The sequence below is a fragment of the Theropithecus gelada genome, chromosome 1, assembly GCF_003255815.1.
Source record: "Theropithecus gelada isolate Dixy chromosome 1, Tgel_1.0, whole genome shotgun sequence".
NCBI lineage: Eukaryota > Metazoa > Chordata > Mammalia > Primates > Cercopithecidae > Theropithecus > Theropithecus gelada.
Window position 1 is genome coordinate 116808927 of NC_037668.1, and position 119521 is coordinate 116928447.

Sequence of the window (119521 nt, forward strand, 5' to 3'; positions counted from 1 at the left end):
TAACACTGGTGGAAGGTGTTCAGGTTCTTGACGTTTTGAACAAAGAACTGAACAAAACGCACAAAACAAGGAACGAATGAAGCAACAAAGGCAGATTTATTGAAAACGAAAGTACACGCCACAGAGCAGCAGCGACCAGGGCAGAGGAGCTCAAGACTACCTTTACAGAATTTTCTGGGGTTTAAATACCCTCTAGAGGTTTCCCATCGGTTACTTGGTGTACACCCTATGTAAATGAAGTAGTGACTCCACAATCAGTCTGATTGGTTGTGAAAAGCAACCAATCAGAGGCTAAAGAGAAGTTACAAAGTTACACTCCTATGCAAATGTATGATTGGTTGCTTTCTGCAACCAATCAGAGATACTTTCAATTTCCCATCTGCCACACAGAAAAAGTGTGTGTGTGTTGCGGGGAGGGGTGTTGAGAGGGGGGTATTGGGGGGGCATTGTATGTGGGGGGGGGGGGGGGGGGGGTGGGGGGGGGGAGGGGATTGCAAAGGGAGTAGTGTCTGGTTCTTTTGTTACTTAGGTGTGGAAAGTTGGGGTTTTCTTTTTGATTCAGTTCTAGGAAATCAGTGTGAATCGGCCTTAGGTTTCCTGCCTCCAGACCCTTTTCTCCTGCGACAACACTGCAGGAGAAAACTAGTCTTGGAAATATGGGAATTGGTAGAGAAAGTGCTTGGTGGTTTTCATGGGGCTGAGAACTTCGAAGACTGCTTCCTTTCTTTGGGGATGGGATTTAAATCTAATCGAGCACTCATTGTTTTCTTGAGAAGGTGGGAGATACTAGCTTCCTTAGAAAGAAAAAGGGGTGTGCAAGAGTCAGGATTTTAGGAACTCAAATCTAGGTGGGAACCGGGGAGCATTTCTTTTTTCTTTCCCAACCCCAATCTTCTGTTTTGTAATTCTGTCACTTTAATAACTTGACTGTACTCTTGTGGGGGTTTTTTCCTCCCTCAATATTTGGGAAAGTTTGAAAAATGCCAACCCTTTTCAGCTGTGTCAAGTGCAACCAGAAAAGGGCTTGGGGCTGCTGCATCTCAGTCCAGTAGAGGTTTCATGGTAAAGCGTCTTAGCTTGGAGGAAGAGGAGGAATAAGACAACAGTGCATCTCTTGAGATCCAGAACATGGACCTGCACCTGGTGGATTCATGATAAGCATTCAGTAATGTTTGTTGAAGGAAGAAATTGAAACCCTAGAAAAGGGAGGCAGCATTACTGGTTAAATCAATTCCTGCCACACCTGGAGAGTCTCTTGTCTGTCATAAACTTGTAAGAATTTCTTTTGTATTAAAGTAGAAGGCAGCTTAGGTAAGCCATTCGTTTTCTTTTGTTAGTACAGCACTGGCAATTTACAAAGCATTTTAATCAGCATAATCCCATTTAATATTTATTATTGATCTTGAAGTTAAAATACACACACACACACACACACACACACAGCTGGGATTTTATCATTTGGGAGTCAATAACATAACTAGCATTCACCAAAACTTCTGGTTTGTATAATAACTTGTTTAAATTAATTATGTAAATTAAAATAATTTAATTAAAGCAATGGTTTAAATTAACTCATCTTTTTAACTTAGAAAGTTATTTGAAAAGTTTATATCACTACTGTGAAATCTCAAGTTGATGCACTATAGTTCATTTTAAATATAAAATGTTTTACATGACTAATAAATAATTTTAAAATGCTTGTGACCTGCCTGGCATTGTGGATCACGCCGGTAATCCCAGCACTTTGGGAGGCTGAGGCAGGTGGATTACCTGAGGTCAGGAGTTCGAGACTAGCCTGGCCAACATGGTGAAACCCTGTCTCTCCCAAACATACAAAAATTAGCCAGGTGTGGTGGCACACACCTGTAGTCTCAGCTACTTGTGAGGCTGAGGCAGGAGAATCACTTGAACGTGAGAGGTGGAGGTTGCAGTGAACCGAGATTGTACCACTGCACTCCAGCCTGGGCAACAGAATGAAACTCCATCTCAAAAAACCAAAAATGCTTGTGACCTACCTATGTTTCTTTTTTTAAAGTCAACTTTATTGAGATATAATTACATGCAGTAAAATTCGCCTGTTTAAAATTTAATGGTTTTTGGCAACTGAGTTGTATAACCATCGCCCGCAATCCTGTTCTAGCACATTTCCATCATCCCAATACGATATTTTATGCCCATTTACAGTATGTGCCTATCCCACTCCCAGCCCCATGACCTGCTAATCTACTGTCTCCATAGATTTGCCTTTCTTGGGCTTTTCATATAAATGGAATCATATAATATGTTGTCTTTTGTGTCAGGATTATTTTACCTGTCATAATGCTTTAGAGGTTCATTAGATTTACCTCATGGTTTCACTTTTGAAAACATATATAAGTGTCTGGATGGTAATGTTGGAGAAAATGGCAATTCCCCAACTTATTCAAGGCTTCAGAAATATGTGCTTGGAAATTAAAAGACATACTCTGTTGGACTAGGAAGAACAGAGGATTTGATGGAATACATGACCAGAGCAGATCCTACTAGACTCTTTTGGAGATGGAGAAAGATGCCTAGGATATTAGACAAGCCTCATGTGCCTGTTGATTACAAGACCATATGTATTGTTCCTAAAAATGTGAAGGTTTTTAAAAATTTTCAGATTTTAAAATTACGTATGAGAATGTTCAAACCCAAAAATGGGACCGAATAATGAGAATAATATTATAAATCTCAATCATACCCATCATCCTGATTAAACAATTATCAAGATGTTGCCACATTTGTTTCATGTATCCTTCTCTTTACTTCTCCCTTTGCTGAATTATTTTAAAATAAAGCTTATCTATTACCTGACCCCATATATACATTTATGTACATCTCTTAAAAATATGGACTTTTAAACCTTTTTTACATAGCAATATAATACTTATCAAGTCACCAGTGATATCTTTTTTTTTTTTTTTTTTTTTTGAGATGGAGTCTTGCTCTGTTGCCCAGGCTGGACTGCAGTGGCCGGATCTCAGCTCACTGCAAGCTCCGCTTCCCGGGTTTACGCCATTCTCCTGCCTCAGCCTCCCGAGTAGCTGGGACTACAGGCGCCCGCCACCTCGCCCAGCTAGATTTTTGTATTTTTTAGTAGAGACGGGGTTTCACCGTGTTAGCCAGGATGGTCTCGATCTCCTGACCTCGTGATCTGCCCGTCTGGGCCTCCCAAAGTGCTGGGATTACAGGCTTGAGCCACCGCGCCTGGCCTTTTTTTTTTTTTTTTTTTTTTTTACCAGTGATATCTTAACACGCGAAGTTTTCAGTTGGAGATGGTCCTGGGCCTGCTTCTTGGTTTGGTTTCACCAAGCAAAAGAGTAAGGCCCTGCTGAAGCCGAGGCAGTGCAATAGACTCTGGAAGCCAAATTTCACACTTCCAATATGTAGAAATACCCCTCACCCCTACTTGCCCCTCCACAGTATTATGAGGATACCGGTATTGCAGTGCACAGAGGCAAAGGGACTGGGAGGCTGATGGAGCATCGCAGAAATTGGAAAGCAATGTAGATTGCTCATCATTTGGAAGTTGGCTTTATTATTTCTGCATCTAAGTTTTTCTTTTTGTTTTTTTCTGAGTGGAATAGATCTCTAACATGGAGGTTTTGCAGTACAGGTGTCCAAGGTTGTATTCTTAAAAATAGGACAGCTACACTTTTCTATTTTTAAGAGTAATACACTCCTCACACGCCTCATGCCGTGTGGTAGAAGCTTGGTGGGAGGGAGCCAGAGAGTGAAAAAAAGAGGGTCCCTGGAGAAGCTATAAGAAATAGTTGAGTTATTTGAAGTAGACTCCATCCAGGTCGTTATGCATCAGGCCTCTGCCAGGCACCTCACATTTTATCTTATCTGCTTCTTGGTTATCTTGTCAGTCAAGATTATGATTTTGCTTCTAAGGGTTTAGAGAGGTCAAGTAGGTAAATATCCCAGGGTCACACAATAAGTTAGTGATGTAGGTAGAATTCACAGCCAGAAACAACTAATTCTAAAGTTTTCCTGCTTATGGCCGCCCATGATGGCTCACTCCTGTAGTCCCAGCACTTTGGGAGACCAAGGTGGGAGGATCATTTCAGCCCAGGAGTTTAAGACCAGCCTGACCAACATGGAGAAACCCCATCTCTACAAAAATATAAAAATTAGCCCAGTGTGGTGGCATGTCCCTGTAGTCCTAGCTACTTGGGAGGCTGAGGTGGGAGGATCACCCGAGCTCAAGGAAGTTGAGGCTGCAGTGAGCTGAGATCATGCCACTGCACTCCAGCCTGGGCACAAAGTGAAACTGTCTAAATAAAATAAAATAATAAAGTAAAATAGGCCAGGCACAGTGGCTTATGGCTGTAATCCCAGCATTTTGGGAGGCCAGGGTGGGCAGATCACAAGGTCAGGAGTTTGAGACCAGCCTGGCCCATATGGCGAAACCCCGTCTCTACTAAAGTACAAAAATTAGCCAGGCGTGGTGGCGGGCGTCTGTAGTCCCAGCTACTCCGGAGGCTGAGGGAGGAGAATCACTTCAACCCAGGAGGCAGAGGTTGCAGTGAGCTGAGATCGCACGACTGCACTCTAGCCTGGGTGACAGAGCAAGACGCCATCTCAAAATAAATAAAATAAATTTTTCCTGCTTCTGTGCATGCATACCGTATAACCGTTATTGCAAGACTATATTTTAAGGCCCAAATTACTGTGCTGTGGAAAATACACGTTATATTTGTAGAAGTATCTACTATCTTTTTGATTTTTAAATAAGGGCTATAAAATTGTATTTAAATTTAGGTAGAAGTAGTAATCAAAATTAATAATCGTGATATTAAGAATAGTAGCAATCATTCATATAGTATTTATTTATGTGCCAGGTACTATTTTAAGGCTTTGCATATATTAACTCATTCAATCTTTCCAACAACTTTATAAGTTGGGTACCATTAGTGTCCCCACTTCACAGATGGAGAAAATGAGGTACAGAATGGTTAAGAAACTAGCCCAAATTACATAGCTAGTAAATGGCAGAGCTGGGATTGGAGCCCTGACAAATTGGCACCAGAATCCATGTAGTATATCTCCTAATAGCAACGCAATATGTGGAACTATAGAGATTTTAAGATCAAGAAATAGATTCCACAAGCAGTGTAACTGCAGCCATCATGTGGACTTGATTTTATGGGGCATCTGTGATCCAAAATATTCTAGGCAGTTGTCTGCACAAGGACACTTGAGTTTGTTGGATCATTTGCTCCCTAAACTGAAATGTGCTTGGATCATATCCTGTTGTTAAATGTACTTGCATGTGTGGTGTGATCCTGAATTTAACTGTTGTATTTGTTTCTTTATTTGAAACTCTGGTGTGATGGTTAATACTGAGTGTCAACTTGATTGGATTGGAGCATGCCAAACTATTGATCCTGGGTGTGTCTGTGAGGGTGTCACCAAAGGAGATTAACATTTGAGTCAGGGGGCTGGGGAAGACAGACCCACCCTTAATCTGGTGGGTACAATCTAGTCAGCTGCCAGTGAACATAAAGCAGGCAGAAAAACCTGAAAAGGCAAGACTGGCCTAGCCTCCCAGACTACATCTTTCTCCTGTCCTGAATGCTTCCTACCATCAAACATCAGACTCCAAGTTCTTCAGTTTTGAGGTTCGATTGGCTCTCCTTGCTCTTCAAGCTTGCAGACAGCCTATTGTGGGAACTTCGATCATGTAAGTTAATACTTAATAAACTCCTATATATATGTATATGTATACATATATGTATATATAATCAGTTCTGTCCCTCTAGGGAACCCTGACTAATACAAATTTTAGTATTAGGAGTGGTTCTAGAGGAACAGAATATGAAGGATGGAGTTCTTTCAATGGTTTGGGGGTTTCTGGAGTTGACTGCTTAATCTGATTACACCCAAAGATGCTAAGGACTCTACTTCTAATAGTGTGGAGAACACTGATAGTCCTTGGTGTGAACTGTTTAGAGAGTTACGCAAAATGAATGCATTTGACACTCCGGATTCACTGCTTATGAGAGGCAAGGAATTTAGTGGCTCTATGCATAATACCTTTGACCATATGTGGAGAACCAAGGAACATTATGAAGCTGGTTGGTTGCTCCTAAGTTCAGAGGACAAGGTGATGAAAGAAAATAATGAACTTAGGAATTCTGTCTCTTGGCTTCAGAAGCAGATTCTGCTAAGATTGCCCTGAGTGAGAGTGTTTTTTTTGAGATGGAGTCTTGCACTGTCGCCCAGGCTGGAGTGAGGTGGTGCAATCTCACTCACTGTAGCCTCTGCCTCCCGGGTTCTAGCGATTCTCCTGCCTCAGCCTCCTGAGTAGCTGGAATTATAGGCACACGCCACCATGCTCAACTAATTTTTGTATTTTCAGTAGAGACGGATTTCACCATGTTGGTCAAGCTGGTTTTGAACTCCTGACCTTGTGATCCACCCGCTTAAGCCTCCCAAAGTGATGGGATTACAGGCATGAGCCATCATGCCCAGCCCTAGTGAGAATTTTATGTCCTATAGAGAAATAGCTGAAATTATGGAAAAACAGACACAAGCTCTTATGTGAGTGACTGACATGCAATGAAAGGTGCATGCACAGCCTTGCCAAGTGTCTACTGTTAAAGTGAGGAGGTTGAAAGAATGGGACCCTGCAACTCGGAATGGGGATGTGTGGGAGGACACTGATGAAACTGGGGACACTGAATTTGTAAACTCTGATGAACCTTGTTTGCCAGAAGAATCAGCTTTTCCATCCCTAGTAGTGGCAACATCCCCTCCCTGACTCATGCTACCATCAGCCTTTCCACCTTTGTCTGAGGAGATGAACCCTGTACTGCCTGAAGCTACGGTGATGGCCTCCCTTGAGGCAGTTGCCAGGCAAAAAAAAAAAAAAAAAAAAGTTGATTCTCCTCAAGAGCCACCCCCAACACCCCTGTTTGCTTCTAGACCTATAACTAGACTAAAGTCCTGGAGGGCCCTTAGAGATGAGGTTGAGAGTGTGACCCATGAGGAGGTGTGCTATGCTTGAAAATAACTGCTTGAGTTTTCTAATTTATATAAACAGAAATCTGGAGAACAGGCATGGGAATGAATATTAAGGGTATGGAATAACGGTGGAAGAAACATAGAGTTGGATCAGGCTGAATTTATTGATTTGGGCCCACTAAGTAGGGATTCTACATTTAATGTTGCAGCTCAGGGAGTTATAAAAGGTTCTAATAGTTTATATGCTTGGTTAGCTGAAAGATGGACTAGAATATGGCCCACTGTGAGCGAGTTGGAAACGTCTGATCTCCCTTGGTTTAACGTAGAGGAAGGGATCCAAAGGCTTAGGGAGATTGGGATGGTGGAGTGGATTAGTCACTTTAGACCCACTCATCCCAGCTGGGAAGGTCCAGAAGATACACCCTTAGACCAACGCTTTGTGAAATAGATTTGTGAGGGCAGCACCTGCATCTTTGAAGAGCTCTGTAATTGCTCTTCTCTGTATATCAGATCTAACAGTGGGAACTGCAAGACCCCAGCTACAAAATTTAAATTCGATGGGAATAATTGGATCCCGAGGTGGTAGGGACCAAGTGGTGGCACTCAACCATCAAAGGCAAGGTGGGCATAGCTACCGTAATGGACAGCAGAGACAAAGCAGCAATCAGAATAGTCTGACTTGTGAAGAGCTCTGGCATTGGCTAATTAATCACGGTGTTCCTAGAAGTGAAATTGTTAGGAAGCCTACTGCATTCCTACTTAATTTATATAAGCAGAAAACTTTCAGGTCGAATGGACTAAAGACTAATTTGAATTATAAAAATAGAGAATCACAGCACATCAATCAATTTCCAGACTTGAGCCAGTTTACAGACCCAGAACCCCTTGAATGAAGGGGAGGCCAGGTCCTCTTGAGGAAGGATCCCACTACATTACCAACAATTTATGCAGTGAATCTTTCTCCCACCCTTCCCCAAGGAGACCTCCAGCCTTTTACCAGGGTAATTGTGCACTGGAGAAAGGGAAATGATCAGACATTTCGGGGACTACTGGACACTGGCTCTGAGCTGACATTGATTCCAGAGGACCCAAAACGTCACATGTGGTTCTCAAGTTAAAGTAGGGGCTTATAGAGATCAGTTAATTAATGGAGTTTTAGCTCATATCTGACTTACAATGGGTCCCTGGATTCATCCTCTGGTCATTTCCCCAGGCCAGAATGGATAATTGGCAAAGACATACTTAGCAGCTAGCAGAACCTCCGCATTGGCTCCCTGACTGGTAGGTGAGGGCTATTATGGTGGGAAAGGCCAAATGGAAGCCTTTAGAGCTAGAAAAATAGTAAATCAAAAACAATACTGCATTCCTGGAGGGACTGTAGAGATTAGTGCCACCATCAAAGACTTGAAAGACACAGGGGTGGTGATTCCCACCACATCCCCATTCAACTCTCCCATTTGGCCTGTGCAGAAGACAGATGAATCTTGGAGAATGACAGTGGATTATCACAAGCTTAACCAAACAGTGACTTCAATTGCAGTTGCTGTACCAGATGTGGTTTCATTTCTTGAGCAAATTAACATATCTCCTGGTACCTGGTATGCAGCCAACTTGGCAAATGCCTTTTTCTCCATTCCTGTCCAAAAGATTCACCAGAAGCAATTTGCCTTCAGCTAGCAAGGCCAGCAATATACCTTTACTGTCCTGCCTCAGGGGTATATCAACTCTCCGGCTTTGTGTCAGAGTCTTATTTGAAGAGACCTTGATCGCTTTTTGCTTCTGCAATATATCACACTAGTCCATTATGTGGATTACATTATGCTGCTTGGATCCAATGAGCAAGAAGTAGCAAACACACTGGACTTATTGGTGAGACATTTGCATGCCAGAAGATGGGAAATAAATCCAACTAAAATTCAGGGATCTTCTACCTTAGCAAAATTTCTGGGGGTCCAGTGGTATGGTGCCTGACCAAATATTCCTTCTAAGTTGAAGGGTAAGTTGCTGCATTTGGCCCCTCCTACAACCAAGAAAGGGGCACAACACCTAGTTGGCCTATTCAAATTTTGGAGGCAACACATTCCTCATTTGGGTGTGTTATTCTGACCCATTTATTGAGTGACCTGAAAGGCTGCCAGTTTTGAGTGGGATTCGGAACAGGAGAAGGCTCTGCAACAGGTCCTGGGTGCTGTGCAAGCTGCTCTGCCACTTGGGCCATATGACCCAGCAGATCCAATGGTGCTTGAGGTGTCAGTGGCAGATAGGGATGCTGTTTGGAGCCTTTGGCAGGCCCCCATAGGTGAATCACAGCAGAGACCTCTAGGATTTTGGAACAGGGCCCTGCCATCTTCTGCAGATAACTACTCTCCTTTTGAGAGACAGCTCTTGTCTTGTTACTGGGCTTTGGTGGAAACTGATCGTTTGACTATGGGTCATGAAGTCACCATGTGACCTGAACTGCCTATCATGAACTGGGTGCTTTCTGTTATAAAGTGAATTTCTAGTTATAAAGTGAGTCGTGTACAGCAGCATTCCATCATCAAACGGAAGTGGTATATATGTGGTCAGGCTTGAGCAGGTCCTGAAGGCACACATAAGTTACATGAGGAAGTGGCTCAAATGCCCATAGCCTCTACTCCTGCCACCCTGCCTTCTTTCCCCTAGCCTGCATAAATGGCCTCATGGGGAGTTCCCTATGGTCAACTGACAGAGGAAGAGAAGACTAGGGCCTGGTTCACAGATGATTCTGCACGATATGCAGGCACCACCTGAAAGTCGACAGCTGCGGCACTACAGCCCCTTTCTGAAGGACATCACTGAAGGACAGTGGTGAAACCAAATCTTGCCAGGGGGTAGCACTTTAAGCAGTACATCTGGTTGCGCACTTTGCATGGAAGGAGAAATGGCCAGATGTGCAATTATGTACTGATTCATGGGCTGTAGCCAATGGTTTGGCTGGATGGTCAGGGACTTGAAAGAAGCATGACTGGAAAATTGGTGACAAAGAAATGTGGGGAGGAGGTATGTTGATGGGCCTCTCTGAGCGGTCAAAAACTGTGAAGATATTTGTATCCCATGTGAGTGCTCACCAACAGGTGACCTCAGCAGAGGAGGATTTTAATAATCAAGTGGATAGGATGACCCATTCTGTGGATGCCACTCAGCCTCCTTCCCCAGCCACCCCTGTCATCGCCCAATGGGCCCATGAACAAAGTGGCCATGGGGGCAGGGATGGAGGTTACGGATGGGCTCAACAACATGGACTTCCACTCACCAAGGTTGACCTGGCTACAGCCACTGCTGAATGCCTAATTTGCCATCAGCAGAGACCGACGCTGAGCCCTTGATATGGCACCATTCCTTGGGGTGATCAACCAGCCACCTGGTGGCAGGTTGATTATATTGGACCTGTTCCATCATGGAAAGGGCAGAGGTTTGTCCTCACTGCAATAGACACTTACTCTGGATATGGATTTGCCTATCCTGCATGCAATGCTTCTGCCAAGACTAACACCCATGGACTCACAGAATGCCTTATCCACTGTCATGATATTCCACACAGCACTGCCTCTGACCAAGGCACTCACTTTATGGCTAAAGAAGTGTAGCAGTGGGCTTATGCTCATGGAATTCCCTGGCCTTACCTTGTTCCCTATCATGCTGAAGCAGCTGGATTGACAGAATGGTGGAATGGCCTTTCGAAGTCACAATTACAATGCCAACTAGGTGACAAAACTTTGCCAGGGTGGGGCAAAGTTCTCCAGAAGGCGGTGTATGCTCTGAATCAGTGTCCAATATATGGTACTGTTTTTCCCATAGCCAGGATTCATGCGTCCAGGAATCAAGGGGAGGAAGTGGAAGTGGTATCACTCATCATCACCCCTAGTGATCCATTAGCAAAAATTTTGCTTCCTATTCCTGCGACATTACGTTCTGCTGGCCTAGAGGTCTTAGTTCCAGAAGGAGGAACGCTGCCACCAGGAGACACGACAATGACACCATTAAACTGGAAGTTAAGATTGCCACCTGGACACTTTGGGCTGCTCCTACCTTTAAGTCAACAGGCTAAGAAGGGAGTTACAGTGTTGGCTGTGGTGATTGACCCGGACTATCAAGATTAAATCAATCTACTACTCCATAACAGAGGTAAGGAAGAGTATGCATGGAATGCAGGAGATCCATTAGGGCATCTCTTAGTATTACCATGCCCTGTGATAAAGGTCAATGGAAAACTCCAACAGCTCAATCCAGGGAGGACTACAAATGGTCCAGACCCCTCAGGAATGAAGGTTTGGGTCACTCCACTAGGAAAGAAACCACGACCTGTTGAGGTGCTTGCTGAAGGCAAAGGAAATATCGAGTGGGTAGTAGAAGAATGTAGTCAACAAGACCAGCTATGACCACATGACCAACTGCAGCAACAAAGACTAGAACTCTCATGAATATTTCCTCCTCCTTTTGTTAAAAAACATGTTTGTGCGTGTATACACTTGTACTAAGAAAATATCCTCATTTTATTTCCTTTTCCTTTATCATGTGACATAAGATTTATTGACTTCATAGCAGCATTTAAGTATAGTAAACTTTATGTAATAGTTTTTGAGTTGGGGATTGGTGCATTTCCGGTTGTACAAAGGATAGTCGTATTATGTTAGGGGTAATCATGACCTTATTATTGTCTTTATTTGAAGATTATGTGTGATTTCAGGAGATATGTATGTGTTCAAGTTGACAAGGGGTGGACTTGTGATGGTTAATACTGAGTGTCAACTTGGTTGGATTGAAGGATGCAAAGTTTTGTTCCTGGGTGTGTCTGTGAGGGTGCCACCAAAGGAGATTAACATTTAAGTCAGGGGGCTGGGGAAGACAGACCCACCCTTAGTCTGGTGGGCAAAATCTAGTCAGCTGCCAGTGAACATAAAGCAGGCAGAAAAACCTGAAAAGGCGAGACTGGCCTAGCCTACCAGCCTCCATCTTTCTCCCATGCTGGATGTTTCCTGCCCTCAAACATCGGACTCCAAGTTCTTCACTTTTGAGACTCAGACTGACTCTCCTTGCTCCTCAAGCTTACAGACAGCCTATTGTGGGATCTTCTGATCATGTAAGTTAATACTTAATAAACTCCCATATATGTAGTTATATATAGTTTTTTATATAGTTATAAATATAAATAATGTATATTATAACATTATATATAAATATAGATAATGTATTATATATAAATATAAATACATAAAAAACTATATGTATTTATATATATTTATATATATGAAATATAAATAGAACTATCTTCTATAAGTTCTGTCCCTCTAGGGAACCCTGACTAATATATCTGGTTTCCCAATGTTGGTGGATTGTCTTCCAGGTGAGAATAAATCCAGCTTTTCATTGGGAAAAGCCAGCAGTTTCTCCAAGTGCTGGGAGGTAGAATATAGTCTTAAAACATTAATAATCTAGAAATAGAAAATATTAACTGTTGTCTCCTTACAGATTTGGGGAGGAACATTGCTAGAAATTAATTCACTTCTTAATTCAATTTTCAGCAAACAGTGGTTTCCTTTTAGACCTAAACTACTCTTATAAAAACAGCAAAACTTGTAAGTGGAGTGGGAGGCCAGGGGATGGGGATGACAAAAGAAAATAAGAAAAATTTAAAAACGCTAAAGGTTTCACATTAATAGCTTGTGACTTTTAAAATTAATATCTTTTTCCAAGAAGATGTGATTTTGCATTAAGTATGTGACTTCAAAAGTTTTGCAACACTGTTTAGTGTTGTTTTATCATACATCCTGTAGTTAATATTTTCCACAAAATAACAACTTTCTCATTTCAATTCTCCAGCCTCAGCCTCCCCAGTAGCTGGGATTTCAGGCACCTGCCACCATGCCAGCAAAGTTTTGTATTTTTAGTAGAGACAGGTTTTCACAATATTGGCCAGGGTAGTCTGGAACTCCTGACCTCAAGTGATCCAACTGCCTTGGCCTCCCAAAGTGCTGGGATTACAGGTGTGAGCCACCGTGCTCAGGCTCAAGTACACTTATTTTAATCTACATGGGGTTTGCCTTTAAAGTCCTGTTAATCAAGTACCCTGTTGAGCTACTGGGGGAAAATGAGAAGGTGGAGCATGTTCATATTCACGTGACTTGTTACTTTCTTAAAGAATGAATTTTCGTATTACATTTTTATTGCTTCCATGAATATCACATGCTAAAAGCCTTATTGTGTAAAATGGGTACTTCTTTGCAGATTATATAATATCATTTGAATCGTAAATTCAAACTCTGAAAGTACTAATTATAAAGTGTGGTCATGTGATGAGAAAATAAAACTGCTTCTCTTATTACTGTGCTGCATTGGTCACAACATTATAAATTGATACAACCTTTTTAGAAAAGCAAGTTTGCAATACTCCAAAAATGATTCAGCTGTCAAAGCTTCATGAACCAGTAATTCCACTTCTGAGAACTGAAATGAGGAAATAATCTAAAATATGGAATGCTATGTTCATGAAAATGTCCATTGCCATGTTATATGCCATGTTTTATAATAATATAAAATTGGAAGCAAGAAGAAAAAAAATTGGAAGCAAGGTAAATGCTAAAAATGGAAAAGATGTAACTTTAGTTATAATATAAAACAGGAAGCAACCTTTATGTTTGAAATAGGGGGGCCAGGTGCAGTGGTTCACGCCTGTAATCCAAACACTTTGGGATACCGAGGCGGGCAGATTGCCTGAGCTCAGGAGTTCGAGACCAGCCTGGGCAAGGCAGTGAAACCCCGTTTCTACTAAAATACCAAAAAAAAAAAAAAAAAAATTAGCTGGGTGTGGTGGTGTGTGCCTGTAAACCCAGCTACTCAGGAGGCAGAGACAGGAGAATCACTTGAACTTGGGAGGCAGAGGTTGCAGTGAGCCAAGATTGCACCACTGCAATCCAGCCTGGGTGACAGAGCCAGACACCATTTCCAAAAAAAAAAAAAAAAAAAAAAAGAATAGGGGAATGATATACAGAAGGTCCCTAACATCTCAGTTCAATTTCGATGTTAAAACCAATCCATGTGCCAAGGACATTTTTTTTTTTTTTTTTTTTTGAGACGGAGTCTCGCTCTGTCGCCCAGGCTGGAGGGCAGTGCCCGGATCTCAGCTCACTGCAAGCTCAGCCTCCCGGGTTCATGCCATTCTCCTGCCTCAGCCTCCCGAGTAGCTGGGACTACAGGTGCCCGCCACCAAGCCCGTCCAGTTTTTTCGTATTTTTTTAGTAGAGACAGGGTTTCACCGTGTTAGCCAGGATGGTCTTGATCTCCGGACCTCGTGATCCGCCCGTCTTGGCCTCCCAAAGTGCTGATTACAGGCTTGAGCCACCGCGCCCGGCCTTTTTTTTCTTTTTTTTTTTTTTGAGATGGAGTCTCACTCTGTAGCCCAGGCTGGAGTGCAGTGGCGCCATCTCTGTTCACTGCAACTTCCACCTCCCAGGTTCAAGTGATTCTCCAGCCTCAGCCTCCCAAATAGCTGGGACTACAGGCATGCACCACCATGCCTGGCTAATTTTTGTATTTTTAGTAGAGATGGGGTTTCACCATATTAGGCTGGTCTTGAACTCCTGACCTTCCACCTGCCTCGGCCTCCCAAAGTGCTGGGATTACAGACGTGAGCCACCGCCACACACACACACAGTTTTAGAGATAGTATTTGGTTCACCATAAAATACAAAGGGTACTTTTATTGGCGTGGGTTTTTTTCAAGTTAAAAAACAGTTGACTTGAATGTACATTTGCTATTAAAACACACAATGGGATAGCCATCTTCCACTGAATTAAATGACTTTATGGAATTAGCATCAAATGTAGTATAAAAGCTGCATAAAAGTTCATGCTGCTTTTTGCATTCATCTGTTTTGTTTTGCTTTTTTCTGACATGGAGTCTGACTCACTCTCTGGCCCAGGCTGGAATGCAGTGGTGTGATCTTGGCTCACTGCAACCTCCGTCTCCTGGGTTCAAGCAATGCTCCTGCCTTGGCCTCCTGAGTGCCTGGGACTACACGTGTGTGCCACTATCCCCGGTTATTTATTTTATTTTTAGTACAATCGGGGTTTCACCATGTTGGCCAGGCTGGTCTTGAACCCCTGATCTCAAGTGATCCACCCACCTCAGCCTCCCAAAGTGCTGGGATTAAGGCGTGAGCCACCGCGTCTGGCTGCATTCATCTGTTTTAATTCAATATTTTGACTAACCAAGCTACTTTGATGGCACTCTTATCAAATGTTCACTCTAAATATATCTATGAGTTATCATGTTTACACTTTCAGATATGTTAAACTGTGGTTGTAGCCTACATTATTGTCTATTTTGCAAATGAGGGGTTAGTTACATCTTTCTACTCTCTTTTCTGTTTTGTAGAAACTAATGCTAAAAAAATTGTTTTCCCCAGACCCAAGGTCAATAGCAGTTTGCTTTTACAGTAGAGATCCTGAACATTCCCCACAAAGGTAAATGGTTCCAAATCTAAATATCTAAAATAACTAGATATATTTGGTTATTTCAAATTTTCCTCAGATTTGTTTCGGAGTAATGCAATATGAGCCACACTTCAAGTTAATGAGAATTTAGTTTTGTCTTGCTTTCAAACAACTAAATTAGGCTGTGATAGCTCATACCTTTGCGTACATTTATTTGCAACTCAAAAGTACTTGGACTTAGTAACATGGAAATATGTAAGTTTACTTAATTTATCATGAAATAAGGAAAGAGAAAGATTATGCATCTTCTTAAGATCTTTCATCGAGCATTGTAGACAGCTACTCCATTTCCTGAACAAAAGATTATGCCAGAAAACAGGACTGGGGCATCAGTGCTGTATCCATACAGCTAGTCATTCAACTTCCCATGCTCCTTCCCACATGAACAGCTTGGTCAGAAGAAAGTGATATTTACAGCTTAGGTGACACTACCATGTTGCAGTTGTATAAGCAAGCAAAGGGACTGTTAGTATTTTTTTTTTTTTTTTTTTTTTTGAGACGGAGTCTCACTCTTTATCCAGGCTGGAGTGAAGTGGTATGATCTCGGCTCACGGCAACCACTACCTCCCCAGTTCCAGCGATTCCCCTGCCTCAACCTCCTAAGTAGCTGAGATTACAGGCGCATGCCACCATGCCCAGCTAATTTTTGTATTTTTAGTAGAAACAGGTTTCACCATGTTGGCCAGCGTGGTCTCGAACTCCTGACCTTAGGTGATCTGCCCGCCTTGGCCTCCAAAAGTGCTGCGATTACAGGTGTGAGCCTCCACGCCCGGTCCAGTGTTTTGGTGTTATAAACAATGCTGTTGTGAACATTTTTGTGAACATTTATATATTTGAAGGGTAAATACCATGGAATCAGGGAATCAAAGGGCATATGCAGATAACATTTTGTTCAATATTGTGAAATTGCCTGCCAGAGATGCACTAATTTATACTCTAAAAAATAATGCCCATTTCCTTAAAAAGTGCCCAGTTTTCCTTATTTGGGCAGCAGGGGCTGACTGAGGCATCCACTCAATATCATTTTAGACCCAGAACCAGAAACCCTGATTAGAAATATCTTCTTACCAAGCAAAAGAAAGAGGGATGTTCCATTCCTGCCTTTTTGACTTTTTATTTATTCAGTTAAAAATTTTTGAACACTTCATTTATTTATATAAAACGCTGTGAGAACATTGCTAAAACGCATCTCAGTACCTCTCCTGTCATTTCATATGTTCCTTCTCTATTTTATTTTTCTCCTTTGCACTTAGTAGCTACTGTATCTTTCACTTATTTGTTAATAGATATATAGAATACAGGAATATAGAATAATATACATTTATTTTTATATTATTAAGGTCATATGCTTAAGATGTTATTTTGTAAGGTTTTCTTCCTCCTAATATTTCTTTGAGATAATTTCTTGGCTGTACAGAAAGTTCCTCCTCATTCATTTTAACTTCTACTTAGCCTGACATATTTTAGATGTACCTTCATATATTTATCCCTTCTCATATTAATATACATTTAAGATTGTCTTTGACCATTCCTGACTTTTAAAATAGCAAATTCCAAGCTTTTGTGCGTGTGTGTATGTATGTGCATATGGATATGTATGTAGGCACAACATGGCTTAAATATGCCACTATTCTATTGAATCTAGTTGTTTTGGAGCACCAGGAGCTAAGTGCAGTTCTGAGTCCTGTATCCTGGCATTGGGCTTCAAGAGGTCAGACAGAGTCCCATTTTGTTGATGAGCTGAAGCCCCAGGCAAAGATGCTTTAGCAACCTGGCTTATGTGACTCTGAGACATGCTCATTGTATTTGCAGTTTTAGGAGCAATGTTTGGCATTTCAGGAAAGTATTAATAAGTGAACGACATTGACCAAAAAGAGACCCAAGGTTAAGAACAAAACTAAACAACAATAACAATAATGGTGTTCTAAGGGCCAACCTCAATTGGCAGAAATTCATTCATTGAAGAAACATTTATTGAGTGGTCTACCATATGCCTGACTCTGTGACAGCAGTCAAAAGAACAATAGAAATCCCTATCCTCATGGAACATATTGGGAAGGGAGAAAGACAGTAAATTAAATGAGAAAAACATAGTGTGGGTTAGATAGTGATAAGTGCTAAGAAGAAAAATAAGGCAGGAAAAGGAAATGGAGAGAGCCAGGATTTACAGATGAGTTCTCCTCAAGTGATAATTGAGTACAGATCTGAGGTAGTTAGGTGCATGCTGGCAGAAAAGCATTCCAGGCAGAGGGAACTGCAAGGGCAAAGGACTGAAGCTGGAGCATGCCTGGGGTTCAGGGATTGGCAGAGGCCAGTGGCCAGAGTGTGTTGAGGGAAGAGGAGGGTAGCAGGAGATGAGGCTGGAGAAGAACAGGGGCCAGATCATGCAGGGGCTAGAAGTTGGTGGTGACAAATTTAGCTTTAACTCTGACTGAGATAGTCACTGAAGGGTTTTGAGCAGCCAAGCGTCAGGAGCCTTTGAAATGATCACTTCTCAGTATGGAGCATGACACTACTGTTTTACCGGGAGAAAGATATTCCAGAGAGAAGAAATTGAGAAAACTGAACAGTTTTTGTGAGTTTTATATTCTTTCATGTATGTATGGGTGAGCAGAATACTTCAAGAATAATTATAGAAGTGGTTTGATGATAAGTCATTACTGGAATTTATACAGAAAATGGACTTATGATGTTTAGAAGGTGTAGTACTGAGGTTTCAGCTAAAGTAGGATGTTTTTACTTTATTTTTATTTATTTATTTATTTGAAGATGGAGTCTCACTCTGTCGCCTAGGCTGGAGTATAGGGGCATGATCTCAGCTCACTGCAACCTCCGCCAGGTTCAAGCAATTCTCCTGCCTCAGCCTCCCAAGTGGCAGGGACTATAGGCGCCTGCGGCCACGTCTAGCTAATTTTTTGTATTTTAGTAGAGATAGGGTTTCACCGTGTTGTCCAGGCTGGTCTCGAACTCCTGAGCTCTGAGGCAATCCGCCCGCCTCACCTCCCCTCCCAAAGTGCTAGGATTACAGGCGTGAGCCAGAAGTTTATACTTTTTAACCTTTTTCCTGTTTGCCCTAAAAATACTCACTGGTGGCGCTTGTGGCTGGCGTGTTTACTGGAGATAACTTTGCCACAAAATATCATGCATTTATTATTTTCACATTGCTCTAGTATATTGACTTTGGAAACAAAAGGCATCATTCTATTCATAGCATTCTGTTTTTAGTAGTGGTATTTCCATTAATTCTTGATCTCCGAAAACATCAAATCCTAGAAAGTGTAGCATTCCTATCATGAGGTTAACATTGTTCTCCAACAGCTATTGGACAAAGATTCCTTTGATTAATCCAATTTTTCTGAAATAGACGATTCTGATGATTCAGGCAATTCTAATGTTAGCTCTGTTTAGAAATCACTAACAATTTTTATATTTTATTTTAACACTGAAAATTGGTCAGATTTGCTTCAGCCTCAAAGAGCGTGCTTATGTAAAGTTAAATGAGTGCTGGTAGGGAGCTGCACTGTTTTTCTTTCTAAATGGGAAAGGGGTTGACTTTTTAAAATACATTTGGAGGATACAAGTGCAGATTTTTTTACTTGCGTATATTGCATGTCTGAGCTTTGAGAATGTACTCATCACCCATAGTGTAAACATTGTTCCCAATAGGTAGGTAACTTTTTTTTGTTTTATTTTGTTTTTTTTGAGACAAAGTTTCCCTCTTGTTGCCCAGGCTAGAGTGCATTGGTGTGATCGCCCCTTGCTGCAAACTCCGCCTCCCCGGTTCAAGCAATTCTCCTGCCTCAGCCTCTTCAGTAGCTGGGATTACAGGCATGCGCCACCACGCCCAGCTAATTTTGTATTTTTAGTAGAGCCAGAGTTTCTCCATGTTGATCAGGCTGGTCTCGAACTCACAATCTCAGGTGATCCACCCGCCTCGGCCTCCCAAAGTGCTGGGATTACAAGCGTAAGCCACCGTGCCTGGCCGATAGGTAACTTTTCAACCCTCACCCCACTTCCACCGTCCCACCTTTTGTAGTCTCCAATATCTATTATTCCACTCTGTGTGTCCATGTGTACTCATTGTTTAGTTCCTACTTATGTGTGGCATTTGACTTTCTGTTTCTGAATTATTTCACTTAGGATAATGGTCTCCAATTCTATCCATGTTGCTGAAAAATACATGATTTCATTTTTTTCTGTGGCTGAGTAGTATTCCATGGTGTGTGTGTGTGTGTGTGTATATATATATATACATATATCCGTATATATGTGTATATATACACACACATATATGTCGCATTTTCTTTATGCAGTCCTCCCATGATGAATACTTACATTGATTCCATCTCTTTGTTATTGTGAATAGTGCTGTGATAAACATAGGAGAGCAGGTATCTTTTTGATACAATAATTTCTGTCCCTTTAAGTATATACCCAGTAGTGGGGTTGCTGAATTGAAAGGTAGTTCTATTTTTAGCTCTTTGAGAAATCTCCATATTGTTTTCCATAGAGATTGCATTACAGTGTGTAAGCATTCCCCTTTCCCTGCATCCTCACCAACATCTGTTATTTTTAGACATTTTCAATAATAACTACTCTGACTGGTGTAAGACGGTATCTCAATATGGTTTTAATTTACATTTATCTGATGATTAGTGACGTTGAACATTTTTTTAATGTGGCTGTTAGCCATTTGCATGTATTCTTTTGAAAAATGTCTGTTCATGTTCATTGCCCACTTGTTTTTTTCTTTGAGGTGGGGTTTTGCTCTTGTCGCCCAGGCTGGAGTGCAATGGCATGATCTCGGCTCACTGCAACCTCTGCCTCCTGGGTTCAAGCGATTCTCCTGCCTCAGCCTCCCAAGTAGCTGGGATTACAGACATGTGCCATCACACCCAGCTAATTTTGTATTTTTGGTAGAGATGGGTTTTCACTATGTTGGCCAGGCTGGTCTCGAACTCCTGACCTCAGGTGATCTGCCCACCTCGGCCTCCCAAAGTGCCTGGATTATAGACGTGAGACACCATGCCTGGTCACAGAAGCACTTTAGTTTAATTAAGTTTCATTTCTCTATTTTTGTTTTTGTTGTGTTTGCTTTTGAGGATGTGGTCATACATTCTTTGCATAACTCAATGTTCAGAAAAGTATCTCCTTTTTATAGGATTTTTAGTTTCAGGTCTTATGTTTAGGTCTTTAATCCATCTTGAGTTAATTTTTGTATGTGCTGAGAGATAGGGGTACAGTTTCATTCTTATGTGTATGGCTATCCAGTTTTCCCCAGCACTATTTACTGAATAGAGTGTCATTTCCCGTGTATATGTGTTTTGACTTTGTAAAGATCAGTTTGTTGTAGGTTTGTAGCTTTATTTCTGGGTTCTCTGATCTGTTCCATTCATCTATGTGTCTAGTTTTATGCCAGTAACATGCTGTTTTGGTTAATATAGCCTGGTAGTATAATTTGAAGTCAGATAATGTGATGCCTGCAGCTTTGTTCTCTTCACTTAGGATTGTTTTGGCTATTTCGGCAAATATTTTTTGGTTCCATATGAATTTTATAATTTTTTTCTAAGTTTTGAAAAATGATGTTAGTAATGTGGTAGGGATTTTATTGAATCGGTAGATTGCTTTGGGCAGTATGGTCATTTTAGTGATATCAGTCCTTTCATTCTATGAGCATGGGATGCTTTTCTATTTGTTTGTACTGTCTAGTGTGTGTGTGTGTGTGTGTGCGCGCGCGTGTGTGTCTGTGACGGAGTCTCTCTCTGTCACCCAGGCTGGAGTGCAGTGGCACGATCTCGGCTCACTGCAACCTCCGCCTCCTGAGTAGCTGGGACTACAGGCATTCATCACCATGCCTGGCTAATTTTTGTATTTTTAGTAGAGACAGGGTTTCACCATGTTGGCCATGCTGATCTTGAACTCCTGACTTCAAGCGATCCACCTGCCTCAGCCTCCTAAAGTGCTGGGATTACAGGCATTAGCCACCATGCCCAGCCATCCTATCTACATTTCTTTCATCCATGTTTTCTAGTTCTCCCTATAGAGATCTTTCCCCTCCTTGGTAAACTGTATCTCTAGATATTTTATTTTTGTAGCTATTGTAAATAGGATTACCTTCCTGATTTAGTCCTTGGCTACATTGTTATTGGTGTATAGAAATGCTACTGATATCTGTATGTAAATTTTGTAGCCTGAAACTTTACTGAATTCATTTATCAAATGTAAGAGTTTTTGGTGGACTCTTTAGGGTTTTCTAGATGTAAGGTCATATTATCGGCAAACAGGGAACATTTGACTTCCTCATTCCCATTTTGGATGCCTTTTACCTTTTTTTCCTTTTGTCTGATTGCTCTAGCAAGGACTTCCAGTACTGTGTTGAATAAAATTGCTGAAAGTGGGCATCCTTGTCTTGTTGCAGTTCTGAGAGGGAATGCTTTCAACTTTTCCATATTAAGTATGATGTTGGCTGTGGGTTTGTTGTATATGGCCTTTATTATGTTAAACTATGTACCTTCTATGCCTAGTTTATTTTTTGTTATGAAGGAGTGTTGAATATCATTGAATGGTTTTTCTACATCTGTTCAGATAATTATATGGTTTTTGTCCTTAATTCTGTTTATGTTATATGTCATCTTTATTGATTTGCCTATGTTTAGCCATCCTTGAATCCCTGGGAAAAATCACACCTGATCATGGTGTACTATCTTTTTGATGTGCTGTTGCATTTGATTTGCTAGTATTTTGCTGAGGATTTGCTGAGGCTTTTTGTGTCATCAGGAATATTGATCTGTCATTTTCTTTTTTTATGTCCTTGTCTGGTTTTGGTATCAGGGTAATACTGGCCTTGTAGAATGAGCTAGGGAGAATTCCCTTATCCTTAATTTTTTTAGGAATAGTTTCAGGAGGATTGACGTTAGTTCTTTGTATGTTTGGAAGAATTTGGCTGAAAATTCATCTGGACCTGGGCTTTTTTTTTTTTTTTTTTTTTTTTAATGGGGAGATTTTAAATTATTTACTCAGTCTCACTACTCATTATTGACCTGTTCAAGAGTTCTATTTCTTCTTGGTTCAGTCTTAAGAGGTTGTGTGTTTTCAGGAATTTATTCATTTCCTCTCGGTTTTCTAGTTTATAAGCATATGGTTATCCAAAATAGTCTCTTTCGTATTTCTTTGGTTTCAGTTTTAATGTCTCCTTTCTCATTTCTGATTGTGTTTATTTGGATCTTCTCTCTTCTTTTCTTGCATAGTCTACTAATGATTCTACTAATGATTTATCAATTTGTTTATCTTTTCAAAGAACCAACTTTTCATTTTGTTGATTTTCTTTTGTCTCTCATTTAGTTCTGCTCTGATATTTGTTATTTCTTCTCTTCTACTAACTTTGGGTTTGGTTTGTGCTTGTTTTTCTGGTCCTTGAGGTGTGACGTTAGGCTGTTAATTTATGATCTTTCTACTTTTTTGATGTAGGCATTTAATACTATAAACTTCCCTCTTAGCACTACTTTTGCTGTATTACACAGGTTTTGGTACATTGTATTTCTATTTCCACTTATTAAAAAAATTAATTTCTACCTTCAATTCTTTGTTGACCTAGTGATCCTTCCGGAATATGCTATTTAATTTCCATGTATTTGTATGGTTTCTGAAGTTCCTCTTGGCATTGATTTCTAGCTTTATTCCCTGTGGTCTGAGAAGATACTTGATATGCTTCTGACTTTTTAAAATTTGTTGAGATTTGTTTTGTGGTCTATCTTAGAGAATGTTCCATGTGCTGATAAAATACTGTGTATTCTATAGTTGTTGGGTACAATGTTCTGTAAATATCTGTTAAGTCTGTTTGGTCTAAAGTCCAATTTAACCCCAGTGTTTCTCTGTTAATTTTCTGTCTCAATGATCTGTCTAGTGCTATGAGTGGGGTGTTAGAGTATTTCACTATTATTGTATTACAGTCTATCTTTTTCTTTAGGTCTAGTAATATTTGCTTTGTGAATTTGGGTGCTCTGATATTGGGTGCAAATATACAAAGGATTGTTATATCCTCTTGCTGAATTAACCCCTTTATCATTATATAATGACCTTCTTTGCACTTTTTACTGGTTTTTATTTAATACCTGTTTTATCTGATGTAAGTATAGCTACTCCTGTTTGCTTTTCATTTCTATTTGTGTAGAGTATGTTTTTCCACTACTTTACTTTTAATCTATGGGTATCTTTATGGGTAACTGAGTTTCTTCTAGGGAGCATATTGTTGGATCATGTTTTAAAAATCCTTTCTGCCAACCTGTATCTTTTAAGTGTAACATTTAATTCATTTACATCCATGATTAATAATGATATGTGAGGCTTTGTTCCTGTCATATTGTTAACTGTTTTCAAGTTCTTTTATAAATGCTTTGTTGGTTTTTCTTTTTCTCCTTTTGTCTTTGCGGTTTGATGAAATTCTTTTGTGTTGCCATTTCATTCCTTTTTCTTCCTCCTTTATGTGATTGTTTTATGAGTATGGTGAGTTTGATCTTTCAATGCATTTTCATGATAGTAAATATCAACCTTTTGTTTCCATGCTTAAGACCCCTTTAAGTATTTTCGGTAGGGTTGGTGTAGTGATAACAGAATCCCTCAGAATTTGCTTATCTGAGAAATACTTTATTTCTTTATTTCTTCTTTTTTTTTTTTTTTTTTGCCTGCTTCTTCTTCTGAGACTTTATTTCTCCTTCATTTATGAAGCATATTCTTGCAGAATAAAAAATTATTGGCTAATAGTGTTTTTCTTTCAGCATTTTGAAAATGCTACCCCATCCTCTTCAGGCATATAAGATTTCTGCCGAAAAGTCCACTGTTAGGCTGATGGGAGATCCTTTATAGATGACTAGGCACTTTTCTCATGCTAATTTTAAAATTATTTCTTTCACTTTCACTTTATACATTCTGAATATAATATGCCACATGAAATTCTTTTTACAATGTATTTGCTGGGCATTCACTAGGCCTCCTATATCTGGATATGTAACTCTCTTAATAGACTTGGGAAGTTTTCATCAATTATTTCCTTAAATAGGTTCTCTAAACTTTTAGATCTCTCTTCCTCCTTGAGCATACTGATAATTCATAAGTTCAGTCTCCTTATGTAGTCCCAGATGTCTTAAAGGCTTTATTCATTCTTTCTTATACTTTTTCCTCTTACTTTTGTCTTTTTTTTCCTTTTTTGAGACAGGGTCTTGCCTTGTTGCCCAGGCTGGAGTGCAGTGGTGTGATCCAAGCTCACTGCAGCCAAGTTCTGAGATCCTTTCTTTTGCTTGGTCTAGTCTATCATTGAAGTTTTTGAATGTATTTTCTATTTCCTTCAATGAATTTTTTACTTCCAGTATTTATGCTTTATTTTTTCTTTTAATTTGAGACAAGGTCTCACTCCAATGCCCAGGCTGGAGTGCAGTGGTGTGATCTTGACTCCCGAGGCTCAGGTGATTCTCTTACCTCAGTGTCCTGAGTAGCTGGGACTACAGGCACACACCACCATGCACAGCTAATTTTTGTATTTTTTATAGGGACAGGGTTTTGTCATGTTGCCCAGGCTGGTCTGGAACTCCTGGGCTCAAGTGATCCATCCATCTCTGTCTCCTGAAGTACTAGGATTACAGGCATGAGTCACTGTGCCTGGCACTCTGCTTTTTTTCTTTAAAGGATGTCTATCTCCTTGGTAAATTTCTTATTCATATTCTGAAATGATTTTCAGATTTCTTTGTATAGGTTTTTCAGGTTTCTCTTGCATCTCATTGAAGTTCTTTAAAATAAGTATTTTGAATTCCTTATCTGGCATTTCAAGGAATTATTTTTGATTGGGATCTGTTGCTGGACAATTGTTGTGGTCCTTTGGTGATGACATAGTTCCCTGCTTTTTTATGTTTCCTGTATCCTTCCATAGATATCTGTGCATGTAGTGTAGCAGTTGCTTGTTTCAAGTTTTTTGAAATTGCAGGAGATAATTATTTCCTGAAAAAATATATATGTTGTTGATTGAGTAAAATGCTTTGACTTTGATTTTGGGTGCCTGCACTAATGTGATTTCTGTGCGACTTTTTAGGTAGCACACAGGGTCAGTGGTATCTGTGATTTCCTCAGTGACATAGGATACAGCTATTAGTTTAGGTTGTAGTGAAGATCAACTGGGGACTTGGACACCAACTAAACCAGTCTTCAGGACTTAATGGTGGCAGCTATGGGGTGAGTGTGCCTGTTTTTAGGTCCCAGAGCAGCTTACACTGGCTTTTGCTGTTAGTGGGTCCTGATTCTTAGACCTCCAGGCCAGGTGGCTTGTTTAGCAGCGAGTAGTGGGAACAGTAGACTAGGTGTGTAGACGGGTTCTTAGGTGCCTGGTCAGCTGGTTTGATGTGGGTGATGGTGGTTGCAGTGGTGCAACAATCCACTGGGAGCCAAGCAGTCCATACTAGTGTTGCAGAAAGTTGCAATGGGTTGAGCAGGCAAGTTCCCAGTCCCTCAGCTGCCTGTAGCAGGGTGGTGGGTATTCTCCTAAATGTGCTTAGGAGATCTTGATCTCCCCTGTCTCTCCCATGGCTCAGTGGCAGCTGCAGCTGTATCACCTTGAACTTACCCCAAGGATAGAGTACAACCCAGTGTTAAACTCTCAAAATGGTGCCAGCTCTGGGCTTTTGATCAGAGAAGGTGGGGCCCCCTCTCAGGTGAGCAGCATTGCAAGAAGCTGTGGGGAGTGTGGTCTGCTTGAGTCTATGTCTCACAGAATTAAATAGCAGGGAGGTTTTAGATATTGTCTCAGGTGTGCATTGAAGAGCCTGGTTTCTCTGGCTGTCCCTGGCCAGGTGACAACTGCTACCATGTCAACTCAAACTCAGGCCAAGAGCAAGGTGTGACTCTGCATTAAACTCTCCAAATGGTGCCTTGGGCCTGTGACCGGGAAGGATGAGGTCACTTCCAGGCAGGCAATGTAGGCAAAAAGCTATGGGGATTGAGGTCTGCTTGTCTCACAGCAGCCCACTGCAGGGTAGTGGGTATTGTCCTAGATATGTGTAGGTGAGCTTGGTTTCCCTGATTCTACTTGGCTGGGTGGTGGCTACAATCCCATTGGCCTGAACTTAACCCAAGTGGAGGGCACAGACTGGTGTTAAACTCTGAAAATGGCATCTTGGGCCTGGGACCAGAGAGGATGGGGTGCCTCCCAGTCGAGCAGCATAGGCAAGAAGTTGTGGGGAGTATGGCTTGCTCTTATCTCAGTCTCAGCAGCCTGCAGCAGTGACGTAGGGACCCTCGTAGGGGTATGTGGGAGCACCTATCCCCCCTCTCCTTCCCTGGATCAGTGCGGTGGCCACAGCGGTATCTGTAGATCCCCAGTATCTAACCTGTCAAAATGGCACCTAGCTGAGGCAGCCCTAGGCTTAGATGCCTGTGGGATTCTGTGTGGGTTTCCTTTCTGGAAGAAGGTCTCCATGCAATTTTTAAGCAGCTTCATATATTGGGCCCAAGGCCCTACTGGGCCAAGGGTTTCTCCCATAGCCAAGATTGTAAAAACCCATTTCGGAGCCCTGGGATTTTCTCCCTTACTGTTTTCCCATGTCCAGGGGCCTCTTTCGATTCTATCAGTCCCCAGCTGGGCAAGCTGCCTCAAAGCCTATCCTTACTTACTTCTGGTGTTTCCTGTCTTTTCTCTGGTGAATCCTAGCATTCTCTCCTAGATGGTCTGTTTGTAATGCATCTACTTGCTGTTCTGGTTCCTCTCTGTAGAGGAAGTGCATATTACTTGCATCTAGTCAGCCATCTTTACCCCCTCTGGATGTTTATACTGTTAATGGATAATTAGAGTTTATATAAAAAAATACTTCAGAAGGAGATGACTGTTCTCATGGTCAAAAAGAAAAAAAATATTTTATCTTCTTTTGGTTTTGAGAGACAGGGTGTCACTTTGTCACCCAGGCTGGAGTGCAGTGGCACGATCATGGCTCACTACAGCCTTGACCTCTCTGGGCTCAGGTGATCCTACAGCCTGAGTCTCTCAATTAGCTGGGACTACAGGTGTGCAACACCATGGCTGGCTAACTTTTGTATTTTTGTGGAGACAGGCTTTCGCCATGTTGCCCAGACTGGTCTGGAGCTCCTGGACTCAGTTGACCCACCCACTTCGGCCTCCCAAAGTGTTGGGATTATAGGCATGAGCCACTGCTCCCAGTCTTTATCTTCTTAACCATGAGATTGTTGTCACAAATGAAAGGCTAAACATAAGAAACAAACGTCGTTGCTAAATACAAAGGAAACTGGCAAGTGTATAATATGATGAAGTTAATATTGATTAGAAAATCCAATTATTTCTATGGTTTATTCTGATATATCCCAAGATAGCTGTTTGTCAGCAGGTGAACTTCCTATTTAATTGGCATGATTGAGTAATTAGAAGTATTCTCAGAGCAGCAATAAAATGAAATTCTCATGTCTCAGTAACATGGTCGAGGTTTTTGTTTTGTTGTTTTACTCTTGAGTTTATCCAACTGAGACCAAGTAAACTTTGTTTTATCTGGAAATAATTTTCAATTTAATATTTGGTAAGTGTGTGGTTATATAATTATTTTAATCATAAGAATTATGGAAAAATTTACAAACTTGACAAAAAATTGTGATAATTTACCTTTTTCTCATACTAAATCCTTCAAGGCCTCACTGTCTTTTTCCTGGGTTCCTGCAGGAGCCTTCTGATTGGCTTCTCTCTGTGCGTTACAGGACTTTTCCTCAGGTCAACTTATCTTCTAGAAGAGAAATTTGATCTTTGTACCATGTAATCTATATCATAATGCGTTCCTCTGTAAATAACAGAAAACTGTACTACAGTGGCTTAAACAAATAGGGGTTTATTTGTCTCATCCATTACAAATGTGGGGATAGGTACAGTGGCTTCAAATTGCTTCCAGGGTTCCAGTCTCTTTTCGTCTTTCTGCTCTGCCATCCTTACTATATAGACATTCACCCTCATGCTACTTGTGGCATGAATTCAAGATGACTGCTTCACCTCCAGGCCTTGCTTCTACATTCTAGGCAGGAAGAAGGTAGAGGGTGAAAAGGACAAAAAGGATTAAAAAGTCTCAAGAAGACTTTGCCTTTTTCCATAAAGGGAAGCCCTCCTTGAGCACTTTTGACTAGTTGCAAAGGAAGTGGAGAAATTAGGTACTTTGGTTATTTTAGCCTTAATAGTAGAAGTAAAGAGGAAGGTAGATATTATTGGTTTTTCAATAGCCAAACCATAGTTTTTATTATATACTCTCTATTCCATATAAGATCTTCAAAGGTTCATCATTGCTTACAGTGTGAAGTCTATATCTCTTATTATTGTGTAGTATGATGTTGTAGAATGATTTCTTACCTAACTTCAAGAATTTATAGACAACTTAACTTCATTTTTGCTAATGTAGTCAGGGTTCTCCAGAGAAATAGAACTAATAGGATGTGTAGATGTATAGAAAAAGGCTTATTTTAAGGAACTGACTCACCTGATTATGAAGACAAGCAAGTCTGAAATCTGCAGAGTGGGCTGTCAGGCTGGAGACTCAAGAAGAGCCAACATTGCAGTTCAAGTCTGAAGGCCATCTGCTGATAGATTCTTTTTAACTCAGGAGAAGTCAGCCTTTTGTTCTATTTAGACCTTCAATTCACTGGGTAAGCCCCATCTAAATTACGAAGGGCAAACTGCCTGACTCAAAATCTACTGATTTAAATATTAATCTCATCTAAAAACATCCCCCTGGAAACATCCAGAATAACATTTTATCGTACAGTTACGCACTGTGGCCTAGCCAAGTTGACATAAAACATTAACCATCACAGCACCTAAATTAAGCATGCTTGAGGGCCGGGCATGGTGGCTTATGCCTGTAATCCTAATACTTTGGCAGGCTGAAGTGGGAAGATTGCTTGAACTCAGGAAGTCAAGACTGCAATGAGCTATAATTGCACCACTGCACTGTAGCCTGAGTGGCAGAATGAGGCCCCCCCATTTCTCTGTCCAAAAAAAAAAAAAAAAAAAAAAAAAAAAACCATGTTTGAACACCAGGAAAGAATGACTGAGAAAGATGAGCCCAAAGGGGTGACAGAGACGATATCACGCAGGGTAGTACAGGCCCTGATGAGGAAAGAGCAGCCTTTATATCAAGAGCAATAGAGATTAATGAAGCATTTTAAATCACTTCAGACAGGGGTTCCCAACCTCTGAGTGGCAGACTGGTACCAGTTGGTGACCTGTTAGGAATTGGGCTGCACAGCAGGAGGTGAGCAGCAGGTGAGCAAGCATTACTTCCTGAGTTCTGCCTCCTTTAAGATCAGTGGTGGCATTAGATTCTCATGAACCCTATTATGAACTGCACATGCGGGGGATCTGGATTACAAGCTCCTTATAAGATTCTAACTAATGTCTGATGTTCTGAGGTAGAACAGTTTCATCCCAAAACTATTCCTCTCCATCCATGGAAAAATTGTTTTCTGTAAAACTGGTCCCTGGTGCCAAAAAGGCTGGGGACTGCTGACTTCAGATGTTTGCTCACCTATTTCCTCCTATCTTTATTCTGACCCTTCTTCCAACCAATGTAGTTTGTGTGGAATTGGCCTCAAATTAAGACGTTTAGCAACGTCTGGCTTAAGACGTTTGGCTTAAGATGTTTAGCAAACCTGATCCCATTGGCCACAGTGATTAGTTCAGGGATGGGTCAATAAGACACAGTATTCCATGTGCTGGAGCTTCTGAGAAAGTGTCCTCTTTTACTGTGTTTGCTGGAGTAACTATGTGATGCTTAGAAACTGCTGCTGCCATGTTGCTATCACTACAGGAGTAATCTTAAGATAGCACTGACACACAGAGAAGACAGAACTGTGAGATGGAGCTTGGTGACAGATTATAAACAGATTCATGTATCAAGCTGTAACTGAAACTCTTCTACTCCTAAATCTCCAGTTGGGACAGAAAATTACCTTTTATTATATTTAAAACCACATGACTTAGGCTTTCTATGCCTTGCAACATGAATATTGTTAATTAGTATATGTCAAGTAATCACATTTTCATTTTAGAAAGCTTATTTTGGTCTGTAGGGATAATGGATTGTAAGGCATAAGGTAGGGAGACAAGTCCCAGTAATATTAGGTCACAGTTTAAAAATTTCCTTGGTTTACAAAGATGGTGCACCTCTGTTTCCAAGTTCTGGGCTCTTGCTGTTGCAGGGCAGACTATGGCTACCAGGAAGCCACCCCAGGTACCCTGTCAGAGGAGAGCAGTACTTTGGACCTGCCATAAGCCTGTATGTGAGGGATTATGTCCTGCAGAGACCCAGCCAAGAGGCCAACAGCAAGGCTTTTAGTTCTGTGAAATTCCATTCTTTTCCTTGCTTTTCTGATGTGGATCCAGACACCAGTAGCCTAAATACTGAACGAAATGACTCTGGGACCACTGAGAACTTTTTTTTTTTTTTTGAGACAGAGTCTTGCTCAGTCATCCAGGCTGGAGTGCAGTAGCGCGATCTCGGCTCACTGCAAGCTCCACCTCCCGGGTTCACGCCATTCTCCTGCCTCAGGCTCCCGAGTAGTTGGGACTACAGGTGCCTGCCACTACGCCTGGATAATTTTTTTGTATTTTTAGTAGAGACAGAGTTTCACCGTGTTAGCCAGGATGGTCTTGATCTCCTGACCTCATCATCCACCCATCTTTACCTCCTCAAGTGTTGGGAATACAGGCATGAGACACCGCACCCAGCCAAGAACTTTTGATTTCACCTTTCTGTGAAAGGCCAATCAGAGATCAAAGAAGAGGATAATGGACTTCAGAAATCTCTGGATAAATTCTATGAAATGTTTGGCTATCCAAAGTTAGCCTCTGGGAATCCACTCTCTGCATCTGTCTGCCAGTGCCTGTCTCAGGAAATCCCTCAACTAAGAGTCCAGGAGAGCCAAAAGTATGCCCTCCATGTTTTCAAATGTCCCAGGTCATCTTTAACTGTGAGGCTGCTCAGTCTTGCAGAGGGACATCCACTTCTACTCACTGGAGGAAGGAAGTATGTCTGTAGAAAAGCCAACCCAGAACTTTCAAAAGATACTAATTTTCTCTTATGGTAGAATGCAATGAAAGACCCACAATTGGTGCCTGGTGGTGAACAGGAAGTATTGGAGGTATAGGCTATGACCAGTACTATTGGCAGCCATCCAGATCCCCCAGGGTCTCTTGCCAGCTCACTGTGCTCAATCTTAACTAAGTGATTTGTGGTTAAAGGCTGGCACCTGTGACCTGGTGTTGGAGTCAGTCAGTCTGTATAGAAAGCAGCAGGGTCTGGGGGTTTTATGTGCCTGTGGCTACTCCACCTCCCACTCCCCTTGGCTGAGGCCATTGACTGACAGGGTTAGGAGTCAAAAGCCCAGCTCCCTTCACAAGGAGGGACACTGAGGCATAATTTATACTCCATAGGTCCCTCCCCTGGCAGTCAGGCCAATGCTGGGAGTTCACATGAAATCACACTCTTTCTGGGCTTCATCCCTTTCTCCGTCCTCCTCCCATTCATTTATGGGTCTGTCTGTGAGCCTTTCCTTAATTAACCTCTTATATCTGAAAAAAAATTGCTCTGTTCAACATTGCACTATTCATACACAGACCTCATATTTAAAATCCATTTCCAGGCAACCACCTTTTGTTCCCTTCCCTTTGTGTGGGAGCTCTGTTTTCACTCTATTAAATCTTGCAACTGCACTCTTCTGGTCTGTGTTTGTTACAGCTCAAGCTGAGCTTTCCCTCGCTGTCCACCACTGCTGCTTGCCGCCATTGCAGATCTGCTGCTGACTTCCATCCCTCCGGATCCGGCAGGGTGTCTGCTGTGCTCCTGATCCAGCGAGGCGCCTGCCCATTGCTGCTCCCTATTGGGCTAAAGGCTTGCCATTGTTCCTGCGTGGCTAAGTGCCTGGGTTCATCCTAATCGAGCTGAACAATTAGTCACTGGGTTCCATGGTTCTTTTCACTGACTGACAGCTTCTGATAGACCTATAACATTCACTGCATGGCCCAAGATTCCATTCCTTGGAATCCGTGAGGCCAAGAACCCCAGGTGAGAGAACACGAGGCTTACTACCATCTTGGAAGCAGCCTGCCGCCATCTTGGAAGTGGCCCGCCACCATCTTGGGAGCTCTGGGAGCAAGGACCTCCCGGTAACATTTGGAGACCATGAAGGGACCTCCAAAGCAGTGAGTAATATTGGACCACTTTTGCTTGCTATTCTGTTCCATCCTTCCTTACTTAGAATTGGAGGAAAATACAGGGTACCTATTGGCTGGTTGGTCTGCCTGGAGCCAGCTTCTACTTTCCATTTTCTTGGAGAAGCTGAGGGCTGACTAGAGGCAGAAATCTGTCATCTCAAACTCCTGGCATTGGCCGGTTGAGATCATGTTGCAGCTAGAACTCTCTACTCTACAGTCGCCCATGCATGTGTCCCTAACTTTCCTTCTGACCCATACCTCCTGGATCCTGACCATGACTTTCTTGAAAGTGTAGCCCCAAAATTCTCCTTACCTCTGAATTACTTCCTCTGATCCCTGCCTTCTAGGTACTAATGGTTCAGACTTCCATTTCCTCTAGCAAGTTGTATCTCCAAAGGAATCTGAGGAAGCTCTATGCTGCATCCTTAGGCCTCTAGATGATAAACCCAGGGAGTCTTATCCCTGGTGTCCCTCCCAATATAGGTATACAGCTTTCAACATGGGCAGTTATGTGGGACCTGTTTCCCACCACACTTGCCAGGGCCCCAAGTTTGTAATGGCTAAGAGAAGAGAGAGAGAGACAGAGGAGAGAGAGAGAGATGGAGGAGAGAGAGAGAGATGGAGGAGAGAGAGAGATGGAGGCGAGAGAGAGAAGGAGGAGAGAGAGAAAGATGGAGGAGAAAGATGGTCTCCTCAAATGTGTGAGCTCTTTGCACTCAGCCAAGCCTTGAAGTACTTACAGAATCAAAAAAGACTATCTCAATCCTGACTCAAAATGTTACCTATACCCTCTCTGAAATAAATTTGCATAAGAACTGTTGTTTATGGGAATGCATCTTGATGGGGCAGCTGGGTTGTTATGAAATACTCCGGAAGCCAGCCCAGCTCTAGGACTCACCCCTGAGCACAAAGGCAATGTTCGGCACGCTGGTAAAGGACCACTAGAATCCAGCAGCCCGGACCCCTTTCTTTGTGGTCAAGAAAGGCCGGAAAAGGGGTGCAGGACAGCTACATCGGTGAGCATAACTAATCCGATAAGCAGAGCTCCATGGGTGGTTATGCACTCTGGAAAGGAATAAGCATTAGGACCATAGAGGACGCTTTAGGACTAATGCTCATCAGAAAATGACTAGGGGTGCCAGCATCCCTATGTTCATTTTTCAGATGGGAAACGTTCCCCCCAAGGCAAAAATGCCCCTAAGATGTATTCTGGAGAATTGGGACCAATTTGACCCTCAGATGCTAAGAAAGAAATGACTATATTCTTCTGCAGTACTACCTGGCCACAATATCCTCTTCAAGGGGGAGAAACCTGGCCTCCTGAGGGAAGTATAAATTATAACACCATCTTACAGTTAGACCTCTTTTGTAGAAAAGAAGGCAAATGGAGTGAAGTGCCATATGTACAAACTTTCTTTTCATTAAGAGACAACTCGCAATTATGTAAAAAGTGTGATTTATGCTCTACAGGAAGCCCTTAGAGTCAGGTAGCCCTCCCTACCCCAGTGTCCCCCGACTCCTTCCCCAACTAATAAGGACCCCCCTTCAACCCAAATGGTCCCAAAGGAGATAGACAAAGGGGTAAACTATGAACTAAAGAGTGCCAGTATTCCCTGATTATGCCCCCTCCAAGCAGTAGGAGGAGGAGAATTCGGCCCAGCCAGAGTGCATGTACCCTTTTCTCTCTCAGATTTAAAGCAAATTAAAATAGACCTAGGTAAATTCTCAGATAACCCTGATGGCTATATTGATGTTTTACAAGGGTTAGGACAATCCTTTGATCTGACATGGAGAGATATAATGTTACTGCTAAATCAGACACTAACCCCACATGAAAGAAGTGCTGCCATAACTGCAGCCCCAGAGTTTGGCGATCTCTGGTATCTCAGTCAGGTCAATGATAGGATGACAACAGAGGAAAGAGAATGATTCCCTACAGGCCAGCAGGCAGTTCCCAGTGTACACCCTCATTGGGACACAGAATCAGAACATGGAGATTGGTGCCACAGACATTTGCTAACTTGCGTGCTAGAAGGACTAAGGAAAACTAGGAAGAAGCCTATGAATTATTCAATGATGTCCACTATAACACAGGGAAGGGAAGAAAATCCCACTGCCGGAGAAGCGGTTCCAAGATGGCTGAATAGGAACAGCTCCAGTCTACAGCTCCCAGCGTGAGCAACACAGAAGATGGGTGATTTCTGCATTTCCAACTGTGCTACCGGGTTCATCTCACTGGGGCTTGTTGGACAGTGGGTGCAGCACAGTGGGTGCAGCCCACCGAGGGTGAGCCGAAGCAGGGTGAGGCACTGGGAAGTGCAAGGGGTCAGGGAATTCCCTTTTCTAGCCAAGCAAAGCAGTGACATAGATGGCACCTGGAAAATCGGGTCACCCCCACCCTAATACTGCACTTTTCCAATGGTTTTAGCAAATGGCACACCAGGAGATATCTCACACCTGGCTCAGAGGGTCCCATGCCCATGGAGCCTCTCTCGTTGCTATCACAGCAGTCTGAGATCAAACTGCAAGGCGGCAGCAAGCCTGGGTGAGGAGCACCCGCCATTGCTGAGGCTTGAGTAGGTAAACAAAGTGGCCGGGAAGCTCGAACTGGGTGGAGCCCACCGCAGCTCAAGGAGGCCTGCCTGCCTCTGTAGACTCCACCTCTGGGGGCAGGGCATAGCCAAATAAAAGGCAGCAGAAACCTCTGCAAACTTAAATGTCCCTGTCTGACAGCTTTGAAGAGAGTAGTGGTTCTCCCAGCACGGAGTTTGAGATCTGAGAACGGACAGACTGCCTCCTCAAGTGGGTCCCTCACCCCCAAGTAGCCTAACTGGGAGGCACCCCCCAGTAGGGGCAGACTAACACTTCACACAGCCAGGTACCCCTATGAGACAAAACTTCCAGAGGAACGACCAGGCAGCAACATTTTCTGCTCAGCAATCTTTGCTGTTCTGCAGCCTCCGCTGGTGATACCCAGGGAAACAGGGTCTGGGGTGGACCTCCAGCAAACTCCAACAGACCTACAGCTGAGGGTCCTTACTGTTAGAAGGAAAACTAACAAACAGAAAGGACATCCACACCAAAACCCCATCTATACGTCACCATCACCAAAGACCAAAGGTAGATAAAGTCACAAAGATGGGGGAAAAACAGAGCAGAAAAACTGAAAATTCTAAAAATCAGAGCGCCTCTCCTCCTCCAAAGGAATGCAGCTCCTCCCCAGCAATGGAACAAAGCTGGACAGAGAATGACTTTGACGAGTTGAGAGAAGACTTCAGATGATCAAACTTCTCTGAGCTAAAGGAGGAAGTTTGAACCCATCAGAAAGAAGTTAAAAACCTTGAAAAAAGATTAGACAAATGGCTAACTAGAATAACCAATGCAGAGAGGTCCTTAAAGGACCTGATGGAGCTGAAAACCATGGCATTTTGTCACAAAAATCCTCAACAAAATACTGGCAAACTGAATTCAGCAACAAATCAAAAAGCTTATCCACCATGATCAAGTGGGCTTCATCCCTGGGATGCAAGGCTGGTTCAACATACACAAATCAATAAACATAATCCAGCATATAAACAGAACCAAAGACAAAAACCACATGATTATCTCAATAGATGCAGAAAAGACCTTTGACAAAATTCAACAGCCCTTCATGCTAAAAACTCTCAATAAATTAGGTATTGATGGGACATATCTCAAAATAATAAGAGCTATTTATGACAAACCCACAGCCAATATCATACTGAATGGGCAAAAACTGGAAGCATTCCCTTTGAAAACAGGCACCAGACAGGGATGCCCTCTCTCACCACTCCTATTTAACATAGTGTTGGAAGTTCTGGCCAGGGCAATCAGACAGGAGAAAGAAATAAAGGGTATTCAGTTAGAAAAAGAGGAAGTCAAATTGTGCCTGTTTGCAGATGACATGTTTGTATATCTAGAAAACCCCATCGTCTCAGCCCAAAATCTCCTTAAGCTGATAAGCAACTTCAGCAAAGTCTTAGGATACAAAATCAATGTACAAAAGTCACAAGCGTTCCTGTACACCAATAAGAGACAAACAGAGAGCCAAATCATGAGTGAACTCCCATTCACAATTGCTTAAAAGAGAATAAAATACCTAGGAATCCAACTTGCAAGGGATGTGAAGGACCTCTTCAAGAAGAACCGCAAACCACCACTCAACAAAATAAAAGAGGATACAAACAAATGGAAGAACATTCCATGCTCATGGATAGGAAGAATCAATATCGTGAAAATGGCCATACTGCCCAAGGTAATTTATAGATTCAATGCCATCCCCATCAAGCTACCAATGACTTTCTTCACAGAATTAGAAAAAGCTACTTTAAAGTTCATATGGAACCAAAAAAGAGCCCACATTGCCAAGTCAATCCTAAGCCAAAAGAACAAAGCTGGAGGCATCACGCTAAGTGACTTCAAACTATACTACAAGGCTACAGTAACCAAAATGTAACCAGCATGGTACTGGTACCAAAACAGAGATATAGACAAATGGAACAGAACAGAGCCCTCAGAAATAATACTACACATCTACAACTATCTGATCTTTGACAAAACTGACAAAAACAAGAAATGGGGAAAAGATTCCCTGTTTAACAAATGGTGCTGGGAAAACTGGCTAGCCATATGTAGAAAGCTGAAACTCGATCCCTTCCTTACACCTTGTACAAACTTTAATTCAAGATGGATTAAAGACTTAAATGTTAGACCTAAAACCATAAAAACCCTAGAAGAAAACCTAGGCAATACCATTCAGGACATAGGCATGGGCAAGGACTTCATGTCTAAAACACCAAAAGCAATGGCAACAAAAGCCAAATTTGACAAATGGGAGAAACAAATTTACAAGAAAAAAAAAATAACCCCATCAAAAAGTGGGTGAAGGATATGAACAGACACTTCTCAAAAGAAGACATTTATGCAGCCAACAGACACATGAAAAAATGCTCATCATCACTGGCCATCAGAGAAATGCAAATCAAAACCACAATGAGATACCATCTCACACCAGTTAGAATGGCGATCATTAAAAAGTCAGGAAACAACAGGTGCTGGAGAGGATGCGGAGAAATAGCAACACTTTTACACTGTTGGTGGGACTGTAAACTAGTTCAACCACTGTGGAAGACAGTGTGGTGATTCCTCAGGGATCTAGGACTAGAAATACCATTTGACTCAGCCATCCCATTACTGGATATATACCTGAAGGATTATAAATCATGCTGCTATAAAGACACATGCACATGTATGTTTATTGTGGCACTATTCACAATAGCAAAGACTTGGAACCAACCCAAATGTCCACCAATGATAGACTGGATTAAGAAATTGTGGCACATATACACCATGGAATGCTATACAGCCATAAAAAATGATGAGTTCATGTCCTTTGTAGGAACATGGATGAAACTGGAAGCATCATTCTCAGCAAACTATTGTAAGGACAAAAAACCAAACACCGCATGTTCTCACTTATAGGTGGGAATTGAACAATGAGAACACTTGGACACAGGAAGGGGAACATCACACACTGGGGTCTGTTGTGGGGTTGGGGGAGGGTGGAGGGATAGCATTAGGAGATATACCTAATGTAAATGACGAGTTAATGGGTGCAGCACACCAAGATGGCACATGTATACATATGTAACAAACCTGCACGCTGTACACATGTACCCTAGAACTTAAACTGTGTGTGTGTGTGTGTGTGTGTGTGTATATATATATATATATATATATATATATATAAAATCCTACTGCCTTTCTGGAGAGACTGAGGGAGGCATTGAGGAAGCATACCTCCCTGTCACCTGACTCTATTGAAGGCCAACTAATCTTAAAAGATAAATTTATCACTCAGTCAGCTGTAGACAAAAAATTCAGAAGTCCATCTTAGGCCTGGAGCAAAACTTAGAAAACCCATTGAACTTGGCAACCTTGGTTTTTTATAATAGAGATCAGGAGGAGCAGGTGGAACAGGATAAAAAAAAAAAGACCACCATTTTAGTCATGGCCCTCAGGCAAGTGGACTTCAGAGGCTCGGGAAAAGAGAACAGTTGGGCAAATCAAATGCCTAATACGGCTTGCTTCCAGTGCGGTCTACATGGACACTTTAAAAAAGATTGTTAAAGTAGAAGTAAGCCTCCCCCTCGTCCATGCCCCTTATGTCAAGCGAATCACTGGAAGGCCCACAGCCCCAGGAGACAAAGGTCCCCTGAGTCAGAAGCCACTAACCAGATGATCCAGCAGCAGGACTGAGGGTGCCTGGGACAAGCGCCAGCCCATGCCATCACAGAGCCCCAAGTATGCTTGATCATTGAGGGCCAGGAGGTAAACTGTCTCCTGGACACAGGCTTGGCCTTCTCAGTCTTACTCTCCTGTCCCAGACAACTGTCCTCCAGATCTGTCACTATCTAAGGGGTCCTAAGACAGCCAGTCACGAGATACTTCTCCCAGCCCCTAAGTTGTGACTGGGGAGCTTTACTCTTTTCACATGCTTTTCTAATTATGCCTGAAAGCCCCACTCCCTTGTCAGGGAGAGACATTCTAGCAAAAGCAGGGGCCATTATACACCTGAACATAGGAGAAGGAACACATGTTTGTTGTCCCCTGCTTAAGGAAGGAATTAATCCTGAAGTCTGGGCAACAGAAGGACAATATGGATGAGCAAAGAATGCCCATCCTGTTCAAGTTAAACTAAAGGATTCCACCTCCTTTCCCTACCAAAGGCAGTACCCCTTTAGACCCGAGTCCCAACAAGGACTCCAAAAGATTGTTAAGAACCTAAAAGCCCAAGGCCTAGTAAAACCATGCAATAGTCCCTGCAATACTCCAATTTTAGGAGTACAGAAACCCAACGGACAGTGGAGGTTAGTGCAGGATCTCAGGATTATCAGTAAGGCTGTTGTTCCTCTATACCCAGCTGTACCTAACCCTTATACTCTGTTTTCCCAAATACCAGAGGAAGCAGAGTGGTTTACAGTCCTGGACCTTAAGGATGCCTTTTTCTGCATCCCTGTACATCCTGGCTCTCAATTCTTGTTTGCCTTTGCAGATCCTTCGAACCCAATCTCTCAACTCATCTGGACTGTTTTACCCCAAGGGTTCAGGGATAGCCCCCATCTATTTGGCCAGGCATTAGCCCAAGACTTGAGCCAGTTCTCATACCTGGACACTCTTGTCCTTCAGTACGTGGTGATTTAATTTTAGCCACCTGTTCAGAAACCTTGTGCCATCAAGCCACCCAAGCACTCTTAAATTTCCTTGCCACCTGTGGCTACAAGGTTTCCAAACCAAAGGCTCTGCTCTGCTCACAGCAGGTTAAATACTTAGGGCCAAAATTATCCAAAGGCACCAGGGCCCTCAGTGAGTAATGTGTCTAGCCTATACTGGCTTATCCATATCCCAAAACACTAAAGCAACTAAGAGGATTCCTTGGCATAATAGGCTTCTGCTGAATATGGATTCCCAGGTATGGCGAAATAGCCAGACCATTACATACACTAATTAAGAAAACTCAGAAAGCCAATACCCATTTTGTAAGATGGACACCTGAAGCAGAAGCGGCTTTACAGGCCCTAAAGAAGGCCCGAACCCAAGCCCCAGTGTTAAGCTTGCCAACAGGGCAAGACTTTTCTTTATATGTCACAGAAAAAAACAGGGATAGCTCTAGGAGTCCTTACACAGGTCTGAGGGACCAGCTTGTAACCTGTGGCATACCTGAGTAAGGAAATTGATGTATTGGCAAAGGGTTGGCCTCATTGTTTACTGGTAGTGGCAGCAGTAGCCGTCTTAGTATCTGAAGCAGTTAAAATGATACAGGGAAGAGATCTGACTGTGTGGACATCTCATGATGTGAATGGCATACTCACTGCTAAAGGAGACTTGTGGCTGTCAGACAACCATTTGCTTAAGTATCAGGCTCTACACCGGTGCTGTGACTACGCAGTTCTTAATGCAGTCACATTTCTTCCAGACAGTGAAGAAAAAAATGGAACGTAACTGTCAACAAGTAATTGCTCAAACCTGCGCCACTTGAGGGGACCTTCTAGAGGTTCCCTTGATTGATCCCAACCTCAACTTGTATACTGATGGAAATTCCTTTGTAGAGAAAGGACTTTGAAACGTGGGGTAGGCAGTGGTCAGTGATAATGGAATACTTGAAAGTAATCCCCGCACTCCAGGAACTAGTGCTCAGCTGGCAGAACTAATAGCCCTCACTCAGGCACTAGAATTAGGAGAAGAAAAAAGGGTAAATATATATACATACTCTAGGTATGCTTACCTAGTCCTACATGCCCATGCAGCAATATGGAGAGAAAGGGAATTCCTAACTTCTGAGGGAACACCTATCACACATCAGGAAGCCATTAGGAGATTATTATTGGCTGTACAGAAACCTAAAGAGGTGGCAGTCTTACAATGCCAGGGTCATCAGAAAGGAAAGGAAAGGGAAATAGAAGGGAACTGCCAAGCCGATATTGAAGCCAAAAGAGCCGCAAGGCAGGACCCTCCATTAGAAATGCTTATAGAAGGACCCCTAGTATGAGGTAGTCCCCTCTGGGAAACCAAGCCCCAGTACTCAGAAGAAATAGAATGGGGAACCTCACGAGGACATAGTTTCCTCCCCTCAGGATGGCTAGCCACCGAAGAAGGAAAAATACTTTTGCCTGCAGCTAACCAACGGGAATTATTTAAACCCTTCACCAAGCCTTTCACTTAGGCATTGATAGCACCCATCAGATGGCCAAATTGTTATTTACTGGTCCAGGCCTTTTCAAAACTATCAAGCAGATAGTCAGGGTCTGTAAAGTGTGCCAAAGAAATAATCCCCTGCACTGCAGGCCATACATTTCAATTCCTGTATCTTTAACCTACTTGTTAAGTTTGTCTCTTCCAGGATCGAAGCTGTAAAACTACAAATCATTCTTCAAATGGAGGCCCAGATGTAGTCCATGACTAAGATCCACCGTGGACCCCTGGACTGGCCTGCTAGCCCATGCTCCGATGTTAATGACATGGAAGGCACCCCTCCCGAGGAAATCTCAACTGCACAACCCCTACTATGTCCCAACTCAGAAGGAAGCAGTTAGAGCCGTCATCGGCCAACCTCCCCAAAAGCATTTGGGTTTTCCTGTTGAGAGGGAGGACTGAGAGACAGGACTAGCTGGATTTCCTAGGCCAACTAAAAATCCCTAAGGCTAGCTGGGAAGGTGACCGCATCCACCTTTAAACATGGGGATTGCAACTTAGCTCACACCTGACCAATCAGAGAACTCACTAAAATGCTAATTAGTCAAAAACAGGAGGTAAAGAAATAGCCAATCACCTATTGCCTGAGAGCACGGTGGGAGGGGCAATGATCAGGACATAAACCCAGGCATTCCAGCCAGCACGGTTACCCTTTTTGGGTCCCCTCCGTTTGTATGGGAGCTCTGTCTTCACTCTATTAAATCTTGCGACTGAAAAAAAAAAAAATCTATTTCCTCTCGCTCCACAGCTCAGGTCTCCACATCACAGCTCAGTGAAAAAGATAATGATCCTGTCTCTTGAATCGCCCAGACGTGGAGTTTCCCATGGTAGTCTTAGGGCTGTTGGACCAAACTGTGGAAACCCTCACTCTAGGGTGCACACAGAAATTCCAGAAGCCCCGAGGTTGAGGCTGACATGCAAAGCTTCAGTGATCACAGCACTAGATTCTAGCATTACAGAATACTGTCTACTGAGAGTGCTAGCTGATTCTTTGAAGGCACTGTGCAGAAACCCTATGACAACAGTGTCAATGAAATTCATTCATGTTATTGTGTGTAGCTGTACTTTGTTAATTTTCATTGCTATATGATATTCCACTGTATGAATAGACCCCCTAAATTATTAGACTGTTGATGGATATTTTGGTTGTTTCCCATTTGGAGTAATTATTTACAATGCTGCAACAGACATTATTACTATTATTATTTTGAGAGAGGGTCTTGCTTTGTTGCCCAGGCTGGAGTGCAGTGGTGTGATCACAACTCACTGCAGCCTCGACCTCCTGGGTTCGGTTCAAGCAATCCTCCCCACTCAGTCTCCCAAGTAGCTGGGACTATGGGAGCACACCAACATGCCTGGATAATTTTAAAATTCTTTTCGGTGGAGATAAGGTCTCACTATGTTGCCCAGGCTGGTTTTGAACTCCTAGCCTCAAGTGATCCTCCTGTCTCAGCATCCCAAAGTGCTGGGATTACCTGTATGAGCCACGGCACCCAGCTGGCATTATTTTACATATTAAAAAGAACGGAACAACACCCTGATTCTCTGGATTAAGCCATCATCCTTACAATAGTCCTTGAGGTCCTATGTTACTTCTCTGATGTAATACCTACTACTCTCCCCCTTGGTTATTCCATCCAATCATACCAGACTTTTAGCTACTCATCAAACATGCCAGGCACCCTCCTGCCTTAGAAGCACTGCACTGTCTAGTCCTTCTGCTGGGAATGTTCTCCCCAAGACCTGCACAAGCCTGTCTCCCTTCCCTCCTTTAAATCTGCTTCCATGTCGCCTCCATAAGACCTTTTCTGACCACACTATTGGAATTTCAATTTGCTTCTGTAACAGTCATCCCCCTTTATCCTGCTCTACTTCTTTTCTTCATATAATTAGGTATAAATTTACATACAATATATTTTATTATGTTTATGACTTAATCTCCCTCCCCTGGCTAGATGAAAAGCCCTAGAGGAGGAATCTTTAATTTTTGTTCACCGATGTATACTAAGTGCCTACAAGAGTGCCTGGCACATAGTAGGGGTTCAAGTGATACTTGTGGAAGGAAGGAGAAGAAGGAAAAAGGGAAAAGAGAGGAGGGAAGGAAAAAGTAGGGGAAGGAGGGAGGCAGAGAGGGAAGAAGTAAAGAAGATAGGAACAAAGGAAAGAAGGAAAGGAGGGAGGAGGAAGACAGAGAGGAAAGATAGAAGGAATTCTGCCCTGAATAGGAAGACATAGGAGGTTAGTAGATAGAATCAATCAGTGAAAGAATTTTCTAGGATGGCAGAGATTTGAACATGTCCCACTTCTGAAGAAGGGAACCAGTAGAGATTGAAGGTCCAAGAGCATAGACTGAGCCAATTCTGAGAGTGTGTGAGGAAACAAGATCCAGAGCACAGGCAGTGGAATTAGCATTAGACAAGCCCAGGGCTGCAAAAAGCTGCTTTAAATCCTGGTGAATATTTTGTCAAGTTCCCAACAAGAGTGGACAGGCTAAACATTTGCCATGGGATTTCTGTTGCTACAGAATTGTTGGCTTTTGGGGTCCTGAGCTTCCTTCTAGATGGCTGGGCCTGGTAATTTTTAACCAAGTCCTCCTTACTCTACTGCCACCCCTAACCTAGTCGGCCTTGGACAAGTCAAAGGATGAATGACCATTATAACTGGAGGGAAGGAAGGATGGATGATGATGCAGACAAGTCACAGGCTTATTGGTATGATCCTAGTTGGAAGTGCTGGTTTGGTAGCATGTTTTTTTCATTATATTTTTCACAGAAGTGGGGTTGAAGTCATTTGCTATGATTTAATCATGCTACTGGTGGTAGGCTTTGAGGTGAGAATGGAGGTACAATATTTTTGTTATTAAAAATAGGAGAATCGGCTGGGTGCGGTGGCTCATGCCTGTAATTCCAGCACTTTGGGAGGCTGAGGCAGGCCTAGGATGTTGAGGCCAGGAGTTTGTGATCAGGCTGGCCAAAAAGGTGAAATCTGTCTCTACTAAAAATACAAAAATTAGCCAGGTGTGGTGGCGCACACTCGTAATCCCAGCTATATGGATAGTTGAGGCATGAGAATTGCTTGAACCTGGGGGGCGGAGGTTGCAGTGAGGTGAGATTGCGGCACTGCACCCCAGCCTTGGCAACAGAATGAGACTCCGTCTCAAAACAAAACATAAATATAGGAGAATGGTAGGAATTGCTGCTGTGGTAAAAGGTAGGGGAATATAGAATTATGTTTAGTTTGTGTCAGTGATGTGAATTCATGGTTGCTAGAACCTGCCCAACTGTGCAATGTACAGCCCAGGTACAGGCATGGAGCTCCAACCCCTCTCTCTTTTTGACCAGCTGAGATAGAACAATGGTGCAAATAATTCAAGGCAGCAAAAGCATCTGGGCTGAAGTGATGGACAATGAAGTCAAGGCTAGATGAGAAAGGGAGTAAAGATTTAAGGAAATGGATAGAAATAAAATGGAGGATTCTACAAACTACAGCAGTAATGATCAAACTTTCATGTGTGTAAGTATCACCTGGAGGGCTACATCCTGAAATTGTTATTCACTAGGTCTGGGTGATGACCAGAATCTCTGTCTTCAACAAGGATCCTAGTAGATTCTAATGAAAGAAGGTCATAGACCAATTTTTTGTGAAATAGTGGATTTGAAATTGTAGTAAGTTTAAAGAAGTGATTTTTTTTTTTTTGAGATGGAGTTTCACTCTGTTGCCCAGGCTGGAGTGCAGTGGCGTAGTCTTGGCTCACTGTAGACTCTATCTCCCAGGTTTGAGCAATTCTCCTGCCTCAACCTCCCAAGTAGCTGGGATTATGGAAATATGCCACCACGCCCGGCTAATTTTTTTTTTTTTTTTTGTATTTTTAGTAGTCATGGGGTTTCACCATGTTGGCCAAGCTGGTCTCAAACTCCTGACTTCAAGTGATCCACCTGCCTCGGCCTCCCAAAGTGCTGGGATTACAGGCATGAGCCACTGCGCCTGGCCAAGAAGTGATATTTTGAAAAGAGCTGAGGAGAAGGAGATGGAAGGTGGGGTGGGGGAATAAAGAGAGAGAGAAATAAAAGGGAGAGCATGTGCACAAGACAGCAATAATGAGCTGGAAGAACAGGTCATTATAGTGGGAGATGATGAGTTTGTGATCTCAAAAGGTGAAGCCGACTTGAATGATAAAAGCCTCAGGGAGTGACCAAGGCAGTGGATGGCTGAAGTGCAGTGGAGGTGAACACCAGAGGTGAGGAGGTCAAAGTGTGGAAAGCCTGGCTACTCCACGTGGACCTGAAGCCACCGCAAATAATAGCAGTACTCGGGGTATGAAGCAAAACTTGAACAGAGTTCAAGGCCATTGGTAAATGAAGGGGAGGAACTACAGGTGGGTACACAAAACAAAATACATGTGGTAGAGGGGTGGAACTGGTTAGGAGTTTTTACACAATGGTGGAAACATGAAACCGGCTAAAGTCAGATGAGTGTTTATTGTTTGCCAGGCTTTTGCATACATTAGTCCATTTAATTCTCAGAAATGACCTTCATATGAAACAGGTACTGATTTTATTCCCATTTTATAATGAAGGAACCAAGTTACTGAGAGGTTAAACATCTCACAGTTCTTATCCACTATGTTATGCTGACTCTCTTAAAAAATGATCATGGAAGATGTGTTAATACATTTCAACTGAAAAAAAAGGTCAGATCCCCTGAATATTGTTAGGAGTTGGGTTAACTGCTTTGGAAAAACAATGTAAATATTTAAATTCCAGTTGTACCGAAATACCTTTTAACATCCAGCAGGTGGCAGCACTAAGTAACAATTCCATACTAGGTCATCTAACAAACATTAATCCATTCTGCACATATCAAGACTTCTGTACACTCCATGCTTTGATAATTTCTTCAGCAGCATCCAGTGTGCTGTCTTTCTGTAAATTAATGAAATAATCATCATTATTACAGATAGACATAAATTCAAGATGAAGCAAATATTTAAATATACAACATAATGAAGATTTAAGTGAATATCTGATGTCAAGTGAAGAAAAATTTTCAAAGTGAAAAAGCAAAAGCAGAACCCAAAACAGGAAAACAGTTAACCAAATGAATTATAATTACAGAAATAGGTCAAAGGGTACAGAAGAGTTTACATGGAAAAATAATAGCTATCTGCTCCACCCCCGTTCCACCCCTTCCTATGACTCCCTCTAACTTCAAGATAACCTTTTATGGCAATTTCTGGTTTTAGTTCTAATGGCTACCACCAAAATCTAATAATGTGTTTATCCTTTTATTTCCTTATTTGTGAACTTCACATATTATCTACTATACCTATACTTTGCTCTGAACAAAAAAATTAGTTCATTCACAGTACTCTGCCCCTTGTTTTCAAGGTTTCCTAGTTGTAATTAATGAAAAATAGTTTATTTTTTGAATAGGTGATTCATACATATAGCATAAAATTAGACAGGTGTAAGCAGAGAAAATCCAGCCTTCTGTTGTTCATCTTCTGTTTCTCTACTTCTTTTTCTTTGTCTTCTCTCTCCACCAGAATGATTCAGTCTGAAAGCCAATAGGTGAGGTTGAGCAAAGCGGCTGTCCATGTATAGGGCTGGAAGAGCCTTGGCAACCCTAGTGCAGGACACTGCAGCCAGAGTGGAGTGAGCAGGGTGGCCAGCACAGGTGTCATGAGGTGATAGTGCTGGCTGCAATAGGATGTCAGACTCTGAGTGGGGTAAGTGAGGCACCTGTATGGTAGGGTGGCCTCATGTAGGGTCCTGGAGCCTGGATGAGGTGAGGCAGGCATCTGGCATGGTGTCAGTGCCCAAGAGGGGCAAGGAGGGCTTCTGTGTAGTAGATGACAGTGGTGGCCTGGTATGGGGTATTGGAGACCTAGATGGGGGCACCTCTCCAGGAGGATGACAGGACAGGTCGGCATGGGTGATAAAGCCCAGGCAGGGTGAAGATGTAATGTAGCAGCCTGGCACAAAATGTCAAAGCCTGAACGGGGAAAAGGGTATCCTCTCAGGGACTGGGAAGGTGAGGGGTGCGCAGTGGCTTTGACAGGAGATTGATCCCATACAGAAGTATTGATTAAATTAGTAACTACATGACTAGTGGCCAAATCTGGGAAAATCTAAGTATCAAAATAAGTAATAATAATAATAAATTTTAGCCAACTGTACTATAAAATAAAAATCCAGAAGTCCACATTGATACATATGAATAAGTTAATAAATAAATTGCTTAATGAGATATGGAATATTTTCATAATACCTGACTATAAAATATTTACTATTTAACAAGAAAAAGTGTAACTTTATACTAGAAAAGACTGGCAAACACCACCTTAATCAGGTGGTTAAAGTTAACATCACTGGTAATAGGAATAATTGAAATCATGTGCCACCTGATACAATGAAGAGGATAGAACATCATCACTTCTGTGGTTTCCTGCTGAAGTGCATAGCCTGAATCTGAGCATGAGGAAACATCAAGCTTAAATTGAGATACTTTCTTAAAAATAATTCGTTGATAATTTTCAAAAGTATCAAGATCATGAAAGTCAAAGAAACTGAGAAACCATTCTAGCTTGAAGGAGACATGACAACTAAATGTGATGCATGATTCTAGCCTGAATTAATTAAATAAATGTTATAAAAAGGACATTATTGGGACAATGAATGACATTTATGTTGGATCTGAGGATTAGATGGAGTATCAACATTAACTTCATGATTTTGAGGGTTATATTGTGGTTTGGGAGGACAATGTCTTGTTTGTGAAGAATACACAGGAAAGTATATGGGGGTGATAGGAGCATCATTAGTAATTAAGTTGACGACTTACTCTGAAATAGTTTAGAAAAAAGTTCTTGAAACTTTTAGGTTGAGAGCATTTCAAAATATTTGTTTTAAAGTAGGTCAGCTTCCCACCTATCTCCCTCAGTCACCCAGTTTTTCTCTCCAGAGGCAACACTGGGATTTCATTATATATTTTTCCAGAGATTTTCATCTATCTTTCTTTTTAAAATTGTATATTTTTTATTATTCTTGTTTATTTATTTTTAACTTTTATTTTAGGTTTGGGGGTACATGTGAAGGCTTGTTACATAGGTAGACTCATGTCACAGAGGTTTGTTGTACAGATTATTTCATCACCCAGGTGTTAAGCACAGTACCAATAGTTACCTTTTCTGCTCCTTTCCCTCCTCCCAACCTTCACCCTCAAGGAGGCCCCAGTGTCTGTTGTTCCTTTCTTTGTGTTCACGAGTTCTCATTATTTTTGGCTCCCACTTATAAGAGAGAACATGTGATATTTGGTTTTCTGTTCCTGTGTTAGTTTACTAAGGGTAATGGGCTCCAGCTCCACCCATGTTCCTGCAAAAGACACGACTTCATTCTTTTTTATGGCTGCATAGTAGTCCATGGTGTATATGTACCACATTTTCTTTATCCAATCTGTCATTGATGGGCATTTAGGTTGATGTAAATGTAGCATCATTTATTCAAGCGGCCCCCACTGGTGAATAATTTTGTTGTTGACAATATTTTGCTATTACAAATGATGCCTCAGTGAAAATTCTTGAATACAAGTCATTCAAAATGTGCAAGTAAATCCACAAGAAACTTGTAGAAGTAGAATTGTTGGGTCAAAGGGCATGGGAAATCACATCTGGATAGAAATTTTCAAACTAACCACCATAGAGATTTTACAAATTATACTCCCACTCTCAATTTGTGAGAGTGTTTTATGAAACTTTTTAGTTGTTTTGGCTGTTACCAATCTAAGAGATAAAATAAAATTTTTTGCAATTCTAATTTTCATTTCTCTTACTATGAAATAAGTTTGACAACTTTTATAAGTTTATCAACTACTAAGGATCTTACCCATAATATTACAAAGTGTTATTTTTGCCTTACATTTATTTATTTTTATCACTTCTATCTTGCTCTGAATTCAAACTGCTTTCTTTCAGTTTCTGTTTTCTTAGTATGGTTTTGTCATTGTTTTATTTTTAGCCTTTCTAAGAGGTGGAGTTAGGTGTGTCCACTTTCCCTAGAAACTTCCAGCTACTTCCACACTGTTTGCCAATATTGACTGTTGATGTAAGAAGAGTCTGGGTCCACCCTGATCCTCCTCTCCTGGCCCCTCTGGAGGCCTTGATCTTATTATCTAGGTGCTCAAAGGAATTGTCTTTGAAGCCCAATATATCAAGCGAGATATATCTCAGTGTTAATAATTGTATGACAATTATTATTTCCAGGTTCCATTTGTTCTGCTCTTATTTTTTTCTAGCAACTCTACGTATTTTATTTTTCCTCTACATAAATCATTTTTCTGCCTAATATTTTAAAAATTATTTGTTCCTTTCCACTTCCTTTTGTTCACTTATCTCCATCCTTAATGTCCTTACAGAAGTATTTAGTGTTCTTTTAGTGTTCATTATTTTAGCAAACAATGTCACCATAATTTCCAATAGCTTTATTTTTTCTTTTCAATTTCCTACCTGAACTCTGATAGCTCCCATTTGATCTTCTTATAATATCTTACTCTATCTTCCCTGAATTCGCAAAATCTCTGCTTTAATTTCTCATTTTAAAGGTTTTAAATTTGAAATAGCACTAATTTTATTTGCTCTATGGCAACATTTTTTTTTTGGGCGAATATTCTCTAACACTTGTTTTTCCTTGTACCTTTCTCTTTTCCTTACAGTGTCCTATATAGATTCACAGTTGGTTCCTCTTTTATTATTATTATTATTGTTATTATATTTCTTGAGACAGAGTCTCACTCCATCACCCAGGCTGGAGTGCAGTGGAGCAATCTCAGCTCATTGCAACCTCTACCTCCTGGGTTCAAGTGATTCTCGTGCCTCTGCCTCCCGAGTAACTGAGATTACAGGCATGTGCCATCACACCCACCCCAATTTTTTGTATTTTTAGTAGAGATGGGGTTTCACCATGTTGGCCAGGCTGGTTGTGAACTGCTGACCTCAAATGATCCTCCTGCCTTGGCCTCCCAAAGTGCTGGGATTACAGGTGTGAGCCACCACACCTGGACCCTCCCCTTTGATTATTAATCATTTTTTATTGAATTCTGTTTGTAAGCTTCCACTGCCAAAGCATGTACTATACCTATTGTTCTGGGCAATAAGCATGCTACCTGCTGGCTTTGTCTGTGATTTGAAGATAGATTTGCTGATTTGTATAAGGGAGAAGCTGGGGCAGCACCAGAAAAGAGCAGAAATTCTCCTTGTCTCATAGTAAAATTTAATATAGTTGAAAATTTACATAGTAAAATTTAACTCAGTGGGCGGGAGTTCTTTTAGACCAGATTTCTTACCAAATAATTAAATTGGTTATCCCCAATTTAATACATCTCTTCCGCATTGCTTCAACATAGCTTTTAGCAAAATGACAGGAGTAAATGAGGAAATCTATAGACCAACCAGAGTCTCCTTTCCACCTGCCTCACATAGTTTCCGGATGACATGACTGTATGTTTTTGCCCTGTTTCCTCCATGATGCCAAACGGTCTAGAGAAGTTCCTGCTGCCAGTGCATCAACTGCTTCTACTGTTCTCAATAATGAGTATGCTGCCTTCTGGCTTTGTCTGTAATTTGAAGATGTAAAAGCAGGATCCTTTCTAGGTATCTTCCCTCTACTATCACCTTCACAGTATTTAGCAACCTTTCCTTAAACACTGGGGAATTTGTTTTCTATTGTCTTAGTTGTTTTTAAATAATTTCTAAAAAGCAATTAGGGAAGGGCTGGGTTTACCATTTTAAAACTGGAAGTCCTATGTTACTTCTTTCTTCTGTTAGTTTTGTTTAAAATTTCAAAAAATATACCACTATTTCTCAATCCAGTGTAAGATGATGGATATTAATAGCGTTACCGTTCTTTAAAATTTCAGTCAATTGAATGTTTACATTGTTAGGTTGTTAATATTTATATTCTATTCTGGGCAAGTCTGGCATAGTCTGTCTATCGGTTGTCTCTAAAAGTTAAAAACAGTGTTTGTGTTATTCTGATTAGGTTTAAAGATGAGTGAGTTGAAAAAGTGTCTTGATCTTAGTAAAACTATTTTCAGTACCAACTACATTTTAAAAACAGCAGTAACATACTTGGAACCTTTTAAAAAAGGAGAAGTTTGATGGTGATAAATCTCTCAACTTTCACTCTTCAGGGATATCTACTTCATTTTCATTTTTAAAGGATATTTTCCTAGATATAGCATTCTAGGCTTTTTTTTTTTTTTTTTATGTCAGTGCTCAGAAGATGTTATTTCATTGTATTCTAGTCTCCACTGTTTCTGATAAGAAGTTAGTTAACATTTCTACGGGGACCTGCTGGGCTTATGCGATCCTTGTACCATAAACTCCTGAGTAGCGAGTACCATAGGCATGTGCCAGCAAGCCTGGCTAAGTAAACATTTTTTTTTATAAAGACAGGATCTCATTACGTTTCCCAGGCTGGTCTTGAACTCCTGGACTCAAGCAATCCTCCCGCCTTGGTCTCCCAACATGTTGGGATTACAGGCATGAGCCACTACACCTGACCTCTGGCTGTTTTTTTTTTTTTTTTCTGACACCTTCAATACTCTGTTATCCCTGTAAGTATTTCATAGCAGATATTATACTTTTAAGTTCTTGAATTTCCACTTGGTTCTTTTTTTTAATTAATAGTTTGAATCTCTCTGTTCACTTATTATAACCACGTTTTCATCTAATTTCTTAAACATACTTCAAATGTTTACTTTAAAGTCCTTGTCTGCTAATTTCTAGATTTGGGTCACCTTTAGGCCTATTTCTATTAACTTATTTTTTGCTTTGCTACAGGTCACATTTTCTTCTGTTTTCTTATGTTTACTAATTTTTCAGTGAATGCTGGAAATTGTCATATTACATGGTAAGGGGTCTGTATTATGTTGTCTTCTTTCAAAAAGTGTTGAATTTTATTTTGGTAAGCAGTTAATTTTAAAACCATAAGCCAAAATTTAAAAACTGCATATGAGCATATCATTTTTAGAAACAGAAGAAAATAGTGCTTTACAAATGGAAATGAGGATACTATATATGTGTTTTCAATAGAGCAAGGAACTTACTTTAATGAAGCAAAATCGCACAAACTTCTCAAACTGTGATTTAGTCTCTGAGTTACAGAATGCTGAAACGGGGATGGCTGATAGTTTCTGAAAAATAGAAACATATAATAAGAAAATTACTTACACTTCAAATATTAATTTTGGTACTATAGACGCTAGAGGCAACTAGATACTTTTAAATAGTCACAATAATTTCCAAAAAGAAAAATGCTTTTAAAAGCCACAAGTGGAGTATCATATAACAACATTATATTTGATCGATTCCAAAGCATACTAGTAGGTTTCCTTCATAAATTAACTATAAAATATAATACAATCTTGTAAAGGACAATAAACATTACCTTATGTTTAGTCATCCATTTCACAAACTTATAGTCATACGGCTCATTATTCTTCATATCAGAGAGGTCTAGATCTAAAACCACAATGAAAATTAGGTGGCCTATGAGTTTAATCTGATGCAACATGTATTTCATTTCAGTCTATCAAGATTCAACATTTTCTCCTATTTAAATTTTCTCAGAACATAGTCACAGAATATGCTAGAGTCTCACACTGCACGGTGGGGTGGGAAGTGAATTCACAGAGCTTTACTGATAGTCTAAGGCAGTACTCACATATACATCAGGGTGATTAGGCTTATACATGCTTTCAGCACAGGAAGAGAGTAGAAAAGGTGAAGGGCAGAGGAGGGATGCCTTTCCATATTACTAAGGAAATAACTGCTAAATTTATAAGTATTCATCAGTAATGATTATATCTCCACATAGCCGCCTGTTAGACTATAAGTTCCATAAAAGTAAAGCTCTGTTTTGTAACCTATTGTATTCCCAACCCCTAGGTCAGTGTCTAGCATATAAGTGACAAAAAGTATATTTGTTGAATGAATAAATTAATATTATTCATTATTTATAGATACAGGATATCTGTTTAGCTCTTCCAAATGCTACTGTTATATTTCATCTCTTACTTCCATATATTACACTGTTTTCTAAATTTGTGAAAAAGTCAAATATATACTCCTACTCGCTCTTGCCTCAATCTTGCTTTAAGGTCTGGGCAACATATATCTCTGGCATTCAGTTTCAGCAATCCATATTTCATATTGTTTCAACTTTATTGACTTATACTCTTTGATCTTCTTGAATGCCCTAAAGCAACTAATGTTGATGGTTATCGTCACTGATGAAATTTTATAATGTATTGCTCAAAACAAATTGAGGCAGATATCTTCTTTCTTCTATACATTAAATACTAGTGGTTCTTTTCAAATTAATCATGTAAAACTTTTGACACTGAAGAAAGGTTCACCTGTATTTTTAAAACAAAGCCCTACTATCCTTTTACCTGATATTTTAATCTCCATTCTCCCCTTAAGTGTTTTAAGGAGAACATAAAATTTCCAAGTAATAATGCTAACAACATACTGCAACTTATTGAACACTTATTATTGGTTAAGCATGTTACATGATCATCTCATTTAGTTGTTACCACAATTCTGAGAGGTAATTATAATCCTCTGTTTACAGATAAGGAAGTTAAATTATTATTTCAAAGTATTTATGTGTAATTCAGGTTTGGCCCTAACAAAAATACCAGCTAAAAAACTTAGTCTAATTGTAAAGTACCTAAAAATTGCATGTGACAGGTATACAACAGCAGTGTATTGAAGGTACATAGGAAGTCAGAGAAAGGAGTGAATACCTAAGGGAGTAGAAGGAGATTATTAACTAACTCTAATTGACACTGTACTACTCATTTATTCTTGTAGAGCTTAGACAAAAAGAATTTATTTATTTATTTATTTTTTTGAGATGGAGTTTCGCTCTTGTTGCCCAGGCTGGAGTGCAATGGTGCGATCTCGCCTCACTGCAACCTCCACCTCCCGAGTTCAAGCAATTCTCCTGCCTTAGCCTCCCAAGTAGCTGGGATTACAGGCATGCACCACCACGCCTGGCTAATCTTTGTATTTTTAGTAGAGATGGAGTTTCACCATGTTGGTCAGGTTGGTCTCAAACTCCTGACCTCAAGTGATATGCCCGCCTCAGCCTCCCAAAGTGCTGGGATTACAGGCATGAGCCATGGTGCCCTGCCAGAAAAAAGTAATGTAATACCATGATGCTGAAAAAGAAGGCAATAAATATAATTATAAAGGTTTTATAGACAGAAGGAAGTTGGAATCTATTTCTTTTGAAATGCCTCAGCTAGACCTGGGAACTAAATAAAGTCTTTATTTATTGATGGTAAGAGTTTAAATCAAATGTGTGAGCATATTTAAGTGATTTATGAAGGCCGAAATTTGTTTTTGCATTCTTACTATCTCCTCCATAATTTTAGATCCTATTATTTCACTAGAAAAACTGTAATAATCTCATTTGAAATCTTGTCTTCTAATTACAGGATTCAGAGGCTAGCTTTGATACTTATTAGTTGATTAACTTCAGTAAATTACTTGATTATCTCCTCTTCTCTATCAATAGTGATATAATAGCACCAATTTCTTTTTTTTTTTTTTTTTTTTTTTTTTGAGACGGAGTCTCGCTCTGTCGCCCAGGCTGGAGTGCAGTGGCCGGATCTCAGCTCACTGCAAGCTCCGCCTCCCGGGTTCACGCCATTCTCCCGCCTCAGCCTCCCGAGTAGCTGGGACTACAGGCGCCCGCCACCACGCCCGGCTAGTTTTTTGTATTTTTAGTAGAGACGGGGTTTCACCATGTTAGCCAGGATGGTCTCGATCTCCTGACCTCGTGATCCACCCGCCTCGGCCTCCCAAAGTGCTGGGATTACAGGTTTGAGCCACCGCGCCCGGCCCCAATAGCACCAATTTCATATGGCTTTTGTGAGAATATATTTGCAAAGCTCCTAATGTAATTCATACTATATCATAAATTCTCAATAAATATTAACTAGTCAGCCCTTGCTATTAATTGTAAAGGGAAATAATTACTATTTTCATGAATATTATGGTTTACTTTTATTCTCAAGCCATGATTAAATAAGAGTTTTTGTTTTTATCTCTAGTTTATGGGCCAACTTTTAGTATCTGGAAGAATTATCACATTGCAAATTAAGCAGATGAAAGAGTAAAACAAAACATAAATTTTTTTATATATAGGAAGGTTTTGTGGATATTAACATTTTTCCACATGGGTGAAGGAAGACCATAAAAAAATCTTGTTTTCATTATCAGAAAAGCTTTCCTAACCAAAATCTTTTTTGCTCCTATTATCACCACAGTAATTCAAGATCTAAGACCTAAATTAGTATTGCATATAGAATGGATTGACTGAGGCAAGAAATGGAAATTAATTAGGAGCTTAATGTAATATTCTGAGTTGTATCACTGTTCTTTTGATAGTTAATGTCACAATGTGATAAATCCAGTTTACTATCTGGAAGAGTTTAGTTCCAGGAAAGAATTGTTCTTATCTAAAAAGCTAAGTTTCCTTTTATTCAAAAACTACATAACTAATTTCATTTTTCTATTTGCCTTTACTGTCAGGAAGTTTAGTCTCAAGTTAACGCTAATTACAATACTATGTCAACCTAGGTGACTGATATATTTGCTTTCTTCCCTTCCTGTGTGTCACTGATTTTTTTTTTTTTTTTTAAATTTAAGAGACAGGATCTCGTTACATTGCCCAGGCTGGTGGTGAACTCCCAGGCTCAAGTAATCCTCCTTCCTTGGCCTCCCAAAGTTCTGGGATTACAGACAAGAGTCACTGCACCGGCCATGTGTCATTGATTTTTGATTTAGATACAACCATTTCTATTTATATATTACTGCATAGAAAACTTTTAATATGAGTAGGCTCACATTCCTTTTGGAAGCATATAAAATATAAATTTTGTTCTTTTAAAAAAATAATTCAAATGGAAATCTTGCGGATTTATGATTCAAAGGCAAAAATATAAGTGATGACAACTGTGCTAACATTTCTTTTTATCATTTCATAAAATAAACTGCACATTTACACTCAATATAGGAAAAGCACTTCCCAAATCTCAGAGTCTAGAGCATCTTAAGGGTTTTTATATAAGCATAGAGCTTGGGAGCCTGTTAAATACAGCTCTATGGCAATAGGACTGCAGGAACCTTTGCTTGCCAAAGTCTCTTCTCTCACAACAAATGAAGAAATAAGTTAATGTGAAAGGAAGGATAGTGTTTCAGTTTGAGCCAAACATTGTGTAATGAATTCTTATGACTGTATGTTGCTTTGGCATCCATTGTGAATATAAGTTGGTCTTTCTTATACCAGAAGCATGGCTTAGTCACCCTTGACACAATTTCCACTTCTCTTCCTCCTCACAGTTCCTCAGTGTAGTTGATTCAGATATCTGCCTGAGACAACCACCTCCTGGCAAGCACCTCACTGTGGGACAGCTAGATACAACCTACTTGACTCGCCCACTGACCCCCACCCTCCTCATGGACTGCCTAGACATGCCACAGGGACCACCTACCTCTCAATCACAGCCTGACTCTGTGAGCTTGTGCCTGCTTGCTCTAAACCCATCTGTCAGAACTCTCTGCAGAAAACCTGCTTGGGTAACACCCTGGACCCCCAAAAAGGCTTTGGCCCATAGATCCCACTCTCTCTCTGTTCCCCACCTGCTGGTTAAGTGTGTATATCCTGGACCGCTCCTCACTTCCCATTGGTTCCGGAGGCCTGCTGCCTCCTCTGTGTCCCAACTGACCAACACACTGGAACCTAACTCTCCTCCTCCTAGAGAGTGGCTATCTCTGTGGAAATAAACTGGATACAGGTCAGACGAGAGCCACAAGGGTGTCTGCCAGTATAAACCAGTTTCCAGGGATGTCTGGTCATGGGTCAGACACTTAACATCAGGCCATCTGCTAGGATAAACAAGTGGCCCATGAAAGGCACACTGCAAACATCTAGGACCTCCCCTGGAGCCTCATCAGGGAACAGCCAGAGTTTATAGCCACTTTCCAGAGAGACAGACCTGAAGACCAAATTATAGGAAAATCATAACACCTTACTTTTCTGAAATTTGCTAAGATGATAATGAACTATTACAAGGAAAAATTGCTAGCATAAAATGCTTATAGTAAGAAAGAACTCAGCCAGTGGCGCATGCCTGTAATCCCAACACTTTGGGAGGCCAAGGCAGGTGGATCACTCATTAAGCTCAGGAATTCATGACCAGCCTGGGAAATGTGGCAAAACTTCGTCTCTAAAAAAAATTTAAAAATTAGCCAGGTGTAGTGGTGCGTGCCCGTGGTCCCAGCTACTCAGAAGACTCAGGTGGCGGAATGGCTTGCGCCCAGGAGGCGGAGGTTGCAGTGAGCTGAGATCACGCCACTGCACTCCAGCCTGGGTGACAGGGCCAGACCTTGCCTGAAACAAAACAAAACAAAACAAAACAAAACAAAACAAAACAAAACAAAACGAAGCGAAGCGAAACAAAATGAAATGAAACAAACTCCTATGTGAAGGACATAAAGTTAAAAAATATAATCAGTATTTTGATATAAAATTGAAAATTTCCTTTACTCTTTCCAGCTTTACACAATTTGGTATAAATAAAACATTTCAGTTTTTCAAGTTCATAGGCATATAACTTCATTGTAATAAAATTTTAAAACATTTAAAGCTATATTTAGAATGGCTGTAATTTCTGTCATGATAAATTAGGCTTCAAGATTTACTATTATTAATTTCTTTTTAAAGAAAAGTTATGTATGACACGTTATCATGCTTCTGACTTTAGATTTGTATGGCATGTCAGAATTACACATAACAGCTTTAGGTAATATAAAAAACAATGCTTTTTGGAAACAGAACTATTTAGAATCTAGCTCCGTGACTTCAGGGAAGCTATTTAAAACTTTCTAAATGTTCTTACCTGCAAAAATGGAGCTAATGTTTTCTTCAAAAGGGTATTTTGAGTACATGACACAAAGTAGACCCTCAATAAGTGTTATTCTCCCATTTATTTTATTTCAGTACATTCTAAAATGGCAAATATTCCCTGATAGCTTTAAAATTTCTAGATTTTTTTCTAATGAAATAGTACATTTTGTTAAGTAAAAAGGAAACTACAATTTTACTCAAATGAACACTGAGTATATAATATTATTTCACACTTGTGTTTTAAAATTACACACCAGAAGAGAGTGACAGCAAATCCTACATTTAATAGACTAACTAGAACAACACTGACTCCATAACCATTTAACAATGCTCACATTTAAGATAAAAGACCTAAAAGTAAAGATAATTATAGAAAATGTAGACATTGCAAAAATCCATCCTTCTCCACAGATAAAATGCTGCTGTGGCTTTGACACCAATCTTTTCTCCATAATTCTGATATAATTTCACACATAAGTTTCCGTATAGTTGAAATAATAAAAGCCTTTACAAACCTAGCAAAGACACATCAGCAATGATGAAGTATCCTCCGTCAGGAACTATGGGTTTTAGGCCAACACTTTCAAGTAAATGTACCATCCGATCTCTTTTTACTTCTAACTCTTTTGGCAAAGAATTAAAGTAACATTCTGGGTCATCCATGCGTTTGATGTCAATCCAGAAAGCTTGAGCCAAGGCTTCCTGTTTGTCAGAATTAAAAAATACGAAAAGGAATATGGTAATGTTATTTATTGCTTAGTTTGTTGGTATAATAAAGATGATCTGAGTAAAATTATTGGCAAAGAAGTCACTCAGGAAATAACAGTTGAATTCCTGTGAACCTATATTAAACTCTATAGGTTAATGGAGGAATCAGTTATACCTAAATGATTAAATCTCATGTAAAGAACTGAGAATGAGTCCTGAAAATTCAAATTGAAAAAGAGCTGTTATATAAAGATGGCTTGCTTGGAAACAAAAAGACATTAAGATATTTTCTGTTGAGGTGAGTTGTAGAATGACTTGCTAAATCTAAGTCAGAAGAACAACCAGAGAGTAGTCAGCCTCTCACCATTATATTTGGGGACAGAGTGGAAATGAAAGCTGACCTACTGTGCAAAGGAGAAATGTGCCTTTCTTATTCTCTATAGGTGTGGAAATCCTTGCTGGAATTATTCATATGCCAGGAAGGTGGTCAAAGTGTAAGAGGGACTAGAAATGAGTTTCTGGAACATCTACAGTAATTCCTCTACCTTTCTTCAAGAGCCAGGACAGCAAACTGGGCCAAGGAAAAAGCCAATGTTGTTAAGTACAGTGGACTGAATGTTTGTGTCTACTCTCATATTCATATATTAAAATCGTAAACCCCAAGGTGATGGTATTAGGAGGTGGGGCCTTTAGGAGGTGATGAGGGCAGAAGGGTAGAGCCCTCAGGAACAGGATTAGTGCCCTTACAAAGGAGGGTTAGCTTGCTCCTTCCACCACATAAGGACACAGCAAAAGACACCATCCATGAAGGAGCACGTCCCCACCAGACACCAAATCTGCTGGTACCTTATCTTGGACTTTGCTGCCTCCAGAACGGCGAGAAATAAATTTCTGTCGTTTATAAGCCACCCAGTTCATGGCACTTTGTTATTGCAGCTCAGACCAACTAAGACATTAAGGATCAGGCAGGTAAGAGAGACTGTGTGGCGAGATGAGACTGGAGACAGAGGGGGGCAAGATCACAGAGAAGATTTTATGCCAAAAGAATGCAGTAAAACAGAATTAGTAATAATTTTCCAGTACTACAAAATCTTGGAAAACAAGGATTGATTGCCTTAGCCTAGAAATCTGTGGTTTCCGAGAACCAAACATGGTTGTCCCAGGACAAAACAGAGCACTTAGCTGAAATGGAGAATAAGAGGGTTCAGAAAAAGATGTTCTGCATTCTTAGCTATATCTTTTTTTTTTCTCTTGGCAACTTGTTCATTTACTATAGGAGATACTGCCTCAGAAAATTCCAAGTATAAGGAGACAAAAACATCCATCCTAACTACAGCATTATCCTGGACTCCTTTCTTTTTCTCATACCCCATATGTAACCTATTGACAAATAATGTGGGCTCTACTTTCAAAATATATTCAGAGTCCAATTACTTTTTACTGCTTCTACCATCCCCATCTTGGTTCAATGCACTGGCATTTCTCTCTTGGATCACTGTAACAGCTTTCTCACTCAATGAGGCAGTCAGAGTCCATTTGCTAACACAAGCCAGACCAAGTCACTCCTGAGCTCAAAACTCTCTGGTGACTTCCTATCTCACTCAGTCCTTACAGTGACGTGCACGGCCCAGCTCCATTGGACTTCCAGCTACCTCTCTGGTCTTAGCTTTTCCTACTCTTCTCTCTCGATCATTCCATTCCAGTCTCTGTGCTGTTCTCTGATATTAACATGCCAGCCAGGCTGTCTACCACTGGGCCTTTTCACTTGCTGTTTTCTCTGTACAGAGGGGTTCTTCTCTAGGCAACTATGTGGCTGCTTAATCTCCTTCAGTTAGTTGTTCAAATGTTACCTTTTCAGGGAGGCTTTCAAAGATTACCTTGTTTAACACTGTATATCTCCCACCTGGAACTTTATATCCTTCCTCTTCCCTGTTTTATCTTTCTTCTTCATATCTATCAACATTTTTTTTTTTTTTTTTTTTGAGACGAAGTCTTGCTCTTGTTGTCCGGGCTGGAGTGCAGTGGCACGATCTCAGCTCACTGCAACCTCTGTCTCCTGGATTCAAGCAATTCTGCCTTGGCCTCCTGAGTAGCTGGGATTACAGGTGCTCACTACCATGCCCAGCTAATTTTTGTATTTTTAGTAGAGATGGGGTTTTGCCATGTTGGCCAGGCTGGTCTCGAACTCCTGACCTCAGGTGACCTGCCCGCCTTGGCCTCCCAAAATGTTGGGATTATAAGCGTGAGCCATTGTGCCTGGTTCTTTTGCCTTTTTAACTGCCTTCTAGAAAAATACTATTTTTTTTCAGCATTTTGATTATCCATAGAATGATGGTAACTAAATCCCTATTTCCATAATAAATATATAAAAATATTAAATATTAAATAATATTTAAATAGTTTTTCTTTTTTACTTTATGATGTATTCTGGAAATCTTTTTTATCTCAGTACAGTAATTATAGTGTTTTCCCATTTTCTTTCTTATTTCTTTTCTCTTCAGTAGTCAGTAGACAGAGTAATGGGTCCCAACGACATCTAGGTCTTAAAACCCAAAACTTGTAAATATGTTACGTTGCATGGTGAATGGAACTTTGCAGATGTGATTGAAATTACGGAGATTATCCTTAATTAACTGGGTAGATTATGCATTGAGCCCAATGTTATCTCAAAGGTACTTATAAGGGAAAAAGGGAGGCAGAAGGGTTGAAGCCACAGGAAATGTGTTGACGGAAGCAGAGGATGGACTGATGTGACTGTGAGCCAAGGAATGTAGGCAACCTCTAGAAGCTGGAAAAGGCATGGAACAGAGTCTCTCCTAGAGCCTTCAGAAGGAACACAGCAATGCCAGCACCTTGATTTTAGCTCTTTAAGACCCATTTCGGACTTCTGAGCTGAAGAACTGTAGGATAATAAATTTGTGTTATTTTAAGTCACTAAGTTTGTGGTAATTTGTTACAGCACCAATAGAAAACTAAATATGGTCATATAACATTTCAATGTTTGGATAGATCATGGTTTATGTAATCAATTGTCTGTAGATGCTTATGGATTATCCTCAATCATCTGCAATGAATAGCCAGGTAAGTGCATAACTTCTTACATGTGCAGATAGCTTGATATGGTTTGGATCTGTGTCTTCATCCAAATCTCTTGTCCAATTGTAATCCTCAATGTTGGAGGTAGGGCCTGTTGGGAGGTGATTGGATCATGGGAGTGGTTTCTCATGAACGGTTTAGCACCATCCCCTTGATGTTCTCATGATAGTGAGTTATTGGGAAATATGGTTGTTTAAAAGTGTGTTGTACCTCCCCACTTCTCTCCCTCCTGCTCCAGCCATGTAAGACATGCCTACTTCCTCTTTGCTTTCCACCATTATTGTAAGTTTTCTGAGGCCTCTCCAGAAGCAGAAGCCACTATGCTTTCTGTACAGCCTGTAGAACCGGGAGCCAAGTAAACCTCTTTTCTTTATAAATTACTAAGTCTTGGGTATTTCTTTACCTAAGTGCAAGAATGGACTAAAACACAACTTTAGGGTAAATTCTTAGAAGATGGATTGCTTTCATATGGCAAACACATGTGTAATTTTGCTTGGTGTTGCCATTGTCCTTCACAGAGTTGTAGCACTTTAGATTCCTGCCAGCAATGTTTAACATAGCTAAACTTGTGTTTAAAAAAACACTCAAACCATCCTTGATAACAGTGAATATGTATCTGCTCCCCAAATTCCAAATTATATTAGAAGGCCCTGCAACAGAAGGATAGAAAGAGAACTAAGTCAATTCAAATATGCAATATAAAAGTAATACCTTCACCAAAAGACCATCCTTCTACCCTGAATTACTATAACACTTACCTGCAAAGGAGTTGCACAAGTATAAATTGTGTTTTGTTGAACTGTCTGTAAATGTTTTATCAAATGATTCGGACCAATGGACCAGCCAAGCTGGGAAAGGAGAAGATAAAACATATCAGAAAATCTAATTGTATATAACAAATCTGAGACAGCAGTTTAAACTTAGTGCAATTGTTAAATATATACAATCCTAAAATGTTGGCTGGGTATGGTGACTCACACCTGTAATTCCAGCACTTTGGGAAGCTGAGGTGGGTGGATCATTGAGGTTAGGAGTTGAAGACCAGCCTGGTCAACATGGTGAAATGCTGTCTCTACTAAAAATACAAAACAATTAGCTGGGCGTGATGGTGGGCACCTGTAATCCCAGCTACTTGGGAAGCTGAGGCAGGGGAATCACTTCAATACAGGAGGCAGAGGTTGCAGTGAGCTGAGATCACGCCACTGCACTCCAGCCTGGGCGACAGAGTGAGACTCCATCTCAAAAAAAAAAAGTTCACACTATGAAAGTAGTACAGTATTAATACTTAGAATCATTTCGATGGTGTTCTTTTCAAGGAACAGCTTCCAAATGGAGTCATATTCTGGAAGATTAAAAACTGGTAACAAAGCTTGTTCAAATTACAGATTAAAGTAACTCTGAATGAGGGCCTAAGGTACTCATAATTAAAACATATAGACTTGATTCTGCAGGCCTAATTTTTGATGCTCCCTCTTTCTTTTTTTTTTTTTTTGATACAGAGTTTTGCTCTTGTTGCCCAGACTGGAGTGCAATGGCTGGATCTTGGCTCACTCAACCTCCGCCTCCTAGCTACAGGCGATTCTCCTGTCTCAGCCTCCCAAGTAGCTGGGATTACAGGCATGCACCACCATGCCCAGCTAATTTTTTTGCATTTAGTAGAGATGGGGTTTCACCATGTTAGGCTGATCGAGAACTCCTGACCTCAGGTGATCTACCCGCCTCGGCCTCCCAAAGTGGTAGGATTACAGGCGTGTGCACCATGCCTGGTCAATGCTCCCTGCTTTTTTCTCATGTTCAGGAGAGATGAGGCTGGAAGAAAATTGGGTTTTAACTGGATAAATTATTGTAATAAATAATACAGTGGTTAAGTGCATGAATTCTGGAGCTAGACTTCCTGTACTGGCTTGAATTTATTAGCGGGGTAATCTTAGGCAAGTCATTTAACTTCTCTGTGCTTTAGCTTTGTCATCTGTAAAATGAGGATACTAACCATACCCACCTTATAGTGCGGTTATGAGAATGAAAGAAATTAGTATATGTAAAACATTTAGAACCTGCCAAAATATTAGCTACTGTTATTTTTTCTTCTTTTATGTTAATATGCAGGAATCTGAACACTTTTTTGCAAAGAAAAAGGTGTCATTAGTTGATCACTTATAAAAGGGAAAATGACCTAATTTTTCTTACTTTTAAAGAAATAATTAGGTCTCAAAAAGGATAAAACTCAACATGAAAGCAAAATAAGTCAAGAGATAAGCAAAGATCACCAGGTATAAAAATCTATATAAACTGAATATATATGCAATTATTCATTTATCTGTTTACTTATTTATTTCATTATTTTTTTAAAGATGGTCTTGTTCTGTCTCCCAGTGGCTGGAGTGCAGCTCACTGCAGCCTCAAGTTCCTGAGCTCAAGTGATCCTCCCATATCATCCTCCCAAGTTGCTGGGACTGCAGGCATGCACCACCCTGCCATGGTGACAGGGTCTCACCATGTAGCCAAGTTTGGCCTTGAACTCTTGGCCTTAAGTGATCCTCCTGCCTTAGCCTCCCAGAGTGCTGGGATTATAGGCATGAGCCACCATGCCTGGCCAGCATTTAAAACACAAAACACTCTACAAAAAAATAAATAATATACAGGCCTATTTTTAAGCAATTAAATTCTTACTCATCTTACTTTCCAGCCAGTTACACTGAAAGTCTTTCCAGCACTTCCTATTGTTATTGTTCTCTCCCACATACCTGGAAAAGTAGCTAAACAGAGGAGGAAAAAAGGTTAAATAATTGTTTTCCAATTAATCTACATTTAGTATAATCTAAAAACATAACAAAGATACATAAATTCAATGAAAATAAGTGTATTATAGTTTAGCCAGTATAGTTATTTCTAGTTTTTTTTTTTTAAGATAATGTAACTTTAATGTAAAACACAGATGAAAAGGTTACAACACTGTAATGTTGCACCAAAATAATATATAAATAGATTTAAAAATTTTTAAATTAGTTCTGGGGCAGGAGTGTCAGGAGTACCAGCAGGCAGTGTTCCAGATTGCCTTAAGTGGCAGCTGTCACAGGAGCTGTAGCATTCAGTGTTCAATGTTAGCAGTGGCTGCAGGTTCAGTATAATAGTCCAGTGGCAGGGCTTAGGTTGTGATCCTGATTATTGTTTAGGCCCCTTTATTTTGCCTATTTTCTGAGTGTATTTCTCCAGGCTTCCTAGAGCAATGGCTCTTAAAATGTGTTCTCACACTAGCAATATCAGCATCACTGGGTAACTTGTAAGAAAGGCAAATCACTGGGCCTCATCCCAGACCTACTGAATCAGAAACTGGGGGTGGGACCCAGTAATCATGTGTGCATGTGTGTGTGTGTGTATGTGTGTGTGTTTTGCTAACAGCTTTATTGGGATATAAATCCCATAAATTCACCAATTTAAGGTATGCCATTCAGTGATTTTTTAGTATATCTATAGACTTGTGCAACTATCACCATAACCAATTTCAGAACACTTTTTTCATCCCAGAAGAAGCCCTGTACCTTTTAGCTATCACTCTTTAATATCCTCGTGGCCATTGTGCCTGAACGAAACTTATCAAACACACATATTTTCTCCATAAGGAACATCACAACCTTCTTGCACTTAGGAACACTAGACAGCACTTCAGCACTAGGCTTGGGGGCCATTTTAAACAGCAAAATCACTGTACAGAGAATAATTGCTTATAGTGTGAATTGAAACAGAACCAGAGTGTTGCCTTGTTTGACCTCGACTGGGAATGTGTGTAGGGTGACTCAAATTTCCCCTTCTCTTCAAATGAAGTGCTGTATTGATTTTGTTACACATATATTTTAGGGAGTAGGCAAATTTGCAAATACAGAACTCAAGAATAATGCGAATTGGCTGTATAATGGTTTTCAAGTTGATTAACATCTTTAATAAAGACATTGATTCATTCATACATCAAATATTCATTAGCAACCACCAGGTGCTAGGGACTAAGGTCTAGAGGAAACAAAAATGAATAAGATGCAATTCTTCAAAAAATTTAATGTCTAGTGGGACATGAGACACATACAATGACAATTGTAATACAGTGTGATAAATGCTGTAACAGCAGGAGGCATGGAGGGTGATGCAAGGATAGAAGAGGGTGTTGAGGGTGGCTTTCTGCAGCCAGTAATTCTTAAGCTGAGACATAGAAGACCACATAGGCCATAGCCAGGCAGAGAAAGGGAAGGAAGATATTCTGGGCTAAGAGAATGCAGGTAACAAAGGTCTGGAGGTCTAAAATGCAAGAGTTTGTAAATTTTGCTAGACATTGGTAATAACTGGTAAATTACCATTCTGTCACTCTTCTGCCAATGCCACCCACAATACTGCTTTTTGGATTCCTCAGGTAATTTAGTTTTGAAGTTCTTTCCATGCAACCCACAAGTTTTTCCACTTGTTTTTCAGAAGCACAAGTGGGGGATCTTGTATTGTTCTTAGAGTGTTGGTACACACAAAGGGAAAATAAATGCACATCTCTGGGAATCTAAGCTTCTGCTTTCTGAAATAATCTGCTCTTAAGCAAGTAAAGTGCCTACTAAAATGTAAGGCAGCTACAGGAATTTCCAAAACAACGTGTAAGTAATTTCAGTCTACCCTGAAATACCTGCTAAATTTGAAACAGTAGGAAAAGTATATAAATCAGAAAAGTTATAATTTTATTCTCTGTGGAATATAACAAAACCCAAAAAGATAAATGAGAAAAATAGTTAGAATGTCCACTTGAAGAAGGAATATTTTAAAATTTGATATAAATAATTATATCCCTTCTAGTTTTGAGACATTTCTGGTCTTCCAAAATACTCCAAAAGAATGCTATGACACATGCCCCACTTTTCTATTTGACCCGAGAAAATCTAAACTATGTATAATGAAGATTATCACTTCCTTTAAAGTAAAGGATACATCATATATTAAAGGACTACTGGTGCACTTTGCAAAGGACTACTGGTGCACTTTGCAAATTGATGTAATAGCTGTTTTGTAGCCATTTTGCATCTTTAATGTAACAAAGACTATTGTATGTGATAGAATACCTCAGTTTTAATGCAAACAAATTGCACTTTCTAAATAATGAAATAGTGTATCCATTTTTTGGTCTTATTTAAACTTTATGGGCTGTTACAACTAAAAAAAATCTAAGTTCAAAATATACATCTTGCATATCTTTAGTAAATAATGTTATTAGTTACGCTTTACCCTGAAGGGCTTAAAATGAGTAGATCTAAATAATAAATTTCAAGATGATCTAAAGTGATCTTTTGGGATGAATATTGCTACACTGAGTTAATTACAACAAGAAAGTAATTGTTCATGTTAATCTGATTTTCCACTGGGAAACAGTTCAAATGACTTGAGACAAGGTCACCAACAGGATGGGTGATGGTGGACTCTGATGCAATTTAACACATGATAACATTTTGGTGTAGTAAGGTGCCACACCCTGCAAATCTCTGGCTGCCTTCTCTGTTTATATATTCCCCTTGAGAAAATTCATTCTCTTCCATGTGTCCAGCAACCACCAACATTTTGATGACTGCCAAAAATACATTCCATTATAATTTGATTCTGATGATCAGGCGTATAATTCCACTTGTCCCCAGATATCTATTCTTCTATGTCCCATAGAAACCCAAACTCAGCAAGTTTAAAGCGTGAGAAGGAATTCCCTTTGCTCAGCCCTTCCCTACAAATCTGCTCCTCTCCATATTTACTCTGGTTAAAGGCCTTATCACTGCTGAGTAGTTCAGGCTAGAGATCTTAGTATCATGCTTGCTTTCTTTCCACCTTCAAATGCTACACTCTATAATTTCTAAATAGCCCCCATGTACCATCTCCACTGCTAGGTCATCTGATTTGCTTAAGACCCTCCTCTGTGACTGGCTCTCATCTTTGTAAAAAAAAATCTAGTCATGGAACCAATTCTCCTGTTTTGTTACACCTTTTGCAATAGTTCTCAAAGTAAGGTCACTGGCACTCTGGTAATCAAATTAATGTGCAAAATTTTAAAAAATCAATGTTAAGTTTTCTTCCACACAATTTTCTTAAGCCTTATAGCAAATACTACCACTTATCTGATAGTGGATGCTCTAATAGTGAAACAGATGAGCATTTAGTAAATGCATATTAATGGAAAAATCAGAAAAACTCAAATGTGTTTATTTCAATAGCTTTTTGTTGTGGACAAGTATGAACAGAATTGTGATTTTTATATTGGATTCTAATTGTTGAATTTCTGTTGGGAAAATTGCTATTACTTTCAGGATGGAATTCACAATATCACTATTTCATGATGTAGAACACTGTGATCTCATGGTGATCTACCACTAAAGTAAGTTTCAGAACCCTGACCTCCTCAACAAAGTTTATACTCTTTATCTCATATTCAAAGTCCTTTAGAATCACCCTACTTTTCCACCCTGATCTATGCCAGTTACTACAGTACACCCTCATAAATCAAACTGAGGCTGGGTTCTATGGCTTATGCCTGTAATCACAGCCCTTTGGGAGGCCAGGGCAGGAGGATTGCTTGAGTCTAGGAGATTGAGAACAGTACGAGCAACATAGTGAGATGCTATCTCTACAAAAATTAAAAAAAAATTAGCCAGATAAGGGGGTGCAGACTTGTAGTCAAAGCTACTTGGGAGGCTGAGGTGGAAGGATTGCTTGAACCCAAAAGTTTGAGATTACAGTGAGCTCTGCGCCACTGCACTCCAGCCTGGGTGACACAGCAAGACCCTGTCTCCTAAAAAATAAAAATAAAAAATAAGGCCGGGCACGGTGGCTCATGCCTGTAATTCCAGCACTTTGGGAGGCCGAGGCGGGTGGATCATGAGGTTAGAAGTTTGAGACCAGCTTGGCCAACATGGTGAAACCCCGTCTCTACTAAAAGTAAAAAAATTAGCCAGGCATGGTGGCGCGTGCCTGTAATCCCAACTATTCAGGAGCCCGAGGCACGAGAATCGTTGGAACCCAGGAGGCAGAGGTTGCAGTGAGCCGAGATTGCGCCACTGCACTCCATCCTGGGTGACAGAGCAAGACTCTGTCTCAAAAACAAACAAACAAAAAAAACCACAAAACTTATTTACCTTTCTTCTTCTTTGTGTTTAAAATTTCAATAATCTCATTGTGGTTTTGATTTGCATTTCTCTGATGGCCAGTGATGATGAGCATTTTTTCATATGTCTGTTGGCTGTATGAATGTCTTCTTTTGAGAAATGTCTGTTCATATCCTTTGCCCATCACACACCGGGGCCTATCATGGGGAGGGGGGAGGGGGGAGGGATTGCATTGGGAGTTATACCTGATGTAAATGACGAGTTGATGGGTGCAGCAGACCAACATGCCACAAGTATACATATGTAACAAACCTGCACGTTATGCACATGTACCCTACAACTTAAAGTATAATAATAATAAATAAATTAAAAAAATAAATAAATAAATAAATACACCACAAAAAAAAAAAAAAAATTTCAATAATCATTTACCTTTCTTAAGTGTATCTTGATCTTTTACACCTCCTTGTCTAAGTACATGCTAGTTTATGTTTTAGGAATTTAGTTTCTATTTCTCTGTTTAGCTAATTCTCTATCTTTTGGCCACTCCTTTTTTATTCCCCTCAAACAGTTGCTTTCTCTTCCCACATCTATAGCAACTTGTAATATGCTATAGGAGTAATTATGGCACATGTAACAATGCAACAATTTAATATATTAGCACATTACATTTCTTATTTTTATTTTTCTTAAAAAAAATTAGCCAGGTGTGGTGGTCTGTGCCTTTAGTCCCAGTTACTTGGGAGGCTGAGCTGGGAGGATTGCTTGAGCCCAGGAGATGGAGGTTGCAGTGAGCCAGTGGTACCCGGGCTCAAGGGATCCTCCCACCCCAGCCTCCCAAGTAGCTGCGACTACAGGCACAGACTACCACACCTGGCTGCTTTTTTGAATTTCTGTGTAGAGATGGAGTTTCTCCATGTTGCCCAGGCCAGTTTTGAACTCCTGGACTCTAGCAATCCACCCACTTTAGCCTCTCAAAGTGCTGGGATTATAGGCGTGAACCACTGTACCTGGTCTAAATTTTAAAATATATCTATTTCTGCTACATTTTTTAGTCATCCTTCCCTTAATCTTTTCATCTTTCGTCTTCATTTATTCAACAATTTCTTTCTAATTCTCTACCGTGTACAAGATTCTATGGAAAATGGGGATGCAGAAGAGACTAAAATAAACAAAACCCCTCCATCACTGTGGTTTAGAAGTAAAATATATAGATTCTTATATTTACCATAGAGGGAAAAACAAAACAAAATAGAAAAAGGACAAAGCAAATGCTGGAGGGAGAGGTGTATCTATTTTCAATGTGATGGTCATGAAAACTGACATTGGACAAAGGCCTGAAGGAGGCAAAGGATATTTGGAGCCAGGTGGATATTTGGAGGAAAAGTGTTTCCAGGCAAAGGAAAGGGAGGTTCGAAGACCCAAAAGTTGCAGCCCAGTTTGTAATCATATAGTTCACATGGTTTGGACTACTGCAGCAGACACTACGGCATTCATGAGATAGCCCAGTAGCAATAGCTGAATCTCAAGCAAGGGCCAAGCAGCATACCTGACTACCCCTGTAATTTCTTTCTGTTGACTTGGCATTTTGTTAAGTTGTTGAGCACAGACCGTCTAGAACCTCTTCAGGCACAAGAAAGCTCCCTGTGTCTTATGTACCAAGTAATTGCTGGATTTCTGCTAAGAAGCCAGGGATATGGGCAAAAGAACTACTTCTCTGGTATCATAGCTTTATAGTATGATCCAAAATCTCTTATTCTTTGTCCTTTGAACTATTCATCAATTCACTAAAGTATTGCTCATTTAAATACTATTTTTAAGTGTTCATACAGACAGATACCCATTACAAAGACTATTTTAGATTTGGTCTGGGATACTTTCCAATCAGTTCTACCATATGTGCCCAAACACATTTAGATTTGTGACTCTATATTATAGTCGGTACCTATTTTTAAGTGCTTATTTCCAGAATATACAAGCCATTCATAAACCTCATCGCTGATGCAGAGTGTGTCATATTTGATGCAAAGGTCAGCAATTACTTGCAGTTCCTCTTTGTTATACACCTACACATAATAAAGGAAAGAGTACAGCCAATTATTCAACATGTGAGAAAATGATAGGTCAGAAGACTGTGTAAGGAGATAAGAGACTTGCTTACCTTGCCAAGTGGGTTATGTGGAGTATTTAGTATAATAGCTTTGGTTTTGGAATTAAATTTACTTTCCAGTTCTTGAGGATCTAATGTCCAGTCAGAACTAGACCATCTTTTTCCATCAACAGGTTTCTAAGCATGAAGAATGAAGATATAATTTGATTCAATTAAGTCATGTTTACTGTCTTACAAACAAATAATATAATAAGAAAAAAACATCAAAGAAAGACATGGCAAAGGAAACTGAATAAATTACCAACAAATGCTTCCCTGGAGTAGGAACAGAAAAAAAAGTAGAAAAAGACTAACAAAGAAGATAAACAGAAATAACTAGGCTGTAGTTCTGCTTAAGAGCCCAAGAAGACTTAAGTCTTATGCTCACACCTGTTAAATGGAAAAATAAGCCCTGTCAACATTAACTGCTGTTACTATTCCTTCACAGGAACTAGCTACAACTATGGTTAACATGTCTGATATTGTAAGGTTAGCTGATGATTTTGTGACTCACCTTAGTGTATTACTTATGTTGAAAATATTTAAAAAAGACAACTAGACAAACAGAGACATACAGGAAATCTCCAAATGCAATCAAAGTAGAAACTTTATCATAACAAAGTAATTGGTATTTTCAAGACTTCTTAAGTCTTGAAACTTTGCCATATGAACCCTACTGGCAAACTTACAGATCTCAGGGGAATAAAAACAGGTGTTGCTCCAGCCATTCTCACCATGGGCTCATAGCAGTCATAGAAAGGCACTATTAGTATGACCTGCAATAAAAGCAAATAAGATCACAACCTATCAATCATTTATTCATGTTAATAATACTGTGTACCTACTATGGACTAGGCACTGTACTATGTGTTGGGATACAGCAGTGAAAAAGGCAGGCTTTGCCCTTGTGGAGCTAACATCTGAGGGGAAGAGACCTCGGAGACAAACTTGTCCAAGTAGTCTTAATTGGACTCCTTGGTATCTTAGGGAGATCTATAAATAAGCATGCAGTGGGAGTATTTGAAATTGCATATAAAATTTCATATATGCAGAGGTAGATTTACCTGGAGAATGGGACTATCACATTCTCAAAGGGATATTCCAGCCAAAACGATTAAGCATTTCTTCATATTTCAAATTAGAAAATAAAATCTAGAATGTAAGTGATGTATAAGCAGTGACAGACAGCAGGCTATGTGGAAAGAGAACACTGTAATGTTCCCTGGTATAAAGTGCTAATTTAAAAGCATCATCTTGAGAGTAGAAATGTTTCTCTCTTCTCAAAAGCATGGTCAATTTTTGCATTTTTAGTAGAGATGGGGTTTCGCCATTGCCCAGGCTGATCTTGAACTCCTGACCTCAGGTGATCTGCTTGCCTGGGCCTCTCAAACTGCTGGGATAACAGGCCTGAGCCACCACACCCAGCCTCATCTGTGAAGTTCTCAGGGACTAAAACAACCTATCTTTGTAACACTAGATAGGCACTAGGGAAATATAAAACTCAATACAAAGTGAGAGCACAATAAAGGAAAATAAATTGGAGAGGCAGGGCAGTGGAGTGGGAGGAATATACCTGCTACTCTTCACCTTGATTTCTTCACTTTTATGATGTGAACAATTCCTCTCTCTCTCTCTTTTTTTTTTTTTTTTGAGAGTATTTATTGAGTCCTCACTATTTTAGGTGCTGGCAATAAAGCTATAAAGTTCTCCTAGAACTTACATCCTACTGAGAGAGGCTTATAATGAACAGAGAAACAAATAAGGACATTAGATAATTTCAGATAGTAATAAATGCGATAAAGAAACAATAAATAGGTCAGTATGATAGTAAGTGACATGTATGTGGTTTCAAAATACTAGATAAGTTGATGAAGGAAGAAAGAATAGAGGAAAGAAGGCTAAGGGCTAAGCCTTACAATACTCCCAACATAGTGCAGAGAAAGAAGCAACAAAGGATTAACAACATTGAAGTATGAGACAAAACTATGTTATAGGATTAAAGGAGATTATGTATATGAAACTGTGAACTTCCTTAACATGTTTCCTTAAACATCTTGTCTGGCACAGTGGAGGGAATCAAAGTTGCAAAAGAATAACATAACACAAAGCAGATAGCAGCATCTTTCATAAAAGTGGTACGATAAAGGGCTATGAGAGTTCAAAGAAAGTTAACAATATAGATCAGGATAAATACTCGTTCTTCAGTCCCAGTGTAAGCAATATCTCTCTGGAGCTTTCCAGACTTAGCAGATGTAATTGCCTCTTCCTTTTGTCACTACTGTAAGTTATACATTCACCACTATTGGCTAACACACAATGTTCCTCTTAATCCATTTGCAAGTCTGTGTTCTCTACTAGTCAGAGAATTCCTTCTGCACAGAATCTATCTTTAAAAAAATCTTCTATCTCACAGTGCTTAGCATATATTGGATCCTCTGTATTTTGTGAATAAATGAAAGAGGCAAAAAGTATTAAAGCAAGGGTATTGGAATGATAATGGGAAATACGGGTAGAGATGACTGAGGTAGGTGCCAAAAGTTGGTTATACATCACAGTACTAAATAGCAAAATCATTTTACCTTCCTGTCATATTAATACATCCTCAGCCAGGTGTGGTGGCTTACGCTTGTAATCCCAGCACTTTGGGAGGCTGAGGCAGATGGATCACCTGAGGTCAGGAGTTCGAGACCAGTCTGGCCAACATGGCAAAATCCCATCTCTCCTAAATATACAAAAATTAGCTGGGCTTGGTGGCGGACGCCTGTAATCTCAGCTACTCAGTAGGCTGGGGCAGGAGAATCACTTGAACCCGTGAGGTGGAGGTTGCAGTGAGCCAAGATTGCACCACTGTACTCCAGCCTGGGCAACAAAGTGGGACTCTGTCTCCAAAAAAAAAAAGAAAAAAAAAAAAATCTTCATATGAGATGGCTTATACAATTACTGGGCACACAAAGACATTAATCAAAAACTTGTAGACCAAGTTAAGATTAAAGGTTATTTTAGCAATGAAAACAAAAGATTCTTTTTCCCCAGCAGTGTTAGTCCCTTCCATCTGCCCTTATTTAAATAGGCTATAAAAATAAGAATAAATTATATGCAAGAAAATGGATGAATCTGACAGACACAAAAATAAATGAATGAATCTAGACCCAAGAGTATATATACATTGTATAATTCTATTCCTATCAAGTAAAAGAGCAGTCAAAACAAGTCTACGGTTATAGAAGACAGAAGAGTAGTTACCTCTGGGAGAATATAGACTATGAAGAGGAACAAAGGAGCTTTCTGGGTACTGGAAATGTATTAACTTTATCTGGTTGTAGTTACACAGAAATTTACACAGTAATTTATCCAGCTGTACATTTAAGATTTGTGAACTTTATTGTACATGCATTATACTTAAAACATAATTAAAAATAAAAAGAGAAAACAGCATAATATAAACAAAAGATTCAAAGATGGGACAAATGATAATTGATTCAACATAGGTATTATGATAATGTTAACATACTTACTTCATCTCCCTCATCAATTAATGCTTGAATGGTGTTAAAAAGAGATCCATATGCTCCTACTGTCACAAGGATTTCTTTATTTGAATCGATTTGCTTTTGATAAAGCTTTTCATACAGGTAGGACAGAGCTTTCACAAGTGATGGATGGCCCTATTGGATTAAAAATAAGAACAAAACCTTGAATTTAAATATGGGACCTATTGTTTGAGGTAATATGGCTCTAAAATGTAAGAATTTTTAAAATTTGGATTTGATGTTTATAATTACCCAAAGAAAATTTATATTTTTTAATGGCAATGAATTTTTTAAAATTTACTGCATTTAGAGGATTCTCACACTATTGGTCATGAAGGCTTGCTAATGATTAAAACTTCTTACTAAATAAAGGATTTGGGATTATATAATTTCAAAGTATTTGCTTTGAATAAAAATGAACCTTTCATATTTTTTGACAGTAATTAAATCATATTGAAAAGAGTTGGATTTGTTTCCCAGTTAAAATAAGTAAAAAAACCCCACGTTAACTGTACACCCCCTCCTTGGCTCTTCCTGATTGATGGAGAGATGATTATACCAACCAATGGACTAGGGAGAGAGAACAAAAACAAATTCACCAAAGACACGAACACTAGTGTTGATGTGATAGCAAATGTTAGAAGGAAGTGAGACGCTACTCACATTGATAGTCAAGAGAGCAGTGGTTATCCAAGGTAACTACTTTCATAGGTGAAGTGAAGGGATTATGAAGGTATAGTCTGAGGCAAGTAGGGGATCTGAAGACTCCTGGATTAGCTCTCCCTAAGTTCTCTTCTAGGTTCTCTCCCCTTCCTTCCTTTTCTTTCTTCCTTTCCCTTTCCCTCTCCTTGTTTTATTTGGTATTTAAGTCAGTATTTCTTGTTGTTTTCCGTCCAGCATCTACCTCCTCATTTTGCTTTTGAAGTACCATCCTGATTTTCTATCCCCTGAGAGTAAGAATGCAAATGCAGGTCATGTGCCTTTGTTTGAAAGCACTTTGGGCTCTGGAGCAATAAACTGAGTCCCTTTGAATTTTACTTTAATAGCAGGTCTAACGAATTCTAGCAAAAGGAGATCTGAAAAGCGACTGTAAACACTATACACATTTCTTAGAATGATAAATGTTTGTGCTTTTAAAATTAAAAATTTAAATACAAAAATAATTTATGCTTCATGTAATAAGTAAAACTAGGCAAAGGTGTGTAAAAAATTACAATCCCTCCTCAATATTATTTCATTCCCATCCCCCTGAGGTGACCGATGTCCATAGCCTGGTGATAGTGCAACACCACTCTCAGTGCTTATACCAATATAAAAACACATAGACATGTACATACCTATGTATTTACAAAAACTAGAATATACGTATTAATAAATAAGTGGGTATGGTTGTGTTCTAATAAAACTTTATTTACAAAATCTGACAGATTGGACCCATAGGCCATAGACTGCAAAACCCCGCTATAGACCAATTTGAGAAAACTGACAGACAATATTTAGTCTCTCAATCCATAAACATCATTCCCAATTTATTTAGGTATTGCTTAATTTCTCTAAGTAATGTTTTATAGATTTCATTGTACAGATCTTGGATATATTTTAAAAAATTTATTCTTAAATGTTTTGTGTTTTGGGATACTACTATAAATAGTATTTAAAAAATTTTACTTTCTAATTGTTCATTTTAATATATAGAAATACAACTGATTTTTGTGTATTGGCTTTGTGTCCTGTGACCTTGCTCAATTCATTTATTAGTTATAGTAGGCTTTTTTTTCTCTTTTAGAATTCCTTAGGATATTCTATGTACACAGTCATGTTTTCTGAAAATGAGTTTACATTTTTCTTCTTTCTAATCTATGTATCTTTATATCTCACAGGGCTCCAGTACACTGATGAATAACAGTGGTCAGAGTGGACATCTTTGCTGTCTTTTCAATCTTACTACATTATGTGCATTACAGGTGTAATCTGTAGGTTTCTCATAGATTCCTTTGATGAGAGTGAGAAAGCTCCATTCTATTCCTAATTGGCTGAAAACTTTTATTATAAATGAGAGTTGAATTTTGTCAGATGTGTTTTCTGTATATACTACGTAAGATGATCTTTTTTTTCTGATAATATAGCATAATTGCAATGATTAATTTTTGGATATTAAAACTAACCCTGTATTCCTACGGTAAACCTTACTTGGTCAGGATGTATTACTTTTTATATCTTTATACACAGGGGCACACACACACATGCACGCACACATCTGGATTTGATTTACTAAAATTTCACAATTTTTGTTTCTATGTTCATGAGAGATATTGAACTGGAGTTTTCTTTCTTTCTTTCTTTCTCTGGCATTTTTAAAATCAGTTTTTGTATCAGGGTAATGCTGAAACTAATTTTATGAGACCAGCATTACCCTGACACAAAACCCCTGATTAAAAGGTCAGACAGAACCATTAGGCATTTCTTTATTTTTCAAATTACAAAAATTGTTGATCAATAAGTAAAAGTTTTCCATCCTGCTCCATTTTCTGAATGTGCAGAATTGGTATTATTAGGTTGGTGCAAAAGTAATTGTGTTTTTGTCATTAAAATTAATGGAAAAACCGTAATTACTTTTGAACCAACTTAATAGTTCTTCCTTAAATGCTTGATAGAATTCACTAATAAGCCATCTAGGTATTGCAGTTTATTTGCAGGAAGACTTTAATTACAAATTCATTTTCTTCTTCTTTTTTTTTTTTTGAGACAGAGTCTCACGCTGTCACCCAGGCTGGAGTGCAGTGGAGTGATCTCGGCTCACTGCAAGCTCTGCCTCCCAGGTTCACGTCATTCTTCTGCCTCAGCCTCCCAAGTAGCTGGGACTACAGGTACCCGCCACCACACCTGGCTAATTTTTTGTATTTTTAGTAGAGACGGGGTTTCATCATGTTAGCCAGGATGGTCTCCATCTCCTGACCTCGTGATCCACCCACCTCAGCCTCCCAAATTGCTGGGATTACAGGTGTGAGCCACTGTGCCTGGCCACAAATTCATTTTCTTTCATTGACATAGGGCTAGTTGCATTTTTCATCTCTCCTTATGTCAGTTTAGGTAATTTGTATCTTTTTTTTTTATTTTTTAAAATTTTATTTATTTATTTATTCATTTTTATACTTTAAGTTCTAGGGTACATGTGCACAACGTGCAGGTTTGTTACATATGTATACTTGTGCCATGTTGGTATGCTGCACCCATCAACTCATCAGCACCCATCAACTCATCATTTACATCAGGTATAACTCCCAATGCCATCCTTACCCCCTCCCCGCTCCCCATAATAGGCCCTGGTGTGTGATGTTCCCCTTCCAGAGTCCAAGTGATCTCATTGTTCAATTCCCATCTCTGAGTGACAACATGCGGTGTTTCGTTTTCTGTTCTTGCGATAGTTTTCTGAGAATGATGGTTTCCAGCTGCATCCATGTCCCTACAAAGGACATGAACTCATCCTTTATTATGAGTGCATAGTATTCCACATTTTCTGTGTATATGTGCCACATTTTCTTAATCCAGTCTGTCACTGATGGACATTTGGGTTGATTCCAAGTCTTTCCTATTGTGAATAGTGCCACAATAAACATACGTGTGCATGTGTCTTTATAGCAGCATGATTTATAATCCTTTGGGTATATACCCAGTAATGGGATGGCTGGGTCATATGGTATTTCTAGTTCTAGATCCTTGAGGAATTGCCACACTGTTTTCCACAATCGTTGAACCAGTTTACAATCCCACCAACAGTGTAAAAGTGTTCCTATTTCTCCACATCCTCTCTAGCACTTGCTGTTTCCTGACTTTTTAATGATTGCCATTCTAACTGGTGTGAGATGGTATCTCATTGTGGTTTTGATTTGCATTTCTCTGATGGCCAGTGATGACGAGCATTTTTTCATGTGCCTGTTGGCTGTATGGATGTCTTATTTTGAGAAATGTCTATTCATATCCTTTGCCCACTTTTTGATGGGGTTGTTTTTTTCTTGTAAATTTGATTGAGTTCTTTCTAGGTTCTGGATATTAGCCCTTTGTCAGATGAGTAGATTGCAAAAATTTTTTCCCATTCTGTAGGTTGCCTGTTCACTCTGATGGTAGTTTCTTTTGCTGTGCAGAAGCTCTTTAGTTTAATTAGATCCCATTTGTCAATTACAGGTTTTGTTGCTGTTGCTTTTGGTGTTTTAGGCATGAAGTCCTTGCCCATGCCTATGTCCTGGATGGTATTACCTAGGTTTTCTTCTAGGGTTTTTATGGTTTTAGGTCTAACATTTAAGTCTTTAATCCATCTTGAATTAATGTTTGTACAAGGTGTAAGGAAGGGAAGCAGTTTCAGGTTTTTACTTATGGCTAGCCAATTTTCCCAGCACCATTTATTAAATAGGGAATCGTTTCCCCATTTCTTGTTTTTGTCAGGTTTGTCAAAGATCAGATGGTTGTAGATGTGTGGTATTATTTCTGAAGGCTCTGTTCTGTTCCATTGGTCTATATCTCTTGTTTGGTACCAGTGCCGTGCTGTTTTGGTTACTGTAGCCGTGTAGTATAGTTTCAAGCCAGGTAGCGTGATGCCTCCAGCTTTGTTCTTTTGACTTAGGATTGTCTTGGCAATGCGGGCTCTTTTTTGGTTCCATATGAACTTTAAAGCAGTTTTTTCCAATTCTGTGAAGAAAGTCATTGGTAGCTTAATGGGGATGGCATTGAATCTATAGATTACCTTGGGCAATATGGCCATTTTCATGATATTGATTCTTCCTATCCATGAGCATGGTATGTTCTTCCATTTGTTTGTGTCCTCTTTTATTTCTCTGGGCAGTGGTTTGTAGTTCTCCTCGAAGAGGTCCTTTACACCCTTGTAAGTTGGATTCCTAGGTATTTTATTCTCTTTGAAGCAATTGTGAATGGAAGTTCATTCATGATTTGGCTCCCTGTTTGTTTGTTACTGGTATAAGAATGCTTGTGATTTTTGCACATTGATTTTGTATCCTGAGACTTTGCTGAAGTTGCTTCTCAGCTTAAGGAGGTTTTGGGCTGAGATGATGGGGTTTTCTAAATATACGATCATGTCATCTGCAAACAGGGACAATTTGACTTCTTATTTTCCTAACTGAATACCCTTTATTTCTTTCTCTTGCCTGATTGCCCTAGCCAGAACTTCCAACACTATGTTGAATAGGAGTGGTGAGAGAGGGCATCCCTGTCTTGTGCCAGTTTTCAAAGGGAATGCTTCCAGTTTTTGCCCATTCAGTATGATATTGGCTGTGGGTTTGTCATAAATAGCTCTTACTATTTTGAGATACGTTCCATCAATACCGAATTTATTGAGAGTTTTTAGCATGAAGGGCTGTTGAATTTTGTCAAAGGCCTTTTCTGCATCTATTGAGACAATCATGTGGTTTATGTCTTTGGTTCTGTTTATATGCTGGATTACGTTTATTGATTTGCATATGTTGAACCAGCCTTGCATCCCAGGGATGAAGCCCACTTGATCATGGTGGATAAGCTTTTTGATGTGCTGCTGGATTTGGTTTGCCAGTATTTTATTGAGGATTTTTGCATCGATGTTCATCAGGGATATTGATCTAAATTTCTCTTCTTTTGTTGTGTCTCTGCCAGGCTTTGGTATCAGGATGATGTTGGCCTCATAAAATGAGTTAGGGAGGATTCCCTTTTTCTATTGATTGGAATAGTTTCAGAAGGAATGGTACCAGCTCCTCCTTGTACCTCTGGTAGAATTCGGCTGTGAATCCGTCTGGTCCTGGACTTTTTTTGGTTGGTAGGCTATTAATTATTGCCTCAATTTCAGAGCCTGTTATTGGTCTATTCACGGATTCAACTTCTTCCTGGTTTAGTCTTGGGAGAGTGTAAGTGTCCAGGAAATTATACATTTCTTCTAGGTTTTCTAGTTTATTTGCATAGAGGTGTTTATAGTATTCTGTGATGGTAGTTTGTATTTCTGTGGGGTCGGTGGTGATAGTCCCTTTATCATTTTTTATTGTGTCTATTTGATTCTTTTCTCTTTTCTTCTTTATTAGTCTTACTAGCAGTCTATCAATTTTGTTGATGTTTTCAAAAAACCAGCTCCTGGATTCATTGAATTTTTGAAGGGTTTTGTGTGTCTCTATCTCCTTCAGTTCTGCTCTGATCTTAGTTATTTCTTGCCTTCTGCTAGCTTTTGAATGTGTTTGCTCTTGCTTCTCTAGTTCTTTTAATTGTGATGTTAGGGTGTCAATTTTAGATCTTTCCTGCTTTCTCTTGTGGGCATTTAGTGCTATAAATTTCCCTGTACACATTGCTTTAAATGTGTCCCAGAGATTCTGGTATATTGTATCTTTGTTCTCATTGGTTTCAAACAACATCTTTATTTCTGCCTTCATTTCGTTATGTACCCAGTAGTCATTCAGGAGCAGGTTGTTCAGTTTCCATGTAGTTGAGTGGTTTTGATTGATTTTCTTAGTCCTGAGTTCTAGTTTGATTGCACTGTAGTCTGAGCAATAGTTTGTTATAATTTCTGTTCTTTTACATTTGTTGAGGAGTGCTTTACTTCCAACTATGTGATCAATTTTGGAATAAGTGTGATGTGGTGCTGAGAAGAATGTATATTCTGTTGATTTGGGGTAGAGAGTTCTGTAGATGTCTATTAGGTCCACTTGTTGCAGAGTTGAGTTCAATTCCTGGATATCCTTGTTAACTTTCTGTCTCATTGATCTGTCTAATGTTGACAGTGGGGTGTTGAAGTCTCCCATTATTATTGTATGGGAGTCTAAGTCTCTTTGTAAGTCTCTAAGGACTTGCTTTATGAATCTGGGTGCTCCTGTATTGGGCGCATATATATTGAGGATAGTTAGCTCTTCCTGCTGAATTGATCCCTTTACCATTATGTAATGGCCTTCTTTGTCTCTTTTGATCTTTGATGGTTTAAAGTCTGTTTTATCAGAGACTAGTATTGCAACCCTTGCTTTTTTTGTTCTCCATTTGCTTGGTAGATCTTCCTCCATCCCTTTATTTTGAGCCTATGTATATCTCTGCATGTGAGATGGGTCTCCTGAATACAGCAAACTGATGGGTCTTGACTCTTTATCCAATTTGCCAGTCTGTGTCTTTTAATTGGACCATTTAGTTCATTTACATTTAAGGTTAATATTGTTATGCATGAACTTGATCCTGTCATTGTGATATTAGCTGGTTATTTTGCTCGTTAGTTGATGCCGTTTCTTCCTAGCATTGATGGTCTTTACATTTTGGCATGTTTTTGCAATGGATGGTACCAGTTGTTCCTTTCCATGTTTAGTGCTTCCTTCAGGGTCTCTTGTAGGGCAGGCCTGGTGGTGACAAAATCTCTAAGCATTTGCTTGTCTGCAAAGGATTTTATTTCTCCTTCACTGATGAAACTTAATTTGGCCGGATATGAAATTCTGGGTTGAAAATTCTTTTCTTTAAGAATGTTGAATACTGGCCCCCACTCTCTTCTGGCTTGTAGAGTTTCTGCTGAGAGATCTCCTGTTAGTCTGATGGGCTTCCCTTTGTGGGTAACCCGGCCTTTCTCTCTGGCTGCCCTTAACAGTTTTTCCTTCATTTCAACTTTGGTGAATCTGACAATTATGTGTCTTGGAGTTGCTCTTCTCGAGCAGTATCTTTGTGGCGTTCTTTGTATTTCCTGAATTTGAATGTTGTCCTGCCTTACTAGGTTGGGGATGTTCTCTTGGATGATATCCTGCAGAGTGTTTTCCAACTTGGTTCCATTTTCCCCATCACTTTCAGGCACACCAATCAGATGTAGATTTGGTCTTTTCACATAATCCCATATTTCTTGGAGGCTTTGCTGATTTCTTTTTCCTTTTTTTTCTCTAGACTTCTCTTCTCGCTTCATTTGATTCATTTGATCTTTAATCATTGATACTCTTTCTTCCAGTTGATCGAGTTGGTTACTGAAGCTTGTGCATTTGTCACGTATTTCTTGTGTCATGGTTTTTATCTCTGTCAGTTCATTTATGGCCTTCTCTGCATTGACTATTCAGGTTATCCATTCTTCCATTCTTTTTTCAAGATTTTTAGTTTCTTTGCACTGGGTACGCAGTTCCTCCTTTAGCTCTGAGAAGTTTGATGGACTGAAGCCTTCTTCTCTCAACTCGTCAAAGTCATTTTCCATCCATCTTTGATCTGTTGCTAGCGATGAGTAGCGTTCCTTTGGAGGGGCAGATGTGCTCTGATTTTTTGAATTTTTTGAATTTCCAGCTTTTCTGCCCTGGTTTTTCCCCATCTTTGTGGTTTTATCTGCCTTTGGTCTTTCTTTGATGCTGGTGACGTACTGATGGGGTTTTGGTGTGGGTGTCCTTTCTGTTTGTTAGTTTTCCTTCTAACAGTCAGGACCCTCAGCTCTAGGTCTGTTGGAGATTGCTTGAGGTCCACTCCAGACTCTGTTTGCCTGGTTATCAGTAGCGGAGGCTGCAGAAGATAGAATACTGCTGTACAGTGAGTGTTGCTGTCTGATTCTTGCTCTGGAAGCTTTGTCTCAGGGGTGTACCCTGCTGTGTGAGGTGTCAGTCTGCACCTAGTGGGGGATGTCCCCCAGTTAGGCTACTCAGGGGTCAGGGACCCACTTGGGCAGGCAGACTGTTCTCAGATCTCAGCCTCCGTGCTGGGAGATCCACTGCTCTCTTCAAAGCTGTCAGACAGGGTTATTAACATCTGCAGAGGTTTCTGCTGCCTTTTTTTTTTTTTTTTTTTGCTATGCCAGAGGTGGAGTCTACAGAGACAGGCAGGCCTCCTTGAGCTGTGGTGGGCTCCACCCAGTTCGAGCTTCCCGGAGGCTTTGTTTACCTACTTAAGTCTCAGCAATGGCGGGCACCCCTCCCTCAGCCTCGCTGCTGCCTTGCAGTTAGATCTCAGACTGCTGTGCTAGCAGTAAGGGAGGCTCCGTGGGCATGAGACCCTCCCGGCCAGGTGTGGGATATAATCTCCTGGTGTGCTGTTTGCTAAGACCCTTGGTAAAGTGCAGTATTAGGGTGGGAGTTACCCAATTTTCCAGGTGTTGTGTGTCTCAGTTTCTAAAGGGATTCCCTTCCCCCTTGCACTTCCCAGGTGAGGTAATGCCTCGCCCTGCTTCAGCTCTCGCTGGTCGGGCTGCACAAGCTGACCAGCACCAGTTGTCTGGCACTCCCCAGTGAGATGAACCCAGTACCTCAGTTGAAAATGCAGAAATCGCCCGTCTTCTGTGTCGCTGGCGCTGGGAGCTGGAGGCTGGAGCTGTTCCTATTTGGCCATCTTGCTTGCACCCCTCCTGTACCTTTTAAATAATCTGTTCATTTCATCCAAGTTGTCAATGTATTAACATAAAATTATACCTAATATTATCCTATTATTGCTTTCATGTCTGCATGATCAGTAATTATATTCCTTCTTTCATTCTTCATATGGTACTTTGAGTTTTCTCTTTTTTATTGGTCAATCTAGGTAAAACTTTTACTTACTGTTCTTTTCAAAGAACCAGCTTTTGGTTTCATTAATTTTCTCTATTGTTGGTTTATTTCTAGCCTTTCATTATGGATTTGTATAGACTGGGGAGTGAGTTATGTTGAGTAGGTCTGAGATGGAGGTCTGTAGGGTGGGCCAGGGATTGAGAGTCTATGAAGAGCAGGGATTCTCACCAGTGTCAAACCCTGTGACACAGGTAAGTTTCACTGCTTTTCCCTGTGCTATTCCCAAAGCAAAATCCTTCTATAGATTTTTATAGTTAGACCACTATAAAAGCCAAAAAGGCTTCCTCCTATACCATTCCCCTCCCCATTTCCCACAATATCATGAAAGGAAAAGACAAGTGGTCAGACATATGATAACTGCATGGCTCTTGGCACAACAGATATAAGTCTACAGTTCAAAGGTACATCTGATTTAGAAAATCTTTGGCTATCCTAGGCATTTCATTACAGAAGGATGGGAGTGAGCTGGGACAGGGCGGAAAAAGGTAACTAGTTGGGTATAGAGTATATTAAATAAAGGGTCAGTGCTGAGGCTGCATAAATGTTGATGAGATAGAAAAGACATATCTCAAGAGAATATTGTTCCTTATCTTGTTGCCATAGGATCCTATCTTGGAGCAACAGTAAAGTAAGGGCCAAAAGAAAAGTGTAGAAGGGCTGGAAGTAGAGGAAGGCTCATCCCAGGACATAGGGCAAGGGCAGAAGTTTCTGTGTTGCTAGGATGGGACAGCTGGTCCCAGAAAGTCACTTACATATGAATGACAGAAGTGCACACGCGCGCGCGCGCACACACACACACACACCCCCTAATATAAAATAAAAGCTCACGCCCCATATGGTCTTGATATACTTACAAAGCCTCGTGTATACTGATTCAGGCTATCGATTGCTGAAATCTTTGATAATTCTTCTTTTACATATGTAGGAGGGGATATATCTGGAAAGCCTTGGCCAAGATTCACAACAGAAGGGTCTGCAGCCAATTTGGTAAATTCAATCCTAAGATTGAAAAAAATACTAACATTAATAAGTTCTACAATTATATTTAAAGTTTGCTTTTTTACATTTTATAGTCTTATCACAAAACTGACAAATAAGACCCTAGTTTAGTCCTATAGGTTTTAAAAAACGAGTTTCCAACAAAAATTTACCACCCACAAAATCTATTTACCAAATAGAATGATGGCTGAATTTATGAATCCAATGTCCCTTACAAACCTCAGTTTCACGCTACCCATATTTTAACCATATATATATATTTTCTCAACAATTCCAGCTGCTGCTAAGTTCTTTCATCAACTATTAGAGAACAGAACTAATAAGAAAAGTTCCTGGATTGGAAGGTAAGTTCCATGAGGGCATTAGCATTGTCCTTTTCTATGCCATATGTCCAGTGTGCAGCACAGGGCATGGCACATATGCCAAATGAACAATTCAGTATATGGATTGCTAGCTTCCTTCCATTTTCATTTAATGGATGAATTAAATGAGGGCCTTTATTTATAGATGGGGCAAAAAAACTCCCATCTAAAGATGTGCAAATATGTAGGAAAACCTCACTAAATTATTATTATTTATTTTAAGATACTCACCACATATTACCATCAAGTCCTTCAATCCGTTTTGCATTTGTGAATTTCAATGACATTTTCTGAAATACATAAATATTGACAAGGAATTGCCTTAGTCAAAATTTTAAAATGCCAGTAAATCATGGGTCACTTTTCTTCCTTTCCCCTACTGTTCCCATGTAAATAGTAGTTCCATAAAGATAAATCTTAGAGGGGGCGGAGCAAGATGGCCGAATAGGAGCAGCTCCAGTCTTCAACTCCCAGCGCCAGCGACACAGAAGACCGGTGATTTCGGCATTTTCAACTGAGGTACTGGGTTCATCTCACTGGGGAGTGCCGGACGATCGGTACTGGTCAGCTGCTGCAGCCCGACCAGCGAGAGCTGAAGCAGGGCGAGGCATTGCCTCGCCTGAGAAGCGCAAGGGGGAAGGGAATCCCTTTTCCTAGCCAGGGGAACTGAGACACACAACACCTGGAGAATCGGGTAACTCCCACCCCAATACTGCGCTTTGAGCAAACAGGCACACCAGGAGATCATATCCCACACCTGGCCGGGAGGGTCCCACACCCACGGAGCCTCCCTCATTGCTATTACAGCAGTCTGTGATCTACCGGCAAGGCAGCAGCGAGGCTGGGGGAGGGGCGCCCGCCATTGCTGAGGCTTAAGTAGGTAAACAAAGCTGCTGGGAAGCTCGAACTGGGTGGAGCTCACAGCAGCTCAAGGAAACCTGCCTGTCTCTGTAGACTCCACCTCTGGGGGCAGGGCACAGAAAACAATAACAAAGCAGCAGACACCTCTGCAGACGCAAACGACTCTGTCTGACAGCTTTGAAGAGAGCAGTGGATCTCCCAACACGGAGGTTGAGATCTGAGAAGGGACAGACTCCCTGCTCAAGCGGGTCCCTGACCCCTGAGTAGCCTAACTGGGAGACATCCCCCACTAGGGGCAGTCTGACACCCCACACCTCACAGGGTGGAGTACACCCCTGAGAGGAAGCTTCCAAAGCAAGAATCAGACAGGTACACTTGCTGTTCAGAAATATTCTATCTTCTGCAGCCTCTGCTGCTGTTACCCAGGCAAACAGGGTCTGGAGTGGACCTCAAGCAATCTCCAACAGACCTACAGCTGAGGGTCCTGACTGTTAGAAGGAAAACTATCAAACAGGAAGGACACCTACACCAAAACCCCATCAGTACATCACCATCATCAAAGACCAGAGGCAGATAAAACCACAAAGATGGGGAAAAAGCAGGGCAGAAAAGCTGGAAATTCAAAAAACAAGAGCGCATCTCCCCCGGCAAAGGAGCGCAGCTCATCGCCAGCAACGGATCAAAGCTGGACAGAGAATGACTTTGACGAGATGAGAGAAGAAGGCTTCAGTCCATCAAATTTCTCAGAGCTAAAGGAGGAATTACGTACCCAGCGCAAAGAAACTAAAAATCTTGAAAAAAAAGTGGAAGAATTGACGGCTAGACTAATTAATGCAGAGAAGGTCATAAACGAAATGAAAGAGATGAAAACCATGACACGAGAAATACGTGACAAATGCACAAGCTTCAGTAACCGACTCGATCAACTGGAAGAAAGAGTATCAGCAATTGAGGATCAAATGAATGAAATGAAGCGAGAAGAGAAACCAAAAGAAAAAAGAAGAAAAAGAAATGAACAAAGCCTGCAAGAAGTATGGGATTATGTAAAAAGACCAAATCTACGTCTGATTGGGGTGCCTGAAAGTGAGGGGGAAAATGGAACCAAGTTGGAAAACACTCTTCAGGATATCATCCAGGAGAACTTCCCCAACCTAGTAGGGCAGGCCAACATTCAAATCCAGGAAATACAGAGAACGCCACAAAGATACTCCTCGAGAAGAGCAACTCCAAGGCACATAATTGCCAGATTCACCAAAGTTGAAATGAAGGAAAAAATCTTAAGGGCAGCCAGAGAGAAAGGTCGGGTTACCCACAAAGGGAAGCCCATCAGACTCACAGCAGATCTCTCGGCAGAAACTCTCCAAGCCAGAAGAGAGTGGGGGCCAATATTCAACATTCTTAAAGAAAAGAATTTTAAACCCAGAATTTCATATCCAGCCAAACTAAGTTTCATAAGTGAAGGAGAAATAAAATCCTTTACAGATAAGCAAATGCTTAGAGATTTTGTCACCACTAGGCCTGCCTTACAAGAGACCCTGAAGGAAGCACTCAACATGGAAAGGAACAACCGGTACCAGCCATCTCAAAAACATGCCAAAATGTAAAGACCATCGAGGCAAGGAAGAAACTGCATCAACTAATGAGCAAAATAACCAGTTAATATCATAATGGCAGGATCAAGTTCACACATAACAATCTTAACCTTAAAAGTAAATGGACTAAATGCTCCAATTAAGAGACACAGACTGGCAAACTGGATAAAGAGTCAAGACCCATCAGTCTGCTGTATTCAGGAGACCCATCTCACACGCAGAGACATACATAGGCTCAAAATAAAGGGATGGAGGAAGATTTACCAAGCAAATGGAGAACAAAAAAAAGCGGGGGTTGCAATACTAGTCTCTGATAAAACAGACTTTAAACCATCAAAGATCAAAAGAGACAAAGAAGGCCATTACATAATGGTAAAGGGATCAATTCAACAGGAAGAGCTAACCATCCTAAATATATATGCACCCAATACAGGAGCACCCAGATTCATAAAGCAGGTTCTTAGAGACTTACAAAGAGACTTAGACTCCCATACAATAATAATGGGAGACTTCAACACTCCATTGTCAACATTAGACAGATCAACGAGACAGAAAGTTAACAAGGATATCCAGGAATTGAACTCATCTCTGCAGCAAGCAGACCTAATAGACATCTATAGAACTCTCCACCCCAAATCAACAGAATATACATTCTTCTCAGCACCACATCGTACTTATTCCAAAATTGACCACGTAATTGGAAGTAAAGCACTCCTCAGCAAATGTACAAGAACAGAAATTATAACAAACTGTCTCTCAGACCACAGTGCAATCAAACTAGAACTCAGGACTAAGAAACTCAATCAAAACCGCTCAACTACATGGAAACTGAACAACCTGCTCCTGAATGACTACTGGGTACATAACGAAATGAAGGCAGAAATAAAGATGTTCTTTGAAACCAATGAGAACAAAGATACAACATACCAGAATCTCTGGGACACATTTAAAGCAGTGTGTAGAGGGAAATTTATAGCACTAAATGCCCACAAGAGAAAGCAGGAAAGATCTAAAATTGACACTCTAACATCGCAATTAAAAGAACTAGAGAAGCAAGAGCAAACACATTCGAAAGCTAGCAGAAGGCTAGAAATAACTAAGATCAGAGCAGAACTGAAGGAGATAGAGACACAAAAAACCCTCCAAAAAATCAATGAATCCAGGAGTTGGTTTTTTGAAAAGATCAACAAAATTGACAGACCACTAGCAAGACTAATAAAGAAGAAAAGAGAGAAGAATCAAATCGACGCAATTAAAAATGAAAAAGGGGATATCACCACCGACCCCACAGAAATACAAACTACCATCAGAGAATACTATAAACACCTCTACGCAAATAAACTGGAAAATCTAGAAGAAATGGATAATTTCCTGGACACTTACACTCTTCCAAGACTAAACCAGGAAGAAGTTGAATCCCTGAATAGACCAATAGCAGGCTCTGAAATTGAGGCAACAATTAATAGCCTACCAACCAAAAAAAGTCCAGGACCAGATGGATTCACAGCTGAATTCTACCAGAGGTACAAGGAGGAGTTGGTACCATTCCTTCTGAAACTATTCCAATCAATAGAAAAAGAGGGAATCCTCCCTAACTCATTTTATGAGGCCAACATCATCCTGATACCAAAGCCTGGCAGAGATACAACAAAAAAAGAGAATTTTAGACCAATATCCCTGATGAACATCGATGCAAAAATCCTCAATAAAATACTGGCAAACCGGATTCAGCAACACATCAAAAAGCTTATCCACCATGATCAAGTGGGCTTCATCCCTGGGATGCAAGGCTGGTTCAACATTCGCAAATCAATAAACATAATCCAGCATATAAACAGAACCAAAGACAAGAACCACATGATTATTTCAATAGATGCAGAAAAGGCTTTTGACAAAATTCAACAGCCCTTCATGCTAAAAACGCTCAATAAATTCGGTATTGATGGAACGTACCTCAAAATAATAAGAGCTATTTATGACAAACCCACAGCCAATATCATACTGAATGGGCAAAAACTGGAAAAATTCCCTTTGAAAACTGGCACAAGACAGGGATGCCCTCTCTCACCACTCCTATTCAACATAGTGTTGGAAGTTCTGGCTAGGGCAATCAGGCAAGAGAAAGAAATCAAGGGTATTCAGTTAGGAAAAGAAGAAGTCAAATTGTCCCTCTTTGCAGATGACATGATTGTATATTTAGAAAACCCCATTGTCTCAGCCCAAAATCTCCTTAAGCTGATAAGCAACTTCAGCAAAGTCTCAGGATACAAAATTAATGTGCAAAAATCACAAGCATTCTTATACACTAGTAACAGACAAACAGAGAGCCAAATCATGAATGAACTTCCATTCACAATTGCTTCAAAGAGAATAAAATACCTAGGAATCCAACTTACAAGGGTGTAAAGGACCTCTTCGAGGAGAACTACAAACCACTGCCCAGAGAAATAAAAGAGGACACAAACAAATGGAAGAACATACCATGCTCATGGATAGGAAGAATCAATATCGTGAAAATGGCCATACTGCCCAAGGTAATTTATAGATTCAATGCCATCCCCATCAAGCTACCAATGAGTTTCTTCACAGAATTGGAAAAAACTGCTTTAAAGTTCATATGGAACCAAAAAAGAGCCCGCATCTCCAAGACAATCCTAAGTCAAAAGAACAAAGCTGGAGGCATCACGCTACCTGACTTCAAACTATACTACAAGGCTACAGTAACCAAAACAGCATGGTACTGGTACCAAAACAGAGATATAGACCAATGGAACAGAACAGAGTCCTCAGAAATAATACCACACATCTACAGCCATCTGATCTTTGACAAACCTGAGAGAAACAAGAAATGGGGAAAGGATTCCCTATTTAATAAATGGTGCTGGGAAAATTGGCTAGCCATAAGTAGAAAGCTGAAACTGGATCCTTTCCTTACTCCTTATACGAAAATTAATTCAAGATGGATTAGAGACTTAAATGTTAGACCTAATACCATAAAAATCCTAGAGGAAAATCTAGGTAGTACCATTCAGGACATAGGCATGGGCAAAGACTTCATGTCTAAAACACCAAAAGCAACGGCAGCAAAAGCCAAAATTGACAAATGGGATCTCATTAAACTAAAGAGCTTCTGCACAGCAAAAGAAACTACCATCAGAGTGAACAGGCAACCTACAGAATGGGAGAAAATTTTTGCAATCTACTCATCTGACAAAGGGCTAATATCCAGAACCTACAAAGAACTCCAACAAATTTACAAGAAAAAAACAAACAACCCCATCAAAAAGTGGGCAAAGGATATGAATAGACATTTCTCAAAAGAAGACATTCATACAGCCAACAAACACATGAAAAAATGCTCATCATCACTGGCCATCAGAGAAATGCAAATCAAAACCACAATGAGATACCATCTCACACCAGTTAGAATGGCGATCATTCAAAAGTCAGGAAACAACAGGTGCTGGAGAGGATGTGGAGAAATAGGAACACTTTTACACTGTTGGTGGGATTGTAAACTAGTTCAACCATTATGGAAAACAGTATGGCGATTCCTCAAGGATCTAGAACTAGATGTACCATATGACCCAGCCATCCCATTACTGGGTATATACCCAAAGGATTATAAATCATGCTGCTATAAAGACACATGCACACGTATGTTTATTGTGGCACTATTCACAATAGGAAAGACTTGGAATCAACCCAAATGTCCATCAGTGACAGATTGGATTAAGAAAATGTGGCATATATACACCATGGAATACTATGCAGCCATAAAAAAGGATGAGTTTGTGTCCTTTGTAGGGACATGGATGCAGCTGGAATCCATCATTCTTAGCAAACTATCACAAGAACAGAAAACCAAACACCGCATGTTCTCACTCATAGGTGGGAACTGAACAATGAGATCACTTGGACTCGGGAAGGGGAACATCACACACCGGGGCCTATCATGGGGAGGGGGGGGGGGAGGGATTGCATTGGGAGTTATACCTGATGTAAATGACGAGTTGATGGGTGCAGCACACCAACAAGGCACAAGTATACATATGTAACAAACCTGCACGTTATGCACATGTACCCTACAACTTACAGTATAATAATAATAAATAAATTAAAAATAAAATAAAATAAAATAAAATAAAATAGTTGGAGTGAAAACGGGTGACATGAAAAAAAAAAAAAAAAAAAAAAAGATAAATCTTAGATTCCAACACAAAATTCTGAAGAGGAATTCATCTCCCACCTACTACTGAAGGAATGCCTTTTTTTTTTTTTCTCAGACATGGTTGCCCAGGTTGGAATGCAGTGGTGTGATCCTGGCTCACTGCAACTTCAACTGCCCAGGCTCAAGCAATCCTCCTGTCTCAGTCTCCTGAGTAGCTGGGACTATAGGCATATCCCACTGTGTCAAACTATTTTGTTTTTGTTGTTGTTTGTTTGTATTTTTTATAGAGACAGGGTCTTGTGGTGTTGCCCAGGTTGGCCTCAAATTCCTGGCCTCAAGTGATCCTCCTACCTTGGCCTCTCAAAGTTTGGGATTACAGGTGTGAGCTACCATGCTTGGCTGGAAGGAATGCTTTTTTAAAAATGAAATTTAGATGTTCATCTTCTCACCTAAGGACAAAAAGTATCATCCTACCCTAGAAAGCTAATCAGTTTGAAGGCTTGTAATGTAGTAAAGAGAACAATAATAATATTTTAAAAGTCAGTTCAAAAAAATATCTTCAGCCATGCTCTGAAGATCATTTTAGGTAAGATGTACTAAGAGTTTCACAAGTAAGTTCCTTGTATGACATATAGGAAAGACTCAACAAATGGTTTTAAAGCTGCTCACTAAGGGGTTCCGTAATTATTGCTAACATTATTGAGTACTGAGTATGTACTAGGTACTGTTCTAAGTGCTTTACATAATTACCTCATTATTAACGTATATTTAAAAAATATGTAGTAGTTGTATTACATAGTTCAAACTATGAGGCACAGAGGTACAGAGAGGTTAATATCACACAGCTTTTCACATCTCCTCAAGTTTATGAAAGCCAGTAATATTTAAACCCAAGCAAGTTCAACTCAGGATCTGAACCCAGACAGTCTGACTCCAGAATCCATACTCAGAACTATTATATAATTTTATACTGTCTTTTATATAATAAGACCTTCTAAAATTATTACTAGAATGCTGCCTCTTAAAAGTATATTATAAATTTAGGATGAGCTTACTTATACCAAGCAAGCTAAGGCTGTGGTAGAAAAATAGGAATTAAAATTATCACATAGCATACAATTTTTTAGTTCTTTAGATTCTAAAATTGAGTTTTATACTATCTCTCAAAAGTATTGAATTAGCTTTGAGTTCATTGTTAACAAGCTGGTAGAAATAAAAAAATGATTGACAGCATTTTTGCAAAGAATTTTCTAATAGAATATTAATGTAATTTTAATTCAATCTGGGAAGAAGATAAGGATCATGGTTATTAAATAGACCATTGTTCTCATTCTATTCTAAATAATGGGACCAAGAAAAATACCTTTTTTAGTCTCATATTTTTAGTCTTTGAAACTCCAGTGAAGTAAATCACATGAAAATTCTCTAGAAGTTAAAACGCTTGCTCGAATAGCATTATAATTACCCACCTGAACCTGATGCCATTCCAGAGACAACAGTTGTACAACTACCAAGTTCTAGCATGATAGATAGAAACATATATCTTAACAAATGCTCTTTTCTGTCTCTAAAACAATGTTTAAAGCTTAATTCATTCAGTAGAGACCACAAACACAAAGGATGATTTATACATAAAAAAGGGAGGATGACGTGCTGTAGATAATTTAGACGCAAAGTCCAACTTTACTTAAAATTATTTAGGTAATTGAGGTTGAAATGCACTTTCAGGTTTAATTTTCTTTAAAATTTGTTTCTAGACCGGCCTCTTCTCTCATTGTTCCTCCTGCTTCCTCTTCCCTCCCAATTCTATGCCACACCCATTCTAATTTTTCAAATAGTCCATGTTCTCTCTCATTTCAGTAGTTTCATGTGTGATCTTTGCTATGCCCAAATGCTCTTTCTATACCAACGTTTCTCAATGTTTTTTTTTTTTTAATCATTGCCCACCTAAGGAGACTTTCTTAGAATTTTTTTCCTAGTCATCTTCCCTCCCCTCAATTAAATATTAAGAGGAATGAAATTTTGTCAGGTAGGATTGAGCTTTGGATGGTGACAAAACGGTGTGATAGCTAAGATTTATCTTGTCTGCCAAGCATCCATTTTCTTCTCCTGGGGTAGGTCATGCCCTTGTTGAGAATGTATGTTCTCTACTCAGTCCAATTCCTGGTCCCCACCACCCTTCCTTGCACTTGGCTAACTCGTATTCCACCCGCCACGTGCAGTTCTCAAATTTGACTGCATTCTCTCCTGAAAGCCTTCTTTGGTTCCACGAGTCAGGGTCAGGTGCTTCTCCTGTGTGCTTCCATTAAATGCAGTACGGCAAGTCATCACTTAAAAGTGTCATATAGGTTCTTGGAAACTGCAACTTTAAGCAAAATGATATACAGCATGACCAATTTTACCACAGGCTAATTGAGATAAATAAGAGTTCAGTTTCTACAGCATATTTCTGGTCACAAAAACATTGCTATACTTCTAAATAAAGACTGAAACACTTCTAATATGAAACATTGAAATAAATGTGAGCTATACATACATTTATTTTAAGGAATTTGCTTATGTGTTTGTGAGGGCTGGCAAATCTGAAATCTGCAGAGCAAGTTGGAGACTCAGGGAAGAACTGATGCTGTAACTGGAGTCAGAAGAACTCCCTCTTCCTTGAGGACCTCAGTCTTTTCCTCTTAAGGTCTTCCACTGAATGAGGCTCACCCATATTATGGATGGTAATTGGCTTTACTGAAAGTCTACTGATTTAAACGTTAATCTCATCTAAAATACGCCTTCACAGCAATACCTAGACTGATGTTTGGCAAATATCTGGGTACCATGGCATAGCCAAGGCGACACCATCACAGTGGCCAACATATAGTTATATGCCTAGCACATAGCAAGTTTTTAATAATTATCTGATGAATGAATTTTTTTAAAAAAACCTCACTCACATTACAGGGTGAAGTTATAGTGTCAGTTAGCTGTGTCAGTCAGCTAAAGTTAATTTATGCTTCAGTGATAAATGACCCCAAAGTCTTGGTGGCCTAAAATCATAAAGGTTTTCTTGCTTATACTACATATCCACTGAGGTTCAGCTGCTGCCCTGGTCTGTGTCACTGTCATTCTGAGACATAGGCTGATGAAACAGCCTCCACCTGGAACACTGCCTGTTTCATGGCAGAAGGAAGAGGCTCTTAAAAGATTCTGTTAGGATGTGCACACATCGCTTCTTTTCATATTTTATTGGGTAGAGAAATTTCACGGCTAAGCTTCACATCAGTGCGGCAAGGAAATGTAACTGTCCAGCAGGGAAGAGCAGCAAATAATTGTGAAAAACAACATGGCAGAAATGAAGTCTGGCGGCATAATGAGATACATGGTTGTTATGGGTTGCACCATGTCCCCCCTTAGTTTCATATGTTGAAGTCCTAACTCCCAATTCCTCTGGATGTAATCTTATGTGGATATAGGGTTACTGCAGATGTAATTAGTTAAGATGAGGTCATTAGCGTGAACCCTAATCCAGTATGACTGGTGGTCTTACAAAAAGGTGACATCTGGACATAGACATAGACCCTGTGTGACGATGAAGGCACAGACTAAGGTGATGCTCCTACCAGCCAAGGAAGGCAGAGATTTCCAGGCAATCACCAGATGATAGTGGGGTTGAGGGGTATAGAACAGTCTTATTCACAGCCCTGAGAAGGAACCGGACCTGCTGATACTTATCTGAGACTTTTAGTCTCCTGAACACTGAGGGAATAAACTGCTGTTATTTAATAAGCCACCCAGTTTGTAGTACTTTGTTAAGGCAACCTGAGGGAACTAACACACTGGTGAAAGTTTACAAGACACTATACAATGTTTGGAGTCACCAAGATTCAGCAGCAGATGCAAACGCTCACTGTCTAAGTAAGAACTACTTTTCAGAGCAGATCCAGTATCAGGTAATTAAAATAAACCTGGAATCCTATGGGGAAATCAGGGCATGAGTCCCACGCAAGTAAGGGAATGTCTATAAGGCTTGTATAACTTCTAGATCCGCTAACCCTGTTATATGACTTTGGCTACCAGGGCGATTAAAGGTCTATACTTCATGTTATTAAGGCAAAACTGCTAGTGAAATCAAAGGTAGCATCTTTTAACCTTACTTTTGCTAACTTGAAGCTAAAACAATGAAGTTCTAGAAATTCACCACCAGGTGGCAATCTTGACAAAGGTAAGGAAAAGATTAAGTCTTTAGTTTGGACAGATGAAAAACACTAATAGTATATGTTGAACCCATGATCTTAAGACCCTAGTACATCAAAGTTTCAATTGTATATATTTTTAGGACTCTTCTCATAAGATCTGAGGCAGGTGAGATGGGACAGGTACAGAAAAAGTCTTCCTAAATGATGGCCTGAACTGGGGGAATTGAGGCTGTGGATATCTGTGTAGTATGGGCTGTGAAACAAGTCTTCATCCAGAGAAGCCAAGGTTACAACCAAAAAGTTTAATATTAGTAACAGTAATAATAAGTGCAAGAAAAGGCCAGATATAGAAAACGCAAAGCTCATGGTTGGAGAGGGGAGAGGAGAAAACAGAGAAGCAGGCTTGGGAAGCAGATGGATATCACACTTCAGGACCAGGAAGAGCAGAAGTGAGCACCCCTTTCATGGGGGGCCTGGATGCTGGGGGGCCCAAACTGTTACTGTCTTTTAGATCTATGAAGTAGGGATTTGTAGTTGCAATCATGTGTCATTTACAAAATATTTTAAATTGTCTCTTAACAAAGTACTGTATCTTAAGTATTTCATGAATTTTCTGAGTCATAAAAATTTCACTTTTAATTACAATGTATATTTTTGATTGTTTTTGTACCATATTTTACTCATTCATTCCCCTGTTGCTGGGCATTTGTTATTTCCAGTGTCTTGTTGTCTTGCAATGCATTTTGGTGTTTTTTTTTGAGACAGAGTCTTGCTGCTGGCCAGGCTGTAGTGCAGTGGCACGATCTCAACTCATTGCAACCTTTGCCTCTTGGGTTCAAGTGATTCCCCTGCCTCAGCCTCCTGGGTAGCTGGGATTGAGAGGTGAAGTCAGGTGGACTTCCTGGGTTGAGTGGGGACTTGGATAACTTTTCTGTCTAGCTAGAGGATTATAAATGCACCAATTGGCGCTCTGCGTCTAGCTAAAGGATTGTAAATGCACCAATCAACACTCTGTAAAAACGCACCAATCAGTGCTCTGGGTCTTGCTAAAGGATTGTAAATGCACCAAATCAGCACTCTGTGTCTAGCTAAAGTATTGTAAACGCATCAATCAGCGTTTTGTAAAATGGACCTATCAGCACTCTGTAAAATGGACCAATCAGCAGGATGTGGGTGGGGCCAAATAAGGGAATAAAAGCTGCCACCCCAGCCAGCAGAGGCAACCCACCCGGGTCCCCTTCCATGCTGTGGAAGCTTTCTTATTTCACTCTTCATAATAAATCTTGCTGCTGCTCACTCTCTGGGTTCACACCACCTTTAAGAGCTGTAACACTCACTGCGAGGGTCTGCCGCTTCCTTCTTGAAGTCAGCGAGACTACCAACCCACTGGAAGGAAGAAACTCTGGACATATCTGAAGGAACAAACTCCGGACACACCATCTTTAAGAGCTGTAACACTCACCGTGAGGGTCCACAGCTGCATTCTTGAAGTAAGCGAGACCAAGAACCCACAGGAAGGAATAAATTCCGGACACAGGACTACTGGCATGTGCCACCATGCCCGGCTAATTTTTCATATTTTTAGTATAGATGGGGTTTTACCACATTAGCCAGGATGGTCTCGATCTCCTGACTTCATGATCTGCCCACCTCGGCCTCCCAAAGTGCTGATATTACAGGAATGAGCCACAGCACGCAGCCCTGCATTTTGGTGTTTCTACTGTGCATTTTAATAATATGGTCTCTGCTCTTTTCCCCCTCATTTTAAAGTTTGATGTGGAAGGTGAGTACTCTATTGTAACAAAACTACTAATTATCACAAGAAAGATAATATCCTCAATGTTATAGTCATCTGGTTCTATCAAACTAAACACATTCACTTTTGATGTACATTTATTGAAGCTTTACATTATATATACAACAGAGCCATGTGATGTGCTGCCTCAACACGTTTAGTCAATGACAGATCACATATATGATGGTAGTCCCATAAGACTATACGAAGCAGGCTGAGCATGGTGGCTCATGCCTGTAGTCTCAGCACTTTGGGAGACCGGGGTGGGCGGACCACCTGAGGTCAGGAGTTTGAGATCATCCCAGCGAACATGGTAAAACCCCGTCTCTATGAAAAATGCAAATATTAACTAAGCGTGGTGGCAAGTGCCTGTAGTCCCAGCTACTCAGGAGGCTGTGGCAGGAGAATTGCTTGAACCCAGGAGGCAGAGGTTGCAGTGAGCTGGGATCATGCCACTGCACTCCAGCCTGGGTGACAGAGCGAGACTCCATCTCAAAAACAAACAAACAAACAAGAGACTATATGGAGGTAAAAATTCCTGCTTGCAGCCGGGTGCAGTGGCTCATGCCTATAATCCCAGCACTTTGGGAGGCTGAGGCGGGTGGATCACAAGGTCAGGAGTTCGAGACCAGCCTGGCCAATATGGTGAAACCCTGTCTCTAATAAAAATACAAAAATTAGCTGGGCACAGTGGCATGCGCCTGTGGTCCCAGCTACTCTGGAGGCTGAGGCAGGAGAATTGCACCCGGGAGGCGGAGATTGCAGTGAGCCGAGATCACACCACTGCACCTCAGTCTGAGTAACAGAGCCAGACTCCCTCTCAAACAAAACAAAACAAAACAAAACAAATTCCTACTTGCCTAGTGGAGCCATTGTAACATTGTGGCACGATGCATTAGTCATGTGTTTGTGATGATGCTGGTATAAACAAACCTATTGCAGTGCCAGTCATATAAAAGTCTAGAACATAAAATTACATACAGTACATAGTACTCGATACTGAAAACAAGCAACTATGTTACTGGCTTATGTATTTACTATACCATACCTTTTATTATTATTTTAGAGTGTACCCTTACTAAAAAAAAAAAAAAAACGTTGACTGTAAAACAGCCTGAGGCAGGTCCTTCAGGATATTCTAAAAGAAGACATTGTTATCATAGCAATGACAGCTACATACATGTTATTGCCCCTGAAGACCTTCCACTGGGACAAGACGTGGAGGTAGAACACAGCGATATTGATGATCCGGTTCTGGGTAGGACTAGGCTAACATATGTGTCTTAGTTTTTAACACAAAAAAAGTGAAAAAATGAAATAAAATTTCTAAAAATAGAAAAAAGTTTATAGAATAAGGATATAAAATATTTTATATAGTTTGTGTATTATGAGTCAAAAATTAAACATTTAAAAAGTTTATAAGGTAAAAAAGTTACAGTAGGTGAATTTGTCTTCTATTTATTATTGAAGAAAAAAGATTTTTCATTTTGTTTTGTTTTTTTTGAGACGGAGTCTCACTCCGTTGCCCAGGCTAGAGAGCAGTGGTGCGATCTTGGCTCACTAAACCTCTGCCTCCTGGGGTTCAAGTGATTCTCCTGCCTCAGCTTCCTGAATAGCTGGGACTACAAGCGTGTGCCACCACGCTCAGCAAATTTTTGTATTTAAAAAATTTATTTATTTTTTTGAGACGAAGTTTCACTCTTGTTACCCAGGTTGGAATGCAATGGCGCAATCTTGGCTCACTGCAACCTCCACCTCCCGGGTTCAAGTGATTCTCCTATCTCAGCCTCCCGAGTAGCTGGGATTACAGGCAACTGCCACTAGGCCTGGCTAATTTTTGTATTTTTAATAGAGATGAGGTTTCACCATGTTGGCCAGGCTGTTCTCAAACTCCTGACCTCAGGTGATCCACCCTACTTGGCCTCCCAAAGTGCTGGATTATAGACGTGAGCCACCGTGCCCTTCCTAATTTTTCTACTTTCAGTGGAGACGAGGTTTCACCATGTTGGCCAGGCTGGTTTTTAACTCCTGACCTCAGGTGATCCACCTGCCTCGGCCTCCCAAAGTGCTGGCATTATAGGCATGAGCCACTGCACTCGGCAAAAAAAAGTTTTAATAAATTTCGTATAGCATAAGTACACAGTGTTCATAACGTCTACAGTAGTGTACAGTAACGTCCTAGGCCTTCACATTCACTCTCTACTCACTCACTGACTCACCCAGAGCAACTTCCATTCCTGCAAGCTCTATTCATGGAAAGTGCTCTACACAGATGTACCATTTTCTTACCTCACTGCATTTTTCTGTACCTTTTCTATGTTTAGATATGCAAATACCATGATGTTACAGTTGCCTATAATATTAAGTACAGTAACATGCTGTATAGATTTGTAGCCAAAGAGCAATCGTTTATGCCATATAGCCTAGGTGTGTAGCAGGCTATATACCATCTAGGTTTGTGTAAGTGCACTCTATGATCACAGAATGTATCCCAGTTTTTAAGTGAAGCATAACTGTATTATATATAGATATGTATATAATACATACACATATATGTACATATGTATATAATATACACATGTATGTATAATATATATCTTATATATATTTTGATGTTCCAACCATCACACTGATGACATTTAGTATTAATTCATTCCTTAGCACTTGTACCACTTCCTAAGTGTCTTTGTTTAAATACAGATCTTAAAAAGAAAGTTTGTTGCATTCCTTCCTAGCTTTTTTGCTTTTTCTTTCCTGCTATATAATTGTGTTGGCTGCTCATGCTTCCATGCGATTTTATTACTTCTGCGGGTGGAGTTGTGGTGTCTCTTTTTTTGAGACAGGGTCTCGCTCTGTCACCCAGGCTGGAGTGCAGTGCAACCATCATAGCTTACTGCAGCCTCAACCTCCTGGCTAAGGTGATCTCCACCTCAGCCTCCCAAGTAGCTAGGATGATATATGTGTGCCAATATGCCTGGTTAATTTTAATTTTTATTTTTTTGAGACAGTCTTGCTCCGTTGTTCAGGCTAGAGTGCAGTGGTGCAATCATGGCTCACTGCACCCTCAACTGCCCAAGTTCAAGTCATCCTCCCACCTCAGCCTCCTCAATAGCTGGGACTACAGGTATGTGACACCACGATCTGGCTAATTTTGTTCTTAATTTTTTTTTTTTTTGGTAGAGATAGAATATTGCTATGTTGCCCGGGCTGGTCTCAAACTCCTGGGTTCAAGTGATCCTTCTGACTTGGCCTCTCAAAGTGCTGGGATTACTGGTGTGAGCCTCCATGCCTAGCCTTGTTTTTTTTTTTTTTTTTTTTTTTTAAACATTCATTTGTAGAGAGGGTCTTGCTTTGCCCAAGCTGGACTCAAACTCCTGGCTTCACACAATCCTCTTGCCTTGGCCTCTCAAAGTGCTGGGATTGCAGGCATGAGCCACCACACCTGGCGGAGCTGTGATTTTTGCTAAAGGGCAGAGTACATGCTTCAGGTTGAACAGTGGGGAAGAGACAAGTGCATAAAATGCCTTAGACGTTCCAAAGCTATAGTAATCAGATCTCTTAGTTGCGTGACAGAAACTCAATCTGAAACAATTTAGGTGAAAAGGGAGAATTCATTAGAACGCTCATGTTACCATGGGAAAGGCAGAGGTCCAGCCAGACTGAAGGGTAACAGAAACCAGGAACTTGAACATCACAGGGCTTTGCTTCATCTCCATTTGTACCCACTATCTCAGTTTGCACTTTACTTGAGACTAAATAGAGTCACATCTCCCACCTTCATGACCATAGAGGGACTGCAAGATGAACACTCAAAAAACGTTAGTTATTATTATGGCTTGACTTGAAAAAACTATAAAATCTATATATCATTCAGTGGGCTCAAATATCTCTTAAAAAGTTGCCAGATTCTGAGCCATAGAATGAAAGAAAAGTATTTACAAATACGTATCTTACAAAGGACTTTAATACAGTATATATAAACAAATTTTACAACTCAATAAGACAAACAATCCAATTAAAAGTGGGCAAAAGATTTGACAACAACTTCACAGAAGATATACAACTGGCCAAAAAGTACTTAAAAGATGCTTACAAGCATTAGTCACCTGGGGAAATGAAAATAAAACCACAATGAGATACCACTAGATTCCCATCAGAATGGCTGAAAACTGAGTGTTGGCAGGAATGCTGGGCAGCTGGAACTCTACACAACCCTGGTGGGAATATAAAAGGGTATAGTCCCTTTGGAAAACAAACAGTTTGGCAGTTACTTAAATATTAAACATAAATCTGCCATGCAACCCAACCATTTTACTGTTAAGTATTTACCCAAGAGAAAGGAAAACCTACGTCTACACAGTGGCATGTACACAAATGTTCCTAACAGTTTTATTCACAGTAGCCCCAAACTGGAAACAATCCCAAGGTCCATCAACAGGCAAGTAGAAAAACAAATAATGGCATATTCACATAATGGGATACTACTCAGCAATAAAAGGAATAAGCTACTAATACACTGCAACCTGGTGAATTTCAAAGTCATTATGTGTGTGAAAGAAACCATAAACAAAAAAGTACATGCTACACAATCCCATTTATATAAAGTACTAAACAACACCACGAAGCAAACTAATACATGGTGACAAAGACAAATCAGCAGCGTGAGGGATGGACTGCAAAGGAACTTGAGGAATCTTTTGGGGGCGACGGAAGTGTTGTGCATGTTAATGGTGACAGTGGCTTCATGGCATATACATCTGTCAAAATAACCATTGAGTTGTAATTCTAAACGGATACAGTTTACTGTAACTTGATAAAGCTGAATTTAAAAAGCTGCCAGAGTATTCTGAAATCATGCCCTCTTTTCTCCCTCTGGACCAAGCATCTCCCCAAGCAAGCCAACTTTAACAAAATTATCTCATAGATTTTGGATTTTTTTTTTTTTTTTTTTTGCCATGTTAAAGTTTCAATAGAAAACATTCCAAAAAGTGAGAAGTGATCTATAATACCCAAGTTCTATGTTCAACTACCAGTTAAACAAGGAAAACATTTTCTATATCATTGTTTTACAACCAGTATAGACCCAGAAGAATCAAGATCTGATTCTTTTTCCACACATCTGCTAGGTCAGTAAACTATTTATCAAAACTGGTGTCTCGTCATTTTAACATACTGCTTGCTTTGAACAATATTCATTCATATTTGGTATAATCTCTATATCCTATGCTATATTTAGGATATCTAAATATCTTAAATATTTAGGATATCTCAAGGGCCAAAAGGTCCTCACAGAAGCTGTAACCCAAGTAATTATAAGAATATGGAAGGGTTGGGAAGTGCAACAACCACATAAATTTGGTCATTACCCTAGTGGTCTGTGATTAGTAGTAGTCTGTCAAATGAAAGTTAAAAATGTTGTACTTACTATCCTTAGCTGCAAATGTTAAAACATGACAGTGCCATAGTTACGACAAAAAAAAAAAAAAATTAGAAGTTCAATTAGTTCCTCCAATCCAACAACTCAAGTCTGTTTCCTTTGAGAACATTATACTATTGGCTCTAGTGTCCAAAACAATAAACTAAAACTTGTTTCCAAGACTGGGAGGTAAAGTAGGCTTATAAAACAATACAGCAAAAGAAAGCCAAGTAGCCCAATTGTTTCTAGTGTGTTTGCCATCTTAGCATGGTTGTTACTTTCCAGATGTCACTCATAAGTTGTATTCTACAACTAAACTGTTTCTGGATAAGCCACCACCAAAAAATGTTTCACTTACTGACAGACACTTCACTAGATAGAGCTACCATTTTTAAGCTCTAAATTGAAGAGTTGTCCCCATGACTTTAGCTAAACAAAATGAAACCCAAAGCTGTAAAATCTATGTAAAGGACCACAAGAACTTCCTCCACTTACCAATTTCCTTAATTACTTCCCCTTTTCCATTTGGTCAATTACTCGTTTTAAGTAACTACCACTCACTCCTTAGTTAGAGTGTTAATCAACACTGATACCTTCCTGAGATCCACAGGAACCCCTGAAGGCAAAATCTATTGCCTGCACCAAACCAATTCTGACAGCACTGCTTATGCAACTGTACTGACTTACTGACAATCAGCCGCCTTCTGCTTCAACAACTCTTAGCATTTGATTTCTCTTACTGCCAGCTTTATCTACTGTGAATCAATCAGCAGCACTCCACAACCATAATGAGCATAATCCTCAACCATCTTTGCTGTTTCACAGGCATTTGATGCTTTAAATCTGATGTGGAATGCTGATAGATTCACTTTTTAGAAGTCATAAGCCTTTCGGAAGTTGGAGATAACTTCATTACTTAACTGTTTTCTCCTTTGCAATCAAACTGTTCCTTTAAAAGTGAGACACTAGAGTTGCAAAAATTTGAAACAGTTAGACCAAGCACCTTTGCAGCTTCATGGTTGGTTCTGGCCAAACTTTTTATTTAGTATTCTGCAGTTGTTTAAAGACACACTTAAATGGTCTTATTGTGGGAGGGGAAAGGGGAGGTTCTTGCAGATTCCCAAGGAAATGTCAGAAAGGCAAAATGGCCAGCATTATCCATTTGCTTTTTTTTGGGTTTACTGGGTGAATAGCAATTTCCTTACATAGGCATCTGATTTCAGGTTTTGCATACTAAGAACATTGAGATTTCCGTTGGAAAACACCATGAAATCTTATGGGTAGCATACCCCAACCACCCTCTTAATAGCTAGCTTGCTTGTATAGGCAGAACAATTCATCTCTCCATTTCAGATGGCTAGATGTTTTATGGAAGATCTTAAAATTGCTTGCCTCATTTACTGGGAAAAACCAGATAGGAAGTGGTCTTTAGGGACACTTTTACTTGGAAAGTTAGAAGTTACAAAGTTACTAGTACAACAAGGCTTAACACATTTAACATTTGCATGTTGAAAAGCAGTGTCATAAAGTCAAATAAAATTAAACATGTTTTACCTTTTTCCTCACAAGAACATAAAACTTAGGGAGGGGAACTTAACAGGGAATTTAAAAAAGGTAACACAATTTTCCCTTTTAGTAGTCCTTGGGTAGTAATGATAGAATAGTTTCCACTTTTTTTTTTGTCTGTTTCTTTGAACTGGGATTTTGGTCCAAAGTTTTGTTTGTTTCTAGTATCTGCTTCTGCCTCCCCCTCTATCAGATCGGCTTCCTCCAGGGCCACCACCTCTTGGTGCTCCCCGGCTTGAACTGCTGTAGGAATCACGTGGAGAAGGGTACCCCCTTTCTACAGAAGGGGGAAGCCCTCTTTCTTGTCTGCCAACCCGATCACAACCACTTGAGTAGAGATCACTTCGGCTGCTTGAGTAATTGTCCCGACTTCCACCATATCCATCACGTGAGCTGCTATAATCATCATAGCGACTGCTTCCACCATAAGATGGCGGGGGCCCTCGTGTAGGTGGGGCACTACGTGAGTTACCATAACTCTCATATGAATCTCTGTAGGAACCTCCACTTGGATGATCTGAATAGTCACGATCACGACCATATCCATCTCTATCGCCATAGCCTCTTGATGGATAGTCATCACGTGAACTGGAATGACCATAATCACGGTAAGTATAATCTCGTGGTGGTGGTGCATAATCTCTTGCATCACGAGAACTTGGGTAATCTCTGCTTGAATAGCTGTCTTTAGTAGAATACCCATCATCTCTTGGGTACAAATAAACATCTCTACGAGAGGGGAGCGGTTCCCTTCGAGGTGGACCTCCGTAACTATCTCTTCCACGTGATAGAGGAGCTCTTCCTCCCATGCCACTGCTGCTGCGAACTAGTCCTGAAGGTGCAGATCTCTTAGGAGAAGGACCCCCACTTCTTGGTGGTGGTCCTCTTTTCACTGGGAGTGGTCCCCTGGAAGAACTCATGTTAAAATGCATGGAATATCCACCGTCATCCATGTGTCCTCCTCGTGAAGGAGGTCCCCTGGTTCCTCCACTTCCTCCTCTTCCAGCTCTAAAACCTCGTGGAGGACCTCTACTTCTTGGAGGTGGGGGCGGTCCATGTCTACCTCTTTCAAATGATGGTTTGGTGGCTTGTTCCACCTTGATGGCTTTTCCATCTAATGACTTTCCATTCATGTCTCTGGCTGCATCCTTAGCATCTGCTGGGCTTTCAAAGGTGACAAAAGCAAATCCTCTTGATTTGTTAGTTTCACGGTCTTTTATCAAGAGTACTTCCACTATTCGTCCATATTTGCCAAATACTGTTTCAAGAGCTTTCTCATTTGTTTCCGTATTAAGCCCACCAATGAAGAGCTTTCCCGGGCGATCTGCTTCAACCATTTTTTTTTTTTTTTTGCCGGTGAGTCGGAGGGGTGACAATGGGTTCAAGCTCCAAGGAGCTCGCTGACAGGGGCTTCCTAGCAACTCAGCACCAACTCAGCGGCTGTCGGGTACGAGGACTGAACTGCGAAGTCGCTAGCACTACTGCACAATCTGGATGCTTTTTAAGGGATGACTATCCATTCAAAAAACCAGGAAAATTACTTTCTTTTACCACTAGATGGCAGAGGAAAACAGAATATTCCTGTAATGGTGGAAGAAATGAAAGTAAAACTCAGAAGTGGAAATGTAAAGCAGGGAAAGATGCTTAAAGATACATAAAGAAAAAATGCAATTATATTAAGCTCAAAAGTGTGTATAATTAACAGGAACCCTTTTGTTGTAGCTTTTTGTTTGTTTGTTTGTTTTGTTTGTTTTTGTAGACAGAGTCCCACACAGTCGCCCAGGCTGGAGTGCAGTGGTGCAATCTTGGCTCACTGCAACCTCTGCCTCCCAGGCTCAAGTGATTCTTGTGCCTCAGCCACCTGAGTAGCTTGGATTACAGGCATGCGTCACCACACCTGGCTAATTTTTGTATTTTTAGTAGAGAGGGTTTCACCATGTTGGCCATGCTGGTGTCGAACTCCTAGCCCAAGTGATCCGCCTGCTTCGGCCTCCCAAAGTGTTGGAATTATAAGGGTGAGCTACCATGGCTGGTCTTAATTGGAACTTTGAAACAACATATATTTTGTTACTTTATTTTATAAAGAATTATTTGTGCCTGATATGCTGTAACTATTTTAACATCTGTTGACTGAACAGATCTGCTGAGTGAAAGGGAAACAATTTGGACTCCCTCTGAGAGATAATATATTTGGGGAAAAATTGTACTTCAATAGAAAACTATGCACTGGCCACAGCACAGCTTTAGAGCTGATATTTGCGGGGCTAGAATTTGCCTTTGAGTTATTTTGCGCTTTTGTAAATTGAAGCTAAGTGATAGGCATGCAAACTCTGGTTCTAGCAGTTTGATTACCTTCCCTCCACCCTGTAGAAAAAACAGTTTTGCCTTCATTTGCAATCCAATTCCTTTACTACATATAAATTTGTGCTTTTTGACTTTCCCTCTGTACTGGTTATAACTTCTGTCTGGTTACCTCATATCACATGAGTAAAATAAAAATCTTTGGCATATGCTCATTTTTATATTTGTATGAGTCATGATTTAACCTTTTTCCAAAAATTATCTTTTAACAATTACTTCAGAGAAACAAGCTTATTGGAAACAAGGCTTTCTCTAAACCCGAGAGCTGATAACATAGGTAAACACATGGCTGGAATGCCAGAAATGGAGTCAGGCCAAGCAGAGAACAAAAAGTCTGATTTATTCTCTCAAAAAAAACTGGGTTTAAGTCAAGACCTTGGAAGAGTGAGTAAGTGAAGGGAGTGTGTGAGTATTGTCCTCACCCATATCAATAGGCCTGGGGCCCTTTGGCTTGCCTACACTGTGTAATCTCAGTCCCCCCAATGATAGCTATAATTAAATCAGAGTTGGACAGAGTCAGGCTGAACCAATCAGGGCAACTGGAAGTTTGGGTTTGAGGCTGAGAAACAGGCTGTTTCTGCTGGGCACACGAAACAGGAAGATTGGTAAGTCTGAATCTGGGCAAGTCTGTGCTCAGTCCCTCACACACGCCATGTTCTGATGCTAAAAATACACCTATGTTCTAAGTATGTTGTTCAAGGTTGTTTACTGCAAAGAGCTTTCAAGCCAGATAGATCTTAGTTCAAAAGTAAACATCAAAACTCCTAGTGTGTGAAGTAGGCAGTTTACCTGATGTCTCTGAAATTCAGTTTCCTTATTTGCTAAGCAGGAAAATGAATACCTGCCCCATGTAAGTGCTATGGTAATTAAATGAGGCAAAGCCATAAGCGGAAAAATATAGTTCATGGCATACAATATATACACTCCAAAACTAGTGCCCACTCAGAAAGTAGAAAAGATTCTCTTAGATACAAGTAGGATGAGTAACTTTGCACTAAAGGAGGCAAAGAAATGTTGGGTATGGACTAAATGTACAAAAGGTAATACTTTTACGTCAAAAGAGAGGGTTGGGGTGGACGCAGTGACTCATGCCTGTAATCTCAGCACTTTGGGAGGTTGAGGAGGGTGGATCGCTTGAGCCCAGGAGTTTGAGACCAGCCTGGACAACATGGCAAAACCCCGTCTACAAAAAATACAAAAATTGGCTGGGAGTGGTGGTGGGCACCTATAGTCCCAGCTACTCAGGAGGCTGAGGCAGGAGAATCGCTTGAACCTGAGAGGCACAGGCTGCAGTGAGCTGAGATTGTGCCATTATACTCAAGCCTGGGCAGCAAGAGGAAGACTCTGTATGGAAAAAAAAAAAAAAAGAGAGAGAGAGAGAGAGAGAGAGGGTTGACTTCTAAGGAAGGACAGACCTAAGGAAAAGGTTTTGTCCAGTGTTGCTTTTGTGGTTCTCTGGTGGACATTTAAATTTTAGAATCTCTTAAAAAAAAATTAATAGACCATTTTAGGTCCAGGCATGGTGGCTCACGCCTGTAATCCCAGTACTTTGGGAGGCCGAGGCGGGCAGATCATGAAGTCAGGAGATCGAGACCATCATGGCTAACACGGTGAAACCCCATCTCTACTAAAAACACAAAAAATTAGCCAGGTGTGGTGGCAGGTGCCTGTAGTCCCAGCTACTCGGGAGGCTGACGCAGCCTCCCGAGAAGAATGGCGTGAACCCGGGAGGCAGAGGTTGCAGTGAGCTGAGATTGTGCCACTGCACTCCAGCCTAGGCGACAGTGCGAGACTCCGTCTCAAAAAAAGAAGAAAAAAAAAACAGGCTATTTTTTAGTGCAATTTTAGGTTCGTGGCAAAATTGAACAGAAAGTACAGGGAGTTCCCACATACTCTCTTGACACCCCCTCTATCACATGTCACCCTTTGTTAGACTAACCTTCATTTCAGGTTTAGTCCTTCAGATTGCAATTTTTTTTGTTTTGTTTGAGACGGAGTCTCACTCTGTCACTCAGGCTGGAGTGCAGTGGCCCGTTGTCAGCTCACTGCAACCTCTGCTTCCTGGGTTCAAGTGATACTCCTGCCTCAGCCTCCCTACTAGCTGGGATTACAGGTGCCCACTACCACACCCGGCTAAATTTTGTATTTTTAGTAGAGATGGGGTTTCACCATGTTGGCTGGGCTGGTCTCAAACTCCTGACCGCAAGTCACTTCGGCCTCCCAAAGTGGTGGGATTACAGGCGTGAGCAACAACACCTGGCCCAGATTGCAATTTGTATTCCATCTGGTTTTCTATTCTTCTTTCATTAATAATCTATCAACTGCTTATCCTCACAAATTCTTCTTTATATAAGACTTCCTAGGGAAACTATTCAGCATGGACGCATGTCACACATTTGTCAAAACTCATTTGTAAAATCTTCTTTGCTTCTTTCCTTCCTTCTCTTTCTATCAGTCATCTATCCATCAACATTCACTGGCACTCTGGCACTAGAGGATAATATAAAATTACCTTCCAATTTCTAACTCTTTAAGATCTAGGTGCTAAAAGACAGGACCAAAAAAGATTTTCATTCTGAGTTTCTCTCTCTTTTTTTTTTCTCTTCTTGTTGTATAGCAGTACATGTTTTTCTTTTCTTTCTTTCTTTCTTTTTTTTTTTTTGAGACAGCATATCACTCCTAGCACCTAGACTGGAGAGCAGTGGTGCAAACATAGCTCACTGCAGCCTCAACTTCCTGGGCTCAGGTGATTCCCCCACCTCAGCCTCACAAGTAGCTGGGACTACAGGAGTGTGCCTAGCTAATGTTTTGTATGTTTAATGGAGATGGGGTTTTGCCATGTTGCCCAGGCTGGTCTTGAACTCCTTGTCTCAAGCGATCCACTGGCCTCAGCCTCCCAAAGTGCTGGGACTGCAGGTGTGAGCCACCGTGCCTCACCTACATTTTTCCTTTAGTATTCAAAACAGTCTTTAAAATTAGAGAATACGTAAAATGTTTTTGTAAAAAAGCAAGTAATACAGGAAAGTACAGTCTATCCTCCATTCTATTCCCTCACTTGGAGGTAACCTTCCCGGTAGGTTTTCAATGACATTAAGGATGATGTGGATGAAACGAATATTCTAAGTAGGTTCACAGTAACTTACCTGGCTGGTTCTGACAACTCTTTCTTAATTTAAACTTATCACCGTTGCTTTTGTAACACTGGCCAGTGTTTTTCATTTGCCCAGCAATAGGAAGAATATTTATATCTTTATCCCTGTGCAATTATTTTAAATGCAAAGCCTCTGATGAACTATAGACAGTTTTTCAGTGTAGTTAAAATGATACAAACACTTTGGCAGTTACTTAATTAAACATAAAGCTACCACACAACCCAACCATTCCACTGCTAGGCATGGAGAGGATTTAGTGCTATCCCAAATAGTCCACAAGTTTGAATAATGCATTGTTAGTGGTTCTTGCCTGGGACATACATCAGAATCACCTGGAAAGATTTTTCAAAATACATTTCAGATATGTAGAATCAGAATGCATAATGGTGGGCCCTGGCATACGTAGTCTAATAAAAGTTCCACAAATGAGGATTCTGCACACAAATGCCCTTTTAGTGCCACGGTTTCATATGACCACCTTGGCGAAGCACACCCACTTCCTTGGCTTCAACCAACTTCTATGTTGGGAGAGGGCCTGAAAAAGGTGGTCACGGTGGCATTAAAGAGGAGAGAATTCAAAACAGTTATGAGGTAGAATTCATAGGATTTACATATAGAAGACACTGATGATGCTTTTTATGAAAATTTTGAACCACTGAGAAAATTTTAAACCAGCTGAGAGATTAGAATTAGGTTGAACACAAAATTGCCAATATTCAACCATGTATGACAAAAATGGCACTTCATATGCCAAAAATGGAATTTTCATACAAAAGTAGCAATTTCATATATTTTAACCTAATATAAAACACTCATATGCACACTACCCAGATTCAGTAATTCTCAAGATTTTGCCTCCTTTTTTTTTTCTTTAATTGCTGAGTAACTTTAAAGCAAATCTTAGACCTTAAGTCATTACACTCCTACATACTTGGCATATATCTCAAAAGTACTGCCGCTTATATAACTGCAATTTCATTACCACACCTCACCAACAATAATTTCTTGTTATCATCTAATACCCAGTCCACATTCTTATCTCTCTGATTGTCTTTAAAAAATGCATTTTGGTTGACTGAATAAAGTTCCTAAAGCAGATGTACGCATTGTATTTGGTGGTTATGGTTTTTAAACCTTTTTCCATCCCTGAGCAGTCCTCCTGAGATATCCTCTCCTACTTTTTTCCCATGCCACTGGACTTATATTCATAACTTGAACAGTTTTGTGAAGACAAAATGAGGTAATGAATATATAATGACCAGCACATTGCCTGATCCACAGACAGGCAAGCAGTTGCTCAGTGAATGTTAATTCTAGTCAACGACAAGAGACACCTCCATCATATATAATAGAAATGTTCATTTCAATAAAATATTTGTAAAAAAGCATCTGAAGAATTACATAAAGAATTACGTATTTTTTGGACAGTGCAGAATATGTACAATAATTTATCTGTAAGTAAGCAATACCTACAGCAGAAGCAGAGAATCCGAGGATTTTGGAAGAAGAAATTGTCTTCAGGAATTTTGCTCTACCACTAGGAAAGCAGAGGCTCCTCTGGGCCAAAAACATGCTATTAAATAAAAGAAAAGTTGAGAAGAGGAATAAATATATGATGGGTACATCATTATCAGACACTTACAGCCAGCTGGTATATCATAAGCTTACGTAAAATCCAAGCAAACATTTTTGAAAAGTGAGCTTACTTTCTTTCAAGTTTTCTTTCTATGATATAATCTCTCATCACTGGAAGCATTCTAATAAATGTATTCTTCCTTATACAAATTTATATTCACATCATTTCAAACTAGAGAGCTGTAAGAATATTCTTAATTCAGAAACCAAGGCTTTAATTTAGTCAAGAGCATTAAATTTCAGTAAGTGAAAGTTCCATTTCTAGCAGCCATAAAATCCAGAGTATTTCAACCTAGGAACGACTCAAATTTCAGAATCCTCTGGATAACAGTCACTAGTAAAAGCACAATTTGTAACAGTAAATTAAAGTTGTTAGGAACAATTATTTAAAAAGTTATTTGAAAAGATGAATGATAGTAGGTCCTTGATAAATAGAAAGACTATATGAGTGAATCTTAGGTTATTCTGAAGGTACTTCCTCCAACAATTCCCGCAAGCCATTTTAGTGGATTCCAGTGGCATGATAGGCATGCATTCTGAATTGCTTCTCTACCTGTAAGGAAATTGATATCCATCATGGGTAAATGGAGGAAGATTAAGGCAATGAAACTCTATTATAATAATACTGCTACTTGGAAGTGGAAAGAAAACCCAGTTTTCTAAAAACATTCAGGCAAATAGATATTTCTCATAAGGTTTTACTCTGAGAATGTTGTTCTCTTAAGCCTCTTAAGTATAAGGCTGCTATATCAGTGGATGGCATTTCGTCTGTTATCAAACCTTAGAGAAAAGAGACCTAATCTATGGAAACTAAATAGAACTTCTACATAAAATGCTAACAAATCAAACCCAGTAGTATACAAGAAGAATAATACATCATGACCAAGGGGGGTTGGGTTTATATAAGACACCTATTAATGTGATTCACCACATTAAGAGATTAAAGTCAAACTCAATCTTAAGAAGTTTCTATCTGTAGTCAAGTTATGGACTCCTGCTGGGCCTCAGTTTCTCCATTTTTTACAGTAGATGAATAAATTAATAAGGTTTGAGTTAAAGCAAGCAGGTAGAGGGAACCCTCTAAAGACATAAAGATACAATGGAATTTGCTGATTATGGCACAACTGTCCCAAAAGAGAACAGTTGAAACTTTGGACAATGGAAGAGAAAGGAAGAGCTGGGTCAGTTGCCAGGAAGTACACCGCATGATGGAGGTAATGTGCTAATAATAAAAGCAAGTGAGCTTGGAGTGCAGCTTCTGGGAGATTTCACCCCAGACTGGGTGAGCCATACTCTCTAGGTACCAGGTATTTTATTAAGTAAACACATTTTGAGCAGCATTTTCTAATGCAATCAACACTGCATATATATATTCACCAATGAGATAAATACATTAAATTTAGATGTCACCGAAAAGATAGAAGAAAATAAAAAGGTATATGGCTCTTAATTCTAAACAATATTTTCATTGTATTTTTCTCCCTAAAAACAACTTCTGTGAAGAAAACCTGGCAACTTATGAATCAGGATGATCTATGTGATCTAATTATAGCATATTATGCATAAAGTCCACATTCCAAAACGCACGATCTATAGAAATGAAACTGTTGAATTATTATCAATGGGTTAGACTGTTTAAAATGAAGATTCAGAAGGCATGCTTGGCAGATTTGGGGGTGGCCTGAAGCTGAGAAAGCTGGTGAATTTTTGAGGGCCGAATATAAGGATAAAAGGCAGACAAGGCAGTCAAAATAAATCTTATGAAGCTTAAAGCTCCAGACTTAAATCCAAATGATCTATTTATACTTTACACATGGGGAGGAGCGGTAGGAAGAGATTTAATTTGACAAAGTCCAGAACATCTGGGTTAACTGCAAGTTCAAGCAAGATTAACATGAGGCAAAAAGGGCTACAGCTAATAATGCACCGCCCACACTGTTACAAGAGTCCGACCACTGGAAAACTGATTTTCCTTTCATACTCTACCTTGTTAGTTTGCTTCTAGAATGTTTATAAGGTTCACTGATACAACACAGGGAATCTAGGCGGTGAACAAAGTCCTGGACGGGGGAGTACTGTGGAAGGATAGGCTTCAAAGCTACGTCTTTAGAACAACAGCGGAAAGAATTGGCCAAAGTTGGGCAGCACATGATTTAAGGAGACACCAGCCTGAAACTGCTGAAAACCTGTTCTACGAAAATGGGATTCGTGTAACTATAAACTTCTCCAGAGGGAAAGCAGTGTGGCTGCCTGGGTGATACCAGGAATTCGGTTTTAGCTCCCGAGGTCAGACTTGCTAAGGGCTGACCTGCAGCCCCAGTCCTCCTCAGGTGGCCGCTAAGGAGCCACGCGTGGGAGAAGCGAAGGAAGGCCATTTCTGCGCCACTTGACTCCAAAAGCAACAGACTTGACTACTTTTCTCTTTTAACTACAGATGTTGGATTCTGCTAAGCTTCATTTATAAGGCAACGTAACAGCCTTGGTATCCTCCTTTTGGATTTTTTTTTTTTTTTTTTTTTTTTTTTTTGAGACGGAGTCTCGCTCTGTCGCCCAGACTGGAGTGCAGTGGCGCAATCTCGGCTCACTGCAAGCTCCGCCCACGGGCTCACGCCATTCTCCTGCCTCAGCCTCCCGAGTAGCTGGGACTATAGGCGCCCGCCACGACGCCCAGCTAATTTTTTGTATTTTTAGCAGAGACGGTGTTTCACCGTGTTAGCCAGGATGGCTAACTGATCTCCTGACGTCATGATCCGGCCGCCTCGGCCTCCTAAAGTGCTGGGATTATAGGCGTCAGCGTCTTTTGGATTTTTAAATTAAGAGTCCCAAAGTCACTCTTCTCAGACTACCTTCTAAAAGCCCAAACAGCGAAATCAAGAGTAAAAGCGCCAAGACGGTGACTGAGTCTAGGGGATCCCTCTTGGAGACCAGTCACCTCGGCGCCTTCCCCTGAAACTGTTAATCCAGGGCCGACTTCCTGCAGCCGCCCCAGCAGGCGGCTCCCGCGTGACTCAGGCAAGAGCAGCCCGGCCTCCGTCCCCTCGCCCCGCAGGCCGGAAAGGCCCTCGTCAGTCCGCACGGAAGCGCCGCGCCGAGCCGCGCCGCGCGCCCGCCCCACTCACCTATCTGGTGCGGGAACCTCGTCTCTCCAGGCTCGAGACCCGCCTGGGCTTGAGGGCCTGGCTGGGCGGGATTCGGACGCGGGGGGCGGAGCCGGGACACGGACTGACTGCGGTTTGCACTCAGTGCGCGCTTTGGCTGAGGGCTAGGCTGTGATCTCTAGGCTGGAAAAGACTGGATAAGGGGTGTTTTTTTGGGAGGGGAGGGGCGGGATTTGGTGGGTTCCGGGCTTGTGGGAACAATGGGGCGGGCCGGGGGCGAGCCCGGATGTGGCCAGGGATTGGCTGTGGAGTGTGACTCACGGCGCGCGTTGACTGTGGGGTCCGCAGCGATCGCGGACCGGATGGAAATGGAGGAGGGAAGGGGTGGGGGCCGCGGGTTGGGCTTGAGTGAGGAAGGGGACAAGATGGAGGCGGGCCTGGACGTGGCCGGGGATTGGCTATGGGTGTGGACTCGGGGAACTCATTGGCTGTGGAGTCGGCCGGGATCACGTGCTGGTTCAGGCAAGCGTAGGTGCGGGACTGGAGTTAGTGGGGCGGGGACTTGGATATGGGTATGGAATTTGGGCCCAGGGCTCGAATCAGATATATGGGATTGATCGGGTTGGGGCAGGTTATAGGAGGAGTACTGGTTTGCAAGGATGGGCAAGCTATGGGGCCAGTGGGCTTGTACAAGTGGAGGGGTCGGGTTAGAATAACTTTGGAAGGTTCCTGAGAGAGGGCAATGCCACAGTGAGTGTGAAAAGGGATTCCTAGATGCATTTGTCATTTGAGATGGGGGTGAGGGGTTAAAAAGCGGAAAGGAACTTATTTTCCTTAATATGAGTTTGATCAGCACACTAAGAATGAAAGGGACATGTCAGACTGAAGGAGGAAGAAAAATGACACTAAAATACAAAAAAGAAAAGTCTCTAGGAAAACAAGGAAGGAACCCACTGGTGACTTATTTGGGGAGGGCAGTGTCAGCGAAAGGAGAGTTTTTGTTAAAAATTGAATTTTATGTTTGGATTTTTTTCCTCTTCTATTTTAAGAGGATGAGAGGCTAGAAGGAGTGGGAGAGGCGTTAGCATTGTTTTTCAGTTCTAAAGGAGGGAACAAAAGTAATCATTGCTTAAAGGAATATACTCTTCAGCTAGGTACAGGGAGTTTCAGAAGACGATTAGGTGCATAGAGAAATTATTGTGTATAGGCAGGGGCGAGCCTGATGTGGCTTGGGATTGGCTGTGGAGTGTCTCAGTGCGCACTGGCTGTGGGGTCCGCTGCCATTGGGGATCATACTACATCTTACCTTTAGGAGGGAGGAAAAGTGCAAGGCTAAAGCTGTAATCAGTAAAGAAGCAACAATCATATTAGCTGGGGGAGGAGGATAGTTTGATATTTTTGTAGTTTCCACAGTGACCTTTTTAAAAATCTGGTTAGACAAAAATAGTGTGATCTTGTTTGTTGTCTCACTTCATTACCATCACAGAATGACCTAGTACTGTGTCCGAACTTGGTGGGTTCTTGGTCTCACCGACTTCAAGAATGAAGCCGCAGACCCTCAGGGTGAGTGTTACAGTTCTTAAAGATGGTGTGTCTGGAGTTTGTTCCTTCAGAGGTTCAGATGTGTCTGGAACTTTTTCCTTCTGGTGGATTGTGGTCTTCCTGTCAGGAGTGAAGCTGCAGACCTTTGCTGGTGAGTGTTACAGCTCACAAAGGCAGCATGGACTCAGAGTGAGCAGCAGCAAGGCTTATTGCAAAGAGCAAAAGAACAAAGCTTCCACAGTGTGGAAGTAGACCTGGGTTGCCACTGCTGCCCCGGCAGCCTGCTTTTATTCGCTTATCTGGCCCCACCCACATCCTGCTGATTGGTCCATTTTAAAGAGAGCTGATTGGTCCACTTTACAGAGAGCTGATTGGTCCGTTTTGACAGAGTGCTGATTGGTGCGTTTACAATCCTTGAGCTAGACACAGAGTCACAGAGTGCTAGTTAGCTAGATACAGAGTTGGCTAGATAGGGAGTACCAATTGGTGTATTTACAAACCTTGAGCTAGACACAGAGTACTGATTGGTGTACTTACAAACCCTGAGCTAGACAGAGTGCTGGTTGGTGCCTTTACAATCCTTGAGCCAGACACAATCATAGAGTGGTAGTCCTCCAAGTCCCCAGTAGGTTAGCTAGATACAGAGTGTATTCACAAACCTTGAGCTAGACACAGAGTACTGATTGGTGTATTTACAAACCCTGAGCTAGACACAGAGTGCTGATTGATGTGCATACAATCCTCTGGCTAGATATAAAAGTTCCCCATCCCCGCCCAGCTGGCTTCACCTAGTGGATCCTGCACCAGGGATGCAGGCAGAGCTGCCCGCCCCTCGGGAGCCGCGCCTGCACTCCTCAGCCCTTGGGCTGTCCATGGGACCAGGCACCACGGAGCAGGGGGCAGCGCCCGTTGGGGAGGCGGGAGCCCACCGCAGACGGGGAGCTCAGACATGGCGGGCTGCAGGTCCCAAGCCCTGCCCCGCCGGGAGGCAGCTAAATCCGGTGAGATTTTGAGTGCAGCGCTGGCGGGCCGGCACTGCTTGGGGACCGGGGGCAACCTCTGCAGCTGCTGGCCCGGGTGCTAAGCCCCTCACTGCCCTGGGCCTGTGGTGCCGGCGGCTGCTCCGTGTGCGGGATGCTGAGCCAGAACCCGCGCCTGCGCGGGCGCCCGCCGGAACTCACACCTGACGGCGAGCGCATCCCCGGTTCCCATCCACGCGTCTCCTCCCTCCATACCTCCCCGCAAGCAGAGGGAGGAGGCTCAGGCCTCAGCCAGCCCAGAAAGGGGCTCCCACGGTGCCGTGGCGGGGTGAAGGGCTCCTCAAGCCCTGCCAGAGTGGACGCGGAGGCCGGAGGCCAAGGAGGCGCTGAGAGTGAGGGCTGCTAGCACATTGTCACCTCTCAGTATGATGTTAGTGTTTTGTGAGATTGTTATGTTTTAACAGGGGAACACCACAGCCAATTCCTAACAACACTGAAGTGTCAGTTCCGTTGGTGACACCAAGGGCTATTTTTATTTTTCTCATATTTACCAAATACGAATTGCATGCATAGATGCTGAGGCAACTGGGAACAATGAGGTAGAGAAAACATGTGTCTTAAACCTTACATTCTGGCAGGGAGATACAAGCAATAGGCAAGTAAGTATAAAAAATGATTTTAGAGGGTAACAAGTGCTATGAAAGAAAAAATGATGAGTGGAGATAGCTGCAAATTTAACTAGGATGGTCAGGAAGGCTTTTTTGAGGACATGACATTAGAATTCAGAATTGAATGATAAGGAAGCAGACTTGCAAAAATGATTCTGGAAAGGGAAATAGGAGTTGAAAAGGCCCTGAATGTAGAAAAAGGACCTATAAGTGAGTCCTTGAAATTACTAGCTAATTGGTCGGGCACGGTGGCTCACGCCTGTAATCCCAGCACTTTGGGAGGCCAAGGCAGGTGGGTGGATCATCAGGTCAGGAGTTCGAGACCAGCCTGACCAACGTGGTGAAACCCTGTCTCTACTAAAAATGCAAAAAATTAGCCTGGCGTGATGGCGCGCGCCTGTAATCCCAGCTACGCCGGAAGCTGAGGCAGGAGAATCGCTTGCACCCGGGAGGCTGAGGTTGCAGTGAGCCGAGATTGTGCCACTGTACTTCAGCCTGGTTGGTCCACAGAGTGAGACTCCGTCTCAAAAAAAAAAAAAAAAAAAAGAAAGAA

At 40.7% G+C, this 119521-nt stretch overlaps 2 protein-coding genes and 1 pseudogene across 8 annotated transcripts; 1 reads left to right on the forward strand and 2 right to left on the reverse strand.

Moving 5' to 3' along the window:
* Nucleotides 1-28036: 28036 nt before the first annotated feature.
* KYAT3 (kynurenine aminotransferase 3) lies at nucleotides 28037-116240 on the reverse strand. Of its 6 annotated transcripts, none has more exons than XR_003120787.1 (15): nucleotides 115800-115961; nucleotides 112519-112618; nucleotides 86179-86237; nucleotides 85441-85585; nucleotides 75072-75221; nucleotides 72246-72332; nucleotides 71569-71694; nucleotides 71353-71473; nucleotides 64978-65054; nucleotides 63057-63146; nucleotides 59010-59196; nucleotides 52960-53033; nucleotides 52619-52705; nucleotides 46293-46437; nucleotides 28037-28553 (listed from the first exon to the last, which is right to left on the reverse strand). XR_003120787.1 is itself a non-coding variant. In XM_025393941.1 (15 exons), the coding sequence occupies exons 7-15, from the start codon at nucleotides 72291-72293 to the stop codon at nucleotides 46375-46377; spliced, it is 873 nt and encodes a 290-aa protein (XP_025249726.1). In that variant the 5' UTR covers nucleotides 72294-72332; nucleotides 74800-74954; nucleotides 75072-75221; nucleotides 85441-85585; nucleotides 86179-86237; nucleotides 112519-112618; nucleotides 115800-115961; the 3' UTR covers nucleotides 45969-46374. The 6 variants fall into 6 exon arrangements, 5 of the variants coding, with proteins under 5 accessions (XP_025249726.1, XP_025249697.1, XP_025249706.1 ...); XM_025393941.1 differs by lacking the exon at nucleotides 28037-28553 and adding an exon at nucleotides 74800-74954 and having other exon boundaries at nucleotides 45969-46437; XM_025393921.1 differs by lacking the exon at nucleotides 28037-28553 and adding an exon at nucleotides 116100-116171 and having other exon boundaries at nucleotides 45975-46437; nucleotides 115800-115971.
* Nucleotides 30686-31677, forward strand: LOC112628537 (annotated as a pseudogene).
* RBMXL1 (RBMX like 1) lies at nucleotides 102499-116171 on the reverse strand. 2 transcript variants are annotated; one of them, XM_025393963.1, is made up of 3 exons: nucleotides 115800-116171; nucleotides 112519-112618; nucleotides 102499-107113 (listed from the first exon to the last, which is right to left on the reverse strand). In XM_025393963.1, exon 3 carries the CDS (start codon nucleotides 106867-106869, stop codon nucleotides 105694-105696), a length of 1176 nt encoding a protein of 391 aa, XP_025249748.1. In that variant the 5' UTR covers nucleotides 106870-107113; nucleotides 112519-112618; nucleotides 115800-116171; the 3' UTR covers nucleotides 102499-105693. The 2 variants fall into 2 exon arrangements, with proteins under 2 accessions (XP_025249748.1, XP_025249757.1); XM_025393972.1 differs by lacking the exon at nucleotides 112519-112618.
* Nucleotides 116241-119521: the final 3281 nt, after the last annotated feature.

Excerpts from the sequence above, each read along its gene's own strand:
- RBMXL1 (XM_025393972.1), bottom strand. The coding sequence starts at position 106,869 with ATGGTTGAAGCAGATCGCCCGGGAAAGCTCTTCATTGGTGGGCTTAAT.
- KYAT3 (XM_025393912.1), bottom strand. The coding sequence starts at position 112,617 with ATGTTTTTGGCCCAGAGGAGCCTCTGCTTTCCTAGTGGTAGAGCAAAA. Across the intron at positions 86,238-112,518 it reads TCGGATTCTCTGCTTCTGCT|AAAATGTCATTGAAATTCAC; the intron begins GTAGGTATTGCT and ends TATGTATTTCAG. Across the intron at positions 71,695-72,245 it reads TTTTTATTCCCCTGAGATCT|AAACCTGTTGATGGAAAAAG; the intron begins GTAAGTTTGCCA and ends CTTCATGCTTAG.